At 42.9% G+C, this 144,179-nt stretch overlaps 2 protein-coding genes across 4 annotated transcripts; one reads left to right on the top strand and one right to left on the bottom strand.

Annotated features, from left to right (window-relative positions):
• Nucleotides 1-61,741: 61,741 nt before the first annotated feature.
• Nucleotides 61,742-106,205, top strand: c3h6orf89 (chromosome 3 C6orf89 homolog). 2 transcript variants are annotated; one of them, XM_034164706.1, is made up of 8 exons: nucleotides 61,742-61,891; nucleotides 66,091-66,336; nucleotides 67,978-68,143; nucleotides 78,629-78,777; nucleotides 94,182-94,330; nucleotides 96,379-96,514; nucleotides 96,718-96,841; nucleotides 105,433-106,205. In XM_034164706.1, the coding sequence occupies exons 2-8, from the start codon at nucleotides 66,148-66,150 to the stop codon at nucleotides 105,513-105,515; spliced, it is 996 nt and encodes a 331-aa protein (XP_034020597.1). In that variant the 5' UTR covers nucleotides 61,742-61,891; nucleotides 66,091-66,147; the 3' UTR covers nucleotides 105,516-106,205. The 2 variants fall into 2 exon arrangements, with proteins under 2 accessions (XP_034020597.1, XP_034020590.1); XM_034164699.1 differs by lacking the exon at nucleotides 105,433-106,205 and having other exon boundaries at nucleotides 96,718-97,013.
• Nucleotides 106,206-116,434: 10,229 nt separating this feature from the next.
• On the bottom strand, nucleotides 116,435-143,459 carry dram2b (DNA-damage regulated autophagy modulator 2b). 2 transcript variants are annotated; one of them, XM_034164680.1, is made up of 8 exons: nucleotides 140,856-140,988; nucleotides 138,221-138,408; nucleotides 137,437-137,504; nucleotides 130,889-131,031; nucleotides 130,629-130,806; nucleotides 130,262-130,344; nucleotides 119,485-119,577; nucleotides 116,435-116,983 (listed from the first exon to the last, which is right to left on the bottom strand). In XM_034164680.1, the coding sequence occupies exons 2-8, from the start codon at nucleotides 138,394-138,396 to the stop codon at nucleotides 116,849-116,851; spliced, it is 876 nt and encodes a 291-aa protein (XP_034020571.1). In that variant the 5' UTR covers nucleotides 138,397-138,408; nucleotides 140,856-140,988; the 3' UTR covers nucleotides 116,435-116,848. The 2 variants fall into 2 exon arrangements, with proteins under 2 accessions (XP_034020571.1, XP_034020580.1); XM_034164689.1 differs by lacking the exon at nucleotides 138,221-138,408 and adding an exon at nucleotides 143,302-143,459 and having other exon boundaries at nucleotides 116,495-116,983; nucleotides 140,856-141,003.
• Between the last annotated feature and the right edge of the window lie 720 nt (nucleotides 143,460-144,179).

Raw genomic sequence — 144,179 nt, 5'->3', positions numbered from 1 at the left:
AACCTTGTCAGATGCTTCTGTTCCTCTCCACCTCGTGAGATTGGCCATCATCTCTAAAAGCTGCTCACCCTCAGAGGACTCCTGCACATTGCATGAGATAAGTTTCCAGTAATTGTCATCATTCTTTAGTTCATGAAAAACATACTTTAACATGTTGGTGCCAGTGATGATGTCATCCTTTTGCCCAGCTACCACCAAGACTGGCACCATGCATTTCACCCCATACAAGCTCAGTTCCAAATCATACATGCACTTAGGACTCACTTGTTGTCCTCCACAGCCAACTAGTATGATACTCTCTGTCCACTCTTGTTGTGTCAAAATGTTCTCTGATAAAAGTCTCTGTTCTGCTTTTTCACTCATTGTACAAGTCATGGATCCTGTGTCAAGCAACCCTTGCAGCTGGGTAGAACCACTTATCACTGGGGCATGGAATAGTTCACCATAGGGCTCAACTCTGTGGATATTTTGAATGACTACGGTGCTATTGTCTGGCATTGCTTTGCAGACCTTGGCATACACCTCCTTCAAGTCTTCATCTCCGTCAAGGGTTGGTCCTTTAATGCCCACACGTCCCCTCTCCAAATGTGAGCGGCCTAGTTTAAATCCATTCCAGTTTGCCCATCCCTGGGCTGTGGCAATAGATTATTTCTCGGCTTGGCCTGTTGGCATTCTCTCCTCCAGTGGCCAGGCATGAAACAGCTCATACAAAGGTTCTCCTACCTGCAGTGCATGGTTGTTGAATGGTCGATAGACTGGCAGACCTTACATCTTCTTTGACAGGAATTTGCTTGTCCCCTCCCTGGAGGTGTAAATGATGCTGACTGATTTCTCTGCTCCAACATGCGATCCAGCAAGCCAATAAGAGACTGTATGCAAACATTCTCTGTCTGAGAGATGGATGATGGTCCCATTGCATTCTGGTCACAAGTTGGTTCCTTGACACTTTCGGCCTGATTATCAACATCTGTGACTGAGGTTTGGGCGTGTACACCAACCTGCTTTGTTGGTATTGGCCGGCCTGTTTTACTTTGGGCCTTTGTCCTGGCCTCTCTCTGATGTTCAACAATGTGTTCCTGGATCTCATTTGCTGTCCACTTCTCAGCCGTTTTGATTTTCAGAACACTTGATAGTGCAGGGTCGGGGCAATGTTTCACAAACATCATTGTTACTTCATGAGAAGGGTCTTCAACGTTCCGCCCTTGTCTCCTTAAGCACTCATCTGCCACGTCCACAGCTTTGTTCAAGCGAATCCAATAATCCATTGGGCTTTCCCCCGCCAAAGGGAGTGTGTTGTAAAAATCCGCTAGAGGCATAGTGGAATATGTTACTTCACCGAAATGTTGCTTTAGGATGTCAAATACAAGCTTGGTGTCTTCAGTGGGCTTTAAAGATGGGATGCTGCGCAGAGTGACTTTGACAACATCTCTAGCCTTTCCCATCAATCTTGACATTATTTCTTGGGAGTGGCCATGTGGTGGGATACCTCTTTTCTTCAAGTAAATACCCATTATTTCTTCCCATTCGTGTATAGTGTGTCGATCAGTTCCATCACCTCTGAAGTGTGGTGGCTCCTTGACATCTGACTGCATCACTAATTTCATCCCTGTCATGTTGATTTCAGGATGACTTTGATCCATGTTCAAACTAGGGGTCTCGTCATCTTGGTCACTTCCTGGTCTCAGTATCTGACTGGCAATACTCTGTCCAATTTGGTTTGCTAACTGTGTTATTAGGTTACCTATGTCTGGGGAAGTCAAGTCTGGACTGGGAGTAGGCTGTCTGGGTGGCTGCAGGTTGGTATGCATGTGAGTGGAGGAAAATGCGGGATGACCTACTGCAGTCCTACTCGCAGCAGGAGTTGAATGTAAACTCTCCAAAAGCCTTCCAAAGCTCATTGTGCCATTACCACGAACTGGAGTTAAATCAATCCCTCCGATGAACCTTCCCCGTCCAAAACCCGTTACACCCATATTCCCATCATAGTCAAGTGTTTCCTTAGTATCTTTACCTTCGGCCATTTTAACCAGATCAAATACCTAAAAAAAAACAAGCCAAGCCCTTATTACACTCTAAGCAAATAACAAAACTGAACACAATTTTTTTTTTTTTTTTACACTCACTATTCACACATTTCTAGTTCATCACACTATTTCTGAAATGTATCTGAACCCTTTACTGCATCATTGTCTTTAAAAACATCCTACTCATTGCAGCAACCACCAGCGATCACACTGACGATGATCTGAAGAAGTGATATCCGGGTCATGGCACCAATGTAGCCGGTACGTCCCTCACGTCCAGCTACACTGCGTTGTGTTCAGGTGCTGACTCAAACAGAGAACACTGGCACAACTTGAAGAACTCAGGTTTATTCTCCCCCAGTCGAGCTCAGTGCAGACTGCATTTGAGTCTGTAACAATGTTGAGAGCAAAATAAATTTATGGTCAAAGGTGCTCGATCCCCACATCAACAGACCTCCCCCAGTCGAGCTCAGTGCAGACTGACGAGGGACAGGAAATGACGCATCATGTCCGTCAACAGCCAGTAGGGGGAGTAAAACGCAACCTAATATGTTGCTTTCAACACAATTGGAAGAAACTTGGAAACAAAAATAATAATAATAAAAAGGATTTTGGTGAAATTTATATCCTTTAGCCACAGAATAAAAATGAAAAATAATAACAATAATAAAATAAAACAAACAAACAAAAAAACTCCAGCGTAATTTACCACATCTGTTACATAAGGAAGATGCCGAAAAGCAGAAGTGTTAAAAAGAGTGTATTGATTTCAAGCTCACTGGCATACAGACTGTGCCCGGGTATGTCCGTGCATGCGCTCTTCTACTCTTGGAACATACCATTACTAAAACATAGAGGGGTGTCCTGTAACATCTCCCCTTATAGTTACACAGATAGGCGCACCGCATAAACCTGTAGTTGGACACATACACAAGCCTGTAAAAACAATAATAAACATGGCTATACAGATCAACTGCAAGTCATCAATTGACACCACACTTAAAACCCATAAAACTTGTTATTACACACATAAAACATATCAATGCAACTCAACTGCAAATCTATAGTTAATAAACACCACACACATAGCATGCCTACACAGTGAACTGCAGTTCATTAGTACCTTTGCATAACCATTATATCATTTATTTTATATAAATTAAGTTTTTTTTGCAACCTTCACCAGCCTTCCCCTGCTGGTCCTGTGCTGCCTTGGGTCAGGGGTATAGGTCTCAGGTTGTTTGGGCTGCTCTTCCTGATTGCCAGTATCATGGTGCGTGTCCTTTTCTTCCTCTGTCTGAGGTAAGTTATCCTGCTCACTGACCTGTCTCTCTTGCGGTATCTCTGATACTGACCTTTCAGCTGGTCTCAGATCCACCCTGTTATGCCTATACAAGGTCCCCTCAATGTCCACTCAGTATGACCTAGGACCCACTTGTTGGAGGCTCACTCCCTTTCTCCATCTACTTGTCCGGTCACCCAGTAAAGGCTGTATTCTGATAGGCTGAACTATCTGTAGGTTGGGCAGATCTCTAGCAGACCTGTCGTATAAAGACTTTACCTTCTGATGTTTAGCCCTTATTTTATCCGCGACACCTGGAACGATACATGGCTCTCAAAGCGTATCAGAAGCCGGAAGTGAGGTTTTCAACCTATGAGCCATTAGTCTTTGTGCAGGGCTACTGTGTATGGCATCAGTAGGTGTATTTCTCCACTGAAGTATGGCTAGCCACGGGTCAGTACCTGCACTGCCTGATCGTTTCCACAGGTCTTTCACTATTTTCACAGCTGACTCTGCTTTACCATTCGATTTAGGGTACCGTGGGGATGACATAACATGCTCAAAATTCCAGTCTTTTGCAAATCTTCTAAATGTCTCGTTGTCAAACTGGTAGCTGCAGTCTGTGATGACCCTGTCAGGCTGCCCATACCTGCCAAATTGTAATTTGCATTTAAGAACTGTCGTTTCTGCCGTGAGGTCTGGAAGCTGTTCTATTTCCCAAAAGTCTGAGTAGTGATCCACTATCACAAGCAAGTCTTTGCCTGCCTGTTTGCATAGATCCAAGCTAAGAATTTGCCATGGCCGTGTGGGTAATGCATGTGACATCATTGTTTCATGCTGCTGTTTGTATATGTATTCATTGCATGCTGAACATTGACTGACATTGACATTGACATAATCCTTTATCTCACCTTGCATATTCGGCCAGTACAATGTCTCTCTTGCCTGTCTGTAACAGGCGTCACCCCCAGTATGGTTTACATGGATGCATTTGAGCATCTAGGATCACAACGCTCTTGGAATGGTCACTCTGGCTTTTAAAAAGCACCCCATCCTGTGCACGTATCTCATCCATAAGAAAGACGCCGAAAAACAGAGCTGTTCACAAGAGTGTATTGATTGCAAGCTCACTGGCATACAGACTGCACCCGGGTATGTCCACGCATGCGCTCTTCTACTCTTGGAGCATACCATTACTAAAACATAGATGGGTGTCCCACAACACAATCATGTCGAGTGTAGTTTTGACAACTGAGTTTAAACTATCCACAAGTCTGTCTACTGATTGGGTATTTGCCAAACGTGAAGCTAAGACATCAGGCAGTTAAGCTACGACTTCAGTCATAGTTGAGGAGTTGATGCGTCACCATATTGATATATAAGGTTGTTGTTCCTCTAAACACGGCAGTGAAACTGTAAACTTAATAAGTGAGTGATCACAGACCACCGACGCAAGAGGCATGACGTCAATATTCGTGACAGCAATACCACGTGCATGGAACCAAATCCACGGTATTTCCACTAATGTGCATTGAGTCCTGAATGCATTGCTGAAATCCTAATGCATCCACAATTTCCATAAATGATTTGCAGAGGGGATCAGAAGGCTTATTTATAAGAATATTGAAGTCACAAGTAATCAGAATGTTATCTGCACTCGTTGACAAGTTTGAGATGAACGCACCAAATTCATCTAAGAATTCAGAATATGGGCCAGGAGGCCTATATACAACCCCAATTCCAATGACGTTGTTGTGCTCCGCGCCGCCTTTGTAAACGGACTGTCTCTCTAAGGAGCACCTGGTGGCGAAGGACGAGCCGCGGGATTTAGACGGGCTTATCGACCTAGTTATACGGTTAGACAACCGATTAACAGAACACCGACGGGAGCGAGACGAAGGGCGTGGTCAGGCACAAGCCGTCCCTCTTCCTCCCGGGTGCGAAAGGGAGCCGTCTTCCCCACGCTCCACAGCCAGGGTACTCCACGTGACGACAGCTCCCCTTGCTGACGTTGCTATGGAAACGAGCAGGGCCAAAAGGCGAGCAGATCAGAGACAAAGGAGGCTGGTCCGTGGGGAGTGTTTTCACTACAGCTCAACCGAGCACACACAGAAAAACTGCCCCAAACGGTCAAAACAGCAGTACTCGTCCTTAGAGACTGGGCTAAGGATGGGTCATAATACCCACACGGGGAAGCCCCATAAATCTGCACGCATCCCAGTCACGATCCTGAGTGGGGATCTGACCCTTCACGCCCCAGCACTGGTAGACACGGGGTTGGAAGGGAATCTGCTGGACAGCAGATGGGCAAGGGAAGTCGGGCTCCTTGTAGTGGCTCTACCTTCACCTATGAAGGTACGGGCACTAGATGGCACCCTTCTTCCATTAATCACACACCAAACACAACCAGTGACATTGGTGGTGTCTGGTAATCACAGGGAGGAGATCGTGTTCTATGTAACACCTTCCACCTCCCGGGTGATTTTGGGTTATCCTTGGATGATAAAACACAATCCCTGGATTGATTGGCCGTCTGGGGTTGTGGCTCAGTGGAGCGAAACCTGCCACCGGGAGTGTCTCGGATCCTCGGTTCCGCCTGGTGTGACAGCTAGTGAGGAGGTTAAAGTCCCCCCCAATCTGACGGCAGTGCCAAGTGAGTACCACGATCTTGCTGACATTTTCAGCAAAGATATGGCGCTCACCCTTCCCCCGCACCGTCCGTACGATTGTGCAATTGATTTGATCCCGGGCGTTGAGTACCCGTCCAGCAGGCTGTACAACCTCTCACGTCTGGAGCGCGAATCAATGGAGACCTACATCCGGGACTCATTAGCTGCTGGGCTGATCCGGAACTCCACGGCAGAAAGGAACTATGACGTCGGCAACCGGGAACTTCTTGCGGTGAAGGAGGCTCTGGAGGAGTGGAGACACCTGTTGGAGGGAGCTTCGATGCCATTCACGGTTTTCACAGACCATCGGAACCTGGAGTACATTCGGACCGCCAAGCGTCTGAACCCCAGGCAAGCCCGCTGGTCACTGTTCTTCGGGCGTTTTGACTTTCAGATCACATACCGCCCCGGGACGAAGAACCAACGGTCTGACGCCCTGTCCTGGGTGCACGAAGAGGAGGTCAGGACCGAGCTGTCAGACCCGACGGAAACCATCATTCCCGAGTCCACTGTCATGGCCGCCCTCACCTGGGACGTGGAGAAGACCGTCCGGGAGGCCCTGACACGGAACCCGGACCCGGGAACTGGCCAGAAAAACAAAATGTACGTCCCACCAGAAGCCAGGGCTGCAGTTCTTCTGCCACGGTTCCAAATTCTCCTGCCATCCAGGGGTACGAAGAACCGTGGCAGTCGTTTGGCAGCGCTTCTGGTGGGCGTCTTTGGAAACCGACGTCTGGGAGTATGTCCAGGCCTGCACCACCTGCGCCAGGGGCAAAGCAGATCATCATAAGACCCAAGGCCTCCTCCAGCCTCTGCCCGTGCCTCATCGCCCCTGGTCTTACATCGGCCTGGACTTCGTCACGGGCCTCCCGCCGTCCCAGGGCAAGACTGTCATCCTCATGATAGTGGACCAGTTCTCCAAGGCGGCTCACTTCGTGGCCCTCCCGAAGCTCCCGACAGCCCAGGAGACTGCAGACCTCCTGGTCCACCACGTCGTGCATCTGCATGGAATTCCATCGGACATTGTCTCGGATCGTGGCCCTCAGTTCTCCTCCCAGGTCTGGAGGAGTTTCTGCAGGGAATTGGGGGCCACCGTAAGCCTCTCATCCGGGTACCACCCCCAGACGAACGGGCAGGCAGAGTGGACGAATCAGGATTTGGAGCAGGCCCTCCACTGCGTGACCTCCGCGCACCCGTCGGCCTGGAGTGACCATCTGGCCTGGATCGAGTACGCACATAATAGCCAAGTATCTTCTGCCACCGGCCTCTCCCCTTTCGAGGTATGTTTGGGGTACCAGCCCCCATTGTTCCCACTAGTGGAGGGAGAGGTCGGGATGCCCTTGGTCCAGGCCCATCTGAGGAGGTGCCGTCTGGTGTGGCGTACTGTCCGCTCTGCCCTGCTCAAAGCCCGGACGAGGGCTAAGGCCCATACGGACCGCCGGCGTGCCCCGGCCCCTACGTATCAGCCCGGGCAGGCGGTTTGGCTATCTATGAAAGACATACCTCTACAAACGGAATCCCAGAAACTAAAGGACAGATTTATAGGACCCTTCACCATCGTGAAGGTCCTCAGTCCAGCCGCAGTGAAGCTGAAGCTGCCAACTTCACTGCGGATACATCCAGTATTCCACGTCTCCAGACTCAAACCCTGCCACACCTCTCCCCTCTGTGCCCCTGGACCGGCGCCGCCGCCTGCCCGGATCATCGACGGGGAGCCGGCTTGGACTGCGCGCCGGCTCCTGGACGTTCGTTGCAAGGGCCGGGGATTCCAGTATTTGGTGGACTGGGAGGGGTATGGACCCGAAGAACGCTCCTGGGTGAAGAGAAGCTTCATCCTGGACCTGGCCCTCCTGGCCGATTTCTATGCCTGGCACCCGGGCAAGCCTGGTCGGGCGCCAGGAGGCGCCCTTTGAGGAGGGGGTCCTGTTGTGTGGGCCGCTGAAGAGGAGGTACTGCTGGCCCACCACCACCAGATGGCACCCTGCTTGAAGTGCGGGCTTCAAGCATGAGAGGGCATCATAGCAACCAGGAGTGACAGCTGTCACTCGTCATCAGCACCAGCTGTCACTCATCCACATCACCACCACCATAAAGGCCGGACTGCAACTCCACCTCCCCACCGAGAAATCAGCCATCAGAAGAGGTAATTTTCTCTGCTGACTTAAAACATTGAGTAATAATCTGAACCTCTTTGCAGCCGTTTTCCTGTGGCGTTTCCTTATCTGTGGGATTGGCGTAAAGTGTGATCAGCGACGGCTTCGCTTCACACTCCAACCAGATAAGTGGTTAGACAGGAGCTGCACGAGTGTGTGATTGGAGGTGGAGGTGCTCCCTCCCAAAAGAATACAGACTGTGGGATTACTGAGTGTGCGAACTCACACTCATCAACACTGTTTCTGTTCTCTGCCAGCAGTACCAGGTCTGACAGCTGGAGACGGTGACCACCTGGGGACACAGGACTTGGCGGCTCCGGTGTTCTTCAGGTCCGTTGGCGGTGAGGGCCATGTGGGATCCGGCTCGGCTCAGGACGGATGTCTCCTATCCTCAAGCCTGCCCACACGTCACTCAAATCTGTAATTCGGTGGTACCTAAACTGTGATTGTCTGTATTTTGTTGTGCACTACAACATTAAATTATTACTGTTTGGCTTATCCATTGCCCGTTCATTTAACGCCCCCTGTTGTGGGTCTGTGTTCCTACACCTACACAACAGAAGTTGGGACATTGTGAAAAATGTAAATAAAAACAGAATACAATGATTTTCAAATCCTCTTCAACCTGTATTCAACTGAATACACCACAAAGACAAGATATTTAATGTTCAAACTGCTAAACTTTATTGTTTTTGTACAAATATTTGCTCATTTTGAAATGGATGCCTGCAACACATTTAAAAAAAGGTGGGACAGTGGTATGTTTACCACTGTGTTACATCACCTTTCCTTCTAACAACACTCATAATGCACTACACATTTTCAATGGGCGACAGGTCTGGACTGCAGCCAGGCCAGTCTAGTACCCGCACTCTTTTACGACGAAGCCACGCTGTTGTAACACGTGCAGAATGTGGCTTGGCATTGTCTTGTTGAAATAAGCAGGGATGTCCCTGAAAAAGACGTTGCTTGGATGGCAGCATGTGTTGTTCCAAAACCTGGATGTCCCTTTCAGCATTGATGGTGCCATCACAGATGTGTAAGTTGTCCATGTCATGGGCACTAACACACCCCCATACCATCACAGATGCTGGCTTTTGAACTTTGTGCTGGTAACAATCTGGACGGTCTTTTTCCTTTTTTGTCTGGAAGACATGACGTCCATGATTTCCAAAAACAATTTGAAATGTGGACTCGTCAGACCACAGCACACTTTTCCACTTTGCGTCTGTCCATTTTAAATGAGCTCGGGCCCAGAGAAGATGGCGGCGTTTCTGGATGTTGTTGATCTTTGGCTTTCACTTTGCAGGGTAGAGTTTAAACTTGCACTTGTAGATGTAGCGACAAACTGTGTTAACTGACAATGGTTTTCTGAAGTGTTTCTGAGCCCACGCAGTAAGATCCTTTACACAATGATGGTGGTTTTCAATGCAGTGCTGCCTGAGGGGTCAAAGGTCACGAGCATTCAATGTTGGTTTTCGGCCTTGCTGCTTACGTGTGGAAAGTTCTCCAGATTCTCTGAATCTTCTCATTATATTATGGACTGTAGATGATGGAATCCCTAAATTCCTTGCAATTGAACATTTGTCTTAAACTGTTGGACTATTTTTTCATGCAGTTGTTCACAAAGTGATGATTCTCACCCCATCTTTGCTTGTGAATGGCTGAGCCTTTTGGGGATGCTCCTTTTATACCCAATTATAACACTCATGTGTTTCCAATTAGGAGTTCTTTGAGCATTCATCAACTTTCCCAGTCTTTTGTTGCCCCGTCCCAACTTTTTTGAAACGTGTTGCAGGCATCCATTTGAAAATGAGCAAAAATGTGCAAAAAAACAAAAAGGTTTATCAGTTTGAACATTAAATATCTTGTCTTTGTGGTGTATTCAATTGAATATAGGTTGAAGAGGATTTGAAAATCATTGTATTCTGTTTTTATTTACATTTTACGCAACATCCCAACTTCATTGGAATTGGGGTTGTACAGTGACAAAGTAATACAGCTGATTTTTATTCTTCTGACCTTGGCCATACGTAATATCCTGGGCAGTGCAGAGAATCAGATGCTCAATTGAGTTATATTTGTGACCCCCAACAGCTAATAAACTGAACGTAGATTTCTAAATAAGAGCAACATCCCTGCCTTAAGAGGGATGTGACTATATGCTAGTGGGCATGCCTCATTTAAGGGGAGGGCAGCTATAGGTTTAAGCCAGGTTTCACATAACCCAATCATATCATCATATAAGTGATGATCAATAATTAGGTCATTAATCAATAATGATCTTGAGGATAGTGATGTTATTTTATGTTAATGAGAACCAGACTAAGGACCTCTGTGGGGTTGACGGTTGGACTGTTTGGGTTTAGGGGTGGTTCCAGAGTAGCATATATAAGATGCCTAGAAGTAGGTTTAGGTTTGAGACATTTCACGCGGGTAGCAGACACAAAATATTTGATATTGCTGGACCAGCCAAAGGTCCAGCTTCCTCAATTTCAACATCATCCAATGGGCATTAAATTTGCAAAACATATCCCTTATGATTTTTATGGACACGTCTATGAAAGCAGGCCAGTCTCAACTTGTTGAATTTTCCTCCCTAGCAGATAAACTGCACTATCACCATAGTGGATTTTCTGCACTATTTTCCACGCTAAGCTAATGGATTCCACACCCACATACACTCAACAAAAATCTAAATGCAACACTTTTGGTTTTGCTCCCATTTTGTATGAGATGAACTCAAAGATCTAAAACGTTTTCCACATACACAATATCACCATTTCCCTCAAATATTGTTCACAAACCAGTCTAAATCTGCAATTGGCATGATGACAGCAGGAATGTCAACCAGAGCTGTTGCTCGTGTATTGAATGTTCATTTCTCTACCATAAGCCGTCTCCAAAGGCATTTCAGAGAATTTGGCAGTACATCCAACCAGCCTCACAACCGCAGACCACGTGTAACCACACCAGCCCAGGACCTCCACATCCAGCATGTTCACCTCCAAGATCGTCTGAGACCAGCCACTCGGACAGCTGCTGGAACAATCGGTTTGCATAACCAAAGAATTTCTGCACAAACTGTCAGAAACCGTCTCAGGGAAGCTCATCTGCATGCTCGTCGTCCTCATCGGGGTCTCGACCTGACTCCAGTTCGTCGTCGTAACCGACTTGAGTGGGCAAGTTTAGTGACCGTTTGTTTTGGTCAAACCACATCTAAGCTGTGTTTTTACACAAGAAAAAAATAAAATGCAGTAAACTGCACATTTGTGTCTTTTTTCATGAAAATATCTTATTAAATATAACATATTACACTTTTGTCAGGCCTTTAAAATACTTTTGTGTACTCTTGCTGTAATATGTTGTCAGTGGTTGAGATAGTTGCTGTGGCATCTAAACCTGATGGAAATCTCTTTGTGGTGTGTCGGTGATGTATGTATGTGCAAAATAAAACTAAACACTACTCCAGGTATGTTTTTGACGAGAATACAACATCATAACTTTGTTACAAGGTCAAAAGTTGACATTGCATGATAAAGGCCTTTTAATAACTCAAAGAAATAATGGCAAAACTCACATGTAAGTAAAAAACCCCCAAAATGATTCATCGAAAAAAATAATCGACCAATGAACTGATTAGTAAGATAATCGGTAGTTGCAGCCCTAGTGTTTAGGCTGAAATAAAATATGTCTTTCCTAAAAAATCAAAGTCCGGATTTCAAAAAATAAGAGAAAAAAGGACAGGGAAAGAAAACTAAATGAGAGAAAGCAGCTGCTAACCAAATTCTTTGAAAAGAGAGGTGAGCTTGAAAGCTAGCTGTATTGAGTTGGGGGGTCTGGGGGACCAAATTGCACCATTTTGGTGCAAATTCGGCTTCAATATGGCTAGTACCTAGGGCCCAGAATTTGGTGCTACGCCCCTGGCGTCAGCACCCTAAGATGGGAAGCAATGTTGGGAGCTCTGGCCCCAGGAATATATTTAACCTCAGCCAGCGTCTGTAACCTGACTTTCCGGGTGATAGAATCCCCTATCACTAAAACCCAGCGTTTCGGCCTGGAGATAGGAGTGGAAGTCACCGCGGGCTCAAAGAACTCACATCAGACATATCCAAGGGGGAGAACTGGTTCAGAGTTCGCAGTGGCGAGTGTGATCGGGGTACCACAACCGGGCACTAATCCCTATGTAGCTTCCTCCACCTAACCACAGTCTGAAAACCGTCCTCCACAGCCGGCGTTTCTAGGCTGATGCTAATGGGCATGCTAGCCGGCCAAAGACTAACCTTGTCTGGAGTGCCCGTAACATCTAACTACACTGAGCTGAGAAGCTGCTCTAACTTATGGACACCAACACAACAGACAATACAGGAAACTGTACAGGAAATTTTGGGAGATTCTGGGAGTCCATGTTGGTGCACAAGATGGGAGGCCTGCAGAAGAAGACACCACACCCATCTCTGGATGGAGCTGCACCTCAAACAGAGAGAAAAAACAGAATCAGGCATCAGAAAGACAACAAATAGTGTGTAATTTGTCAGCATTAAACAACAAGAAAAACAGAGAAATACGAAGGTGATCGTCGGCCACTGTGTGTGTGTGTGTGTGTGTGTGTGTGTCTGTGCTGACTGTGTGACTGTGTGTGTGTGTGACGGCTTTTGGTGACGATCCTCTGGGCATCACACAGATTGAGGAGTGGTACAACCGGTTTAAAGACGTCTGCACAACGGTGGACAGCGAGCCGCGCTCCGGTCGGCCATCAACATGCTGAAATGCCAGATCATTTCCAAAGTGAACGCTGTGGTGATGTGGGACCGTCGTGTGACTATCTGAGAAATTGCGGAAGAGGTGGACATCAGCACTTTTTCGGCACATTCCACTGTGACAGAAGATTTGGCCATGAAAAGAGTTGCGGTGAAATTCATGCCGATGGCTTCGGCACAAAGCTGCTGACGGAGCAAAAGCGCCTTCGTGATGAAGTCTCACAGGACATGTTGTAACATGCCCACCTCGTCAACCATTCGGAAGATTCAGATGGCTTTCAGTGGCTTTTCAGTCATGTGACTATCCGAGAAATTGTGGAAGAGGTGGGCATGTTACAACATGTCCTGTGAGGCTTCATCACGGTGGCGCTTTTGTTCCGTCATCAGCTTTGTGCCGATGAATTTTGCTGCAACTCTTTTCACGGCAAAATCTTCTGTCTCCAGTTGCTCCGCCATTTCCCTTGCAAAGAAAAAACGACGAGAGACTCCACCCATCCTCACACAAAGGCTGCTTACAAGCAAATGACGCAACCGACAGGCGTGAAAAAAATAAGGTCAGAAGGTCAGATACTTTTCTAACAGACCTCGTATATTGAATAAACATCCGTCAGATTTCCTTTGCTCAGTTTTTTTCACTTTTATCACCAAAACCTGAAATTATTTTGTTTTCGGTGGTGATGATTAATGATGTTGGGGGTTAAAGGTCGTTGATCACCTCATAGTTTAGCGTCAGTACGGAGTCTTCAGGGAGGAGGACATCATGAGACGTGTCCATGGACATCAGGTCCTTTTGTTTCCCGTTCAGTCCTCCTTCATCATGTTGGACTAAAGTCTCACTGAACAACAAACAAACAAACAAACAAACAGACAAACGAACAAACAAACAGACAAACAAAAAGACTAACAAATCAATCAAATCAAGGCCGATAACATTACAGTCAGTCAGCTGAGAAACAGAAGGAGGGTTGGTGTGTTTTTCTCACCTGTCTGCAGACGTTTGTCCAGATCGAGCATCTGAAAGGAAAGTTGATGTGTTTTCAGTGATTCTGAACACAAAAAGTGTTTAAATGTTGCTGTTGTTTGTGTGAACGAGTTATTGTGTGATGAGAGGATTATTTCAGCCGTTGGTGAAGCTCAACTTCATCAACAACCACCAAATGATGTGAATCAAAAACAGCTTGCGTGTTTACCGCTTCAGGTGAACATGGTGACTACTTGCACAGCGCCCTCTGATGGGGACAGTGGGAATGACACGTTGGCTCAGTCTGCTGTGTCTGACTCTTGGGGGCGTGTCTAAGTTCCAGACAATTTACAAATCAAAAATATCTGATGTCATGTTTAAAAGAAGTACTTTGGAGCTGAGACCTTTTGGCCCCACCCCCTGAGTGCTGCCACCTTCAGGCAGAACCAACATCAGCACCAAGAGACACCTAGGATTCTTTGAATTTGTTCCTGTAAAATATAATGCTGTGCTGACTGTGTGACTGTGTCTGTGTGACTGTGTGTCTGTGTGACTGTGTCTGTGTGACTGTGTGTCTGTGCTGACTGTGTGACTGTGTCTGTGTGACTGTGTGTCTGTGTGTCTGTGCTGACTGTGTGACTGTGTGTCTGTGCTGACTGTGTGACTGTGTCTGTGTGACTGTGTGTCTGTGCTGACTGTGTGACTGTGTGTCTGTGCTGACTGTGTGACTGTGTCTGTGTGACTGTGTGTCTGTGTGTCTGTGCTGACTCTGTGACTGTGTGTCTGTTCTGACTGTGTGACTGTGTCTGTGTGACTGTGTGTCTGTGTGTCTGTGCTGACTGTGTGACTGTGTGTCTGTGCTGACTGTGTGACTGTGTCTGTGTGACTGTGTGTCTGTGTGTCTGTGTGTCTCTGCTGACTGTGTGACTGTGTGACTGTGTCTGTGCTGTCTGTGTGACTGTGTCTGTGTGACTGTGTGTCTGTGTGTCTGTGCTGACTGTGTGACTGTGTGTCTGTGCTGACTGTGTGACTGTGTCTGTGTGACTGTGTGTCTGTGTGTCTGTGCTGACTGTGTGACTGTGTGTCTGTGCTGACTGTGTGACTGTGTCTGTGTGACTGTGTGTCTGTGCTGACTGTGTGACTGTGTGTCTGTGCTGACTGTGCGACTGTGTCTGTGTGACTGTGTGTCTGTGTGTCTGTGCTGACTGTGTGACTGTGTGTCTGTGCTGACTGTGTGACTGTGTCTGTGTGACTGTGTGTCTGTGTGTCTGTGCTGACTGTGTGACTGTGTGTCTGTGCTGACTGTGTGACTGTGTCTGTGTGACTGTGTGTCTGTGTGTCTGTGTGTCTCTGCTGACTGTGTGACTGTGTGACTGTGTCTGTGCTGTCTGTGTGACTGTGTCTGTGTGACTGTGTGTCTGTGCTGACTGTGTGACTGTGTCTGTGTGACTGTGTGTCTGTGTGACTGTGTGTCTGTGCTGTCTGTGTGACTGTGTCTGTGTGACTGTGTGTCTCTGCTGACTGTGTGACTGTGTGACTGTGTGTCTGTGCTGACTGTGTGACTGTGTCTGTGTGACTGTGTGTCTGTGTGACTGTGTGTCTGTGTGTCTCTGCTGACTGTGTGACTGTGTGTCTGTGCTGTCTGTGTGACTGTGTCTGTGTGACTGTGTGTCTGTGTGTCTGTGCTGACTGTGTGACTGTGTCTGTGTGACTGTGTCTGTGTCTATGCTGACTATATATTTATAATATTATAAAATATTATAATATAATATTTATAAAAAAATATATACATTTCCAGATCTGCTGATTTGTTCTTGAAAGGTTTTGGCTTCAAACCAGGTTTAACGGTTTAACCACGAGTTCTGAATCCTGCTGAAAGTGAAACCACAGAAGAATCCAGAATTTATCCAGTGTTTTACTCTGACGTGTGTTTACGTTTAAATGTGACGGCGATCAGACGAAAGAACCAAACGAAGAGTTCTCACCAGTTCCAGAGAGCAGGAGTCCAGCCGTCAGTACTGAAAGACACACAGACACACAGTCAGCACAGACACACAGACACACAGGCACACAGTCACACAGACACACGGTCAGCACAGACACACAGACACAGTCACAGAGACACACAGACACACAGTCACACAGACACACAGGCACACAGTCACACAGACACACGGTCAGCACAGACACACAGACACAGTCACACAGACACACAGTCACACAGTCAGCACAGACACACAGACACACAGTCACACAGACACACAGACACAGTCACACAGACACACAGTCACACAGACACACAGTCACACAGTCAGCACAGACACAGACACACAGTCACACAGACACACAGTTACACAGTCAGCACAACCACACAGTGAGCACAGACACACAGACACACAGTCACACAGACACACAGTCACACAGCACAGACACACAGTCACACAGTCAGCACAGACACACAGTCAGCACAGACACACAGTCACACAGTCACACAGACACAGAGTCACACAGACACAGAGTTACACAGTCAGCACAGACACAGACACACAGTCACACAGACACACAGTTACACAGTCAGCACAGACACAGACACACAGTCACACAGACACACAGTTACACAGTCAGCACAGACACAGACACACAGACACACAGACACACAGTCACACAGACACACAGTCAGCACAGACACAGAGTCACACAGACACACAGTCACACAGACACATAGTCACACAGTCACCACAGACACAGACACACAGTCAGCACAGACAAAGAGTCACACAGACACACAGTCACACAGACACAGAGTCACACAGACACACAGTCAGCACAGACAAAGAGTCACACAGACACACAGTCACACAGTCAGCACAGATACAGACACACAGTCACACAGACACATAGTCACACAGTCAGCACAGACACAGACACACAGTCAGCACAGACACACAGTCACACCGTCACACAGACACACAGTCACACAGTCAGCACAGACACACACATACACAGACACACAGACACACAGTCAGCAGACAGACACACAGTCACACAGTCACACAGACACACAGTCAGCACAGACACACAGTCAGCAGTTTAGGTAGCTACTCTGCACTGTGTTGGTATATGGCATTAGAGAACATAAAGAAGGAATCATATCCTTAAACCTAGTTACAGCGCTTTCTGAAAGACTTCTAGTGTAATGAAACTTATTCCCCACTGCTGGGTAGTCCATCAGAATGTAAATGTTATTAAGAAATGATCAGACAGAAGGGAGTTTTCAGGGAATACTGTTAAGTCTTCTATTTCCATACCATAAGTCAGAACAAGATCTAAGATATGATTAAAGTGGTGGGTGGACTCATTTACTTTTTGAGCAAAGCCAATAGAGTCTAATAATAGATTAAATGCAGTGTTGAGGCTGTCATTCTCAGCATCTGTGTGGATGTTAAAATCGCCCTCTATAATTATCTTATCTGAGCTAAGCAGTAAGTCAGACAAAAGTTCTGAAAATTCACAGAGAAACTCACAGTAACGACCAGGTGGACGATAGATAATAACAAAGAAAACTGGTTTTTGGGACTTCCAATTTGGATGGACAAGACTAAGAGACAAGCTTTCAAATGAATTAAAGCTCTGTCTAGGTTTTTGATTAATTAATAAGCTGGAATGGAAGATTGCTGCTAATCCTCCGCCCCGGCCCGTGCTACGAGCATTCTGACAGTTAGTGTGACTCGGGGGTGTTGACTCATTTAAACTAACATATTCATCCTGCTGTAACCAGGTTTCTGTTAGGCAGAATAAATCAATATGTTGATCAATTATTATATCATTTACCAAAAGGGACTTAGAAGAGAGAGACCTAATGTTTAATAGACCACATTTAACTGTTTTAGTCTGTGGTGCAGTTGAAGGTGCTATATTATTTTTTCTTTTTGAATTTTTATGCTTAAATAGATTTTTGCTGGTTGATGGTGGTCTGGGAGCAGGCACCGTCTCTACGGGGATGGGGTAATGAGGGGATGGCAGGGGGAGAGAAGCTGCAAAGCGGTGTGTAAGACTACAACTCTGCTTCCTGGTCCCAACCCTGGATAGTCACGGTTTGGAGGATTTAAGAAAATTGGCCAGATTTCTAGAAATGAGAGCTGCTCCATCCAAAGTGGGATGGATGCCGTCTCTCCTAACAAGACCAGGTTTTCCCCAGAAGCTTTGCCAATTATCAATGAAGCCCACCTCATTTTTTGGACACCACTCAGACAGCCAGCAATTCAAGGAGAACATGCGGCTAAACATGTCACTCCCGGTCTGATTGGGGAGGGGCCCAGAGAAAACAACAGAGTCCGACATTGTTTTTGCAAAGTTACACACCGATTCAATGTTAATTTTAGTGACCTCCGATTGGCGTAACCGGGTGTCATTACTGCCGACGTGAATTACAATCTTACCAAATTTACGCTTAGCCTTAGCCAGCAGTTTCAAATTTCCTTCAGTGTCGCCTGCTCTGGCCCCCGGAAGACAATTGACTATGGTTGCTGGTGTCGTTAAATTCACATTTCTCAAAACAGAGTCGCCAATAACCAGAGTTTGATCCTCGGCGGGTGTGTCGTCGAGTGGGGAAAAACGGTTAGAAATGTGAACGGGTTGGCGGTGTACACGGGGCTTCTGTTTAGAACTACGCTTCCTCCTCACAGTCACCCAGTCGGCCTGCTTTCCCGGCTGCTTGGGATCTGCCAGAGGGAAACTAACGGCGGCTAAGCTACCTTGGTCCGCACCGACTACAGGGGCCTGGCTAGCTGTAGAATTTTCCACGGTGCGGAGCCGAGTCTCCAATTTGCCCAGCCTGGCCTCCAAAGCTACGAATAAGCTACACTTATTACAAGTACCATTACTGCTAAAGGAGGCCGAGGAATAACTAAACATTTCACACCCAGAGCAGAAAAGTGCGGGAGAGACAGGACAAGCCGCCATGCTAAACCGGCTAAGAGCTAGTAGCTGCACTAAGCTAGCGGATTCCTAAAAACACACAAAGTGAATAATGTGTAAATAATTTAGAGGTGATTCAGCAGAGGGAGTGCTTTAGTTAAGGCACGTGAAGATTACACTGTGAAACAAATCGTTATCTAGTTAACTAGATCAATCTAACTGCGCAGATTAAACAGCTAACAGATACAGAAAAACACCGCTGTGCTCCGGAACAGGAAGTGAGAGCGAACCACCAGTAGAGGACAGCACAGACACACAGTCAGCACAGACACACAGTCAGCACAGACACACAGTCATACAGACACATAGTCACACAGTCAGCACAGACACAGACACACAGTCAGCACAGACACACAGTCACACAGACACACAGTCACACAGTCAGCACAGACACAGACACACAGACACACAGTCACACAGACACACAGACACAGACACACAGTCAGCACAGACACACAGGCACGCAGACACAGTCACACAGTCACAGAGTCAGCACAGACACAGACACACAGGCACGCAGACACAGTCACACAGACACACAGTCACACAGTCAGCATAGACACACAGTCACACAGACACACAGGCACACAGTCAGCACAGACACAGACACACAGTCACACAGTCAGCACAGACACACAGTCACACAGACACACAGTCACACAGTCAGCACAGACACAGACACACAGTCACACAGACACACAGACACAGACACACAGTCAGCACAGACACAGAGTCACACAGACACACAGTCAGCACAGTCAGCACAGACACACAGTCACACAGTCAGCACAGACACAGACACACAGTCACACAGACACATAGTCACACAGTCAGCACAGACACAGACACACAGTCAGCACAGACACACAGTCACACAGTCAGCACAGACACAGACACACAGTCAGCACAGACACACAGTCACACAGTCAGCACAGACACAGACACACAGACACACACTCACACAGTCAGCACAGACACACAGTCACACAGACACAGAGTCACACAGACACACAGTCACACAGTCAGCATAGACACACAGTCACACAGACACAGACACACAGGCACACAGTCAGCATAGACACACAGTCACACAGACACAGACACACAGTCACACAGACACACAGACACACAGTCAGCACAGACACAGACACACAGTCACACAGGCACGCAGACACAGTCACACAGACACACAGACACACAGTCACACAGTCAGCACAGACACAGACACACAGTCACACAGACACACAGACACACAGACACACAGTCACACAATCACACAGACACACAGACACACAGTCACACGATCACACAGTCACACAGTCAGCACAGACACAGACACACAGACACACAGTCACACAGACACACAGTCAGCACAGACACACAGACAGTCACACAGACACACAGACACACAGTCACACAGACACATAGTCACACAGTCAGCACAGACACAGACACACAGTCAGCACAGACACACAGTCACACAGACACACACTCACACAGTCAGCACAGACACACAGTCACACAGACACAGAGTCACACAGTCACACAGTCAGCATAGACACACAGTCACACAGACACAGACACACAGGCACACAGTCAGCATAGACACACAGTCACACAGACACAGACACACAGTCACACAGACACACAGTCAGCACAGACACGCAGACACAGTCACACAGACACACAGACACACAGTCACACAGTCAGCACAGACACAGACACACAGTCACACAGACACACACAGTCACGCAGACACACAGTCACACAGTCACACAGACACAGACACACAGGCACACAGTCAGCATAGACTCACAGTCACACAGTCACACAGACACAGACACACAGACACACAGTCACACAGTCACACAATCACACAGACACACAGTCACACAGACACACAGTCACACGATCACACAGTCACACAGTCAGCACAGACACAGACACACAGACACACAGTCACACAGAGACACAGTCACACAGACACACAGTCACACAGACACACAGTCAGCACAGACACACAGACACAGTCACACAGACACACAGACACACAGTCACACAGACACAGATACACAGACACACAGTCAGCACAGACACAGGCACACAGTCAGCATAGACACACAGACACAGAGACACACAGTCAGCACAGACACAGACACACAGGCAGACAATCAGCATAGACACACAGTCACACAGACACAGTCACACAGACCCACAGACACAGACACACAGTCACACAGACACACCGTCACACAGTCAGCATAGACACACAGACACACAGTCACACAATCACACAGACACACAGTCACACAGTCACACAGACACACAGTTACACAGACACACAGTCACACGATCACACAGACACACAGTCACACAGTAAGCACAGACACAGACACACAGTCACACAGAGACACAGTCACAGACACACAGACACAGTCACACAGACACACAGTCACACAGTCAGCATAGAACTAGACTATGAACTAGAACTAGAAGGAGAGAGCATATCTCACCCATATTGGCCTCTCTTCATTGGCTTCCTGTTAATTCTAGAATATAATTTAAAATTCTTCTTCTTACTTATAAGGTTTTGAATAATCAGGTCCCATCTTATCTTAGGGACCTCGTAGTACCATATCACCCCAATAGAGCGCTTCGCTCTCAGACTGCAGGCTTACTTGTAGTTCCTAGGGTTTGTAAGAGTAGAATGGGAGGCAGAGCCTTCAGCTTTCAGGCTCCTCTCCTGTGGAACCAGCTCCCAATTCAGATCAGGGAGACAGACACCCTCTCTACTTTTAAGATTAGGCTTAAAACTTTCCTTTTTGCTAAAGCTTATAGTTAGGGCTGGATCAGGTGACCCTGAACCATCCCTTAGTTATGCTGCTATAGACGTAGACTTCTGGGGGGTTCCCATGATGCACTGTTTCTTTCTCTTTTTGCTCTGTATGCACCACTCTGCATTTAATCATTAGTGATCGATCTCTGCTCCCCTCCACAGCATGTCTTTTTCTTGGTTCTCTCCCTCAGCCCCAACCAGTCCCAGCAGAAGACTGCCCCTCCCTGAGCCTGGTTCTGCTGGAGGTTTCTTCCTGTTAAAAGGGAGTTTTTCCTTCCCACTGTAGCCAAGTGCTTGCTCACAGGGGGTCGTTTTGACCGTTGGGGTTTTACATAATTGTTGTATGGCCTTGCCTTGCAATATAAGGCGCCTTGGGGCAACTGTTTGTTGTGATTTGGCGCTATATAAAAAAATTGATTGATTGATTGATTGATAGACACACAGTCACACAGACACAGACACACAGACACACGGTCAGCACAGACACAGACACACAGGCACACAGTCAGCATAGACACACAGTCACACAGACACACAGTTACACAGACACACAGACACACAGACACACAGACAACATAGACTCAGACACACAGTCAGCACAGACACACAGTCACACAGACACACAGACACACAGTCACCCAGACACACAGTTACACAGACACACAGACATCATAGACATAGACACACAGTCAGCATAGACACACAGTGACACAGACACACAGACACACAGTTACACACACACAGACAACATAGACACAGACACACAGCATAGACACACAGTCACACAGACACACAGACACACAGTTACACAGACACACAGCCAACATAGACACAGACACACAGTCACACAGACACACAGTCACCCAGACACACAGTCATACAGACACATAGTCACACAGTCAGCACAGACACACAGTCACACAGACACACAGTCACACAGTCAGCACAGACACAGACACACAGACACACAGTCACACAGACACACAGGCACGCAGACACAGTCACACAGACACACAGTCACAGAGTCAGCACAGACACAGACACACAGGCACGCAGACACAGTCACACAGACACACAGTCACACAGTCAGCATAGACACACAGTCACACAGACACACAGGCACACAGTCAGGACAGACACAGACACACAGTCACACAGTCAGCACAGACACACAGTCACACAGACACACAGTCACACAGTCACACAGACACACAGACATAGAGTCACACAGACACACAGTTACACAGTCAGCACAGACACAGACACACAGTCACACAGACACACAGTTACACAGTCACACAGACACACAGTCACACAGACACACAGACACACAGTCACACAGTCAGCACAGACACAGACACACAGTCACACAGACACACAGACACACAGACACAGACACACAGTCAGCACAGACACAGAGTCACACAGACACACAGTCAGCACAGTCAGCACAGACACACAGTCACACAGTCAGCACAGACACAGACACACAGTCAGCACAGACACACAGTCACACAGTCAGCACAGACACAGACACACAGACACACACTCACACAGTCAGCACAGACACACAGTCAGCATAGACACAGACAGCATAGACACACAGTCACACAGACACACAGTCAGCATGGACACACAGACACAGACACACAGTCAGCACAGACACACAGTTACACAGACACACAGACAACATAGACACAGACACACAGTCAGCATAGGCACACAGTCACACAGACACACAGACACACAGACAACATAGACACAGACACACAGTCAGCATAGACACACAGTCACACAGACACACAGACACACAGTTACACAGACACACAGACAACATAGACACAGAAACACAGTCAGCATAGACACACAGTCACACAGACACACAGACACAAAGTCACACAGACAACATAGACACAGACACACAGTCACACAAACACACAGTCACACAGGCACACAGTCAGCATAGACACACACTCATACAGACACACAGTCAACACAGACACACAATCACACAGACACACAGTTACACAGACAAACAGACAGCATAGACACACAGTCACACAGTCAGCACAGACACACAGTCACACAGACACACAGTCAGCATAGACACAGACAGCATAGACACAGACACACAGTCACACAGTCACACAGACACACAGTCAGCATAGACACACAGACACACAGACACACAGTCACACAGACACACAGTCAGCATAGACACAGACAGCATAGACACAGACACACAGTCAGCACAGACACACAGTCACACAGACACACAGTAAGCATAGACACACAGTCACACAGTCAGCATAGACACACAGTCACACAGTCAGCACAGACACACAGTCTCACAGACACACAGTCAGCATAGACACAGACAGCATCGACACAGACACACAGTCACACAGACACACAGTCAGCATAGAAACAGACAGCATAGCCACAGACACACAGACACCCAGTCACACACTCAGCACAGACACACAGTCACACAGGCACTCAGACAGCATAGACACACAGTCACACAGTCAGCACAGAAATAGACAGCATAGACACAGACACACAGTCACACAGACACACAGTCAGACAGACACACAGACAGCATAGACACAGACACACAGTCACACAGACACTCAGACAGCATAGACACACAGTCACACAGTCAGCACAGACACACAGTCACACAGACACACAGTCACACAGTCACAAGGCACACAGACACACAGTTACACAGACACAGTCACACAGGCACACAGTCAGCATAGACACACAGTCACACAGACACAGACACACAGTCAGCACAGACACACAGTCACACAGACACACAGACACACAGTCAGCATAGACACACAGTCAGCACAGACACAGACACACAGTCACACAGACACACAGTTACACAGACACACGATTACACAGACACACAGACAACATAGACACAGACACACAGTCACACAGACACAGACACACATACACACGGTCAGCACAGACACAGACACACAGGCAAACAGTCAGCATAGACACACAGTCACACAGACACACAGTCACAGAGGCACAGTCAGCATAGACACACAGTCACACAGACATACAGACACAGTCACACAGACACACAGTCACACAGACACACAGTCACACAGTCAGCATAGACACACAGTCACACAGACACAGACACACAGACACACAGTCAGCACAGACACAGACACACAGTCAGCATAGACACACAGACACAGACACACCGTCAGCATGGACACACAGTCACACAGACACACAGACACAGACACACAGACACACAGTCAGCTCAGACACAGGCACACAGTCACACAGACACACAGTCACACAGGCACACAGTCAGCATAGACACACAGTTAGCATAGACACAGAGTTACACAGACACACAGACACACAGTCAGCATAGACACACAGTTACACAGACACACAGACACACAGTCAGCACAGACACAGACACACAGTCACACAGACACACCGTTACACAGACACAGTTACACAGACACACAGTCAGCACAGACACACAGTCACACACACACACACACACACACACACACACACACACACACACACACACACACACACACACACACACACACACACACACACACAGTTACACAGACACACAGACAACATAGATAGACACACAGTCATGATAGACACACTGTCACACAGACACACAGACACACAGTTACACAGACACACAGACAACATAGACACAGACACACAGTCAGCACAGACACACAGTCAGACAGACACACAGAAACACAGTCACCCAGACACACAGTTACACAGACACACAGACAACACAGACACAGACACACAGTCAGCATAGACACACAGTCACACAGACACACAGACAACATAGACACAGACACACAGTCACACAAACACACAGTCACACAGTCACAGAGGCACACAGTCAGCATAGACACACACTCACACAGACACACAGTCAACACAAACAGTCACACAGTTACACAGACACACCGTCACACAGACACACAGTCAGCATAGACACAGACAGCATAGACACACAGTCACACAGTCAGCACAGACACACAGTCACACAGACACACAGTCAGCATAGACACAGACAGCATAGACACAGACACACAGTCACACAGACACACAGTCACACAGTCAGCACAGACACACAGACACACAGACACACAGTCACACAGACACACAGTCAGCATAGACACAGACAGCATAGACACACAGTCACACAGACACACAGTCAGCATGGACACACAGTCACACAGACACAGACACACAGTCAGCACAGACACACAGTCACACAGACACACAGACACAGACACACAGTCAGCACAGACACAGACACACAGTCACACAGACACACAGTTACACAGACACACAGTTACACAGACACACAGTTACACAGACACACAGACAACATAGACACAGACACACAGTCACACAGACACAGACACACAGACACACGGTCAGCACAGACACAGACACACAGGCACACAGTCACACAGACAACATAGACACAGACACACAGTCACACAGACACAGACACACAGACACACAGTCAGCACAGACACACAGTCACACAGACACACAGACACAGACACACAGTCAGCACAGACACAGACACACAGTCACACAGACACACAGTTACACAGACACACAGTCACACAGACACACAGTTACACAGACACACAGTTACACAGACACACAGACAACATAGACACAGACACACAGTCACACAGACACAGACACACAGACACACGGTCAGCACAGACACAGACACACAGGCACACAGTCAGCATAGACACACAGTCAGCACAGACACACAGTCACACAGACACACAGACACAGACACACAGTCAGCACAGACACAGACACACAGTCACACAGACACACAGTTACACAGACACACAGTTACACAGACACACAGACAACATAGACACAGACACACAGTCACACAGACACAGACACACAGACACACGGTCAGCACAGACACAGACACACAGGCACACAGTCAGCATAGACACACAGTCACACAGACACAGTCACACAGACACAGACACACAGTCACACAGTCAGCATAGACACACAGTCACACAGACACAGACCCACAGTCAGCACAGACACACAGACACAGACACACAGTCAGCATGGACACACAGTCACACAGACACACAGACACAGACACACAGACACACAGTCTGCTCAGACACAGACACACAGTCACACAGACACACAGTTAGCATAGACACAGAGTTACACAGACACACAGACACACAGTCAACATAGACACACAGTTACACAGACACACAGACACACAGTCAGCACAGACACACAGTCACACAGACACACAGTTACACAGACACACAGACACACAGTCAGCACAGACACACAGTCACACAGACACACAGTTACACAGACACACAGACAGCACAGACACACAGTCACACAGACACACAGACAACATAGACACAGACACACAGTCAGCACAGACACACAGTCAGACAGACACACAGACACACAGTCACCCAGACACACAGTTACACAGACACACAGTTACACAGACACACAGACAACATAGACACAGACACACAGTCAGCATAGACACACAGTCACACAGACACACAGACAACATAGACACAGACACACAGTCAGCATAGACACACAGACACAAAGTCACACAGACAACATAGACACAGACACACAGTCACACAAACACACAGTCACACAGTCACACAGGCACACAGTCAGCATAGACACACACTCACACAGACACACAGTCAACACAGACACACAGTCACACAGTTACACAGACACACAGTCACACAGACACACAGTCAGCATAGACACAGACAGCATAGACACAGACACACAGACACACAGCCACACAGTCAGCACAGACACACAGTCACACAGACACACAGTCAGCATAGACACAGACAGCATAGACACAGACACACAGACACACAGTCACACAGTCAGCACAGACACACAGTCACACAGACACACAGTCAGCATAGACACAGACACCATAGACACAGACACACAGTCACACAGACACACAGTCAGCATAGACACAGACAGCATAGACACACAGTCACACAGACACACAGTCAGCATAGACACACAGTCACACAGACACAGACACACAGTCAGCACAGACACACAGTCACACAGACACACAGTTACACAGACACACAGTTACACAGACACACAGACAACACAGACACACAGACAGCATAGACACACAGTTACACAGTCAGCACAGACACACAGTCAGACAGACACACAGACAGCAAAGACACAGACACACAGTCACACAGACACTCAGACAGCATAGACACACAGTCACACAGTCAGCACAGACACACAGTCACACAGTCACACAGACACACAGGCACACAGACACACAGTTACACAGACACAGTCACACAGGCACACAGTCAGCATAGACACACAGTCACACAGACACAGACACACAGTCAGCACAGACACACAGACACACAGTCAGCACAGACACAGACACACAGTCACACAGACACACAGTTACACAGACACACAGTTACACAGACACACATACAACATAGACACAGACACACAGTCACACAGACACAGACACACATACACACGGTCAGCACAGACACAGACACACAGGCACACAGTCAGCATAGACACACAGTCACACAGACACACAGTCACAGAGGCACACAGTCAGCATAGACACACAGTCACACAGACATACAGACACAGTCACACAGACACACAGACACAGACACACAGTCACACAGACACACAGTCACACAGTCAGCATAGACACACAGTCACACAGACACAGACACAGACACACAGTCAGCACAGACACAGACACACAGTCAGCATAGACACACAGTCACACAGACACAGACACACAGATACACAGTCAGTTCAGACACAGACACACAGTCACACAGAAACACAGTCACACAGGCACACAGTCACACAGACACACAGTCACACAGACACACAGTCACACAGTCAGCATAGACACACAGTCACACAGACACAGACACAGACACACAGTCAGCACAGACACAGACACACAGTCAGCATAGACACACAGTCACACAGACACAGACACACAGATACACAGTCAGTTCAGACACAGACACACAGTCACACAGACACACAGTCACACAGAAACACAGTCAGCATAGACACACAGTCACACAGACACACCGTCACACAGACACACAGTTAGCATAGACACAGAGTTACACAGACACACGGACACACAGTCAGCACAGACACAGACACACAGTCACACAGACACACCGTTACACAGACACAGTTACACAGACACACAGTCAGCACAGACACACAGTCACACACACACACAGTTACACAGAGACACAGTCAGCACAGATACACAGTCACACACACACACAGTTACACAGACACACAGACAACATAGATAGACACACAGTCATGATAGACACACCGTCACACAGACACACAGTTACACAGACACACAGACAACATAGACACAGACACACAGTCAGCACAGACACACAGTCAGACAGACACACAGACACACAGTCACCCAGACACACAGTTACACAGACACACAGACAACACAGACACAAAGTCAGCATAGACACACAGTCACACAGACACACAGACAACATAGACACAGACACACAGTCAGCATAGACACACAGACACACAGACACAAAGTCACACAGACAACATAGACACAGACACACAGTCACACAAACACACAGTCACACAGGCACACAGTCAGCATAGACACACACTCACACAGACACACAGTCAACACAGACACAGTCACACAGTTACACAGACACACCGTCACACAGACACACAGTCAGCATAGACACAGACAGCATAGACACACAGTCACACAGTCAGCACAGACACACAGTCACACAGACACACAGTTACACAGACACACAGTCACTCACACACACAGTTACACAGACACACAGACAACATAGATAGACACACAGTCATGATAGACACACCGTTACACAGACACAGTTACACAGACACACAGTCAGCACAGACACACAGTCACACACACACACAGTTACACAGACACACAGACAACATAGATAGACACACAGTCATGATAGACACACCGTCACACAGACACACAGACACACAGTTACACAGACACACAGACAACATAGACACAGACACACAGTCAGACAGACACACAGTCACCCAGACACACAGTTACACAGACACACAGACAACACAGACACACAGTCAGCATAGACACACAGACACACAGACACACAGACACAAAGTCACACAGACAACATAGACACAGACACACAGTCACACAAACACACAGTCACACAGTCACACAGTCAGCATAGACACACACTCACACAGACACACAGTCAACACAGACACACAGTCACACAGTTACACAGACACACCGTCACACAGACACACAGTCAGCATAGACACAGACAGCATAGACACAGACACACAGTCAGCACAGACACACAGTCACACAGACACACAGTCAGCATAGACACAGACAGCATAGACACAGACACACAGTCACACAGACACACAGTCACACAGTCAGCACAGACACACAGACACACAGTCACACAGACACACAGTCAGCATAGACACAGACAGCATAGACACACAGTCACACAGTCAGCACAGACACACAGTCACACAGACACACAGTCAGCATAGACACAGACAGCATAGACACAGACACACAGTCACACAGACACACAGTCAGCATAGACACAGACAGCATAGACACAGACACACAGTCACACAGACACACAGTCAGCATAGACACAGACAGCATAGACACACAGTCACACAGACACACAGTCAGCATGGACACACAGACACAGACACACAGTCAGCACAGACACACAGTCACACAGACACACAGACACAGACACACAGTCAGCACAGACACAGACACACAGTCACACAGACACACAGTTACACAGACACACAGTTACACAGACATACAGACAACATAGACACAGACAGACAGTCACACAGACACAGACACACAGACACACGGTCAGCACAGACACAGACACACAGGCACACAGTCAGCATAGACCCACAGTCACACAGACACAGATACACAGTCACACAGACACACAGACACAGACACACAGTCAGCACAGACACACAGACACAGACACTGGTGAACCTTTTTGGCTCACACAAACAAATTTGTGTACAGTGGGGTAAAAAAGTATTTAGTCAGTCCCTGATTGTGCAAATTCTCCTACTTAGAAAGATGAGAGGTCTGTAATTTTCATCATACGTACACTTCAACTATGAGAGACAAAATGAGAAAAGATAATCCAGGAAATCACATTGTAGGATTTTTAAAGAATTTATTTGTATATTATGGTGGAAAATAAGTATTTGTTCACCCACAAACAAGCAAGATTTCTGGCTCTCACTGACCTGTAACAATTTCTTTAAGAAGCTCTTCTGTCCTCCACCTGTTACCTGTATTAATGGCTCCTGTTTGAACTTGTTATCTGTATAAAAGACACATGTCCACAGCCTCAAACAGTCAGACTCCAAACTCAACCATCACCAAGACCAAAGAGCTGTCGAAGGACACCAGGAAGAAAATTGTAGATGTGCACCAGGCTGGGAAGAGTGAATCTACAATAATCAAGCAAGTTGATGTGAATAAATCAACTGTGGGAGCAATTGTAAGAAAATGGAAGACATACAAGACCATTGATAATCTCCCTCAGTCTGGGGCTCCATGCAAGATCTCATCCTGTGGGGTCAAAATGATCATGAGAACGGTGAACAAAAATCCCAGAACTACACGGAGGGACCTGATGAATGACCTGCAGAGAGCTGGGACCAAAGTAACAAAGGCTACACACGACGCAGAGAGGGACTCAAATCCTGCAGTGCCAGGCGTGTCCCCCTGCTTAAGACAGTACGTGTCCAGGCCTGTCTGAAGTTTGCCAGAGAGCATATGGATGATCCAGAAGAGGACTGGGAGAATATCATGTGGTCAGATGAAACCAAAATAGAACGTTTTGGTAAAACTCAACTCGTCATGTTTGGAGGAAGAAGAATGCTGAGTTGCATCCCAAGAACACCATATCTACTGTGAAGCATGGGGGTGGAAACATCATGCTTTGGGGCTGTTTTTCTGCAAAGGGGACAGGACGACTGATCCGTGTTAAGGGAAGTGTGACGGCCCCGCCGTCTTGTAGTGGGGCGGGCCCATAATCAGGGGCACCTGGGCCCGGTGTCCCTGTCTCTTATTTAATTGGGCCCAACTAATTCATTTTGTTCTCTCTCTCTCTCTCTCTCTCTCTCTCTCTCTCTCTCTCTCTCTCTCTCTCTCTCTCTCTCTCTCTCTCTGTGTCTAGGATGTCTCGCTGCGCCGAGTGGTAACAGAGCGCCTTTCTGCACAGCTGCACATTTTTTACACCTTTTAACTTATTGGCTTGAACTATTGTAAATAAATACGTATATTTTTCTAATCCTCTTGTTCGTGTCTCCTCCTTGTAATGTCCTCTGAGCCACGGGCACGTGACCAGAGTGGGGGCTCGTCCTTTAAATTTAATTTTTGTAGTCAGCGCGTTTAGTTTTGGTAAATTTATTTGGTTAAAGTTTGTTTTTAGGCCTGTTTTTTGTGTTGGGGCCTTGCCGCGAATCCGGTGCGTACCTGCTGATTGTGCGTTCATTTGTTTGTTTGTGGAGACATGCGAGAGGTTTGAAGTTAAATTGTGTGTTTTTTGATCCGAGGTGAAGGTAAGTGCTGTCTCGTGCTGCATGGTGTTTTGGAGTCCTTCATTAGGCTTTAGTAGCTTTTCTCATAAGGAGATTTGCCTGCTTTTATTTTGTGTGGGCAGCAGTGAACGTAGCTACAAGCTTCGGCTTTGGAGCGCGTCCGTGGTGTTCTGGTGGTTGTCAGCTTGCTGGTCGCTGCTCAGACCCATCGGGTTTTAGCGCATAAATACCCACCATATGAGACCGCAAGAAGACTAGGTTAAGCAGGTAGATTTGGGGTTAAGTAGTTCAGGGCGGGGGACTCTGAGGGACGCGCTGGCCCTCAGCCTCGGTTATGTGAGATTGGCAGTTTGCATTCAGTTCGGTTCACATTACTTTTTTTTTGTAACCATGGTTTCTGTTTCGCATTTTTTTTCTCAACTCCTTCTGAAAGTTTTTTTGAAAATTGTCAAAAGAAACATTTATTGCAGATAGCTAAACACTATGGCATTACAGTGGGAAATAATATACGTAAAGATGATGTTAGAGATATAATCACTGCTGCGCTTTTTAATAAAGGTGTCCTGAGAGGGGGAGAGCAACAGTCGGGTTTATATGTCAATTTTGAACCCGAGTTGTCTGTTTCGTTTGATGGACTGAGTTTTGAGCAGCGTAAGGAATTAATGTTGCTGCAAATTGAACAAGAGAAAAGCAGAAAAGATGCTGAACTTCAATTGGAACAAATGACACTGAGAACTGAAGCTGAAAAAGAGGTTCAATTGGAACGTGTCAGACAAGAGACTGAAAAAATGAGATTGGAATTGGAACACTATAAATTGAATTTGATTCATGATGGTAAGGTTATAAGCGAGGTCAGCAGGCTCCTGCCCAGGAGGAGGTGGATGTGAAGTGGCCTGATGACTCTGTGTTGTGTGGTCGTCTTAAGAACTCTGAGACCTTGAGTAAGTTGCACTTGCTGTTCAGTCACTTGTATCCGGAGCAACATGCTGAACTGACAGTGATCGACTCCTATCCAGAGCTGTTCAGAGATACACCTTCATGAACACATCTGATAGAGCATGACATAGATGTTGGTGAGAGCATTCCAATCAAACAGCAGTTCTATAGGTGTGCTCCTCAGAAACGTAAGGTAATGGAAGCTGAGGTCCAGTATATGCTGGACAACGGCATAGCTGTCCCCTCATCCTCCAGTTGGGCCTCTCCGAGCCTGCTGGTAGATAAGTCAGACAAATCGTCACGTTTTTGTACGGACTATCGAAAAGTAAATAAAGTGACAAAACCAGATTCGTATCCGTTACCACGAATGGAAGATTGCATTGACCAAATTGGTTCTGCTAAATTTGTGAGCAAATTTGATTTACTAAAGGGATATTGGCAGGTTGGGTTGTCTGCCCGTGCAAGAGATTTCTGCTTTCGTTACTCCATTTGGTTTATTTGAATACACTGTGATGAGTTTTGGCCTGAGAAATGCACCAATAACGTTTCAAAGGTTAGTGAACATGGTAACATCTGGTCTGGAAGGTTGTGCGGTCTATCTTGACGACGTAGTAGTGTTTAGTGACACTTGGAATGACCATGTCCAGCGTATCCGTGCCTTATTTGATCGCCTTTCCTCTGCGCGCCTGACAGTCAATCTGGCAAAGTGTGACTTCGCTCATGCAACTGTTATTTATTTGGGGCGTGTAGTGGGGCAGGGGGGAGTGCGGCCAGTTGATGCAAAGGTACAAGCAATTTTGGATTATCCGCCTCCGACTACTAAGGAGTTGATGTGTTTCTTATGGTTGGTTGGCTATTATAGAAGTTTTTGTCCAAATTTTTCAACAGTTGTTGCTCCGCTTACAAATTTGTTGAAAAGTACTGTTGGTTTTCAGTGGTCTACCGTTTATCAGACCACTTTAAAGAATGTCAAGTTGCTGTTATGTGTTGAGCCAGTCCTTGTTGCTCCCATAATGGATCGGCCATTCAAAATTCATGTAGATGCTAGTCAAGTTGGAGCTGGTGCTGTTTTGCTCCAAGAGCACGATGGAGTTGACAAACAAGTCTGTTACTTTTCTAAAGTTTAATTCGTATCAATTAAATTATTCAACAATTCAGAAGGAAACTCTTGCACTTATCTTGGCTCTTCAACATTTTGAGATTTATGTGACTTGCGGTGATGGTCCTTTGATCATTTATACAGACCATAATCCACTCACGTTCTTAAGCACTCTGAAAAGTCCAAATCAACGTCTAATTCGATGGGCGTTGTTTCCACAGGCGTTCAGTTTAGACATTCATCATATTAAAGGTTCTGATAACTTGTTGGCTGATGCTTTGTCATGTGCGCCAGTTTAAAAAAGGAAAAAGCAAAGTTGCCTTAACTTTTGTGCCTGTCTCTCTTCTGCCTCTCCCCAGTTTCAGGCGTCGGAACTCTGGAGGTGCAGCAGAGGACATGTGTGCTAAGCTTGTGACTTTACCAATTGGTGTCATCTTTAGCCTTGTATAGCTAAGTCTAATTTTATTCCTTGTAAATGATAGAATTTCTCTTGTTTGATAATGGAAAATAGAAGAAAAAACTCAGTCCTATCATATTTTAAAGTAGTTTGTAAAGAAAAAAAGTATAGCTGAATATAGGTAAGCTGTAAATAATATGGTAATTTTGGTGCAACAAAAAAATATAATCATGTAGTACTACTAAAACAAAAAGAAAAATAAACTGTGCTGTTTTGCAATTGGTTTGGAAAGTCCTTAGGTGGACTTCCCTTTTGAAGGGGGAGGGTGTGACGGCCCCGCCGTCTTGTAGCGGGGCGGGCCCATAATCAGGGGCACCTGGGCCCGGTGTCCCTGTCTCTTATTTGAGTGGGCCCAACTAATTCATTTTGTTCTCTCCCTCTCTCTCTCTAGGACGTCTCGCTGCGCTGACTGGTAACAGAGCGCCTTTTTGCACAGCTGCACATTTTTTGCACCTTTTAACTTATTGGGTTGAACTATTGTAAATAAATACTTATATTTTTCTAATCCTCTCATTTGTCTCCTCCTTGTCACTTTCCTCTGAGCCACGGGCACGTGACAGAAGAATGAACGGGGCCATGTATCATGGATACATGGCCAAAACCTCCTTCCGAGAGAGCATTGAAGATGCAACATGGCTGGGTCTTCCAGCATGACAATGATCCCAAACACACACCGCTTGGGCAACGAAGGAGTGGCTCTGTAAAAACATTTCAAGGTCCTGGAGTGGCCAAGCCAGTCTCCAGACCTCAACCCCACAGAAAATTTGTTGAGGGAGTTGAAAGTCCATGTTGCCCAGCAACAGCCCCAAAACATCACTGCTCTACAGGAGATCTGCATGGAGGAATGGACCAAAATACCAGCTACAGTGTGTGCAAACCTGGTGAAGACTTACAGGAAACGTTTGACCTCTGTCATTGCCAACAAAGATTATGTTACAAAGTATTGAGTTGAAATTTTGTTATTGACCAAATACTTATTTTCCACCATGATTTACAAATAAATTCTTTAAAAATCCTACAGTGTGATTTCCTGGATTTTTTTTTCTCATTTTGTCTCTCATAGCTGAAGTGTACCTATTATGAAAATTACAGACCTCTCATCTTTCTAAGTAGGAGAACTTACACAATCAGGGACTAACTAAATACTTTTTGGCCCCACTGTAAGTTCCCCCAAAATTCTTCGGGTTTACTAAATGTCTGAGTGAAAAGTTTGACTGGGGCCATGATGGACCTCAGTTCTGGAAATGGAAGCAACTGATCTACAAACTTATTCCACGCTATATGTACCTTCGAAATCACCTGCTCGTAATGCCCATCACACATGCGATGATGAGGTTCTTCCCTGAAATTATCCCAAGAATGTCCAGCAGGTAGCAGACAGGTTTATGTGAACGAATGGTGTATTGCATCAATGTTAACAGTTTATTCTGATTATATGGAACAGTGCCCTCTGGTGGACACCAGGACCCTGTAATTAGCAGCAAGGCTTGACTTCATAGACCTGTGTTTCTTCTATGTTGTGGTCACTGTGCATGTTAAAAGATGCTGACATGGCCCAAAACAGGAGATTCCCCGGTCCTCACTCGGACACACAAGAAGTTCAAAATCTAGAGCTGAAAATTGAATAGGTTTTACGGAATGATTGAAGGAAAATCTGTAGACGCAGTGAGTCAGATAATCCTGTTTGCTCTGCTGATCACAGAAGAAAAGAGCTTTTAACTGTGACACCACTCATTGTTTTTGAGTTATGGCATTAACAAACTGGATTCATTCACTCACTATATTTTACAGGATCATACGTAGACTTTATCCAAAGCCTAGGAAAAAAAAAAACCTCAAGAAAGGAAATGACACATAACTGAACCAGAAGGTTAGTATCCTGCCTTGTCCAGTCCCACAGATCTGACCAGGGTAATACCGGTCAGCTGTGTGCTCTGTGTGGACCTGGAAACAGGTCCTGATGTTGTGGGAAGATGCCGGAGACTCAGACTGCTCGGTCTGCAGATGTACCTGGTTTTGAACCTTGACCACAGATTTGTTTCTGCTTCGCTAAAGATTCAACTGAACTCCTGCAGACGACAATTAATGCAACAGAAAGACGATGCCAGCCGAAATTCATTTTGGATTTTGTTTTCATGTAAATCACTCAGTTTGGAATTCTTAATTCCCAAAAAACTTCAATCAGTTCCCACTGCTTCTATATCCCCTGACATAGAGGCAGTGATCGACTCCAGGCCCAGCGTAACGAGACCGGACTCAGACCTAAACCTGGACCCGGCCTGTCAGGTTTTTCTGGCCTGCAGGATGGTTCTCAGACTGAATGTAAAAGTCAAAGTACTCACCAGTTATCAGACCAGACATGAGTGATGTCATCTCTGCAGGGCGCCACAGCGATGTGTCTTCCACCCAAACGTCTCCTCACTTATACCCCGGCTTTAGATCAAGGCTGTTGGAGGTGCATCCTCATCACCTTCAGTCCACCCTGACCCTGAGGGCACGACCTGTGACTCCTAAAGGAATCTATAACAAACAGACTCAGTCAACCTGCTGGAAGCTGTTTGCTGTTTGTTTATCAGAGACAAACAAGATCACAGACGACAAGAAGAGACAAAAGGTTATAAGGGGTCCCAGGCAGACTGGGCATATATGAGTGTTCATCCATTCATTTTCTAAACCAGTAAAGGTCATGAGGGGAGCCGGAGGACATCCCAGCAGTCACTGGTTCACCCTGGACAGGACGCCAGTCGATCACACAGACAGACAAACACGTTCACACCTACGGTCAGTTTAGAGTCTCAGATTCATCAAACCTGCATGTCTTTGTAAGTGGGAGGAGCCACAGGGTGTCCACCCGAACACGGACCGAACATGTAAACTCCACACAGAAAGAACCAGGTGGAAAGACAACCTGGGACCGTCTTGCTGTGAGGCAACAGTGCTAACCACTAAGCCACTGTACTGTCAGAATGGATCCGTGCTCTCAGATTCTGACCATGTGCCTCTTGTAGCAGTAACCCAGAAAGGTTTTTTCCAGTCATCCTGTGTTCTTTTGGTTATCCTGTGTCCATTGCACCCTCAGATTCTTGTTTTTCACTGACATGAGGTGACACCTCCAGTGGATTTCAGCAGTTTCGAGGTTCCACATGTTGTGTGTTCGGAGATGGTCTTCAGCAAACATTGGTTGTATTGAGTGTTTCTGTGTAGGCTCTCAGTTGTCCAGGCGGTTTCCATAGTAGAGAAGCTTGAATCTTCGACTGGACTGGGTTGCTTGACGTGAGGACGTTTCGCTTCAAATCACAGAAGCTTCCTCAGCTAAAATTCTTGCTCTGGTAGTCTGACTTCTGTCTTGACTCTTGTAGAGAAGAGGGAAGGACTAAAGAACAACAACTTGTACGGAAAGCCCTCACAGTATGTGGGTACCCACGATGGTCCCTGGACAAAGTGCAGAAGTCCCAGAAAACAAAGAGACCAGATAGACAGGAGACGGAGACAAGAAGAAGAGGAGTGTCTCTCCCTTATTTAGCAGGAGTAGGGGAAAAACTACAGAGGATCTTCAGACAGCACAAAATCCCAGTTTACTTTAAACCGGTTAACACCTTGAGACAGAAATTAGTTCACCCTAAGGTGAACTAATCCCTAAGGACAGGATCCCTAGTTACAAACAGAGCAATGTAGTGTATTATATCAGATGTCATGAAAACTGTAATGAACACTACATAGGTGAGACTAAGCAACCTTTAAACAAGAGGCTATACCAGCACCGCAGAGAGGTCACCAGTGGACCTCAGTCTGCAGTTCATCTCAACCTGAAAGACACTAACCACACATTTGAGGACAAGGAAGTTAAAATCTTAGCCAGAGAGAAGAAATGGTTTGAGAGAGGTGTCAAGGAAGCATTCTTTGTAAAACAGTTGAAACCCAGCCTTAACCGGGGGGCGGGTCTCAGACACGCTTTGTCCCTGTTTACAATGTGGTACTCAGGTCAAAGCAGTTTCAGTCTTTTGTTCATGGTAATGAGTCATTCACGTCATCACGAGAGTTGTCAAGGGAGCCATCAGGGGAGGCTTCCATCCCATCATTAGGAGAGTGCTAACCCAGGCACTATAGGTGCTAATTAGAGCTATTGTTTAGTCACTAGCCTATAGCAGTCGGCCTCTCGGTAGGAGGGGTCTGGTTAGGTTAAAAACTCCAGCTTTTGTTGGCTTCTGGTTTATTCTTCTCTACAAGAGTCAAGACAGAAGTCAGACTACCAGAGCAAGAATTTTAGCTAAGGAAGCTTCTGTGATTTGAAGCGAAACGTCCTCACATCAAGCAACCCAGTCCAGTTGAAGATTCAAGCTTCTCTACTTGTATTGAGTGGTTATTTGACTTCCTGGTGCCTCTCTTTCAGCTGGAATCAATCTGGCTGTTCTTCTCTGACATCAACAAACCATTCTGCCACTTACTGGATGTTTTCACCTTCTTCAGATCCTTCCATGGTCCAATGGAGTGAAGAAGTGTGCTGGTACACTGGGATATTGTTGGGTAAAGATGATGAAAAGGAGAGGCGTAGAATATATTTGAAGGCAGAAAGAGAGGAGGAACACTCTCAGGGTGGAAGTGAGAGTCGGGACTTTGAATGTTGGCAGTCTGACTGGTAAAGGAAGAGAACTGACTGATATGGAGAGGAGAAAGGTGGACATATTATGTGTGCAACAGACCAAGTGGAAGGGAAGATTTCTGGAATGAGTTAGATGAGGTAGTGGAGAGTCAACCCAAGCATGAAAGAGTGGTGATAGGAGTGGACTTCAATTGGCATGTTGACGAAGGGAACAGAGGTGATGAAAAAGTAATGGGTAGATATGGTATCAAGGACTGGAATGTGGAAGGGCAGATGATAGTTGATTTTGCAAAAAGGATGGAAATGTCTGTGGTGAATACCTACTTTAAGAAAAGGGAGGAGCACAGGGCAACATATAAGAGTGGAGGAAGGTGCACACAGGTGGACTACATTCTGTGTAGGAGATGCTGCTGAAAGAAAGTGGAGACTGTAAGGTGGTGAACTACACAGGAGGACCTGGTCAATGACCTGAAGAGAGCTGGGACCACAGTCACAAAGATTACATTAGTAACACGTGATGCTATCATGGTTTAAAATCCTGCAGGGCAGCAAGGTCCTCCTGCTCAAGCCAGCACATGTCCAGGCCCGTTTGAAGTTCACCAGTGACCATCTGGATGATCCAGAGGAGGCATGGGAGAAGGTCATGTGGTCAGATGAGACCAGAATAGAGCTTTCTGGAACCAACTCCACTTACCATGTTTAGAGGATGAGAACAACCCCAAGAAAACCATCCCAACCGTGAAGCATGGGGGTGGAAACATCATACTCTGGGGGTGCTCTTCTGCAAAGGGGACAGGACAACTGCACCGTATTGAAGGGAGGATGGATGGGGTCATGTATTGTGAGATTTTGGCAAACAACCTCCTTCCCTCAGTAAGAGCATTGAAGATGGGTCCTGGCTGGGTCTTCCAGCATGACAATGACCCCAAACATACAGCCAGGGCAACTAAGGAGGGGCTCCTTAAGAAGCATTTCAAGGTCCTGGAGTGGCCTGGCCAGTCTCCAGACCTGAACTCAATAGAAAATCTTTGGAGGGAGCTGAAACTCCAAACCTGAAAGATCTAGAGAAGATCTGTATGGAGGAGTGGACCAGAATCCCTGCTGCAGTGTGTGAAAACCTGATGAAAAACTACAGGAAACGTTTCACCTCTGTAATTGCAAACAAATGCTACTGTACCAAATATTAACATAGATTTTTACAGGTGTTCAAATACTTATTTGCAGCAGTAACATACAAATAAATTATTAAAAAATCATACATTGTGATTTCCAGAGTTTTTTTTAGATTATGTCTCTCACAGTGGACATGAACTTAAGATGAAAATTTCAGACCCCAGTGGGAGAACTTGCAAAATCGCAGGGTGTTCAACCTCATATATATATATATATATATATATATATATATATATATATATATATATATATATTAGCTTCTTTAAAGCCTGGGTGGAGCTGGGGGGAGAGAATTCAATAATCTCTCAGCCTGGTGATGAAGCTCTTTGTGAGTCTGGTGGTGCGGGACCGGAGGCTCCTGTACCTCTTCCCGGAGGGCAGAGTGCTAAACAGGTTGTGTGCAGGATGACTTGCATCGCCCACAATTGTGGTTGCTTTGCGGGTGAGTGGTGTATATGTCTTGCAGAGAGGGGAGTGAGACACCAATGATCCTTCCAGCTGCATTCACTATGCGCTGCAGGGCATTTCTGTTGTAGTCAAATCAAATCAAATCAATTTTATTTATATAGCGCCAAATCTCAACAAACAGTTGCCCCAAGGTGCTTTATATTGTAAGGCAAAAGCCATACAATAATTACATAAAAACCCCAACGGTCAAAACGACCCCCTGTGAGCAAGCACTTGGCGACAGTGGGAAGGAAAAACTCCCTTTTAACAGGAAGAAACCTCCAGCAGAACCAGGCTCAGGGAGGGGCAGTCTTCTGCTGGGACTGGTTGGGGCTGAGGGGAGAGAACCAGGAAAAAGACATGCTGTGGAGGGGAGCAGAGATCAATCACTAATGATTAAATGCAGAGTGGTGCATACAGAGCAAAAAGAGAAAGAAACACTCAGTGCATCATGGGAACCTCCCAGCAGTCTAAGTCTATAGCAGCATAACTAAGGGATGGTTCAGGGTCACCTGATCCAGCCCTAACTATAAGCTTTAGCAAAAAGGAAAGTTTTAAGCCTAATCTTAAAAGTAGAGAGGGTGTCTGTCTCCCTGATCTGAATTGGGAGCTGGTTCCACAGGAGAGGAGCCTGAAAGCTGAAGGCTCTGCCTCCCATTCTACTCTTACAAACCCTAGGAACTACAAGTAAGCCTGCAGTCTGAGAGCGAAGCGCTCTATTGGGGTGATATGGTACTATGAGGTCCCTAAGATAAGATGGGACCTGATTATTCAAAACCTTATAAGTAAGAAGAAGAATTTTAAATTTTATTCTAGAATTAATAGGAAGCCAATGAAGAGAGGCCAATATGGGTGAGATATGCTCTCTCCTTCTAGTCCCTGTCAGTACTCTAGCTGCAGCATTTTGAATTAACTGAAGGCTTTTTAGGGACCTTTTAGGACAACCTGATAATAATGAATTACAATAGTCCAGCCTAGAGGAAATAAATGCATGAATTAGTTTTTCAGCTTCACTCTGAGACAATAATGCCATGGTGGTAATGCCATCCAGAGTAAGGATCTGGTTAGACACCATGTTTCTAAGATTTGTGGGGCCAAGTACAATAACGTCAGTTTTATCTGAATGTAAAAGCAGGAAATTAGAGGTCATCCATGTCTTTATGTCTGTAAGACAATCCTGCAGTTTAGCTAATTGGTGTGTGTCCTCTGGCTTCATGGATAGATAAAGCTGGGTATCATCTGCGTAACAATGAAAATTTAAGCAATGCTGTCTAATAATACTGCCTAAGGGAACCATGTATAAAGTGAATAAAATTGGTCCTAGCACAGAACCTTGTGGAACTCCATAATTACCCTTAGACTGTGAAGAAGATTGTTGAGAAGGTGTCGTAGCACGGACCCACAACAGGGGGCGCAAATGAACGGACAATGAATAAGACAAAAAGTAACAATTTAATGTTGTGACAACACACAACGAAATACACAAAATTTGTAAAGTCAATTAACACCAGGTGACGTGTGGGCAGGCTCGAAGATAGAAGACCCCCGACGAGAGAGAAGCCGCGTCCCACACGGCTTCCACCACCAACGGTCTGAAGAACACCGGAGCCGCCAAGTCCCGAGTCCCCAGGTGGCCTCTGTCTTCGGCTGTCGACCCTGGTACTGCTGGCAGAAAGCAAAGACAAGATGAATGAGTGTGAGTCCACACACTCAGTAATCCACAGTCTGCACACAGTTAGGAGGGAGCACCTCCACCTCCAATCACACACTCGTGCAGCTCCTGATTAACCACTTATCTGGTTTGGGGTGTGAGGCGAAGCCATCGCTGTCACACCAAACGCCAATCCCACAGATAAGGACGAGCACCACAGGATAACGGCTGCAAAAAAAGTTCAGGTTATCACTCAACGATATGAGTCAGCAGAGAAATTACCTCTTCGGTAGTTGATTTCTCGGCGAGGAGGTGGAGTTGCAGTCCGGCTTATAAAGTGGTGTAGATGAGTGACAGCTGGTGCGATGAGTGACAGCTGTCACTTCTTCTGGGTCTGGCGCTCTCTGATGGTGGTGGGCCAGCAGTACCTCCTCTTCAGCGGCCCACATAACAAAGATTCCCCATTTACATGAACAAATTGTAATCTATTAGCTAAATATGATTCAAACCACCGCAGCGCAGTGCCTTTAATACCTATGGCATGCTCTAATCTCTGTAATAAAATTTTATGGTCAACAGTATCAAAAGCAGCACTGAGGTCTAACAGAACAAGCACAGAGATGAGTCCACTGTCCGAGGCCATAAGAAGATCATTTGTAACCTTCACTAATGCTGTTTCTGTACTATGATGAATTCTAAACCCTGACTGAAACACTTCAAATAGACCATTCCTCTGCAGATGATCAGTTAGCTGTTTTACAACTACCCTTTCAAGAATTTTTGAGAGAAAAGGAAGGTTGGAGATTGGCCTATAATTAGCTAAGATAGCTGGGTCAAGTGATGGCTTTTTAAGTAATGGTTTAATTACTGCCACCTTAAAAGCCTGTGGTACATAGCCAACTAAGACATTGATCATATTTAAGATTGAAGTATTAATTAATGGTAGGGCTTCCTTGAGCAGCCTGGTAGGAATGGGGTCTAATAAACATGTTGATGGTTTGGAGGAAGTAACTAACGAAAATAACTCAGACAGAACAATCGGAGAGAAAGAGTCTAACCAAATACCGGCATCACTGAAAGCAGCCAAAGAGAGCGATATGTCTTTGGGATGGTTATGAGTAATTTTTTCTCTAATAGTTAAAATTTTATTAGCAAAGAAAGTCATGAAGTCATTACTAGTTAAAGTTAAAGGAGTACTCGGCTCAGTAGAGCTCTGACTCTTTGTCAGCCTGGCTACAGTGCTGAAAAGAAACCTGGGGTTGTTCTTATTTTCTTCAATTAGTGATGAGTAGTAACATGTCCTAGCTTTACGGAGGGCTTTTTTATAGAGCAACAGACTCTTTTTCGAGGCTAAGTGAAGATCTTCTAAATTAGTGAGATGCCATTTCCTCTCCAACTTACGGGTTATCTCCTTTAAGCTGCGAGTTTGTGAGTTATTCCACGGAGTCAGGCACTTCTGATTTAAGGCTCTCTTTTTCAGAGGAGCTACAGCATCCAAAGTTGTCCTCAATGATGACTATTGAAAACTATTGATGAGATAATCTATCTCACTCACAGAGTTTAGGTAGCTACTCTGCCCTGTGTTGGTATATGGCATTAGAGAACATAAAGAAGGAATCATATCCTTAAACCTAGTTACAGCGCTTTCTGAAAGACTTCTACTGTAATGAAACTTATTCCCCACTGCTGGGTAGTCCATCAGAGTAAATGTAAATGTTATTAAGAAATGATCAGACAGAAGGGGGTTTTCAGGGAATACTGTTAAGTCTTCAATTTCCATACCATAAGTCAGAACAAGATCTAAGGTATGATTAAAGTGGTGGGTGCACTCATTTACATTTTGAGCAAAGCCAATCGAGTCTAACAATAGATTAAATGCAGTGTTGAGGCTGTCATTCTCAGCATCTGTGTGGATGTTAAAATCACCCACTATAATTATCTTATCTGAGCTAAGCACTAAGTCAGACAAAAGGTCGGAAAATTCACAGAGAAACTCGCAGTAACGACCAGCTGGACGATAGAACTGGTTTTTGAGACTTCCAATTTGGATGGACAAGACTAAGAGTCAAGCTTTCAAATGAATTAAAGCTCTGTCTGGGTTTTTGATTAATTAATAAGCTGGAGTGGAAGATTGCTGCTAATCCTCCACCTCGGCCCGTGCTACGAGCGTTGTGGCAGTTAGTGTGACTCAGGGGTGTTGACTCATTTAAACTAACATATTCATCCTGCTGTAACCAGGTTTCTGTAAGGCAGAATAAATCAATGTCTTGATCAATTATGATATCATTTCCTAACAGGGACTTAGAAGAGAGAGATCTAATGTTTAATAGGCCACATTTAACTGTTTTAGTCTGAGGTGCAGTTGAAGGTGCTATATTATTTTTTCTTTTTGAATTTTTATGCTTAAATAGATTTTTGCTGGTTATTGGTGGTCTGGGAGCAGGCACCGTCTCTACGGGGATGGGGTAATGAGGGGATGGCAGGGGGAGAGAAGCTGCAGAGAGGTGTGTAAGACTACAACTCTGCTTCCTGGTCTCAACCCTGGGTAGTCACGGTTTGGAGGATTGGCCAGATTTCTAGAAATGAGAGCTGCTCCATCCAAAGTGGGATGGATGCCGTCTCTCCTAACAAGACCAGGTTTTCCCCAGAAGCTATCTATGAAGCCCACCTCATTTTTTGGACACCACTCAGACAGCCAGCAATTCAAGGAGAACATGCGGCTAAACATGTCACTCCCAGTCCGACTGGGGAGGGGCCCAGAGAAAACTACAGAGTCCGACATTGTTTTTGCAAAGTTACACACCGATTCAATATTAATTTTAGTGACCTCCGATTGGTGTAATCGGGTGCCATTACTGCCGACGTGAATTACAATCTTACCAAATTTACGCTTAGCCTTAGCCAGCAGTTTCAAATTTCCTTCAATGTCGCCTGCTCTGGCCCCCGGAAGACAACTGACTATGGTTGCTGGTGTGGCTAACTTCACATTTCTCAAAACAGTCGCCAGTAACCAGAGTTTGATCCTCGGCGGGTGTGTCGCCGAGTGGGGAAAAATGGTTAGAAATGTGAACGGGTTGGCGGTGTACACAGGGCTTCTGTTTAGGACTACACTTCCTCCTCACAGTCACCCAGTCGGCCTGCTTTCCCGGCTGCTCGGGATCTGCTGGAGGGGAACTAACGGCGGCTAAGCTACCTTGGTCTGCACCGACTACAGGGGCCTGGCTAGCTGTAGGATTTTCCACGGTGTGGAGCCGAGTCTCCAATTCACCCAGCCTGGCCTCCAAAGCTACGAATAAGCTACACTTATTACAAGTACCATTACTGCTAAAGGAGGCCAAGGAATAACTAAACATTTCACACCCAGAGCAGAAAAGTGCGGGAGAGACAGGAGAAGCCGCCATGCTAAACCGACTAAGAGCTAGTAGCTGTGCTAAGTTAGCGGATTCCTAAAAACACACAAAGTGAATAATGTGTAAATAATTTAGAGGTGATTCAGCAGAGGGAGTGCTTTAGTTAAGGCACGTGAAGATTACACTGTGAAACAAATCGTTATCTAGTTAACTAGATCAATCTAACTGCGCAGATTAAACAGCTAACAGATACAGCAAAACACCGCTGTGCTCCGGAACAGGAAGTGATACAATACCGCAGTGAGAGCCAACCACCAGTATGAGCACCTGAGCATGCAGCCTTGGGGAGCCCCTGTGTTCAATGCAATGCTGCTCGAGGTGTTGTTGCCAACACGGACTGCTTGTGGCCTCTGGGTGAGGAAGTCCAACAGCCAGTTGCAAAGGGAGGTGCTGAGCCCCAGTTTGTCCAGTTTGCACATGAGCTGTTGAGGTATTATGGTGTTGAACACTAAACTGAAGTCTATGAACAGCATTGAGGTGAGAGAAGCACTGGATGGAGGGGAAGCAATTTAGGACACCTGGAAAAGTACTGCAGATGTGGTGAAGGAGACAGACAGGAAGAGGAAGATACTGGGTATGACATCTGGACAATGGAAGGAAGACAAGGAGACTTGGTGGTGGAACAAAGATGTCCAGGAAAGCATAAGGAGAAAGAGGTTGGCAAAAAAGTATTGAGATAGTCAGAGAGATGAAAAAAGTAGACAGGACTTCACAGAGATGCGGCGTAAGACAAAAAGAAGTAGCAAAAGCTAAGGAAAAGGCCTACAGCAGTAATTGATTGGCCAGACAGGGACAGAGCTGGAAAGGATGTGCAGCAGGTTAGGGTGGTAAAAGATGCAGATGGTAATGTGCTGACAAGCACTGAGAGTGTGTTGCGAAGGTGGAGGGAATATTTTGAGGAGCTGATGAATGAAGAAAATGAGAGAGAGAAAAGGCTGGATGATGAGGAGAGCATAAATCAGGAAGTGCAAGAGATTAGTAAGGAAGAAGTGAGGGCAGCTATGAAGAAGATGAAGAGTGAAAAGGCACCTCCATTCCACTGGAGGCTTGGAAATGTCTAGGAGAGATGGCAGTGGCATTTCTTACCAGACTATTTAATAAAATCTTGGAGAGTGAGATGAAGCCTCAGTAGTGGAGACAAAGTCTGCTAGTTCCTATTTTTAAGAGCTGCAGTAACTACAGAGGCATAAAGTTTATCAGCCACAGCGTGAAGTTATGGGAAAGAGTAGCAGAAGCTAGGTTTAGAATACAGGTGAAGTTCTGTGAGCAGCAATATGGTTTTGTGCTGAGAAAAAGCACTACAGATGCAATGTTTGCTCTTAGAATACTGATGGAGAAGTATAGATAAGACCAAAAGGAGTTACGTTGTGTGTTTGTGGATTTAGAGAAAGCTTATGACAGGGTGCCAAGAGAAGAGCTGTGGCATTGTTTGAAGAAGTCTGGAGTGGCAGAAAAGTATTGAGGGTAGTGCAGGATGTGCCCAGGGTAACAGTTCCCTGGGCACATTAACATCCCAAAGTGGGTCATCAGATCCAGGTCAGTGATGCATGAGTCTTTGATGTTAGTAAGATGAACTCATGCATAATCTCCCGGTCTCCACCCAGATCTAGAATGACTTTCTACTTTTCGTTCCCGCCGTTTCTTCTGTCACCAACGTGAGCTGGTAGCCGAGCCACTGACAGCTGACTGTCACCAGCCAACATGGTTGATCATTTTGGCGGTCACTGACATGACTGACTTCCTTGTTTTTGATGTCATGTTAAATTAGTCTATGGATGCAAAGGACTAGCCAGTCAACTCACAGGTCAACCCACTGACTGTGACTGACAGGTGAAGTCAATGTGAAGAAATGTGTCATTGTGAGATTTGTATTAGAATTTTGTAATACAAATGGGTCAAATTAGCATTTGATCATATTCAGGTCAATAAAAATAATATAAAAATCAAATGTTAATATTTCATAATATCAGTGTTTATCGGATGATTTTTTAATGTCCTTGTTTTTACGTCAGTAGTTTGGAAAATGTGATAATTACACACATTTTAACTTCATGTTGATTGAATTTTAGTGTGGAAACATTATCTTTGATCTGGTCCATGTCATCATTTTATTGGAATTTATTTTGTGTCCATTTGTAAAAAACGTTTGTACAAACAGAGTTTGGTTTTGTGTCATAATTCTGCTTTTCTGATGCTGTTAATCTCTCACCTGTCACCAGACTGATGCCAAACAGATTACAGCTCTGATCCTGATCAACATCCTGGATTAAAACAACCCTGGAGGGGGATATGTTGAAACCCCTGGCGTGGATCTGCAGGACTTCAAAGTAAAATAACAAACATCTCTCAAACTTTCCCAGTCTGACTCTTTATAGTGCAAAAAATCTGATGAACCACACGTTTTCACATATGTGACAAAAAATTATTTCATTCAAACAAATCTAAATTTTTACAAGAAATTCTCCAACATTTCTCTGACATTGATGCTTAGTGATGCACACAGGCACCTCAAAAAACACACGAGTCAGGGGACTGAACCTACAACCCTGTGGTGGCATGCTAATAACTCAAATCCCTGAATCCTGCACTAAATATGTGGTCTATACTGGAAAAGGTGCTTGCACAAGAAGGTTGTTAGAGATGAACAAAATTGGTCAACTTTTCACCTGCTAAATCTGATGTAGCAAATCAATCAATCAATCAATCAATTTTTTTATATAGCGCCAAATCACAACAAACAGTTGCCCCAAGGCGCTTTATATTGTAAGGCAAAACCATACAATAATTATGTAAAACCCCAACGGTCAAAACGACCCCCTGTGAGCAAGCACTTGGCTACAGTGGGAAGGAAAAACTCCCTTTTAACAGGAAGAAACCTCCAGCAGAACCAGGCTCAGGGAGGGGCAGTCTTCTGCTGGGACTGGTTGGGGCTGAGGGAGAGAACCAGGAAAAAGACATGCTGTGGAGGGGAGCAGAGATCGATCACTAATGATTAAATGCAGAGTGGTGCATACAGAGCAAAAAGAGAAAGAAACAGTGCATCATGGGAACCCCCCAGCAGTCTACGTCTATAGCAGCATAACTAAGGGATGGTTCAGGGTCACCTGATCCAGCCCTAACTATAAGCTTTAGCAAAAAGGAAAGTTTTAAGCCTAATCTTAAAAGTAGAGAGGGTGTCTGTCTCCCTGATCTGAATTGGGAGCTGGTTCCACAGGAGAGGAGCCTGAAAGCTGAAGGCTCTGCCTCCCATTCTACTCTTACAAACCCTAGGAACTACAAGTAAGCCTGCAGTCTGAGAGCGAAGCGCTCTATTGGGGTGATATGGTACTACGAGGTCCCTAAGATAAGATGGGACCTGATTATTCAAAACCTTATAAGTAAGAAGAAGAATTTTAAATTCTATTCTAGAATTAACAGGAAGCCAATGAAGAGAGGCCAATATGGGTGAGATATGCTCTCTCCTTCTAGTCCCCGTCAGTACTCTAGCTGCAGCATTTTGAATTAACTGAAGGCTTTTTAGGGAACTTTTAGGACAACCTGATAATAATGAATTACAATAGTCCAGCCTAGAGGAAATAAATGCATGAATTAGTTTTTCAGCATCACTCTGAGACAAGACCTTTCTGATTTTAGAGATATTGCGTAAATGCAAAAAAGCAGTCCTACATATTTGTTTAATATGCGCTTTGAATGACATATCCTGATCAAAAATGACTCCAAGATTTCTCACAGTATTACTAGAGCTCAGGGTAATGCCATCCAGAGTAAGGATCTGGTTAGACACCATGTTTCTAAGATTTGTGGGGCCAAGTACAATAACTTCAGTTTTATCTGAGTTTAAAAGCAGGAAATTAGAGGTCATCCATGTCTTTATGTCTGTAAGACAATCCTGCAGTTTAGCTAATTGGTGTGTGTCCTCTGGCTTCATGGATAGATAAAGCTGGGTATCATCTGCGTAACAATGAAAATTTAAGCAATACCGTCTAATAATACTGCCTAAGCGAAGCATGTATAAAGTGAATAAAATTGGTCCTAGCACAGAACCTTGTGGAACTCCATAATTAACTTTAGTCTGTGAAGAAGATTCCCCATTTACATGAACAAATTGTAATCTATTAGACAAATATGATTCAAACCACTGCAGCGCAGTGCCTTTAATACCTATGGCATGCTCTAATCTCTGTAATAAAATTTTATGGTCAGCAGTATCAAAAGCAGCACTGAGGTCTAACAGAAGAAGCACAGAGATGAGTCCACTGTCTGAGGCCATAAGAAGATCATTTGTAACCTTCACTAATGCTGTTTCTGTACTATGATGAATTCTAAAACCTGACTGAAACTCTTCAAATAGACCATTCCTCTGCAGATGATCAGTTAGCTGTTTTACAACTACCCTTTCAAGAATTTTTGAGAGAAAAGGAAGGTTGGAGATTGGCCTATAATTAGCTAAGATAGCTGGGTCAAGTGATGGCTTTTTAAGTAATGGTTTAATTACTGCCACCTTAAAAGCCTGTGGTACATAGCCAACTAACAAAGATAGATTGATCATATTTAAGATTGAAGCATTAAATAATGGTAGGGCTTCATTGAGCAGCCTGGTAGGAATGGGGTCTAATAAACATGTTGATGGTTTGGATGAAGTAACTAATGAAAATAACTCAGACAGAACAATCGGAGAGAAAGAGTCTAACCAAATACAGGCATCACTGAAAGCAGCCAAAGATAACGATACGTCTTTGGGATGGTTATGAGTAATTTTTTCTCTAATAGTTAAAATTTTGTTAGCAAAGAAAGTCATGAAGTCATTACTAGTTAAAGTTAATGGAATACTCAGCTCAATAGAGCTCTGACTCTTTGTCAGCCTGGCTACAGTGCTGAAAAGAAACCTGGGGTTGTTCTTATTTTCTTCAATTAATGATGAGTAGAAAGATGTCCTAGCTTTACGGATGGCTTTTTTTATAGAGCAACAGACTCTTTTTCCAGGCTAAGTGAAGATCTTCTAAATTAGTGAGACGCCATTTCCTCTCCAACTTACGGGTTATCTGCTTTAAGCTACGAGTTTGTGAGTTATACCACGGAGTCAGGCACTTCTGATTTAAAGCTCTCTTTTTTAGAGGAGCTACAGCATCCAAAGTTGTCTTCAATGAGGATGTAAAACTATTGACGAGATACTCTATCTCCCTTACAGAGTTTAGGTAGCTACTCTGCACTGTGTTGGTATATGGCATTAGAGAACATAAAGAAGGAATCATATCCTTAAACCTAGTTACAGCGCTTTCTGAAAGACTTCTAGTGTAATGAAACTTATTCCCCACTGCTGGGTAGTCCATCAGAGTAAATGTAAATGTTATTAAGAAATGATCAGACAGAAGGGAGTTTTCAGGGAATACTGTTAAGTCTTCTATTTCCATACCATAAGTCAGAACAAGATCTAAGATATGATTAAAGTGGTGGGTGGACTTATTTACTTTTTGAGCAAAGCCAATAGAGTCTAATAATAGATTAAATGCAGTGTTGAGGCTGTCATTCTCAGCATCTGTGTGGATGTTAAAATCGCCCACTATAATTATCTTATCTGAGCTAAGCACTAAGTCAGACAAAAGGTCTGAAAATTCACAGAGAAACTCACAGTAACGACCAGGTGGACGATAGATAATAACAAATAAAACTGGTAATCAAATATGAAGTAAAAACAGCACACATCCTGTTGCAATAAGAAATGAAGACTGAAGAGTCCCTACTCCAATCTGTGCAATAAATACACACACACACACACACACACACACACACACACACACACACACACACACACACACACACACACACACACACACACACACACACACACACACACACCATTGGCGGCTGGCCCATAGGGGGCGCTCGGGTGCTGCCCTCCTAGATGTGGAGAGGAAAAGTCATAATATATATTTAAAAAGTATTATCAATGTCAGTTTTACTTAATAGTATGTGCCTACATGTAATATGAATGATTAAAACAACACTTCCTCCAACTGACTCTCATTCAACAGTGCATTTCCACCGACAGAAGCACAGAACTATCATTCCTCGTCTTGGGCGCTCATTTAAAGCGCCCTTGAAGTGCAGCGAAATAACCAATTGTATGTAGTTGCTAGGGAAAATTAATAAATATTTGGCAAATCAGCATTGCCAAAATTAATGGCTTTGGGGCGCCGGAATTTTAGCCCTTGCTACAAAAATGCGGGAACGTTAGATTACAGTCAGTGATACACGTGACGCTGCAGCTGCTGCTGTCAGTCAGGAAGAGATGATGGTGACGACATTTGGGTGATATTTATTTATTTGTATTTTGTCTCCGTGTGTTTTGCTGGAGTAAGTTGAAGAACTCTTCGGAGGTTTAAAACGGGACAAAACTAATCAAATCAATGACACCAAAGTTTGGCTGGGATCCTTTTGGAGGTGCGCACATCAGATCTTTCTCGTGGTTTAATGACAATTGCACATCCCGGTTGGAGAAGAGACGTTTGTCTGACTCGTTATAAACCGTGTCAGGCTTCATTCACACTGTCAGCGCGCACACGTCACGGAGGATTGAAAGGAGCGAATCCACCTCTTCAGGTGAGCTGACGAGCTGCTCGGATTTATTCTCCAATGTTGCTCCTGGTGTGGAAACGAGGGTGAAAATTTAAGATAAAACGAGTGAGTGATGCTTTTTTTGTTTGTTTTAGGGGGTCAAAGCTGTGATCTTTATTGGGACAGCAGACCAGTTAGAATGGTAATAGGGGAGGCCGGGGCTGTTTGTAACAGTGTTCAAAGCTGCAGCCATGCTGGTATTTTGATTTCACTTTACACGTTATGAGGATCAGTTCACAGAAGTGAAATATTCTTTGGAGTATTCCACACTCTAAAACAAATTATTTGCTCAGTTTAAAAACAAAACAAAACCCTAAAATAGCAATTTGCATGTTTTTAAAGAAATTCTAACTCAGCCACTGAGTTCACACAAGACACTTATAGTCAGACAAACCCAAGTTTAGCAACGCATTTAATTAAGTGGTTTTGTAAACTTAATTCGCTTTGTCCTCTACACTAATTCATTTTAACCAATTTAATTTAAAGGTTTTGGTTATTAGTTAGTCAAGTTATTTAATTTAAGTTTTTCAAGCTTCTTTAGTTTGCCTCCATTCCACTCAGTAATGTTCATGCAAAATATTACCTTAATTTTCTCTCTCGCTCTCTCTCTCTCACACACACACACGTTTGATTTGTTTTTTTACTGGCTCTACGTGGTCTATTAGATAATAAACTGACCCTTTTATTTTTTTTTTAACTATATGGATTTGAATCATGTGCGATTCCACCAATCAGGCTTGAACCCTCGTGCGCATGCGTGAGTTTTTTCACACGTGTCGGTGACGTCATTTCCCTGTGGGCAGGCCTTGAGTGAGATGTGGTCCCGCCCTCTTGGCTGAATTCCTTTGTTTCACACGCTGCTCCAGACGGCGCGCGTTGCTTTATCAAATTTTTTCTGGACCTGTGAGGAATATCCGTGTGGACACTATTCGAGAAATTAAGCTGGTTTTTGGTGAAAAGTTTAACAGCTGATGAGAGATTATGGGGTGTTTCTGTCGGTGTAAGGACTTCCCACGGAGCGGGACATCGCGCAGCGCTTCCAGGCGCCGTCATCGGACTGTTTCGACCTGAAAACATCCTAATTTAAGGCTTAATTCACCCAGGACATCGTGAGAGAACAGAGAAGATTCAGAAGAGGCTGGCATGAGGACTTTATGCGGACATTCCACTGTTTAAGGACATTTTGTAATGAAAGACGTGCGCGCGAATTCGCCAAGTCGTTTCTGTGACGACTCGGTGAATCTGTGTGCGCCGCGACACTACCAGACCAAAATCTCTCATCAGCAGTTAAAATTTTTACCGAAAACAAGCTGAATTTATCGAATGGTGTCCACTCAGTTGTGCCTTCCAGCTTTGAAAAAAATTTTGATCAAACAAAGCAGCAGTCTCTGAGCCATTCCTAAACAATGAAAAAACGACGAGAGGGTGGGCGACTCCTCACTCAAAGACTGCCCACAGGCGAATGACGTAACCGACAGGCGTGAAAAAACTCTCGCATGCCCACGAGGGTTCAAGCATGTCTGATGTAATCACACGTGATTCAAATCCATATGGTTTTTGAAAAAAATAATAAGGTCGAATACTTTTCTAATAGACCTCGTATTTATGTACCTTTTTCTTTTTAATACATAAAACTGCTCTTTTATAATAGCACTGCATGCAATTTCGTTATACTTTTTGTATAATGAGAATAAAGATTGTGATTATTATTCCGGAAGTAACATAATTTCTTATGTAATCATTATTTTGAATAAGAACTCTTATGCATGTAAAGTGTATATTGAAATTGTCTTAACATATATGCAAATTGTTGCATCAATTTTTCTCATTGAGGCAGCATCTTTTTAGAGTGCAGCTTCCCTCAGTGTGAGGCCGTGGTTGATCACATGGTCCACCAAAGTTGCTCAAATTTCATCTGAAACATTTCTCCTTCTTGCTCTTCTTTGTCTTTGTCCATGTGTCTCTCTTTGTCCTCTTCCTCTGGGTTTTACCGCCTCCATGATTGCAGATTTGACTAAATGTCTAACCTGAGCTCTATTTGAAGTGTCAAATGTCAGACTGATTGGTGGTGACTTTTTGTGTAAGTGTTTTCAGATGTGTTCATAAGCATTTCCAATTCCCAGAGGTCTTTTGTATTTTTATTAAAAGTGTTTTCCCAGTGATAACAAGGTATTTTATCTTTGAGTTCAGTGTCTAATGTAGGAAACTGTGTGTAATGTTCTGCAACAACTGTGCTGAAGAAATGCAAGCAAAGTGCAAAGCAGAAAATGTGTTTAAGGTATTGTCACATTGTGTTTTAGCTGTTGTTACAAGAAGTTTTGGATTTGAAGTTTTAGTATAAGCATTCACTTTTTGGGTGTGAGCAGCTGCCAATAACTGTATTTCATAATGCCACAAGACTTCTCTTGTTACATAAGCTGAAATAACTTTATGTTGTGGTGTTACAGTAAAATAACTTGGACAAAAGGTCCACTCAAACCTCAGCCACCACACAGTGGGTAGTACTGTCAAGAACAATATCATTCTAATGTTACTGTACTATGTCTGTAAACTACAGTACTGTAAAACACTTGTTTTCATTGTTTTGAATTTGAACTGTACAGTACTCTATCTTTCTTTAGGTATTTGTAAGAAATTTCTATTGCTTTGTAAAAAATAAATGAATAAAATAAAAATAAAAAATAATAGAAACAGGAAAATAACACCTTTGTTGCAAATTACTGTTTGAGAAAAAGTACATAAAATGATTTTGACTTCAGTGTTTTGTGTAAAAAACATCCGTGTGTTGCTGTTGATTTGAAAGTGTTTCAAAATTTCCCAATTTTCCAAAATTTTGGAAAAGGTATTTTTAAAGAGGTTATATGATTTCATAACTACGCGACCCGACCTCGGATGAAGCGGAAGAAAATGGATGGATGGAACATCACATACTTAGCAAACAGCAATATGGTTTTAGAAAAAAAAATCGCACTACTCCACTGGCTGTAATTGATTTTGTTGGACAGATTACAAATGCAATTGAAAATAAGAAATATACTGTAGGGTTTTTTTTTATTTACAGAAAGCATTTGATACTATAGACCATACTGTGCTATTGGACAAACTACAAAGGTATGGTATCAGGGGACTGGCATATGATTGGCAGTGTTGGGGAAAGTAACTTTGGAAAGTTACTTCATTAGTTAATCTATACAGTTATATTTTACAGTTACTTCTTACATTTACTTCATTAGCAGCTGCGGACACCTTGTCGGCAGCTGCTGCATGTATTTAATAAAGTTACTCATAATCTAATTTGGTTATTTTTAAGATTTAGTACTCAGAAAAGCAACTATTAGTTACTTTGCTGATTAGTTACTTTTCTGATTGCTCAATCTTACGAGTAACCAAGTTAGATTACTCGTTACCTTATTAGTTACATTACTTATTAGTTGCAAGTTTTCTGCAGATTCTAATAAAGTAATTGCATAAAGCTGCTAATTAAGTAACTACATAAAGCACCTGTATAAAGCAACTAAAAAAGTAACTAAAAAAGTAACTTGTCAAAGTTACTTTCCACAACACTGATGATTGGATAGTTAGCTATTTATATCTAGTTAGCTATCTGTTCAGTGTGTACATATTGGTGGGACAAATTCTGAACTCATGAAAATTACTTGTGGGGTGCTCCAGGGTTCAGTTCTTGGGCTGTTGTTGTTTCTTCTATATATTAATGACATATGTGTTGTGTGGGCCGCTGAAGAGGAGGTACTGCTGGCCCACCACCACAAGATGGCGCCCTGCTTGAAGTGTGGGCTTCAAGCACGAGAGGGCGTCGGAGCGACCAGGAGTGACAGCTGTCACTCATCATCTGTACCAGCTGTCACTCATCCACTACTCATCACCACCACCATAAAGGCCGGACTGCAACTCCACCTCCCCGCCGAGAAATCAACTACCAATCAGGTAATTTTCTCTGCTGACTTAAACTGTGAGTATTAGTCTGATCTCTTTTTGCAGCCGTTTTCCTGTGGTGTGCCTTATCTGCGGAGTTGGCGTTTGGTGTGGACTGCGACGGCTTCGCTTCACACCCCACTCAGATAAGTGGTTAACTCAGGAGCTGCACGAGCATGTGATTGGAGGTGGAGGTTCTCCCTCCTTTACTGAATACAGACTGTGGGATTACTGAGTGTGCGACCTCACACTCATCTGGACTGTCTCTGTTCTCTGCCAGCAGTACCGGGTCTGACTGCTGAAGACAGCGGCCACCTGGGGCGCAGGGCTTGGCGGCTCCGGTGTTCTTCAGCTCCGTTGGCGGTGGAAGCTGTGTGGATCCGGCTTTTCTCTCGCCAGGCGTCTTCTATCGTCGAGCCTGCCCACACGTCACCTGGTGTATGATTGACAGTCACTATATTGTTATTGTCTGTACATCGTTGTGTGATTCACAACATTAAATTGTTACTTTTTGGCTTATCCATTGTCCGTTCATTAACGCCCCCTGTTGTGGGTCCGTGTCACGACACTTTCACAACAATATGTTTGGTTTCCAAGTTCGTCAGTTGTATTTTGTTTGCTGATGATACGACTGTGTTTTGTAGTGGGGATCACTTGGGACAGACCTTGGACATGATGGAGAAGGAACTACAGAAGTTTAAACAATGGTTTGATTCAAACAAATTATCGCTCCACTTTGGTAAGACAAAGTGTATCATATTTGGAAACAAATCCAGGAATTCCTGCAGAAATTTATCATTAAATGATCTTGAAATTGTAACTGATACAAAATTTCTTGGTGTTGTTATTGATGATAAATTGAGCTGGAAAACACATATTAATTTTGTTAAATCCAAAATGTCAAAAGCCATTGCAATTCTGCATAAAGCACAAGATTTCATTTCCCTATGTTATGTGCAGACACGAGTTGAGGAGCGCGACCAGCGTCTGACTGAACCCAGCGCTAAAATAACCAGAAAGCGGTTCCAAAAACAAAACATTTATTTCCCTTCAGTGCAATAATTTGTGTACAACATAAATGTGCGGTTGTCTGGCGAGGTGAAGGGCGGCGCGCTCTCCAGCGCCCAAATGGATCGAAGCCCGACGCTTCTGGACCCAGACTCACCGCCGAACACCCCCCAGGTGGATACGACAAACTGACTCTGTGAAGGATGGAAAAGGTGAGGTAAGTCAACAGCTACAACAAATATCCTTCAAAGGCACACACTATCAGCAACACACTCAGGTCTGAATTTAAGCTTTATGTAAATGAGCAGCTTCTCACAACAGGTGGAGGATCATCATTCCGTACGCCACGGCAGTGAGAAGTGAGCTGCACAATTCTCATCAATGCTCAAACACACTGCGTAACAAAATACCAAATTACTGTTAACACTTATTCAGACAATCATCACCTCTGATGTGTGCTGACAGCATGTGTCCCTCACCCGTCCTCCTTCACAGGCACGATGTGTCAAACCCAGGCGCGGTCCTCAGCGTCTCACAAACGAACGTCACAAGGTCGAGTTCCCAGCAATTCTGCTTGAACCACTCATGGCTTAAATGAAGAACGCCATCTCATTATCTGCTTCAGCTGAAAGTCTTTAAGTTTGCACGTGAGCATCATCCACAGGTGCTGCGAGTCATTAGGCCTGCACGTGAACATCCTCCACAAGTGCAGCCAATAATGCTGATGAGGGTGAAGGATTCTTCTGCCAGCACCGTCTCCACAGACAAAAACCCAGTTTGCATACCACCTGGAGAGCAAAGAAAAGAAAACAACACCAAAATGTCCAGCCAAACCCCCCAACACACAACACCCTACACTCATTAACTATTTTATGTCATTCATAGCTCGTTCCATATATGACCTACTGTATTGAGGTTTGGGGAAATACATATAAAACTAATACTAATTCAATATTTTTCTTGCAAAAGAAAGCTGTAAGAATTATCTGGAACAAATCACATTGCGAGCAAAATGGCAAGTCTAATTTCATACATTTATGTATTTTAAAAACCCTAACGTTAAGAACTATAACTTATAAAGTGCTGTAGTGCATTGCACATTCCCTACAGTTCATCTTAGTTTCAATACAGTATATGTTGTGTGCATGTGTATATGAAAGTAGATTGTTTTCGCATGTCTTTAACTAGTAATGATTACAGGTTTGGTTATCTTTCAGGCATGTTTTAAGCCGTGTCTTGAATAAAGCAAATGTCGTTGGCAGACTATTCCATGTGCTACTGCCCCCAGTAGAGAGTACATTTTGAGCAAAGGCAGTTTTTCTAAATTTGATCTCGCAATCAACCCTAGCGGAGGACCTGGTGTTAATTTCATTGTTGGTTTTCCTTGTAATATAGTTCCTCAGAGGAGGTGGGGCCAAACTGTGTAGGGACCTGTACACAACACAACATATTTTAAATAGCATGAATTTCTGGGACTTGGTTGATTACAATACAAATTATGTATAAAGTTAAAAAATAAACTGCTGCCACATGTCTAGGATCTGTTTAAACTGAGGTTATAATTTGAGAGGAATTTTATTTTTTGAGAAATCAAGGATCTGAACTACTGCAAAAAGTCATTGTGTATCACAACTGTCCTGACAATATTAAAGTACTTGGTACTTTAGTGGCTTTAAAAGACATGACAAGAATAACAAAATTGCTTGCTATAGTTGAACACTTAGGTCTATTGATTTGTTATTACTTTTGGGTTTGAGTGTTGTGTGCCAGTGTTTGTCTGGTTGTATTTGGTAAATCTGAGTTCACTGACTAACGTTTTTTTTTTTTCTTTTTGGTATTGTTATCATATGTCTGTGTATGTATGTATATGTGTATGTGTATATATATTGTATATATATGTATGTATGTGTGTGTGTGTGTGTGTGTGTGTATATATGTATGTGATTGTGTAGATATGTATTTATGAAATTTTGTTTGTGTTCATGCGTGTATATATTTCTTTTTTTTTAGTACAACCCCAATTCCAATGAAGTTGGGATGTTGTTTAAAATGTAAATAAAAACAGAATACAATGATTTGCAAATCCTCTTCAACCTATATTCAATTGAATACACCACAAAGACAAGATATTTAATGTTCAAACTGATAAACTTTAATGTTTTTGTGTAAATATTTACTCATTTTGAAATGGATGCCTGCAACATGTTTCTAAAAAGCTGGGACAGTGGTATGTTTCCCACTGTGTTACATCACCTTTCCTTCTAACAACACTCAATAAGCGTTTGGGAACTGAGGACACTAATTGTTGAAGCTTTGTAGGTGGAATTCTTTCCCATTCTTGCTTGATGTACGACTTCAGTTGTTCAACAGTTCGGGGTCTCTGTTGTCGTATTTTGAGCTTCATAATGCGCCACACATTTTCAATGGGCGACAGGTCTGGACTGCAGGCAGGCCAGTCTAGTACCTGCACTCTTTTACTACAAAGCCACGCTGTTGTAACACGTGCAGAATGTGTCTTGGCATTGTCTTGCTGACATAAGCAGGGACGTCCCTGAAAAAAAACGTTGCTTGGATGGCAGCATGTGTTGCTCCAAAACCAGGATGTACCTTTCAGCATTGATGGTGCCATCACAGATGTGTAAGTTGTCCATGCCATGAGCACTAACACACCCCCATACCATCACAGATGCTGGGTTTTGAATGTTGCACTGGTAACAGTCTGGATGGTCTTTTTCCTCTTTTGTCCAGAGGACATGATGTCCATGATTTCCAAAAACAATTTGAAATGTGGACTCATCAGACCACAGCACACTTTTCCACTTTGTGTCTGTCCATTTCAAATGAGCTCAGGCCCAGAGAAGGCAGCGGCATTTCTGGATGTTGTTGATGTTTGACGTTCACTTTGCATGGTAGAGTTTTAACTTGCACTTGTAGATGTAGCGACGAACTGTGTTAACTGACAATGGTTTTCTGAAGTGTTCCTGAGCCCACGTGGTAAGATCCTTTACTCAATGATGTCGGTTTTTAATGCAGTGCTGCCTGAGGGATCAAAGGTCACGGGCATTCAGTGTTGGTTTTCAGCCTTGCTGCTAACGTGTAGAAAGTTCTCCAGATTCTCTGAATCTTCTGATTATATTATGGACTGTAGATGATGGAATTCCTAAATTCCTTGCAATTGAATGTTGAGAAACATTGTTCTTAAACTGTTGGACTATTTTTTCACGCAGTTGTTCACAAAGTGGTGATCCTCACCCTATCTTTGCTTGTGAACGTCTGAGACTTTTGGGGATGCTCCTTTTATACCCAATCATGACACTCACCTGATTCTAATTATGTGTTCTTTGAGCATTCATCAACTTTCCCAGCCTTTTGTTGCCCCTGTCCCAACTTTTTTGAAATGTGTTGCAGGCATCCATTTCAAAATGAGCAAATATTTGCACAAAAACAGTAAAGTTTATCAGTTTGAACATTAAATATCTTGTCTGTGGTGTATTCAATTGAATATAGGTTGAAGAGGATTTGCACATTATTGTATTCTGTTTTTATTTACATTTTACACAACGTCCCAACTTCATTGGAATTGGGGATGTATAAGGGGTGAGTATTTATAAGCTTTGCTTCTGCCCTCACCCTTTCGGTCACACGGGATCTTTGTAAAGTTGCTTTGTTATGAGTTTTTTTTTTAATTGTGTGTCGAATAAACTCATTCATTCATTCATTCATGGTGCATGTGTGTATCATTTTGTTGCTAGAATGACATTTTTAGAAGAGATTGTTAGGTTTTGACTGTAGTTTCATTTTGACAGAGCTGTGAGGACTTTTACAAGTGTTGTGTCTTATCTTGCTTGTGTGTAGAGTTTTGACACAGCGCGCCAAATTTTGCAAAATGTGTGTAAGCAATTGGCAGAACTGTAAGTTTACTTTTGAAGTTTGTGATCCACACTCCTTCCAGACGGTGGCGGTAATGCGCCCATAAACTAATTTGATCACTGCCTGTAGTCGGCGAAGAAAGCCGAAGAAGATCGAGCACTGTTTACTGGTAACATCCTGTTTTAAGTTTAAGACAACTAGTTAAAATAAATACATTTTTACGATGTGACGTCAATTGGAATGGATTATGACGTCACTTTAAGGTGAGAAGGTATTTATTTGTCTCGTTTTGTTTGAAATATGAACGTATAAAACACGAGTAACGACATCAAGCTAGCTGTCAGTTAGCTGGAAGCTAGTTGCTGTTGACACTGATCTGAATATAACACTGGACAGTTTGGTCCACACACTCCGTACAAACCGGCGAACCTTCATCCCCCCTAATCTATGTCTGATATGATTACTGATTTATATTTCTTTCTTTCTTTTAGTACTTTGACACGTGTTCCCCTTCTATTCTCAGTTACTCAGATCTCACTGGGACGAGCACTCAATTCTAAAAATTATGATTCTTTAATCAAAGTTTATGCAAGTTTTGTGTAATCATCAGCAAGCATGATACACACACACACACACACACACACACACACACATACACATATATATATATATATATATATGGGTCTTTGTCATTTGATTGGTGGTTTGTATGTCATGATATGGTTACTTGGGTTTAATGAAGGAAAATGCTACGTTCTCCATATTGGTAGAAAAAAATCCATGTTACGATTATTTTATGAATGAAAAACAATTACAAGCGGTTTCAGAAGAAAGAGACCGAGGAGTGTTGATTTCCAAGGACTTATCCTTTTCCCGCCACACTGCTCTTTCGGCGGTTAAGGCCAATAGAATTCTTGGGATGATAAAAAGGGCCTTTTTGTTTATTGACAAAGACTCTTTTCTTCTTTTATACAAAACGTTTGTTCGTCCTCACCTTGAATATTGTGTGCAGGCATGGTCACCATATTTGCAGAAAGACAAAAATATTTTAGAGAAAGTACAGAGAAGGGCCACTAAGTTGGTTCCAGAATTTAAAAATTTGTCTTATGAGGATAGGCTCTTGCAACTGGGTCTGACAAGTCTTGAAGACAGACGAACTCGAGGTGATTTGATTGAAATATATAAAATTTTGCATGGCTTTGAGAATGTTGACCCCACTGTATTTTTTGAATTGAGAAGGTATACTGGCCTTAGAGGTCATGAATTGTGCTTGGAAGTTAATAGATCTAGATTAAATGTGAGGAAAGAATTCTTTAGTAACCGAGCAGTAAAGATCTGGAATAGTTTGCCACCTGAAGTGGTCTTATCCTCGAGTATAGATATTTTTAAAGCAAATTATGATCTGTATTATAGTATAATGAATGCCACCAGATTTTAATTGTTAATAGCTGTTTTTATTGAATGTTATGATTTGTTATGATGTGTCGTTATATGCAATCATGTATACAAATATTTTACACAATAAAATGAATTATGAATTATGTCATGATATGGACCATTTGTACCAGTTGACATTGTGTTCCATTTACTGTGCAATTTCGGTTGTATTTAGTTTGCAGTTTTGGTGCTACACATTTTGTGCTGTTGCATACCGTGACCACCACATGCTCACACTAGCAGTGATGGTGCTTAGCTTAAAAACAACCATGGTGGGGTTTGTTTTGGTGACAGATGACATTTAAACAAGCTAACTGAACGTCCAATATGCCATTAGTCGTCTGGAGGCATTTGCAGTATTTGCTGGGACGTCTCTAGCTGAACTACAAACATGGTCGGATGAAGAGCTCGACAAATTCTGTCACGATTTTTTGCTGGACTGAGGAAAGCAGACAGCTGTCTGTACATGGAGACGTTAATGTACGCCATAAGATACAGATTACATCGGTGAAAGATGAAATGTTTAATTCAGTGAGGTGCGGCCGAGTTGACTGGACCATTTCATCTTTCACCTCATGAAATATTCTGACCATTGCACTTGTAAACATTCATTATTTATATACTAGTCAGTTCAACTCCTAAATGGTTAATGCCATGTTTTGTTAAACACCTTGAATTAAAACTGAAAGTCGGCACTGCAAGAACATCTGGATTATTGTGTTCCGTCTCTGTCTTGTTGTGTTGTACAGACGCACAAATACAGAAAATGTGTTGCAGTCTAAATCCTTCCAAACCACACAATATATTCCATCTTCTTGCTTATCATGTTCCTGTTCTGTAGAACAATTGGACAGTCCACTTCCTTTTGTTTTCTGTAACCTGAAGTTAGTTTATAATTTTACCTCATTTTAACTACTTGTGTTGGTTTGTATACTTGTATTTGCTGTTTTGAATAAGAATTTGTCTTATTATTTTTTTTACCGTTTCATTTTTGCCATTTGTTATGAAAATTTCTTCCTGAAAATAATAGTTATGATTTTTAAATATTTGCAGAAATGATTTTGACAATAGTTGGTGTAATGCTAAATGTAACGCAGTGCTAAAGTACCATTGGTCCCGGCCGTATGATCATTGTCTTCTTTATAATTTGCAGTTATTTAATTGGTATCCCAGTGCAAAGTGTGTGTGTGTGTGTATGTATATGTATATATATATATGTATGTATATATACTCAACAAAAATATAAACGCAACACTTTTGGTTTTGCTCCCATTTTGTATGAGATGAACTCAAAGATCTAAAACTTTTTCCACATATACAATATTACCATTTCTCTCAAATATTGTTCACAAACCAGTCTGAATCTGTGATAGTGAGCACTTCTCCTTTGTTGAGATAATCCATCCCACCTCACAGGTGTGCCATATCAAGATGCTGATTAGACACCATGATTAGTGCACAGGTGTGCCTTAGACTGCCCACAATAAAAGGCCACTCTGAAAGGTGCAGTTTTATCACACAGCACAATGCCACAGATGTTGCAAGATTTGAGGGAGCGTGCAATTGGCATGCTGACAGCAGGAATGTCAACCAGAACTGTTGCTCGTGTATTGAATGTTCATTTCTCTACCATAAGCCGTCTCCAAAGGCGTTTCAGAGAATTTGGCAGTACATCCAACCAGCCTCACAACCGCAGACCACGTGTAACTACACCAGCCCAGGACCTCCACATCCAGCATGTTCACCTCCAAGATCATCTGAGACCATCCACTCGGACAGCTGCTGAAACAATCGGTTTGCATAACCAAAGAATTTCTGCACAAACTGTCAGAAACTGTCTCAGGGAAGCTCATCTGCATGCTCGTCGTCCTCATCGGGGTCTCGACCTGACTCCAGTTCGTCGTTGTAACCGATTTGAGTGGGCAAATGCTCACATTTGCTGCCGTTTGGCACGTTGGAGAGGTGTTCTCTTCACGGATGATGCGAAGGAGATGTGTTGCACTGCATGAGGCAAATGGTGGTCACACCAGATACTGACTGGGATCCCCCCCAATAAAACAAAACTGCACCTTTCAGAGTGGCCTTTTATTGTGGGCAGTCTAAGGCACACCTGTGCACTAATCATGGTGTCTAATCAGCATCTTGATATGGCACACCTGTGAGGTGGGATGGATTATCTCAGCAAAGGAGAAGTGGTCACTATCACAGATTTAGACTGGTTTGTGCACAGTATTTGAGGGAAATGGTGATATTGTGTATGTGGAAAAAGTTTTAGATCGTTGAGTTAATCTCATACAAAATGGGAGCAAAACCAAAAGTGTTGCGTTTATATTTTTGTTGAGTGTATATATATATATATATATATATATATATATATATATAAGCACACACAGCAAAGCTTAGCTGGCAGTCTGTCTGCATTCTGACAATATATAAAATATAAATATAAATATTCTGGCAATATTTGCTGCATTTAGCATGGTTCAGGTGTATTCTATGTGTGACGGGGCATTAGAAACAAGTAGATTCACAATATTGGAAGGACTGGAAATAGAAAGTTTAGTAAGTTCAAGCAGACATTAACCCACCGAGTCTGCAGCAGCCAGAAAACCTACATGGTAGACACATGGATTTCCCACTCAAACCATTTCTGTCAAAACTACCAATATCCTCCTGACTACCAGGTATATCCTCCTGACTACAGGTAGTCAGGAGGATACAGTAGTTTTGCCCCAACTTGCGTCAAAATCGCAGCCGCCATTTGATGTGTAACTTAGTAAATTCCTCCCGAAATCCCCCACCCAGAGCAGCATCCAGAGCAGCTGACACATGCAATTCCCCAAATTAAATTTCAGTAATAATGGAATAGAAACAAAATTTTCTGTTTTCACAAACAGATTAGAATTGAAACGGACCGTCTGAAAGATGCAGTTATGTACACTACCAGTCTGAAGTTTGGAACCACAGTGTGTCCGTCTTTTAGACTGTATATCTGGGTTTGTCTTTGAATGTTGTTTTTTTCCAGGAAACATCGCTATCTGACACTCGGCAGAAGTGAGAGGCTGCTGTCAGCCTCACCGACATGGGAGCAACGATGAGTGAGCCGTGCATCTATGACAAACTGTCAGAGAGCATTGACATCCTTCGCCAGTCGGGCTACAGATACGGCATGTCGGAGCGCGAGATCGAGAGGTTCATCAAGCAGGTGTTGGAGACCAACGAGCCCCGCAGAGAGCCGCCACAGTTCCCCATCCTCAGGGCCGCCGTCAAGGTCAGGCCAGCGTTTAGCACGTTGCTACTAGCTGCAGGTACAGGACGGAGTAACACAGTCTGCCCTGGCAATCTGGCAAAGTTAATCAATAATAATTTCTTTTTTTTTGTTGTTTCTGTGCTTATAATTTAGTTTTATTGAATTTTGAAGCATTTTCAATTCTCACCGATAAGCTGTGATTAAAAAAAAATCAACATCATTGTATCTGAACAGAGGATCCTCTGTTCAAATCCCAGCCTGACTGGAAAATCACTAAGAGCAAGGTCCTTAATCCCCTAGTTGCTCCCGGTGTGTAGTGGGCACCTTGTATGGCAGCACCCTGACATCGGGGTGAATGTGAGGCATTATTGTAAAGTGCTTTGAGCGGCTGATGCAGATGGAAAAGCGCTACATAAATGCAGTCCATTTAATTGGACTCATCTTTGACCAAGGGATCCAGATTCCCTTTCCTGGCCCACATTGACATAGCTGGAACACCTAGAGGGGCGCCTAGGAGGCATCCTTACCAGATGCCAGAACCACCTCAGCATGCTCCTTTCAACGTGAAGACCGAGCTTCTCACCCTATCTCTGAGGGAGACACCGGCCACCCTCCTAAAGAAGCCCATTTTGGCCGCTTGTACTCTCGAACTAGTTCTTTCAGTCTTGACCACAGGTGAGAGCAGGAATGAAGATTGACCAGTAGATCGAGAGCTTCGCCTTTTTACGTTAGAACGAATGCAAAAACTCCCCTGCTGCGCCTATTCTCCAGCCAATCTCACGCTCTGGACATTGTCCCCTCACTCGTGAACAAGACCGCGAGGTACTTGAACTCCTTCAGTCGGGTAGGGAACCGATGGATTCCCTACTCGGAGTAAGCAATCCATCGGTTTGAACCATGAACCATGGCCTCAGATTTAGAGGTGCTGATCCTCATCCCAGCCGCTGCACGCTCGGCTGTGAACCAATCCAGTGAGTGTTGGAGGTCACAGGCTGATAAAGCAAACAGGATCACATCATCTGCAAAAAGCAGTGATGAGACCCTGAGCCCACCAAACCGGAAACCCTCCTCCCCCGGCTACACCTCAATATCCTGTCCATGAAAATCACAAACAGGTTTGGTGACAAAGTGCAACACTGGTGGAGGCCAACCCCCACCAGTAATGAGTCCAACTTACTGTTGAGCACACGAACACAGCTCTCGCTTTTGAGTACAGAGATTGGATGGCCCTGAGAAGGGACCCCCTCACTCCATACTCCCACAGCACCTCCAAAAGTATCTCCCAGGGTACCCTATCATATGCCTTCTCCGAGTCCACAAAATACATGTAGACTGGATGGGCATACTCCCAGGCCCCCTCCAGGATCCTTTTGAGAGTGAGGAGCTGGTTGGTTGATCCACGACCAGGATGGAACCTGCATTGTTCCTCTTGAATTGGAATTCTTAGTTAACCAATATAATATCCATAAATCCAACAAAAAGCCAGATGATTTAGTTTTTGAATTTGAAATGTCCCTCAGAAAGGACTGGACCACACAGGGGTCATGAGGTTGACACGATCTGTACAGTTTGTCATTTCCAGGCTGTTGTTTCTGGGTTTTTGTTGTCTTGTGTCTTGTCCTCTTAGAGAGGGTTCCAGCGTTGTCTTTCTTTGTCTTCCAGTTTGTGGTGGTGGCTTGTCTCCTGTTCCTGGTGGTTCTGACCCTGACCTGCCCACAAAGCACGCATCCTCTGGGTCTGGTCCACCTGGGCTCCTACAATTGGTCATCCCCGCTCAGTCACGTCCGCCTGCTGTCCTTGCCCATCGCCAAGAAGTACAACCTACAAGGTTACAAAAAGGACAGTTTAAAAAAAAAAAAATCAATATATAAATAAAAACATACTTTACACTGTTTCTCCACAAATCTTCATTTTAAAATGTAACGTATCGATGGTTAATGTTTTACAGGTGCATCTCAAAAAATTAGAATATCGTTTAAATTTGCTTCTTTTTTGTCAGTCATTTCATAAAAAAAGAAAAATGAAATTATATATTCTAGACTCATTACACATAAACTAAAATGTTAGATTATTTAAAATTTTTATTTTTATTTTTACCTCCACCAATGAAGTTGGAGGAGGTTATGTTTTCACCCCTGTCTGTTTGTTTGTGAACAGCCTGTAACCCACAATTTTTCATATATTGTTAAGACATTTTTTATTGAAGATTTATATCTTGATAGGCAAGAATGGATTAAATTTTCAAGGTCATAGATCAAAGGGCAAAGTCAGGAAATATCTTGGAAAATTGGAAAAATCCCTATCTTTAACATTGAACAAATTTTTCAAAAATTCATAACTCTGTCAAAAAAGATCAAATTTCTTTTATTTTTGAGAGCGTTATGTCGCATGCGTCATTTCTGACTACAGCAGCTCGTAGGGTTCTCAGCAGGATTTTTTTCTCAGCATAATGGGATGGGAAAAAAAATTACCTTAAGAAGCTGGGGGTTCAGGGACTGCTTAGGCTTTGACTCCGCTGAAGATTTGCTTTATGAGCTTATAAAGGGCCTTCTTTTGTGTGTTTTTTTTTTAAACTTCAAAATGTAATCAGAAACTAATCTTGAAGTTAAAAAAAAAAATTGAAAAATGCAAAAATGCAATTGGAGCATTTAGTGGGCTATTCAAACGGGCCAACTAGTAAGCTATCACTCCTGAAAACAATCTTTGAAATTTCATGTGTGGTAAATCTGCCCTACGATTGGATTTTGGAAAACCATGTGATGGAGAACCAATTCCGATTGGACACTCACATTGCGCACGTCATCACACATCTTCTATTTGGAGTACCAAGATGGCCGACGGTGGATCAAAACGCCGCAGGGTTAACTTTTCAGCAAAAAAAAAAAAAGTAAGTTTCTATCTCATATCATTAAAAAGTTATTTACAATTTAGTAAAGCTTGGTCCCAGCCGTTGTATACGACAGCGTCGGCCCCAGAGGGTTAATGGCGAATGGCAGTAATTCCCAGAACCTTTCTGGGCGACCAGTGAATCTGAATGTTTCAACCTCTTAGCAGTAAACAAAAGTTTTTCATGCTAGAAATAAGGTCTGCACAAACAACATCCTTATAAACTTACTTGTATGCTTTTGTCAGCCGATCAGTGCAGTGTGACGGCGAACTACGGGGGCTGGTGATGAACACATTTAAGCAGGGGTGTAAGCAGCTCTCAGTTGAATGGAGTCAGAGCTCCATCTACTGGACAAACGGTGCAAGGACATTTTACATTGCTGACACAAACATTATTTCAGTAACTGTTCTGTTTATGAGCAATTATCGGCGTTCTATCGGCAAAATTTTAGCCGATAGTGAGTACTTTAAAAAGGCTAGCTGATATATCGGCGGGGCTCTACTAAATACATTGTTAGTGTTCACCTCGTATCTACATCCCTGTACTTGTTGAAATCAGTCTGAGCTTTTTCTTGAACAGACTCATTCTTGGACACTGTTTCAGCTCATCAATCAATCAATCAATCAATCAATCAATTTTATTTATATAGCGCCATATCACAACAAACAGTTGCCCCAAGGCGCTTTATATTGTAAGGCAAGGCCAAACAATAATTACGTAAAAACCCCAACGGTCAAAACGACCCCTCATTCTCAGCATCTGTGTGGATGTTAAAATTGCCCACTGTAATTATCTTATCTGAGCTAAGCACTAAGTCAGACAAAAGGTCTGAGAATTCACAGAGAAACTCACAGTAACGACCAGGTGGACAATAGATAATAACAAATAAAACTGTTTTTTGGGACTTCCAATTTGGATGGACAAGACTAAGAGTCAAGCTTTCAAATGAATTAAAGCTCTGTCTGGGTTTTTGATTAATTAATAAGCTGGAATGGAAGATTGCTGCTAATCCTCCGCCTCGGCCCGTGCTACGAGCATTTTGACAGTTAGTGTGACTCGGGGGTGTTGACTCCTTTAAACTAACATATTCATCCTGCTGTAACCAGGTTTCTGTAAGGCAGAATGAATCAATATGTTGATCAATTATTATATCATTTACTAACAGGGACTTAGAAGACAGAGATCTAATGTTTAATAGACCACAATTAACTGTTTTAGTCTGTGGTGCAGTTGAAGGTGCTATATTATTTTTTCTTTTTGAATTTTTATGCTTAAATAGATTTTTGCTGGTTATTGGTGGTCTGGGAGCAGGCACCGTCTCTACGGGGATGGGGTAATGAGGGGATGGCAGTGGGAGAGAAGCTGCAGAGAGGTGTGTAAGACTACAACTCTGCTTCCTGGTCCCAACCCTGGATAGTCACGGTTTGGAGGATTTAAGAAAATTGGCCAGAGAAAACTACAGAGTCCGACATTGTTTTTGCAAAGTTACACACCGATTCAATGTTAATTTTAGTGACCTCCGATTGGCGTAACCGGGTGTCATTACTGCCGACGTGAATTACAGTCTTACCAAATTTACGCTTAGCCATAGCCAGCAGTTTCAAATTTCCTTCAATGTCGCCTGCTCTGGCCCCCGGAAGACAATTGACTATGGTTGCTGGTGTCGCTAACTTCACATTTCTCAAAACAGAGTCGCCAATAACCAGAGTTTGATCCTCGGTGGGTGTGTCACCGAGTAGGGAAAAATGGTTAGAAATGTGAACGGGTTGGCGGTGTACACGGGGCTTCTGTTTAGAACTACGCTTCCTCCTCACAGTCACCCAGTCGGCCTGCTTTACCGGCTGCTCGGGATCTGCCAGAGGGAAACTAACGGCGGCTAAGCTACCTTGGTCCGCACCGACTACAGGTGCCTGGCTAGCTGTAGAATTTTCCACGGTGCGGAGCCGAGTCTCCAATTCGCCCAGCCTGGCCTCCAAAGCTACGAATAAGCTACACTTATTACAAGTACCATTACTGCTAAAGGAGGCCGAGGAATAACTAAACATTTCACACCCAGAGCAGAAAAGTGCGGGAGAGACAGGAGAAGCCGCCATGCTAAACCGGCTAAGAGCTAGTAGCTGCGCTAAGTTAGCGGATTCCTAAAAACACACAAAGTGAATAATGTGTAAATAATTTAGAGGTGATTCAGCAGAGGGAGTGCTTTAGTTAAGGCACGTGAAGATTACACTGTGAAACAAATCGTTATCTAGTTAACTAGATCAATCTAACTGTGCAGATTAAACAGCTAACAGATACAGAAAAACACCGCTGTGCTCCGGAACAGGAAGTGATACAATACCGCAGTGAGAGCCAACCACCAGTCAATAAACTCATCACTAAGTTCATTCCAAACCTTCACACCACTAACTGAAATACACATTCTCTTCATAGATGTTCGAACAATTCTGTTTTTGAAGTTAAAGTTTCCCCTGTAATTATAACCCCCTCTCTATCAGTAAAAAGTTTCTGTAAGTTATCTGGTAGTTGTTTGTGTCTGGCTTTATACATTAAGATAAGATAAGATAAACTTTATTGATCTCACAGAGGAGAAATTCACATGTTACGTCAGCTCTTAAGAAAACACACAGTGTGGGTGCAAGTAGAGGAAAATGTTCATCAAACATCGTGTGTAAGATAAGCAGTGATAATAATACTTGTAACAGTACAAGACATAAGAAATGAGCTGTCTGCAATTCTACCAGATCTGGAAGTTTTAGGAGGCAAATCAAATCAAATCAATTTTATTTATATAGCACCAAATCACAACAGACAGTTGCCCCAAGGTGCTTTATATTGTAAGGCAAAGCCATACAATAATTACGGAAAAACCCCAACGGTCAAAACGACCCCCTGTGAGCAAGCACTTGGCGACAGTGGGAAGGAAAAACTCCCTTTTAACAGGAAGAAACCTCCAGTAGAACCAGGCTCAGGGAGGGGCAGTCTTCTGCTGGGACTGGTTGGGGCTGAGGGAGAGAACCAGGAAAAAGACATGCTGTGGAGGGGAGCAGAGATCAATCACTAATGATTAAATGCAGAGTGGTGCATACAGAGCAAAAAGAGAAAGAAACACTCAGTGCATCATGGGAACCCCCCAGCAGTCTAAGTCTATAGCAGCATAACTAAGGGATGGTTCAGGGTCACCTGATCCAGCCCTAACTATAAGCTTTAGCAAAAAGGAAAGTTTTAAGCCTAATCTTAAAAGTAGAGAGGGTGTCTGTCTCCCTGATCCGAATTGGGAGCTGGTTCCACAGGAGAGGAGCCTGAAAGCTGAAGGCTCTGCCTCCCATTCTACTCTTACAAACCCTAGGAACTACAAGTAAGCCTGCAGTCTGAGAGCGAAGCGCTCTATTGGGGTGATATGGTACTATGAGGTCCCTAAGATAAGATGGGACCTGATTATTCAAAACCTTATAAGTAAGAAGTTAATTCTATTCTATTCTATTCTAGAATTAACAGGAAACCAATGAAGAGAGGCCAATATGGGTGAGATATGCTCTCTCCTTCTAGTCCCGGTCAGTACGCTAGCTGCAACATTTTGGATTAACTGAAGGCTTTTCAGGGAACTTTAAGGACAACCTGATAATAATGAATTACAATAGTCCAGCCTAGAGGAAATAAATGCATGAATTAGTTTTTCAGCATCACTCTGAGACAAGACCTTTCTAATTTTAGAGATATTGTGCAAATGCAAAAAAAACAGTCCTACATATTTGTTTAATATGCGCATTGAATGACATATCCTGATCAAAAATGACTCCAAGATTTCTCACAGTATTACTAGAGGTCAGGGTAATGCCATCCAGAGTAAGGATCTGGTTAGACACCATGTTTCTAAGATTTGTGGGGCCAAGTACAATAACTTCAGTTTTATCTGAGTTTAAAAGCAGGAAATTAGAGGTCATCCATGTCTTTATGTCTGTAAGACAATCCTGCAGTTTAGCTAATTGGTGTGTGTCCTCTGGCTTCATGGATAGATAAAACTGGGTATCATCTGCGTAACAATGAAAATTTAAGCAATGCTGTCTAATAATACTGCCTAAGGGAAGCATGTATAAAGTGAATAAAATTGGTCCTAGCACAGAACCTTGTGGAACTCCATAATTAACCTTAGTCTGTGAAGAAGATTCCCCATTTACATGAACAAATTGTAATCTATTAGATAAATATGATTCAAACCACCGCAGCGCAGTGCCTTTAATACCTATGGCATGCTCTAATCTCTGTAATAAAATTTTATGGTCAACAGTATCAAAAGCAGCACTGAGGTCTAACAGAACAAGCACAGAGATGAGTCCACTGCCTGAGGCCATAAGAAGATCATTTGTAACCTTCACTAATGCTGTTTCTGTACTATGATGAATTCTAAACCCTGACTGAAACTCTTCAAATAGACCATTCCTCTGCAGATGATCAGTTAGCTGTTTTACAACTACCCTTTCAAGAATTTTTGAGAGTAAAGGAAGGTTGGAGATTGGCCTATAATTAGCTAAGATAGCTGGGTCAAGTGATGGCTTTTTAAGTAATGGTTTAATTACAGATTGATCATATTTAAGATCGAAGCATTAATTAATGGTAGGGCTTCCTTGAGCAGCCTGGTAGGAATGGGGGCTAATAGACATGTTGATGGTTTGGAGGAAGTCACTAATGAAAATAACTCAGACAGAACAATCGGAGAGAAAGAGTCTAACCAAATACCGGCATCACTGAAAGCAGCCAAAGAGAACGATATGTCTTTGTTATGGTTATGAGTAATTTTTTTCTCTAATAGTTAAAAATTTTATTAGAAAAGAAAGTCATGAAGTCATTACTAGTTAAAGTTAAAGGAATACTCGGCTCAATAGAGCTCTGACTTTTTGTCAGCCTGGCTACAGTGCTGAAAGGAAACCTGGGGTTGTTCTTATTTTCTTCAATTAGTGATGAGTAGTAAGATGTCCTAGCTTTACGGAGGGCTTTTTTATAGAGCAACAGACTCTTTTTCCAGGCTAAGTGAAGATCTTCTAAATTAGTGAGATGCCATTTCCTCTCCAACTTACGGGTTATCTGCTTTAAGCTGCGAGTTTGTGAGTTATACCACGGAGTCAGGCACTTCTGATTTAAGGCTCTCTTTTTCAGAGGAGGTACAGCATCCAAAGTTGTCCTCAATGAGGATATAAAACTATTGACGAGATAATCTATCTCACTCACAGAGTTTAGGTAGCTACTCTGCCCTGTGTTGGTATATGGCATTGGAGAACATAAAGAAGGAATCATATCCTTAAACCTAGTTACAGCGCTTTCTGAAAGACTTCTACTGTAATGAAACTCATTCCCCACTGCTGGGTAGTCCATCAGAGTAAATGTAAATGTTATTAAGAAATGATCAGACAGAAGGGGGTTTTCAGGGAATACTGTTAAGTCTTCAATTTCCATACCATAAGTCAGAACAAGATCTAGGGTATGATTAAAGTGGTGGGTGGACTTATTTACATTTTGAGCAAAGCCAATCGAGTCTAACAATAGATTAAATGCAGTGTTGAGGCTGTCATTCTCATCATCTGTGTGGATGTTAAAATCACCCACTATGAATTAAAGCTCTGTCTGGGTTTTTGATTAATTAATAAGCTGGAGTGGAAGATTGCTGCTAATCCTCCGCCTCGGCCCGTGCTACGAGCATTCTGACAGTTAGTGTGACTCGGGGGTGTTGACTCATTTAAACTAACATATTCATCCTGCTGTAACCAGGTTTCTGTAAGGCAGAATAAATCAATATGTTGATCAATTATTATATCATTTACTAACAGGGACTTAGAAGATAGAGATCTAATGTTTAATAGACCACATTTAACTGTTTTAGTCTGTGGTGCAGTTGAAGTTGCTATATTATTTTTTCTTTTTGAATTTTTATGCTTAAATAGATTTTTGCTGGTTATTGGTGGTCTGGGAGTAGGCACCGTCTCTACGGGAATGGGGTAATGAGGGGATGGCAGGGGGAGAGAAGCTGCAGAGAGGTGTGTAAGACTACAACTCTGCTTCCTGGTCCCAACCCTGGATAGTCACTGTTTGGAGGATTTAAGAAAATTGGCCAGATTTCTAGAAATGAGAGCTGCTCCATCCAAAGTGGGATGGATGCCATCTCTCCTAACAAGACCAGGTTTTCCCCAGAAGCTTTGCTAATTATCTATGAAGCCCACCTCATTTTTTGGACACCACTCAGACAGCCAGCAATTCAAGGAGAACATGCGGCTAAACATGTCATTCCCGGTCCGATTGGGGAGGGGCCCAGAGAAAACTACAGAGTCCGACATTGTTTTTGCAAAGTTACACACCGATTCAGTGTTAATTTTAGTGACCTCCGATTGGCGTAAGCGGGTGTCATTACTGCCGACGTGAATTACAATCTTACTGAATTTACGCTTAGCCTTAGCCAGCAGTTTCAAATTTCCTTCAATGTCGCCTGCTCTGGCCCCTGGAAGACATTTGACTATGGTTGCTGGTGTTGCTAACTTCACATTTCTCAAAACAGAGTCGCCAATAACCAGAGTTTGTTCCTCGGCAGGTGTGTCGCCGAGTGGGGAAAAACGGTTAGAAATGTGAACGGGTTGGCGGTGTACACAGGGCTTCTGTTTAGGACTACTCTTCCTCCTCACAGTCACCCAGTCGGCCTGCTTTCCCGGCTGCTCGGGTTCTGCTAGAGGGGAACTAACGGCGGCTAAGCTACCTTGGTCCGCACCGACTACAGGGGCCTGGCTAGCTGTAGGATTTTCCACGGTGCGGAGCCGAGTCTCCAATTCGCCCAGCCTGGCCTCCAAAGCTACGAATAAGCTACACTTATTACAAGTACCATTACTGCTAAAAGAGGCCGAGGAATAACTAAACATTTTACACCCAGAGCAGAGAAGTGCGGGAGAGACAGGAGAAGCCGCCATGCTAAACCGGCTAAGAGCTAGTAGCTGCGCTAAGCTAGCGGATTCCTAAAAACACACAAAGTGAATCATGTATAAATAATTTAGAGGTGATTCAGCAGAGGGAGTGCTTTAGTTAAGGCACGTGAAGATTACACTGTGAAACAAATCATTATCTAGTTAACTAGATCAATCTAACTGTGCAGAATAAACAGCTAACAGATACAGCAAAACACTGCTGTGCTCCGGAACAGGAAGTGATACAATACCGCAGTGAGAGCCAACCACCAGTAGAAGCAGGAGTTTATGAATAAAGCGTTGGTCATAGAAACCTGCCTTATGAACCATTCTGATGGCTCTTTTCTGGAGAATGCATAACGGTTGAAGTGAGGATTTGTAAGTGTTTCCCCAAACTTCCACACAGTAATTCAGATATGGCAAAACAAGTGGACAATATAAAATATGTAGAGCTTTGTCATTCAATAAATATTTTGCTTTGTTGAGGACTGAAATGCTGGCAGCAGTGTTTCAGAGGGATATAAATGTAAAATGTTACTTTGGTCCTGGCCTCCCCAATAATACTCGCGCCTGTAGAGCTGCTGCGCTCAGACTGGAGCGCTGAGACTCACCGGGATAAGTTCTCCCCGACTGAACGGGGGATGTCTCATTTTGGGGAAAAACAACACACACGGAGCGGAGGATATTACCATTATTATTATTATTTTCACGCGTGACACTAACTTTAGTTTAGGAACCAGAGAAACGGGAGATATTAAGGTTCCAGTCCACAGCAGAGAACTGCATCGTTAGCTGCTCCACAAAAAAAAAACAAAAAAAAAAACTACGTTAATGACAAATGAATTAAAACTGTCTCTGTGAAGCGGGCGACGATTCTCACAGAGAAATAGAGACTTTAATCAGCAGAAAAGACAAACGCTTTGTTACAGGCTGATGAATAAATTGTGGACATGCTGCTTCTACATCAGAACCAGCAGTTCCACAATCAACATAGAGAAATGATTATTTTCCCGTTACACACCCTCAAAAACCACATAACGGCCCAACTGCAGTGTAATTTTTTGTTATGATGCTGGTGAGAACCCTGGCTCGTCTGAATCTCTTCACCCAAAGCAATCAAATGGACTGATGTGATTATTAACCATCAGATGACAAAGTAAAACCTCTTAAATCATTCTAAAGTCAGTTTTAAGCAGAAACGAGGTGATAATCGGTGACGCTTTGAAATGATGGATGCACAGTGAAAGCAACAGCTAGCAGCCCCTTGTAGCTGCAGCGCTCTGATCACTTCCTCCGTCTTTTATAATGAAATAATGCTGAATTTATGTGGAAATGATTGTTGTACAAAAGCTTCAGATTTCTGTCACTGAGATAGATGATGACTGGGGGCAGATTGAAGCAGAAATGAGGTGATAATCAGTGAACCGTGGCTAATGACGCTTGCGCAGTGAAGGCAGGGAGGAGTGACTTTTTAGGGGGGACCGTTCGGTTGGTCACGCTGGATCTGATCTGTATTGCTGATTTAGCGGATATTTGATTGTTTTTAACATTGAAAGCCCTTTTGATCTGTATTCTGTGTCATATTTTAGCTCATGAAAAGTCACTTCTAACTAGACTTTGACCTTGAAATTTTTTTTCCAAGGTAAAAATTTGTGGAATTGGAAACTAGTATTGGTGGAGGTTTGTGCTCTACGAGCGTGGTGCTCTAGTTATAATTGTGGCTGTGAGCTCAGAAAAATAGACAAAAATGTACTCGTCCTCCAGACTCTGGGACCCTGATTTTCCAATGAAATGCAAAGTTTACTTGCATCTGAAAAGACGACTTTGGACCACTGAGCAGTGGTCCAGTTCTTTTTCTCCTCAATCCAGATCAGACACTTCTGGCAGTGTCTCTGCTTCAGGAGTGGCTCGACAGTTGTCTGGGTGTGTCGGCTCTTGATGCTCTGACTCTAGTCCTCCAGGCTGCGGTCATCCCTGTTGACTGTGCGTCTTTGCTGACCACACATTTCATCTCCAGCCAACCCTCTGTGACTGTGCTTAGATCCAGCACTCTGTGGACAGCAGGGTCTTACCCTCCCTGTGGAGGGCACCAGTGGTGTCTGCCCCATGATGGTGGTTGTGTGGCCTGAACCCAACTGAAAGATTCATGACATTTATTTATTTAAAATAAATGTCACTCAAATCACTCAAACTATAAATGAAATATTCTGATATTTTGAGATACTTTTTTGGGAGCTATAGGGTGTAGTTATCAAATATAAAATTAAACAGGAAGTAAGTAAGTAAAAAAAAAAATGTTTGAAACATTTGAGTTCGTTTGCAATGAGTTTAGAAAATCAAAGATTTTCTCTCCAGACCTCCTTGGCGGCACGTCTGTCTGACGGTTTGATCTCTGGCGAGGTGCTGTGATGTGGAGATGAGTTTGTTTGTAAAAAGTGTCTTTTTGCTGTTTGACTCATGCGGGTTTGGAACTGTGTCCCCGCTGCAGCGTTCCATGAGTGGTGGATCAGCGGCGCGCTCAGGCACAGTCTGGTTAACTGTTCTGGATGTGCTCAGATCTCCTCGGTGCTGGCCGTCCCAGAGAGCCTCAGAGGAACCATCACGCTGCGCCGGGGGCCACAGCTCGTCCTGCTCAAGGTGGGGGGTGGTAATCTAGTTCTTGATTGTGTTTTAACTCCAGTAGTTTGTCCTCTTGTTGTCTTCTTCATGATTCGAGCGCTGCTGCTGAAGAAAACGGTGGCCTGATGAGCCTCCACCGCCTTTCAGCAACACCAAATAAAAGTTAATGTCATTTGTTTCTCCTTCATTTTTGTGCTCACAAGCCAGCTAACATCACCTCCACTGAAGGTAACGGTGAGGACGGCCTTTGCACATGCACCTTTGACCATATCGATTAAAACAAAAAACAAAAAAATCCAGAGGCCAGGATTACATCCACTAAGGATTACATCATCTCTGGGAGGATTGCAGCGCTGGAAAACTGCCTTGACCGTCAGTAATGACCACATCCTTTCTACATTCAGATGCATTGAGAGCCACTTTGTTCTCAGAACTGTGGAATCTTTCAGGCGTCTGCTAATCAGACATTCATTTGGCTTCCCCAAGACAGCTGCACTTCAAGGCCGCTGCGATAAAAAACCTCCAAGAAGATTAAACACTCAAGCCTCGCTTCCCCGGTCTCCCCCTCCCTCAGCTTCTCCAGCTCTGACGTTGACTGTGAACAGTGACTGCTCAGAGCTGAACCCCCCCTCCCTTCCAGGATTCAGTCATGGCCGTTGTTTAGCGCCAAAAAGGGCTGCTACTGGAGTGTTCTGATAAACTGGACTTTCAAATCTTGGCTGTCGTCCTGTGTTCTTGTTTGTCTGTGTGTTTACTGTTCTCTGTGCTGATAAGAGTTTTTTCCTCATTGTTGTGGCTTCTCGAAGGCAGCAACCTTGAGGGTTTTTTTCTCTTCCTTACCTTGTGTGTGCTTTTTTCTATGTTTATGTACCGGGCCGGCCTATGTGTGTTGTGTGTAATGTGTGTGTCGTTTGTTATGGGTCGGTCTTGGTTTGCTCAGCCCTGCTGTTGACCAAGGCAGGGATGTACAGCTGGAGCTGGTCCCCGGGCGCCTAATGGCGACTTCTGCTCCTACTGGCAATTAGGATGGGTTAAATGCAGTAGACACATTTCATTGTGCAGGGAACATGTTTTTCTGTGCATATGACAATAAAATTATTTTGAATCCCTTGAATCCTTTGAATCAAAACTACTTGACGGATTTTGAAGAAATTCTCACCACAGATAGCTATTAGGCCGTGGAAGACGCCACTGAATTTTGGAGATGATCCGGATTGGCGGAGGTCAGAAATCTCTGATTGCTCTTATTCTCTTATGTTTTTGTCCCATCATCTGCCAATAGGGACTGTTGTGTTTTTTTTTTGACTCACTGCTGTACTGACGGCAACAAACAAGATTTACAGGTACAGTCAGTAAACACTAGATAAATATTACTGCATAAAACCAAACCTGCCTCTGGAGGATTTGGTTTTGTGGCTTGTGTTACTCATTATTGGGTGCTTTAGTGAACGGACCCGTTTCCACTGCCGGAACTTGGGCGCCGTTTTAGGGGGCCGACACCTTTATGTGTCTCTACCACAGCAACCATTCCGAAGGTGCTGACAGTTTCTGTCTGTTATGTTTTTTTGTTGTTGTTGTTGTTTTTAATTTGATTGTTTTTTCCCCTCGGATGAACAGGCTCTTTACCTGTATTAATTGCACCTGTTTGAACTTGTTACCTGACACCAGTGCAGAATAAGAGGGCTTCTTAAAGAAAAATTAACAGGTCTGTGAGAGACAGAATTCTTGCTGGTTGGTAGGTGTTCAAATACTTATTTGCAGCAGTAACATACACCCAGGACAGGACGCCAGTCTGTCGCAGGGCCACAAACAGACAAACAAACACAGACACACCCACACACACACCTACGGACAATTTAAAGATTCCAATCCACCTAACCCGCATGTCTTTGGATGTGGGAGGAAACCCACGCAAACACGGGGAGAACATGCAAACTCCACACACAAAGGCCACAGGAATTGAACCCACGACCTTCTCGCTGTGAGGCAACAGTGCTAACCACTAATCCACCGTGCTGCCCTATACGAGGGCTGTCAATAAAGTTACGGTCCTTTCTATTTTTTTCAAAAACTATATGGATTTCATTCATATGTTTTTACGTCAGACATGCTTGAACCCTCGTGCGCATGCGTGAGTTTTTCCACGCCTGTCGGTGACGTCATTCGCCTGTGAGCACTCCTTGTGGGAGGAGTCGTCCAGCCCCTCGTCGGATTTCCTTTGTCTGAGAAGTTGCTGAGAGACTGGCGCTTTGTTTGATCAAAATTTTTTCTAAACCTGTGAGACACATCGAAGTGGACACGGTTCGAAAAATTAAGCTGGTTTTCAGTGAAAATTTTAACGGCTGATGAGAGATTTTGAGGTGATTCTGTCGCTTTAAGGACTTCCCACGGTGCGAGACGTCGCTCAGCGCTCTCAGCCGCCGTCGTCAGCCTGTTTCAAGCTGAAAACCTCCACATTTCAGGCTGTATTGATCCAGGACGTCGTGAGAGAACAGAAGTTTCAGAAGAAGTCGGTTTCAGCATTTTATCCGGATATTCCACTGTTAAAGGAGATTTTTTTTAATGAAAGACGTGCGGACGGGTCCGCGCGTTGGGACGCAGCCGCCGCGACGCTCCGCCACAGGAAAAACACCTCTGTTTGAAAGCCTTAAGGACAAGTTGGAACATGTCCTGCCTGTTAAACAATTTCTCATATACTCACTCCACTGAAAGCCATCAAAAGCCGCCTGGATTTTACAAATGGTTATCAACACGGAGGTGTTTTTCCTGTGCCGCCGCACCGCGTCGGCTGCGTCCCGACGCGCGGATCCGTCCGCACGTCTTTCATTAAAAAAATCTTTAACAGTGGAATATCCGGATAAAATGCTGAAACCGACTTCTTCTGAAACTTCTCTGTTCTCTCACGACGTCCTGGATCAATAGAGCCTGAAATGTGGAGGTTTTCAGCTTGAACAGGCTGATGACGCCGCCTGAGAGCGCAGCGCGACGTCTCGCACCGTGAAAAGTCCTTAAAGCGACAGAATCACCTCAAAATCTCTCATCAGCTGTTAAAATTTTCACTGAAAACCAGCTTAATTTTTCGAACCGTGTCCACTTCGATGTGTCTCACAGGTTTAGAAAAAATTTTGATCAAACAACGCGCCAGTCTCTCAGCAACTTCTCAGACAAAGGAATTCCGACGAGGAGCTGGACGACTCCTCCCACAAGGAGTGCTCACAGGCGAATGACGTCACCGACAGGCGTGGAAAAACTCACGCATGCGCACGAGGGTTCAAGCATGTCTGACGTAAAAACATATGAATGAAATCCATATAGTTTTTGAAAAAAATAAAAAGGACCTGTACTTTATTGACAGCCCTCGTGTATATATATATATATATATATATTATATAAATAAAACCACCTTTCATCTGAGGGGAAAAAACAATCACATTAAAAACAACAAAAATATATACATACAGTAATGTTCAGAATAATAGTAGTGCTATGTGACTAAAAAGATTAGATTCAAGATTCAAGCATTTATTGTCATTGCCACAAAGAAAAACGAAATTACGTCTGGAGCATCCACATACGTAGTTAAAAAGAGCAACCAGTGCAATAAATAACCCCCTAAATACCCCATGCAACATTTATCAAATCAAATCAATTTTATTTATATAGCGCCAAATCACAACAAACAGTTGCCCCAAGGCGCTTTATATTGTAAGGCAAGGCCATACACTAATTACGGAAAAACCCCAACGGTCAAAACGACCCCCTGTGAGCAACCACTTGGCAACAGTGGGAAGGAAAAACTCCCTTTTAACAGGAAGAAACCTCCAGCAGAACCAGGCTCAGGGAGGGGCAGTCTTCTGCTGGGACTGGTTGGGGCTGAGGGAGAGAACCAGGAAAAAGACATGCTGTGGAGGGGAGCAGAGATCAATCACTAATGATTAAATGCAGAGTGGTGCATACAGAGCAAAAAGAGAAAGAAACACTCAGTGCATCATGGGAACCCCCCAGCAGTCTATGTCTATAGCAGCATAACTAAGGGATGGTTCAGGGTCACCTGATCCAGCCCTAACTATAAGCTTTAGCAAAAAGGAAAGTTTTAAGCCTAATCTTAAAAGTAGAGAGGGTGTCTGTCTCCCTGATCTGAATTGGGAGCTGGTTCCACAGGAGAGGAGCCTGAAAGCTGAAGGCTCTGCCTCCCATTCTACTCTTACAAACCCTAGGAACTACAAGTAAGCCTGCAGTCTGAGAGCGAAGCGCTCTATTGGGGTGATATGGTACTATGAGGTCCCTAAGATAAGATGGGACCTGATTATTCAAAACCTGATAAGTAAGAAGAAGAATTTTAAATTCTATTCTAGAATTAACAGGAAGCCAATGAAGAGAGGCCAATATGGGTGAGATATGCTCTCTCCTTCTAGTCCCTGTTAGTACTCTAGCTGCAGCATTTTGAATTAACTGAAGGCTTTTCAGGGAACTTTTAGGACAACCTAATAATAATGAATTACAGTAGTCCAGCCTAGAGGAAATAAATGCATGAATTAGTTTTTCAGCATCACTCTGAGACAAGACCTTTCTAATTTTAGGGATATTGCGCAAATGCAAAAAAGCAGTCCTACATATTTGTTTAATATGCACATTGAATGACATATCCTGATCAAAAATGACTCCAAGATTTCTCACAGTATTACTAGAGATCAGGGAAATGCCATCCAGAGTAAGGATCTGGTTAGACACCATGTTTCTAAGATTTGTGGGGCCAAGTACAATAACTTCAGTTTTATCTGAGTGTAAAAGCAGGAAATTAGAGGTCATCCATGTCTTTATGTCTGTAAGACAATCCTGCAGTTTAGCTAATTGGTGTGTGTCCTCTGGCTTCATAGATAGATAAAGCTGGGTATCATCTGCGTAACAATGAAAATTTAAGCAATGCCGTCTAATAATACTACCTAAGGGAAGCATGTATAAAGTGAATAAAATTGGTCCTAGCACAGAACCTTGTGGAACTCCATAATTAACATTAGTCTGTGAAGAAGATTCCCCATTTACATGAACAAATTGTAATCTATTAGATAAATATGATTCAAACCACCGCAGCGCAGTGCCTTTAATACCTATGGCATGCTCTAATCTCTGTAATAAAATTTTATGGTCAACAGTATCAAAAGCAGCACTGAGGTCTAACAGAACAAGCACAGAGATGAGTCCACTGTCATAAGGCCATAAGAAGATCATTTGTAACCTTCACTAATGCTGTTTCTGTACTATGATGAATTCTAAAACCTGACTGAAACTCTTCAAATAGACCATTCCTCTGCAGATGATCAGTTAGCTGTTTTACAACTACCCTTTCAAGAATTTTTGAGAGAAAAGGAAGGTTGAAGATTGGCCTATAATTAGCTAAGATAGCTGGGTCAAGTGATGGCTTTTTAAGTAATGGTTTAATTACTGCCACCTTAAAAGCCTGTGGTACATAGCCAACTAATAAAGATAGATTGATCATATTTAAGATCGAAGCATTAATTAATGGTAGGGCTTCCTTGAGCAGCCTGGTAGGAATGGGGTCTAATAGACATGTTGATGGTTTCGAGGAAGTAACTAATGAAAATAACTCAGACAGAACAATCGGAGAGAAAGAGTCTAACCAAATACCGGCATCACTGAAAGCAGCCAAAGATAACGATACGTCTTTGGGATGGTTATGAGTAATTTTTTCTCTAATAGTTAAAATTTTATTAGCAAAGAAAGTCATGAAGTCATTACTAGTTAAAGTTAAAGGAATACTCGGCTCAGTAGAGCTCTGACTCTTTGTCAGCCTGGCTACAGTGCTGAAAAGAAACCTGGGGTTGTTCTTATTTTCTTCAATTAGTGATGAGTAGTAAGATGTCCTAGCTTTACGGAGGGCTTTTTTATAGAGCAATAGACCATTTCGTCTCCAACTTACGGGTTATCTGCTTTAAGCTGCGAGTTTGTGAGTTATACCACGGAGTCAGGCACTTCTGATTTAAAGCTCTCTTTTTCAGAGGAGCTACAGCATCCAAAGTTGTCTTCAATGAGGATGTAAAACTATTGACGAGATACTCTCTCACTTACAGAGTTTAGGTAGCTACTCTGCACTGTGTTGGTATATGGCATTAGAGAACATGAAGGAAACATATCCTTAAACCTAGTTACAGCGCTTTCTGAAAGACTTCTAGTGTAATGAAACTTATTCCCCACTGCTGGGTAGTCCATCAGAGTAAATGTAAATGTTATTAAGAAATGATCAGACAGAAGGGAGTTTTCAGGGAATACTGTTAAGTCTTCAATTTCCATACCATAAGTCGGAACAAGATCTAAGATATGATTAAAGTGGTGGGTTGAGTCTAACAATAGATTAAATGCAGTGTTGAGGCTGTCATTCTCAGCTTCTGTGTGGATGTTAAAATCACCCACTATAATTATCTTGTCTGAGTTAAGCACTAAGTCAGACAAAATGTCTGAAAATTCACAGAGAAACTCACAGTAACGACCAGGTGGACGATAGATAATAACAAATAAAACTGTTTTTTGGGACTTCCAATTTGGATGGACAAGACTAAGAGTCAAGCTTTCAAATGAATTAAAGCTCTGTCTGGGTTTTTGATTAATTAATAAGCTGGAATGGAAGATTGCTGCTAATCCTCCGCCTCGGCCCGTGCTACGAGCGTTCTGACAGTTAGTGTGTCTCGGGGGTGTTGACTCATTTAAACTAACATATTCATCCTGCTGTAACCAGGTTTCTGTAAGGCAGAATAAATCAATATGTTGCTCAATTATTATATCATTTACTAACAGGGACTTAGAAGAGAGAGACCTAATGTTTAATAGACCACATTTAACTGTTTTAGTCTGTGGTGCAGTTGAAGGTGCTATATTATTTTTTCTTTTTGAATTTTTATGCTTAAATAGGTTTTTGCTGGTTATTGGTGGTCTGGGAGCAGGCACCGTCTCTACGGGGATGGGGTAATGAGGGGATGGCAGTGGGAGAGAAGCTGCAGAGAGGTGTGTAAGACTACAACTCTGCTTCCTGGTCCCAACCGTGGATAGTCACGGTTTGGAGGATTTAAGAAAATTGGCCAGATTTCTAGAAATGAGAGCTGCTCCATCCAAAGTGGGATGGATGCCGTCTCTCCTAACAAGACCAGGTTTTCCCAGAAGCATTGCCAATTATCTATGAAGCCCACCTCATTTTTTGGACATTTTTTATAACATCTGTACAGTGACATTTGACAGCAGTATAAAAACAAGATATTGAAAAAATGCATTAAGAGTAAGAACAGACCAAATAAATAAATATAAAAATGGTAACACTGTACAGCAATGCAGAAACCAGTTCAATACTATTAATTGATGGCTATAATCCACGGAAGGAGGGACATAGGGGGAAGAGGGCAATTTCCAAATAAATAAATAATAATAACAATGTGCAACAAAGCAAAACCAGTTCAGTGCTACTACAATTGATTATGAACTCAATGCAGTTGATATAGTTATAGTCCGTGGGAGGGAGGCAAAGAGGGGGGGAGGGCAGAGTTCAATAATCTGACAGCTTGAGGATACAGGCTATTGGCCAGTCTAGATTTTCTGGCCTTTACGGCCCTATACCTTCTCCCTGAAGGCAACAGATGGAGAAAGTGATAAGCAGGATGATGCTGGTCTCGCAGGATATTACGCACTCTGTTAAGACAGCGAGTGGGATAGATAGTGTTAATCTCTGGGAGAGTCGTCCCAATGATACTCCCCGCTATTTTCACCACCTGCTGAAGTGCCTGCTGATCAGCCTTAGTGCAGCTGGAGAACCACACTAACAACCCATATGTCAGCACACTACTGATGGCACAGTTATTAATCCAGGTTTTGAGTATATTTCTTATTGTTACATGGGAAACAAGGTACCAGTAGATTCAGTAGATTCTCACAAATCCAACAAGACCAAGCATTCAAGATATGCACACTCTTAAGGCTATGAAATTGGGCTATTAGTAAAAAAAAGTAGAAAAGGGGGTGTTCACAATAATAGTCGTGTGGCATTCAGTCAGTGAGTTTGTCAATTTTGTGGAACAAACCGGTGTGAATCAGGTGTCCCCTATGTAAGGATGAAGCCAGCACCTGTTGAACATGCTTTTCTCTTTGAAAGCCTGAGGAAAATGGGACGTTCAAGACATTGTTCAGAAGAACAGCGTAGTTTGATTAAAAAGTTGATTGGAGAGGGGAAAACTTATACGCAGGTGCAAAAAATTATAGGCTTTTCATCTACAATGATCTCCAGTGCTTTAAAATGGACAAAAAAAAAAAACAGAGACGCGTGGAAGAAAACGGAAAACAACCATCAAAATGAATAGAAGAATAACCAGAATGGCAAAGGCTCACCCACTGATCAGCTCCAGGATGATCAAAGACAGTCTGGAGTTACCTGTAAGTGCTGTGACAGTTAGACGACACCTGTGTGAAGCTAATTTATTTGCAAGAATCCCCCACAAAGTCCCTCTGTTAAATAAAAGACATGTGCAGAAGAGGTTACAATTTGCCAAAGAACACATCAACTGGCCTAAAGAGAAATGGAGGAATATTTTGTGGACTGATGAGAGTAAAATTGTTCTTTTTGGGTCCAAGGGCCGCAGACAGTTTGTGAGACGACCCCCAAACTCTGAATTCAAGCCACAGTTCACAGTGAAGACAGTGAAGCATGGTGGTGCAAGCATCATGATATGGGCATGTTTCTCCTACTATGGTGTTGGCCCTATATATCGCATACCAGGTATCATGGATCAGTTTGGATATGTCACAATACTTGAAGAGGTCATGTTGCCTTATGCTGAAGAGGACATGCCCTTGAAATGGGTGTTTCAACAAGACAATGACCCCAAGCACACTAGTAAACCAGCAAAATCTTGGTTCCAAACCAACAAAGTTAATGCCTCGCAGATGTGAAGAAATCATGAAAAACTGTGGTTATACAACTATCAATCAATCAATCAACTTTTTTCTTATATAGCGGCAAATCACAACAAACAGTTGCCCCAAGGCGCTCCATATTGTAAGGCAAGGCCATACAATAATTATGAAAAACCCCAACGGTCAAAACGACCCCCTATGAGCAAGCACTTGGCCACAGTGGGAAGGAAAAACTCCCTTTTAACAGGAAGAAACCTCCAGCAGAACCAGGCTCAGGGAGGGGCAGTCTTCTGCTGAGACTGGTTGGGGCTGAGGGAAAGAACCAGGAAAAAGACATGCCGAGAAGGGGGGCAGAGATCGATCACTAATGATTAAATGCAGAGTGATGCATACGGAGCAAAAAGAGAAAGAAACAGTGCATCATGGGAACCCCCCCACAGTCTACATCTAAAGCAACATAACCAAGGGATGGTCCAGGGTCACCCGATCCAGCCCTAACTATAAGCCTTAGCGAAAAGGAAAGTTTTAAGCCTAATCTTAAAAGTAGAGAGGGTATCTGTCTCCCTGATCTGAATTGGGAGCTGGTTCCACAGGAGAGGAGCCTGAAAGCTGAAGGCTCTGCCTCCCATTCTACTCTTACAAACCCTAGGAACTACAAGTAAGCCCGCAGTCTGAGAGCGAAGCGCTCTAATGGGGTAATATGGTACTACGAGGTCCCTAAGATGGGACCTGATTATTCAAAACCTTATAAGTAAGAAGAAGAATTTTAAATTCTATTCTAGAATTAACAGGAAGCCAATGAAGAGAGGCCAACACGGGTGAGATATGCTCTCTCCTGCTAGTCCCCGTCAGTACTCTAGCTGCAGCATTCTGAACCAACTGAAGGCTTTTTAGGGAACTTTTAGGACAACCTGATAATAATGAATTACAATAGTCCAGCCTAGAGGAAATAAATGCATGAATTAGTTTTTCAGCATCACTCTGAGACAAGACCTTTCTGATTTTAGAGATATTGCGTAAATGCAAAAAGGCAGTCCTACATATTTGTTTAATATGCGCTTTGAATGACATATCCTGATCAAAAATGACTCCAAGATTTCTCACAGTATTACTAGAGATCAGGGAAATGCCATCCAGAGTAACGATCTGGTTAGACACCATGCTTCTAAGATTTGTGGGGCCAAGTACAATAACTTCAGTTTTATCTGAGTTTAAAAGCAGGAAATTAGAGGTCATCCATGTCTTTATGTCTGTAAGACAATCCTGCAGTTTAGCTAATTGGTGTGTATCCTCTGGCTTCATGGATAGATAAAGCTGGGTATCATCTGCGTAACAATGAAAATTTAAGCAATACCGTCTAATAATACTGCCTAAGGGAAGCATGTATAAAGTGAATAAAATTGGTCCTAGCACAGAACCTTGTGGAACTCCATAATTAACTTTAGTCTGTGAAGAAGATTCCCCATTTACATGAACAAACTGTAATCTATTAGACAAATATGATTCAAACCACCGCAGCGCAGTGCCTTTAATACCTATGACATGCTCTAATCTCTGTAATAAAATTTTATGGTCAACAGTATCAAAAGCAGCACTGAGGTCCAACAGAACAAGCACAGAGATAAGTCCACTGTCCGAAGCCATAAGAAGATCATTTGTAACCTTCACTAATGCTGTTTCTGTACTATGATGAATTCTAAAACCTGACTGAAACTCTTCAAATAGACCATTCCTCTGCAGGTGATCAGTTAGCTGTTTTACAACTACCCTCTCAAGAATCTTTGAGAGAAAAGGAAGGTTGGAGATTGGCCTATAATTAGCTAAGATAGCTGGGTCAAGTGATGGCTTTTTAAGTAATGGTTTAATTACTGCCACCTTAAAGGCCTGTGGTACATAACCAACTAACAAAGATAGATTGATCATATTTAAGATTGAAGCATTAAATAATGGTAGGACTTCCTTGAGCATCCTGGCAGGAATGGGGTCTAATAAACATGTTGATGGTTTTGATGAAGTAACTAATGAAAATAACTCAGAACAATCGGAGAGAAAGAGTCTAACCAAATACCGGCATCACTGAAAGCAGCCAAAGATAACGATACATCTTTGGGATGGTTATGAGTAATTTTTTCTCTAATAGTCAAAATTTTGTTAGCAAAGAAAGTCATGAAGTCATTACTAGTTAAAGTTAATGGAATACTCAGCTCAATAGAGCTCTGACACTTTGTCAGCCTGGCTACAGTGCTGAAAAGAAACCTGGGGTTGTTATTTATTGTTAATTATTTTCTTCAATTAGTGATGAGTAGAAAGATGTCCTAGCTTTACGGAGGGCTTTTTTATAGAGCAACAAACTCTTTTTCCAGGCTAAGTGAAGATCTTCTAAATTAGTGAGACGCCATTTCCTCTCCAACTTACGGGTTATCTTCTTTAAGCTATGAGTTTGTGAGTTATACCACGGAGTCAGACACTTCTGATTTAAAGCTCTCTTTTTCAGAGGAGCTACAGCATCCAAAGTTGTCTTCAATGAGGATGTAAAACTATTGACGAGATACTCTAACTCCCTTACAGAGTTTAGGTAGCTACTCTGCTCTGTGTTGGTATATGACATTAGAAAACATAAAGAAGGAATCATATCCTTAAACCTAGTTACAGCGCTTTCTGAAAGACTTCTAGTGTAATGAAACTTATTCCCCACTGCAGGGTAGTCCATCAGGGTAAATGTAAATGTTATTAAAAAATGATCAGACAGAAGGGAGTTTTCAGGGAATACTGTTAAGTCTTCTATTTCCATACCATAAGTCAGAACAAGATCTAAAATATGATTAAAGTGGTGGGTGGACTCATTTACTTTTTGAGCAAAGCCGATAGAGTCTAATAATAGATTAAATGCAGTGTTGAGGCTGTCATTCTCAGCATCTGTGTGGATGTTAAAATCGCCCACTATAATTATCTTATCTGAGCTAAGCACTAAGTCAGACAAAAGGTCTGAAAATTCACAGAGAAACTCACAGTAACGACCAGGTGGACGATAGATAATAACAAATAAAACTGGTTTTTGGGACTTCCAATTTGGATGGACAAGACTAAGAGACAAGCTTTCAAATGAATTAAAGCTCTGTCTAGTTTTTTGATTAATTAATAAGCTGGAATGGAAGATTGCTGCTAATCCTCCGCCCCGGCCCGTGCTACGAGCATTCTGACAGTTAGTATGACTCGGGGGTGTTGACTCATTTAAACTAACATATTCATCCTGCTGTAACCAGGTTTCTGTTAGGCAGAATAAATCAATACGTTGATCAATTATTATATCATTTACCAACAGGGACTTAGAAGAGAGAGACCTAATGTTTAATAGACCACATTTAACTGTTTTAGTCTGTGGTGCAATTGAAGGTGCTATATTATTTTTTCTTTTTGAATTTTTATGCTTAAATAGATTTTTGCTGGTTATTGGTGGTCTGGGAGCAGGCACCGTCTCTACGGGGATGGGGTAATGAGGGGATGGCAGGGGGAGAGAAGCTGCAGAGAGGTGTATAAGACCACAGCTCTGCCTCCTGGTCCCAACGCTAGATAGTCACAGTTTGGAGGATCCAAAAAAATTGGCCAGATTTCTAGAAATGAGAGCTGCTCCCTCTAAAGTGGGATGGATGCCGTCTCTCCTAACAAGACCAGGTTTTCCCCAGAAGCTTTGCCAATTATCAATGAAGCCCACCTCATTTTTTGGACACCACTCAGACAGCCAGCAATTCAAGGAGAACATGCGGCTAAACATGTCACTCCCGGTCTGATTGGGGAGGGGCCCAGAGAAAACAACAGAGTCCGACATTGTTTTTTCAAAGTTACACACCGATTTAATGTTAATTTTAGTGACCTCCGATTGGCGTAACCGAGTGTCATTACTGCCGACGTGAATTACAATCTTACCAAATTTACGCTTAGCCTTAGCCAGCAATTTCAAATGTCCTTCGATGTCGCCTGCTCTGGCCCCCGGAAGACAATTGACTATGGTTGCTGGTGTCGCCAACTTCACATTTCTCAAAACAGAGTCGCCAACAACCAGAGTTTGATCCTCGGCGAGTGTATCGTCGAGTGGGGAAAAACGGTTAGAGATGTGAACGGGTTGGCGGTGTACACGGGGCTTCTGTTTAGAACTACGCTTCCTCCTCACCAGTCACCCAGTCAGCCTGCTTTCCCGGCTGCTCGGGATCTGCCAGGGGGTAACTAACAGCGGCTAAGCTACCTTGGTCCGCACCGACTACAGGGGCCTGGCTAGCTGTAGAATTTTCCACGGTGCGGAGCCGAGCCTCCAATTCGCCCAGCCTGGCCTCCAAAGCTACGAATAAGCTGCACTTATTACAAGTACCGTTACTGCTAAAGGAGGCCGAGGAATAACTAAACATTTCACACCCAGAGCAGAAAAGTACGGGAGAGACGGGAGAAGCCGCCATGCTAAAACCGGCTAAGAGCTAGTAGCTGCGCTAAGCTAGCGGATTCCCAAAAACACACAAAGTGAATAATGTGCAAATAATCCAGAGGTGATTCAGCAGAAGGAGTGCCCCAATCAAGGCACCAAACAGGCCATGAAGCAGCACAGGCAACGCACGACAACAGCGAACGCACGACAACGGTGCTAAAATAAAATAAAAATAAAAAATAAATAAAAAAATAAAAACGAAAGCGTTAGCAAGCTAGTTAGCTTGCCAACGCTAATGAAAGTTAGCTGATAAAAGTGCTCCGTCGCGATGTTTCGACCGTTAGAGGTCTTCCTTAGGCGTTGGAGCACAGTAAAAAAGTAAAAAAAAGTAAAAAGGTAAAAAAGTAAAAAAGTCTTGAAAAAGACTGTTAGTTCAAGTCCAAAGCAGCAGGTAGCAGTCTCTGTGTAAACAGTCCCAACAGAGAGCCAAAAAAAGACTCAACTAAATACTAGTTTAGTGATTCACAGGATTGCTAAAAAAAGCAGCTTGAAAATAATAGTTTTGAGTTTGTAGCGTCAACAGCAGATGCTACTATTATTGTGAACACCCCCTTTTCTACTTTTTTTTATTAATAGCCCAATTTCATAGCCTTAAGAGTGTGCATATCATGAATGCTTGGTCTTGTTGGATTTGTGAGAATCTACTGAATCTGGTACCTTGTTTCCCATGTAACAATAAGAAATATACTCAAAACCTGGATTAATCTTTTTAGTCACATAGAACTACTATTATTATGAACACTACTGTATATAATATTTTCTGGATGAAGGATGGTAATATTTTCTGTCTTTTTTCTGGATGAAGGTTGCTGATATTTTCAATTTTTTTTTTTTTTTGATGACGGTTGCTGATATATGGAAGCTCGTTTGCGCCACTTGAAAAAAAGGTTTTTTGATTAATTGCGAGATATCTCACAATTCTGAGTTACTATCTCGCAATTCTGACTTATCTCACAATTCTGACTTACTATCTCGCAATTCTGACTTATTATCTCACAATTCTGACTTATTATCTCGCAATTCTGAGTTACTATCTCGCAATTCTGAGTTACTATTACATGGAATGATAACCATTGTTTTGTGTACATTTTTATAATAATAATAATTCTGATGATGATTAGGATACTCTTAATAAATTAATATACGTATTATATACAGACATAATACATATGCAGACAATAGGAATCAACGCTAATTTCAACAGGGTCCTCAAACGTTCCACAGTGATTCAAGCTGCATATTCACTTATAACGTCAATGAATAAAATTAAAATAATTTAAACAAATAAACACTAAAACAAACACCATCGTGTGATGAAACGTCATAAAATAAACATGATAATATCAGACGCGTCGTTCCTACTGAACAAAACCAGCCAATTAGTGCTGTGTTCACTCCCACATATCTGGAGACAACATGAGATAGAATAAGTATCATATTGATTTGTGTACGTTTTTGTTGCGCAAACTGTGTATCTGTGCTGTTAATTGTGAGTTTAAAGGTGACGAGGTTCAAATGCGCGTTCCCGCGAAGGGGGTGCTTTTCACAACAGGGGCAATGCATTTCGTAACGTAAAGTATCTCAGAATTGGGAGATAGTAACTCAGAATTGCGAGATAATAAGTCAGAATTGCGAGATAAGTCAGAATTGCGAGATAGTAACTCAGAATTGCGAGATAATAAGTCAGAATTGGGAGATAGTAACTCAGAATTGCGAGATAGTAACTCAGAATTGCGAGATAATAAGTCAGAATTGCGAGATAATAAGTCAGAATTGCGAGATAGTAACTCAGAATTGCGAGATAATAAGTTAGAATTGCGAGATAGTAACTCAGAATTGTGAGATAAGTCAGAATTGCGAGATAAGTCAGAATTGCGAGATAGTAACTCAGAATTGCGAGATAATAAGTCAGAATTGTGAGATAATAAGTCAGAATTGCGAGAAAAACATTTTTTTTCAAGTGGCGCAAACAGGCTTCCATACTGATATATATAATATATATATTTTTTGTTTGTTTTGGTGTTGGTGGTGTTTGCAGGGTGGTGACTCTCTGAGCATACAGCGCCAGCAGCTGGAGGAGCTCTACTTAGGACATTCAGCGTCCATGTCCATCCTGCTGGAGCACGACAGTCCATTGAATCATGAGCTCGGCCTCCCCAAAGGACCCGCCAACTTCTCTCTGCTCTGGTACTGACCCGTCCGACTCCTTTTTTAAAGGCCCGGTCACACGGCGATCGCTGAACGAAGGAAAAAAGATAGATAGATGGATAGAAAGATAAATACTTTATTGATCCCAAAGGAAATTGTGCATTGTCCCTGCTCCAAGGATAAATAGAATTAAAAGATACAATAAAATGGAAGGAACAAAGCCCACCACAAAATAAATAAATAATAACTAAAAACTAGCTGCTAAAGCACATTCTCCCTCCTGCTCCTCCCAGCAGAGGCCTCGTTAAACAGCCTGATGGCACGCGGAACAAATGAGTTCCTCAGTCTCTCTGTAGAACATCTCAATGAGAGGGAGCCACAGCTGTCCTGTCATTAGGAGGGTGCCAACTAGAGCACAATAGGTTCTAATTAGAGCTATTGTTTAGTCACTAGCCTTAGCAGTCAGCCTCTCGGTAGGAGGGGTCTGGTTAGGTTTAAAACTCCAGCTTTTGTGACTTCGGTTCATTCTTCTCGACAAGAGTGAAGACAGAAGTCAGACCACCAGAGCAAGAATTTTAGCTGAGGAAGCTTCTGCGATTTGAAGTGAAATGTCCTCGTGTCAAGCAACCCAGTCCAGTCAAAGATTCAAGCTTTTTCTACTATCTCAATGAGAGAAATCTCGAGCTTACTGAGCTTCTCTGGATGGAGAAGACAGAGTTCAGAGGTGACTCTCATTAGACAGGATGGCATGGGTCTTTGTGAGTGTTCTCTGCTCCACCACTGTCTCCACAGAGTCCAAGCCCAGACCCACTACAGAACTGGCCCTCTTAATGAGCCACAAAGTCACAAATCATCGAGACAAAGTGGACGAATGAGTCGGCACTTCTCCCATCACCGAAAAGCCTGCGAGTCCAGAGCACATAAAAGAACAAAAGAAAACTGAAATTAATAAAATTGCTGTCTGTGGCTGGAACATTCCAGCCACAGACAAAACTAGAACGTGCGCACAACCGTCTGTGGCGCACAGCCGTTTGTGTGTGTGTGTGTGTGCGCACAGCCAGCATGTGAACGTGCGTAAATAGTTAAAGTAGCTGATCAAACATTCTTGCCGCTGTTGTTTCTGTTTGAAAACGTTGCTTTTTGTCCCTCACGTGGACGAGTCACGTTCAGCTCGTCGGATCTTTAGTTACTGATCCGTTCAGATATCGTCGACATTTGTGCACGGTGTCGGACTTGGGAGGTTGGATGAAGTTGGACGACAGTCAAACAGAATGCTGATGGTACGGGAACTACGCAAATGATGAGGAACCATCACGACAGAAAACAAAATGGAATATGGATGAATTGAGGTTGTCATCGGGTTTCATTCACATTTTTCAACAGTTTGAAAATTCTGATGAAACACCAGCTACAGGAACGAAGCTGGATGAAGGTTAAACGAGGTTTCCAAAAGTCAGCGTCAGTCCAGAATTCTTGTTTCATTTTGGATTCGGTGTCCTTTTTGTTTTTGGTTAAACCTTAAGCTGACCTGCCATAAGGACACCGGGAAGATGGGTGCCATGTCCTTGTCTTCAGAGTGGAGTTTGAGCCTGTCCCTAACTTTTACAAACCTGAGAATGGGAGCTTTTCTGAGGTCTCAGAGGTTACAAATGGGCTGTTTCAGGCGTTTATAACAGGAGAGTTTCTGTCTGAAACTGGTTCAGTGAGTCTGAAACTGGTTCAGTAAATGGAAATGGTAAATGGATTGCATTTATATCGCGCTTTTCCATCTGCATCAGAAGCTCTAAGTGCTTTACAATTATGCTTCACATTCACCTCGATGTCAGGGTGCTGCCATACAAGGTGCTCACTACACACCAGGAGCAGCAACTAGGGGATTAAAGGCCTTGCCCAAGGGCCCTTAGTGATTTTCCAGTCAGGCAGGGATTTGAACCCATGATCTTCTGGACTCAAGCCCAACACCTTAACCACTAGACCACCACTCCCCCTTCAGTGAGTCTGAAACTGGTTCAGAGCTGCTCCATGAATATTCAGACTTCAGTAAAAATCTCCAGGGTCTCGTTCTAATGAGTGTCTGGTGTTTGCAGGAGGTTCAGTTCTGGAACCAGGGAAAAGGTACTGAGGTGGCTTTTCCCAAAGGCGGAGCTCTGCCCCCTGCTGGACAGTGCTGGGACAGTCCTGCAGCGCTGCCTGGTCACACACAGCACCACTTCACACAGCAAGGTGAGCAGCAGCCGTTCACACCTCACTCACCTGTTTGTGGGATCGAACCGTTGTCCCTTTCCTTACTCATCAGACTGCAGATTTCCCAAAAACCCACGTTGTAATAAAAGAAGGTGTTTGTGTGACACATCTTGCAGTTGTCGTTTTTGATTTGCTGGCCAACAAACTGGTTTTGAGATTTTGGGGTTTGATCTTTGTTTCAGGGTGTAGTGGTTCTGGGTTGGCTGGTGGTGGGAGAGGGGCTGCCCACGGTTCGGGTTGTGCCAGTTCAGCACTGTCAGAAACACTGCAGCTCCTTCAACCTGTGGCTCACCCCGGGAGACATGGGTAAGACTAATAGACACACCGCATTCACCGGACAAACCAGAGAGTCGACCTTCAGAACGAAACCAGCCAGAACCCGCACTGTGTCCAAGGCTCAGAGAGAACACAAAACGGCAGTAAACCCCCCAGAACACCGCAACAGTTAACCAAGAAGAAAATTATATTTTTAGAGGAGAAAAAAAATCATGCCGTGTGATTAAAAACTAAAAGTAGACATGTTTTTGTCTTGGAAATGAAACAGTGTTAAGGACGTATATTTCTTTTAGATGCACTGTAGCTCCGCCTACTTCTCTGCTTCTGCATTGAGAGCTGCTGTGACGTCATTTCAACAAACGTATCCTACCAGGAGGTCATTCTACACCAACTCAACAGGAAGTCAAAAAGAAAAACAGTCAAACCAAAAACAGAATTCAGAGATGTTCATGAAGTATGTTTGTGTTTAACCCTCTGGGGTTGATGGACGTGCCCACGTGTCCAAATCCATTTTTTGTCATGTTTCTATTAATAGATCAGCAACAGAACATCACAGAGGCTTCATTCCTCCACTTTCTGGAACTACAAATGGTCGGCTTTAAATCAGTCCCGCCCACTGGTCTGTATGTCCCTCACAGGCAATCCTAGAAGCTGGAGAATGTCACATGGGTTCATCTGCTCCTCCTCTTGTGCTTTCAGCAGACTGATGGTTCTCAGTCTGTGTCAGATGCTGCAGGAGGTTCCTCATTTTTACTGAAAATGTAATTTCAACAAAAAAGTACCAGAAAACACAAATTTTTATTCACTCTTTTACAAAAGGAACTGGACATGGAAAAACAGGAATTACTATTTTCCCCCCAAGTGGATGGATTGCAAGCAGTCACAGTGGATCAGTGGTTAGCACTGTTGCTTCACAGCGAGAAGGTCATGGGATCGATTCCCACATGTGGTCTTTCTGTGTGGAGTTTGCATGTTCTCCCCATGTTTGTGTGGGTTCCCTCCGGGTGCTCCGGCTTCCTCCCACATCCAAAGACGTGGGTTCGGTGGACTGGAATCTTTAAACTGTCCATAGGTGTGAATGTGTTTGTCCGTCTGTATGTGACAGACTGGTGTCCTGTCCAGGGTGAACCCGCCGCACGCCCTGTGACTGCTGGGATAGGCTCCACCCCCCACGACCCGTAATTGGAGTAAGCGGTTATAGAAAATGGATGGATGGACTGATTGCACAGAGCAGCTTTAATGTGTAGGTGACACCAAAAAATGTGCACAAATAATCACTAAAAATGATGAAATGTTGATATTTTAAAAAATACTGAACAATAAAAGTCGATGATAAGTGCAGAGGTGAAGGATAAACTACAGCTGTCTGAAGCCTGCACTCGATTTCAGCCCTCAGCCACGGCCATATTGTTGCTACATCGTCACCAGAACAGGACCTACTGATTCAGTCCCAGATCAATTATAAACACGGCGGAGGTCGAACTGTTTTCAGATGATTTTTGTTTTTGTTTTTTTAGTGTGGAGCTTTTCTTTTTTAACGTTCAGTCTGAAGGTGTGTCTGAATAAGTTCTTGAGGACACAGACTGATGGGTTTGAGCCTTATTTAGACCACAATGATGGAGAAGAAGCCTTGGAGGAAAACCTTCAGTGTGACAACAGTGATGATATCGGCAGAGTTCAGAACACAGAATGATGATTATAACATAAATAAATAATGAAGGTGATTTCAGCATGCAGGAGGAGATCATAACTGTTTTTTTTTTTGCCAGCTCTTTGATTGTAATCAAGTGATTAAAAAAATAGTTTTACTGTCTGTGACATCAAAAAATAGTGATGAATTGTGGAATTTTTATTTGTTTTTTTTTTTTTCCCTTTTTTCAAAACAGGTACATACATTTCAAATCTGAAAAATGTCACGAGGGACTGAAAATATCAGCTTTTTTAAAGATAAATCTTGTTTCCTTCTTGAATACAGTTAGTGTACTGTACGTTAGTAGTGTAACATGTTATGATTAAATATTAAAACCATTCACATAAAGAGTAAATAATATAGTCTTACCTGTTCGTTTCAGTGACATCTCTCCACTCGGTGGAAACGGGGCTGTCAGTAGCCTGTAAAAATCCATAAATTAATGGGACTATTAAGATAATGGTTCTCGTGCTGATGCCACTTTATCCTTCTTCTCTGATGTCGGAACTCACCAGGAATTTCCTGAGTTTTAGTGGCGCTCAGTTCAAATCCATATATTTGTCTCTAAAGTAACTGCACACCAGGAAAGGATAAATTTCAAACTGTTGTTTAATTTTAGTCTTAAATACTCCAAAAAACATTACATATCATGTCACCTACACTTTAAAGTGAAATGTCAGTGAACCATGGACTTATTCCTCTTTTGGACTTATTTTCCTGCCAGATGATCTGGAAGAAGTTTTCATTTTGTATTTTCTTGTGAAATGTACCAACAGCCCAAATGGGCGTAACGTGAACGTCTGTTGGTCCACGGAACAAAAGACGTTTTTTAGTGTTCTGTCTCTCAATCAATCAATCAATTTTTTTTTTTTATATAGCGCCAAATCACAACAAACAGTTGCCCCAAGGCGCCTTATACTGCAAGGCAAGGCCATACAATAATTATGTAAAATCCCAACGGTCAAAACGACCCCCTGTGAGCAAGCACTTGGCTACAGTGGGAAGGAAAAACTCCCTTTTAACAGGAAGAAACCTCCAGCAGAACCAGGCTCAGGGAGGGGCAGTCTTCTGCTGGGACTGGTTGGGGCTGAGGGAGAGAACCAGGAAAAAGACATGCTGTGGAGGGGAGCAGAGATCGATCACTAATGATTAAATGCAGAGTGGTGCATACAGAGCAAAAGAGAAAGAAACAGTGCATCGTGGGAACCCCCCAGCAGTCTAAGTCTATAGCAGCATAACTAAGGGATGGTTCAGGATCACCTGATCCAGCCCTAACTATAAGCTTTAGCAAAAAGGAAAGTTTTAAGCCTAATCTTAAAAGTAGAGAGGGTGTCTGTCTCCCTGATCTGAATTGGGAGCTGGTTCCACAGGAGAGGAGCCTGAAAGCTGAAGGCTCTGCCTCCCATTCTACTCTTACAAACCCTAGAAACTACAAGTAAGCCTGCAGTCTGAGAGCGAAGCGCTCTATTGGGGTGATATGGTACTACGGGGTCCCTAAGATAAGATGGGACCTGATTATTCAAAACCTTATAAGTAAGAAGAAGAATTTTAAATTCTATTCTAGAGTTAACAGGAAGCCAATGAAGAGAGGCCAATATGGGTGAGATATACTCTCTCCTTCTAGTCCCCGTCAGTACTCTAGCTGCAGCATTTTGAATTAATTGAAGGCTTTTTAGGAAACTTTTAGGACAACCTGATAATAATGAATTACAATAGTCCAGCCTAGAGGAAATAAATGCATGAATTAGTTTTTCAGCATCACTCTGAGACAAGACCTTTCTAATTTTAGAGATATTGCGTAAATGCAAAAAAGCAGTCCTACATATTTGTTTAATATGCGCTTTGAATGACATATCCTGATCAAAAATGACTCCAAGATTTCTCACAGTATTACTAGAGGTCAGGGTAATGCCATCCAGAGTAAGGATCTGATTAGACACCATGTTTCTAAGATTTGTGGGGCCAAGTACAATAACTTCAGTTTTATCTGAGTTTAAAAGCAGGAAATTAGAGGTCATCCATGTCTTTATGTCTGTAAGACAATCCTGCAGTTTAGCTAATTGGTGTGTGTCCTCTGGCTTCATGGATAGATAAAGCTGGGTATCATCTGCGTAACAATGAACATTTAAACAATACCGTCTAATAATACTGCCTAAGGGAAGCATGTATAAAGTGAATAAAATTGGTCCTAGCACAGAACCTTGTGGAACTCCATAATTAACTTTAGTCTGTGAAGAAGATTCCCCATTTACATGAACAAATTGTAATCTATTAGACAAATATGATTCAAACCACCGCAGCGCAGTGCCTTTAATACCTATGGCATGCTCTAATCTCTGTAATAAAATTTTATGGTCAACAGTATCAAAAGCAGCCCTGAGGTCTAACAGAACAAGCACAGAGATGAGTCCACTGTCCGAGGCCATAAGAAGATCATTTGTAACCTTCACTAATGCTGTTTCTGTACTATGATGAATTCTAAAACCTGACTGAAACTCTTCAAATAGACCATTCCTCTGCAGATGATCAATTAGCTGTTTTACAACTACCCTTTCAAGAATTTTTGAGAGAAAAGGAAGGTTGGAGATTGGCCTATAATTAGCTAAGATAGTTGGGTCAAGTGATGGCTTTTTAAGTAATGGTTTAATTACTGCCACCTTAAAAGCCTGTGGTACATAGCCAACTAACAAAGATAGATTGATCATATTTAAGATCGAAGCATTAATTAATGGTAGGGCTTCCTTGAGCAGCCTGGTAGGAATGGGGTCTAATAAACATGTTGATGGTTTGGATGAAGTAACTAATGAAAATAACTCAGACAGAACAATCGGAGAGAAAGAGTCTAACCAAATACAGGCATCACTGAAAGCAGCCAAAGATAACGATACGTCTTTGGGATGGTTATGAGTAATTTTTTCTCTAATAGTTAAAATTTTGTTAGTCATGAAGTCATTACTAGTTAAAGTTAATGGAATACTCAGCTCAATAGAGCTCTGACTCTTTGTCAGCCTGGCTACAGTGCTGAAAAGAAACCTGGGGTTGTTCTTATTTTCTTCAATTAGTGATGAGTAGAAAGATGTCCTAGCTTTATGGAGGGCTTTTTTATAGAGCAACAGACTCTTTTTCCAGGCTAAGTGAAGATCATCTAAATTAGTGAGACACCATTTCCTCTCCAACTTACGGGTTATCTGCTTTAAGCTACGAGTTTGTGAGTTATACCACGGAGTCAGGCACTTCTGATTTAAAGCTCTCTTTTTCAGAGGAGCTACAGCATCCAAAGTTGTCTTCAATGAGGATGTAAAACTATTGACGAGATACTCTATCTCACTTACAGAGTTTAGGTAGCTACTCTGCTCTGTGTTGGTATATGACATTAGAGAACATAAAGAAGGAATCATATCCTTAAACCTAGTTACAGCGCTTTCTGAAAGACTTCTAGTGTAATGAAACTTATTCCCCACTACTGTGAGCATATCTCACCCATATTGGCCTCTCTTCATTGGCTTCCTGTTAATTCTAGAATAGAATTTAAAATTCTTCTTCTTACTTATAAGGTTTTGAATAATCAGGTCCCATCTTATCTTAGGGACCTCGTAGTACCATATCATCCCAATAGAGCGCTTCGCTCTCAGACTGCAGGCTTACTTGTAGTTCCTAGGGTTTGTAAGAGTAGAATGGGAGGCAGAGCCTTCAGCTTTCAGGCTCCTCTCCTGTGGAACCAGCTCCCAATTCAGATCAGGGAGACAGACACCCTCTCTACTTTTAAGATTAGGCTTAAAACTTTCCTTTTTGCTAAAGCTTATAGTTAGGGCTGGATCAGGTGACCCTGAACCATCCCTTAGTTATGCTGCTATAGACGTAGACTGCTGGGGGGTTCCCATGATGCACTGTTTCTTTCTCTTTTTGCTCTGTATGCACCACTCTGCATTTAATCATTAGTGATCGATCTCTGCTCCCCTCCACAGCATGTCTTTTTCCTGGTTCTCTCCCTCAGCCCCAACCAGTCCCAGCAGAAGACTGCCCCTCCCTGAGCCTGGTTCTGCTGGAGGTTTCTTCCTGTTAAAAGGGAGTTTTTCCTTCCCACTGTAGCCAAGTGCTTGCTCACAGGGGGTCGTTTTGACCGTTGGGGTTTTACATCATTATTGTATGGCCTTGCCTTACAATATAAAGCGCCTTGGGGCAACTGTTTGTTGTGATTTGGCGCTATATAAAAAAAAAATTGATTGATTGATTGACTGCTGGGTAGTCCACCAGAGTAAATGTAAATGTTATTAAGAAATGATCAGACAGAAGGGAGTTTTCAGGGAATACTGTTAAGTCTTCTATTTCCATACCATAAGTCAGAACAAGATCTAAGATATGATTAAAGTGGTGGGTGGACTCATTTACTTTTTGAGCAAAGCCAATAGAGTCTAATAATAGATTAAATGCAGTGTTGAGGCTGTCATTCTCAGCATCTGTGTGGATGTTAAAATCGCCCACTATAATTATCTTATCTGAGCTAAGCACTAAGTCAGACAAAAGGTCTGAAAATTCACAGAGAAACTCACAGTAACGACCAGGTGGACGATAGATAATAACAAATAAAACTGGTTTTTGGGACTTCCAATTTGGATGGACAAGACTAAGAGTCAAGCTTTCAAATGAATTAAAGCTCTGTCTGGGTTTTTGATTAATTAATAAGATGGAATGGAAGATTGCTGCTAATCCTCCGCCTCGGCCCGTGCTACGAGCATTCTGGCAGTTAGTGTGACTCGGGGGTGTTGACTCATTTAAACTAACATACTCATCCTGCTGTAACCAGGTTTCTGTAAGGCAGAATAAATCAATATGTTGATCAATTATTATATCATTTACCAACAGGGACTTAGAAGAGAGAGACCTAATGTTTAATAGACCACATTTAACTGTTTTAGTCTGTGGTGCAGTTGAAGGTGCTATATTATTTTTTCTTTTTGAATTTTTATGCTTAAATAGATTTTTGCTGGTTATTGGTAGTCTGGGAGCAGGCACCGTCTCTACGGGGATGGGGTAATGAGGGGATGGCAGGGGGAGAGAAGCTGCAGAGAGGTGTGTAAGACTACAACTCTGCTTCCTGGTCTCAACCCTGGGTAGTCACGGTTTGGAGGATTGGCCAGATTTCTAGAAATGAGAGCTGCTCCATCCAAAGTGGGATGGATGCCGTCTCTCCTAACAAGACCAGGTTTTCCCCAGAAGCTATCTATGAAGCCCACCTCATTTTTTGGACACCACTCAGACAGCCAGCAATTCAAGGAGAACATGCGGCTAAACATGTCACTCCCAGTCCGACTGGGGAGGGGCCCAGAGAAAACTAGAGTCCGACATTGTTTTTGCAAAGTTACACACCGATTCAATGTTAATTTTAGTGACCCCCGATTGGCGTAACCGGGTGTCATTACTGCCGACGCTTAGCCTTAGCCAGCAGTTTCAAATTTCCTTCAATGTCGCCTGCTCTGGCCCCCGGAAGACAATTGACTATGGTTCCTGGTATCGCCAACTTCACATTTCTCAAAACAGAGTCGCCAATAACCAGAGTTTGATCCTCGGCGGGTGTGTCGCCGAGTGGGGAAAAATGGTTAGAAATGTGAACGGGTTGGCGGTGAACACTGGGCTTCTGTTTAGAACTACGCTTCCTCCTCACAGTCACCCAGTCGGCCTGCTTTCCCGGCTGCTCGGGATCTGCCAGAGGGGAACTAACTGCGGCTAAGCTACCTTGGTCCGCACCGACTACAGGGGCCTGGCTAACTGTAGAATTTTCCACGGTGCGGAGCCGAGTCTCCAATTCGCCCAGCCTGGCCTCCAAAGCTACGAATAAGCTACACTTATTACAAGTACCATTACTGCTAAAGGAGGCCGAGGAATAACTAAACATTTCACACCCAGAGCAGAAAAGTGCGGGAGAGACAGGAGAAGCCGCCATGCTAAACCGGCTAAGAGCTAGTAGCTGCGCTAAGCTAGCGGATTCCTAAAAACACGCAAAGTGAATAATGTGTAAATAATTTAGAGGTGATTCAGCAGAAGGAGTGCTTTAGTTAAGGCACGTGAAGATTACACTGTGAAACAAATCGTAATCTAGATAACTAGATCAATCTAACTGCGCAGATTAAACAGCTAACAGATACAGAAAAACACCGCTGTGCTCCGGAACAGGAAGTGATACAATACCGCAGTGAGAGCCAACCACCAGTAGAGGCAAGCAAGAGCAAGAGTCTCTGTGTTTAATAAAGCGACTCTCCGTTAGTCTGTTACAAAATAATAAAAAATTCATCAGCATTGTTTATTTATGGTATAAAAGTGAACATCACTGATGGAGATGAATTTGTGTGTTTTTTTTTTGTTTGTTTTTTTGGGCAAACTGGCGGCTGCACAAAAAAGTAGTCAGTGGACTGAATGAATGAAGTTTGATATGTAGATTGCAGCCTTTATTTAGTGTTATTTAATCAAAACCTTTTTGCTGACACGTTGACTGACGGCATTTTCACTCAGTGTTGTGAAAATACATATTTTTCATTTGGGACATTTATTTTTTACTTTGTCTTAGTATGTTGTGCTGGTTTTGTGAGTCAGTGACTTCAGTCAACCTGTTTCTCACACCAGAACATTTCATCCATGTGAATAAAGTTGTATTTTAATAGAGATTTGAAGAATTTTCTAAAAACCCATTTCATGTTCTCTACTTCATTATTTCTGTCGTGTTCTAGAGGAACATGTGCGACGTCTCCTGAAAGTGTCTGTCCTGAGATTGTTCTGAACATTTTGATATGCAACATGTGAGCATTATGCTAAAGTAGCTTTTAAAGGGGGGAATCAGGTAATCAGCGTAGCTGCTTTAAGCAAATGGTAAACTGGGCGGAGCTGCAAAGGATGTGGACGATGTGAAACAGCTGATGCTTGTCTTTTTGGTCCACAGTCTACGCAGATCCTCGGTACTGGCAGGTGGAACTGTTCCCCAGCAGAGGACAGAACATCGTATGTGACGGATCTGCATTCTGAGACCACCCACTTGGGCGGAGCTTATTGGGGGGGGGGGCAAATGCTCCAGTCTTCAGTCCAACGATGCCTTAAATTTAATCTGAATCTGATGTGATCCGGTCGTAGACACGTGACCACACAACCAGGACGGTAAAGATTGGAGGGTTGACGACTGCAGCAAATGTGATCATCCAGCCCCAGTGGACAGTCGTGGTACTGCAGGAAATGATCTTTTCTCTCTTCTGTCTGTTCAACAGACCAAACGGCGTTCAGACTGTAACATCGTTACGGTGAGAATAAAGTCATCTGAAACGCATGAGTTCTTCTAGAGAACAATAAAAGATTGTATATTTACCAAAACTGAGAATAAAATGTTGAAAACAATCTGATTAAATTTACAAAATACTTTGTCGCATAACAAAAAGCTAAAGAATGTGACAGAATTATTATATCTGTGTGAAATACTGAATTTTATTTAATGAATTTTTGTGTAAAATTGCAGATTTGACAGTTTTTTTAATGTTTTCCATAAACACTTAATGTAACATTCCATAGTTATTAAACCTCATGAATGATTCTCTCACATTCGTTAAACCTCTTGAGTCTGATGTAAGTTCTGTAACATACTATGCCAGTATCCTAGCCATACGAAAGGGAAAATAAGTGCGTCTTACAGTAGTGTTCAGAATAATAGTAGTGCTATGTGACTAAAAAGATGAATCCAGGTTTTGAGTATATTTCTTATTGTTACATGGGAAACAAGGTACCAGTAGATTCAGTAGATTCTCAAAAATCCAACAAGACCAAGCATTCATGATATGCACACTCTTAAGGCTATGAAATTGGGCTATTAGTAAAAAAAAGTAGAAAAGGGGGTGATCACAATAATAGTAGCATCTGCTGTTGACGCTACAAACCCAAAACTATTATGTTCAAACTGCATTTTTTATCAATCCTGTAAATCACTAAACTAGTATTTAGTTGTATAACCACAGTTTTTCATGATTTCTTCACATCTGCGAGGCATTAATTTTGTTGGTTTGGAACCAAGATTTTGCTGGTTTACTAGTGTGCTTGGGGTCATTGTCTTGTTGAAACACCCATTTCAAGGGCATGTCCTCTTCAGCATAAGGCAACATGACCTCTTCAAGTATTGTGACATATCCAAACTGATCCATGATACCTGGTATGCGATATATAGGCCCAACACCATAGTAGGAGAAACATGCCCATATCATGATGCTTGCACCACCATGCTTCACTGTCTTCACTGTGAACTGTGGCTTGAATTCAGAGTTTGGGGGTCGCCTCACAAACTGTCTGCGGCCCTTGGACCCAAAAAGAACAATTTTACTCTCATCAGTCCACAAATATTCCTCCATTTCTCTTTAGGCCAGTTGATGTGTTCTTTGGCAAATTGTAACCTCTTCTGCACATGTCTTTTATTTAACAGAGGGACTTTGCGGGGGATTCTTGCAAATAAATTAGCTTCACACAGGCGTTTTCTAACTGTCACAGCACTTACAGGTAACTCCAGACTGTCTTTGATCATCCTGGAGCTGATCAATGGGTGAGCCTTTGCCATTCTGGTTATTCTTCTATTCATTTTGATGGTTGTTTTCCATTTTGTTACACGCGTCTGTTTTTTTTTTGTCCACTTTAAAGCATTGGAGATCATTGTAGATGAACAGCCTATAATTTTTTTCACCTGGGTATAAGTTTTCCCCTCTACAAACAACTTTTTAATCAAACTACGCTGTTCTTCTGAACAATGTCTTGAACGTCCCATTTTCCTCAGGCTTTTAAAGAGAAAAGCATGTTCAACAGGTGCTGGCTTCATCCTTAAATAGGGGACACCTGATTCACACCTGTTTGTTCCACAAAATTGACGAACTTACTGACTGAATGCCACACTACTATTATTGTGAACACCCCCTTTTCTACTTTTTTTTTTTTACTAATAGCCCAATTTCATAACCTTAAGAGTGTGCATATCATGAATGCTTGGTCTTGTTGGATTTGTGAGAATCTACTGAATCTACTGGTACCTTGTTTCCCATGTAACAATAAGAAATATACTCAAAACCTGGATTAATCTTTTTAGTCACATAGCACTACTATTATTCTGGACACTTCTGTAAGTCTGGACTTGAAAGTCTCCACAGAATCTGACTGTTTTATTGATGCAGGGAGATCATTCCACAGAACAGGGGCACAATAAGAGAAAGCTCTGTGACCCACAGACTTCTTATTCACCTTAGGGACACAAAGTAGTCCTGCACCTTGAGAACTCAGAGCCCGGGCCGGTACGTAAGGTTTAATTAGGTCAGCTAGGTAGGGAGGTGCCAGTCCGTGAACAATTTTATAGACTAGTAGCAGAACCTTAAAATCTGATCTCTGTCAAAGTCTGGCTGCAACATTTTGAACCAGTTGGAGAGCTCTAATGCTAGAGACTGCAGTAAACCAGAAAATAGAACATTGCAGTAGTCCAATCTAGAAGAGATAAATGCATGAATCAGTGTCTCAGCATCATCTAATGTGGAGGTCAAAGGACAATGTAGGATCAAAAATTACCCCAAGGTTCCTCACACATTTACGGGGGGAAATACATATTTGCCCTATTTGAGGTTTCAAATCCCACAAAATCTCAAGAGAGTTCGCCGTTCTACGTATGAGATCTCATTAACATTGAGAACTGCATTGAGACACTCTGATCAGGCTATTTCAATGTATTTTAATTTATATAGCACCAAATCACAACAAGGTTGCCTCAAGGTGCTTCACACAAGTAAGGTCTAACCTTACTAACCCTCAGAGCAACAGTGGTAAGGAAAAGTCCCTCTGATCAGGCTGCAGTTTAACCACTGCACACGGACAACAGCTTGAACATCACAACATAAAACTCTCTGCATACTGTGCCTTAAACTCGTGAATATATTCTCTGGGTTTAGAGATGTTATTGTGGTTGTTTTATGTAAACATGCGAGAAGCTCAGGTTTTTTGTCCGTTATTTTCAATGGGAATTCTGGGGGAAAGTGAAGTTTGCTCTTTAACATCCTGGTTATTGTCCTTGTTTTTTCAGAGTAATGCATATAGTCGTCATGTGATTTCTCCGTGTTGTTTAAACTGCATGCGACTCTCTGGCGTGCAAGGGATTATGGGATATCTCAATAGGACGAATATTCCCATTCTGATCTGTGACAGTCACTAATGACATACAGAATGAACAAAATCACACACAAACCTACTGTCCAATACAAATATTCACATGTAGTTAGTCTCAGGGAGAAAAATACCAACAGCAGGCAGAGAGAAAATCTTTCACTGACATGACATCACAGTGTGCCTGTTGTTGTGGTTAAGAGCAAAAGCATCACAGATTTGGTTCCTTGTCAGAACTCCGTCTCTGAGGGGTGATTACCAGGAGTGACCCCGGGTCACTGATTCGTCTCTGCCTTCTGTTGCTCCTCAGGTCATTCTTTCGACAACAGACTTCACTTCTTTCCAATTCCACTCATGGATATTTGGGCAGCAAAAACTGAACCATTTCAACAACTTGAAACTACTCTCACTGCAGTATGACATCATCATGACATCATCAAATGTCAGTGAGCTTTTGGGGAGGTGATGGTCTAGTGGTTAAACGTTGGGCTTGAGACCAGAGCATCCTCGGTTCAAATCCCAGCCTGAACAGAAAATCACTGAGGGCTCTTGGGCAAGGGCTTTAATCCCCTAGTTGCTCCCCGTGTGTAGTGAGCGCCTTGTATGGCAGCACCCTGACATCGGGGTGAATGTGAGGCATAATTGTAAAGCACTTTGAACGTCTGATGCAGATGGAGAAGCACTATATAAATGCAGTCCATTTATCGAACCTGATGTCATTTAACATTGCATTACACATTTTGTGTAAAACATCAGTTCTGTTGATGAATGTTTATTTTCTTTTATGAGTGGAATATTTATCTAATCACATCAATCTGAAAATGCTGGAAGTGTCTTACTGTGGAAAAATGAAAGGATGTTGTCGTCACCCTGCCTCTGTAACATGTTAACTGTGTCATTTAGGATATTATTTTTTCTTCTTGGTTGTGGGACAAAGTGCCAGCGGCCTCACAGCAAGAAGGTTGTGGGTTTGATTCCCGCCCTCTCTGTGTAGATTTTGCATGTTCTCCCCGTGTCTGTGTGTTTTTCTTCCCACAATCAAAAACCTGCTTATTTAGGGTTTGCTCCTTTCTCTGCCACTGAGCAAGGCAGCATCTCTACATCTGGAATTGGTCCCTGGGCACTGGACTGTGGCTGCACACTGCCCCTAGTGGTTAGATTGTGTCTAACTGTAATTAGGAGAGTTAAATGCAGAGTACAAGTTTAGTTGTATGTATATATGTGCAATGACAATAAAGGCTGTATTCTATTCTATTCTGTTCCTCCATCTCAGTCTGAGAAATTCACTCAGAGCAGACAAACACCGAGGGACCTCTAAAAAAAAAAACCCTTAACAAGAAACTTCCATCATAAGGAATTAACGCATTTCCAGACGTCATCTTCCAAAACAAGGGTGTCATGTAGAGAACAGTTTTAATCTGTGATGATGAATCCACGCAACAGCCATAAAGTTTTATCTTTCATTGCTACATTGATTAGCCTCACGTCTTCTTCGTTTTTTATAGAAGTGTTACAGCACCACGTACAGGCCTGGCATATGTACTACAGCATTTTCGATCAATGAACAGATATTTCTTGAACACTTTTTAAAATGACAAAGAAAAAGATTGTATGCGGGAAGTTAAGTTTCAGTGTAGACAAGGCCTTAAAAACAAGGGATGAAATTACATTAAAATAATAAATGAATTATTTTCTTGGGGGTGCTATGACAAACACAAGGGGAGCTATAGCGCCCCCTGCACCACCCATGGTTCCTCACTTTGTCAGTGTGATGTATGACACACGTATCGAGGCTAAGTGTAAGCTGGTCAAATTGATGCCGATGCCTACTGGACCAATACCCATCATTTCAGTCATGTCTGAGTTTAAAAGTAGGAAGTTGCGAGACATCCATCTTTCCACTGACGCAAGGCAATCTTCTAAGGATTTTATCTGTGTGAGATTACCAGCAATTATCAGCATGTATAATTGACTGTCATCAACATAGCGGTGAAAGGTAACCCCAAAATGCTGAAATATGTGCCCAAGGGGTGCTACATAAAGGGAGAAAAGCAGGGGCCCTAAGATGGACCCCTGTGGAACCCCATATTTCATGTCACTAAGGTTAGAGGTAGTGTTACTGTACGAAACAGAACAACTGGTCAAGTATGACATCAGCCATGCAAGGGCACTCCCAGTAATCCCAAAATGATCTAACAGCACCAGAACCGTAGTGGTGTCAAAATCCATTGTAAGCAGAAGATCATTTACCATGTTTGTGAGAGCTGTCTTTGTGGAATGATATATTTTCTAAAAGCAGACTGCAGTGGCTCAAAGAGATTATTCTCAGTAAGATAGTCCACGAGCTGCCGTGACACCATTTTCCAGAATTTTAGAGAAAAATGATAGATTTGATATCGCCCGATAGTTTTTCAATACACTAGGGTCAAGAATAGATTTCTTAAGTAATGGTTTAATCACTGCAAATTTGAAACATTTAGGAACAGATCCAGAAGTTAAAGAAAGATTAATAATTTCCAGCACATTTGGCCCAAGAGTGGGCCACATAGAAAATTCTTTTCTATGTCCATTTTTGTAACCTCCAAATGCCTCATCCTAAAGCTTCACTTACCAAACACCCCCCCACCCCCAACTATGGCCCTCTTAACCCACCACCATTTAAAGAATTATTCTGTATTTGCCTCTCACATGCCTGGAAAGTCCTCACCATCTGTCATTTAGGTCCTTAAGACTTTTTTTCGGTGAATGGTTGTGGGGAGCATTAGCATGGCCAAAAATATTCAGCTTCTGGGGGTGACTCCCCTCACCATTTTTGTTGCCTGGAAGGTCCTCACCATCTCATTTAGGTTCTTCAGACTTATATTTCAGAAAATGGTTCTGGGGAGCATTAGCATGGCTAAAAAAAACTTAATGCAATTTACACACTAAATAGTCACTGACTGACCTTATGTACTGTCAACATGAGCGCTGCCTCTCACGTTAGTATTCCTGGATTTAATGTCAACTCAACATTTAGCATTTCCTGTTTCACTGTCGACTGTGCACTGAATTTTAATGAGATCTCTTCTTTGTCTTTTTTTTATTGAAACAAAGTTTTCAGAGAGAAAGTTCAGAGATTAAACATACTACAGCAAAAACTGAAAAACAGGTTAATCTCCTGTACTGTTGGCCTAGGAAGTGTTCAATGTTTGACATTTCCGGTGTTGTTGACTGAACGGTCCCCCCTGCCTTCACTGTGCATATGTCTGAGCCTGACTCTCTACACCCAAAGCGATGGCAGTGTATCTCAGACCCCATCTGCTTTTGCTCCATCTCCATCACCCTCTGCTTCCTCTCCTTCTCTAGCTACTTCTCTTTCTACTCTCACAGCCTGTCTGGAGGAGATTAAGGCTTGGATACAGCAAAAGTTTCTCCATCTTAACAGTTCAAAAACCGAAGCAATTCAAATTGGCACTGTTCAAATCAAATTCAACAACACAAAATCCTCAGCAGCTTTTTCTGGTCAAAATATCGGTCTTTACACCACAGTCACCAACCTTGGTGTCATTCTGATCCACAACTCACCTTTGAATCCTATATAAATCACATCTGTAAAACCTCATTTTTTCACCTTCGTAATATAGCTAAACGTAGGCCCACACTCTCCCTTTCTGATTCTAAAAAGCTCATCCACGCCTTTGTCTTCTCCAGACTGGACTATTGTAACGCACTTCTCATTGTGATCCTGGCAAGAACATACAAAGACTTCAGTATGTCCAGAACAGTGCTGCCAGGGTCCTGATGAGAGTGCGTAAGCATGAGCACATCACTCCCATCCTCCGTTCACTTCACTGGCTTCCTGCTTCTGCCTGGATCTCATACAAAATTTCACTGCTTACTTTTCAATGTTTATACAGTAACGCCCCCTCATACTTAACAGAACTCCTCACCCCTCACTGTCCTGCACGTTCTCTTCACTCCTCCAACACCCATCATCTTCTTATTCCTAGGATTCGATCCCACACCACAAGAGACCACACCTTCTTCCACGCAGCCCCTGCCTCCTCATCAGAGGGCACCACAGACTGTTGAATCTTTTTAAAAGGGCCTTAAAACGTTTCTTTTTACCCAATGTTTTGACTTTTGAATTTTTGCTTCCCCCTTTGTTCCAGTGATTGTTTTAATAGTTGGCCTACTTTTTGTTTCTGTTTTTAATCAATCTTTCCTTTTAATTGCTGTAGCACTAACTTTATAAACTAAATTACAACCCCAATTCCGATGAAGTTGGGATGTTGTTTATAATGTAAATAAAAACAGAATACGATTTTCAAATCCTCTTCAACCTATATTCAATTCAATACACCACAAAGACAAGATATTTAATGTTCAAACTGATGAACTTTATTGTTTTTGCGCAAATATTTGCTCATTTTGAAATGGATGCCTGCAACACGTTTCAAAAAAGCTGGGACAGGGCAACAAAAGACTGGCAAAGTTGATGGATGCTCAAAGAACACGTTTGGAACATTCCACAGGTGAACAGTTTAATTGGAAACAGGTGAGTGTCATGATTGGGTATAAAAGGAGCATCCCCAAAAGGCTCAGCCATTCACAAGCAAAGATGGGGCGAGGATCACCACTTTGTGAACAACAGAAAAAACAGTCCAGCAGTTTAAGAACAATGTTTCTCAACGTTCAATTGCTGAATGCCCGTGACCTTCGATCCCTCAGGTAGCACTGCATTAAAAACCGACATCATTGTGTAAAGCATCTTACTGCATGGGCTCAGAAACACTTCAGAAAACCATTGTCAGTTAACACAGTTCGTCGCTACATCTACAAGTGCAAGTTAAAACTCTAACATATTAAAGGCACTGCGCTGCGGTGGTTTGAATCATATTTGTCTAATAGATTACAATTTGTTCATGTAAATGGGGAATCTTCTTCACAGACTAAAGTTAATTATGGAGTTCCACAAGGTTCTGTGCTAGGACCAATTTTATTCACTTTATACATGCTTCCCTTAGGCAGTATTATTAGACGGTATTGCTTAAATTTTCATTGTTACGCAGATGATACCCAGCTTTATCTATCCATGAAGCCAGAGGACACACACCAATTAGCTAAACTGCAGGATTGTCTTACAGACATAAAGACATGGATGACCTCTAATTTCCTGCTTTTAAACTCAGATAAAACTGAAGTTATTGTACTTGGCCCCACAAATCTTAGAAACATGGTGTCTAACCAGATCCTTACTCTGGATGGCATTACCCTGACCTCTAGTAATACTGTGAGAAATCTTGGAGTCATTTTTGATCAGGATATGTCATTCAAAGCGCATATTAAACAAATATGTAGGACTGCTTTTTTGCATTTACGCAATATCTCTAAAATTAGAAAGGTCTTGTCTCAGAGTAATGCTGAAAAACTAATTCATGCATTTATTTCCTCTAGGCTGGACTATTGTAATTCATTATTATCAGGTTGTCCTAAAAGGTCCCTAAAAAGCCTTCAGTTAATTCAAAATGCTGCAGCTAGAGTACTAACGGGGACTAGAAGGAGAGAGCATATCTCACCCGTGTTGGCCTCTCTTCATTGGCTTCCTGTTAATTCTAGAATAGAATTTAAAATTCTTCTTCTTACTTATAAGGTTTTGAATAATCAGGTCCCATCTTATCTTAGGGACCTCGTAGTACCATATCACCCCAATAGAGCGCTCCGCTCTCAGACTGCAGGCTTACTTGTAGTTCCTAGGGTTTGTAAGAGTAGAATGGGAGGCAGAGCCTTCAGCTTTCAGGCTCCTCTCCTGTGGAACCAGCTCCCAATTCAGATCAGGGAGACAGACACCCTCTCTACTTTTAAGATTAGGCTTAAAACTTTCCTTTTCGCTAAGGCTTATAGTTAGGGCTGGATCAGGTGACCCTGAACCATCCCTTAGTTATGCTGCTATAGACGTAGACTGCTGGGGGGTTCCCATGATGCACTGTTTCTTTCTCTTTTTGCTCTGTATGCACCACTCTGCATTTAATCATTAGTGATCGATCTCTGCTCCCCTCCACAGCATGTCTTTTTCCTGGTTCTCTCCCTCAGCCCCAACCAGTCCCAGCAGAAGACTGCCCCTCCCTGAGCCTGGTTCTGCTGGAGGTTTCTTCCTGTTAAAAGGGAGTTTTTCCTTCCCACTGTAGCCAAGTGCTTGCTCACAGGGGGTCGTTTTGACCGTTGGGGTTTTACATAATTATTGTATGGCCTTGCCTTACAATATAAAGCGCCTTGGGGCAACTGTTTGTTGTGATTTGGCGCTATATAAAAAAAAAATTGATTGAATTGATTAACATGCAAAGCAAAAGCCAAACATCAACAACATCCAGAAATGCCGCAGCCTTCTCTGGGCCTGAGCTAATTTGAAATGGACAGACACAAAGTGGAAAAGTGTGCTGTGATCTGATGAGTCCACATTTCAAATTGTTTTTGGAAATCATGGACGTTGTGTCCTCTGGACAAAAGAGGAAAAAGACCATCCAGATTGTTACCAGCACAAAGTTCAAAAGCCAGCATCTGTGATGGTATGGGTGTGTGTTAGTGCCCATGACATGGACAACTTACACATCTGTGATGGCACCATCAATGCTGAAAGGTACATCCAGGTTTTAGAGCAACACATGCTGCCATCCAAGCAACGTCTTTTTCAGGGACGTCCCTGCTTATTTCAGCAAGACAATGCCAAGCGACTTTCTGCACGTGTTCCAACAGTGTGGCTTCGTAGTAAAAGAGTGCGGGCACTAGACTGGCCTGCCTGCAGTCCAGACCTGTCGCCCATTGAAAATGTGTGGCGCATTATGAAGCACAAAATATGACAATGGAGACCCCGGACTGTTGAACAACTGAAGTCGTACATCAAGCAAGAATGAGAAAGAATTCCACCTACAAAGCTTCAACAATTAGTGTCCTCAGTTCCCAAATGCTTATTGAGTGTTGTTAGAAGGAAAGGTGATGTAACACAGTGGGAAACATACCACTGTACCAGCTTTTTTGAAACATGTTGCAGGCATCCATTTCAAAATAAACAAATATTTGCACAAAAGCAATAAAGTTTATCAGTTTGAACATTAAATATCTTGTCTTTGTGGTGTATTCAATTGAATATAGGTTAAAGAGGATTTGAAAATCATTGTATTGTTTTTAATTTACATTTTACACAACATCCCAACTTCATTGGAACTGGGGTTGTATAATTATGAAATAATGCTGAATTTATGTGGAAATGATTGTTGTACAAAAGCTTCAGATATCTGTCCCCGAGATAGATGACTGGAGGCAGTTTGAAGCAGAAACGAGGCAATAATCGGTGAATCACCTCTGACGCTCAGAAATGATGCACGCGCAGTGAAGGCAGGGGGCCGTTCAGTCGGTGACACCGGTTTCAGTATTGACTTAAAGTTTGGCATTTCTGGTTTCAGTTACCACTGACTTCCCACGAGAGCTCCTATATTCACGAGACCTCTTCTCTTGTTTTATTTTTTTTTAAATTGAGACTAACAAAAGTTACACAAAAAAAAAAACTGACAGAGGATAAACATGAAATACAGGTTAATATCCTCTGCTGTAGATCCAGGAAGTGTTCAACATTTGACATTTCCTGTTTTCACTGTGGGCTCAAAAGCTTGTGCCGCTTCACTCATATCGATAGCGGACTTGTGAAACGCTCATTAAAACAGCAGAGCAACGATCAGCTTCAGTTTACAGCCTCACTGAGTGAAACAGGAAAGTGTGAAAAACTGATTACCTTCAGCCTCACTCGATGTTCGGTATGATTAAATGGACACCACAAAATGTCATCTTTGTTCCACTCGAACAGAAAACCGTCACATTTAGTGAATGGTGCTTTAATTTCACTAAAGTCAGAGGGATGATCAGTACTGAGGACAAAAACTACACATTTTCTAAGACATACAAGGGGGGGGGGGGGGGGGGTGCTCCATATTACTAATCAGTAAATATCAACATGTAAACATTATTCCTCTGGAATATTTAAATCCTGTTGTATTTGTTTTTATAATTATTTATCAGCACTTGTCTTTGTGTATTTATCTGTTAAACTGTGAATATTTCCAAGTGCCTAAAACATTTGCACAGCACTATGTACTTGCAAGTATAAAATACAATTAAGCATGACACGGGTGCGGCAGCAGGAGGTGATGGGACATGGCGGCTCAGCGGCCTCCTGTCAGAAGCGGAGACTCTTCAGACGCTTCAAGTTTGTGTTGTGGCGGTGCAGCGTCGCCATGTGGCCAGTAGTCGTACAGATGGCTGCTCTGCAGGTCCACTTCTGCTCGTAAAGTGATTTTCTAGACAAAGAAGTTAGAAACTCAGTTAAAAATTAAACTGCAGCATCTAAAGCCATAAAAAATTAATTCACTCATCTTCAACCACTTATACGGATTCAGGTCGCGGGGGTAACAGCTCCAACAGGGGACCCCAGACTTCCCTTTCCCGGGCCAAACTGACCACCTCTGAGTGGGGCATCCCGAGGCATCCCCGGGCCAGTGTGGAGATATAATCTCTCCACCTAGTTCTGGGTCTTCCCAGGACTGGTTCTCCTCCTAGATGGACGTGCCTGGAACACCTCCCTATGGAGGCGCCCAGGAGGCATCCTTACCAGATGCCCGAACCACCTCAGCTGGCTCCTTTCAACGCGAAGGAGCAGCGACTCTACTCCAAGTTACCCACGGATGACCGAGCTTCTCACCTGATCTCTAAGGGAGACACCAGCCACCCTCCTGAGGAAGCCCATTTCAGCCACTTGTAACCGTGATGTATTTCTTTGGGTCATGACCCAACCCTCATGACCATAGGAGAATAGGAAGGAAGATTGACCAGTAGATCGAGAGCTTTGCCTTTTGGCTCAACTCCCTTTTCGTCACAACACTACGGTGGAGCGAATGCAATACCGCCCCTACTGCACCAATTCTCCGGCCAAGCTCCATCGTCCCCTCACTCGTGAACAAGATGCCAAGGTACTTGAACTCCTTCACTTGAGGCAAGATCGTATTCCCTACCCGGAGTAGGAAATCCATCGGTTTCCTGCTGAGAACCATGGCATCAGATTTAGAGGTGCAGATCCTCATCCCAGCCGTTTCACACTCGGCTGTGAACCGATCCAGTGAGTGTTGGAGGTCACAGGCTGATGTAGCCAACAGGACCACATCATCTGCAAAAACCAGTAATGAAACCTGATGAGACACCTTCTCCAAGTCCACAAAACACATATAGACTGGATGGGCATACTCCTAGGCACCCTCCAGGATTCTTGTAAGAGTGAAGAGCTGGTTGGTTGGTCCACGACCAGGACAGAACTTGTATTGTTCCTCTTCAATCAGGTTAGACCAGGAGTGGGCCACGAGGGCTAAGACACTACAGGCTTTACTTGCAACCAATCACCTCAGGTGGGTTGCTGATGAGCTTCCCCCCTGAACATAAACACCTGATTGTCAATGAAATCACCTGTTGAGGTGACTGGTTGCAAGGAAAACCTGTAGTGTTTTGGCCCTTCATGGCACATGATTGCCCACCATTAGATGAGACTATCAGCCGAAATCTTTCCAGCACCCTGGAATAGACTTTACTAGGGACATGGGGTAGTGTGATGCCCCTCTAATGGCACACACGCTCTGGTTCCCATATTTAAAAAAAAGGGGACCAGTCTACTCCAGGGTGCTGGAAAGGAGGGTTCAGCCGAACCAAAGTACCAAGGGTGTGACAAACTGGGGTGGTGTTCCCCTTTTTTAAAAAAAAGAAAAAAAAAAGGGGATCACCACCCTAGTTTGTCACACCTTTGGAACTGTCCCAGTCCTCCATGCATTGTTGAAGAGACATCTCATCCAAGACAATCCCTTCACACCCAGAGCCTTCAACATTCCTGGATGGACCTCATCAACCCCCAGGGTTTTACCACTGAGGAGTTGTTTGACTACCTCAGTGACTTCCACCAGTGAAATTGATCTCCCATCAGCTTCCAGCTCTGCCCTGACTATAGAGAGCACTGCAGTTTGATGCAGGAGTTCCTCAATGTTCCTTCCAGCACCCAATTACCTCTTCAGTTGAGGTCAACAGAGTCCCATCCTTACTGTAGACAGCTTGGATAGTTCCCCATTTTCCTCACAATCACGCCTCTCCAGGTGTCTCTGTCATTGCCCACGTGTGCGTTGAAGTTCCCCAGCAGAACAATGGAGTTGCTGACTGGAGCCCCATACAGGACTCTGGCCAGTGACTCCAAGAAGGCCAAATACTCTGAACTGCTGTTCGGTGCATACACATAGACAACAGTCAGAATCCCCCTCTGCCACCCAAAGGTGCAGGGAGGTGACCTTCTCATCTACGGGGTAAACTCTAATGTAGCGGCGCTCAGCCGGGGACTCGTGAGTATCCCCTCACCTGCCCGGTGCCTCACACCCTGGGCAACTCCAGAGAAGAATAAGGTTCAACCCCTATCAAGGAGAATGGTTCCGGAGCCGAAGCTGTGCGTGGAGGCGGGGACCACCAGATCTAACTGGTAACGCTCCACTTACCGCACAAGCTCTGGCTTCTTCCTCCACAGTGAGGTGACATTCCACACCCACAGAGCTAGCCTTTGCCGCCTGGGTCGAGTCCATCGAGACCCTCGACTTTCACTGCCACCCATAGGACAACGCACCCGACCCCTGTGATTCCCCCTTCCGGTGTTGAGCTCACAGGGTGACTTAAACTGGATAGCCCTGCTGCTCAACAGTGCCCTCTGCGGCCTCAATATGTAAGGAGCCCCCGAAAAAACATCATTTTGGTGATGTTTGTCAAGGAGGTGGCAACGTACCTGAAAGTCTCTGATGAAGGTGAGGAAGAAGGTGATGAAGGAGAAGGCCAGAGACCATTCAAATGTGGTGCTGATGATGTGCGCCACATAACCCTGGCAACAGAAACAAAACCTCTGATTGGCTGTTGTTAGCAGAAACAAAAATTTAATCATCAAATATTTTGCATCCACCACATATATTAACATATTCTGTTTAAGGAGATTAGGATTTTTTTTTTCATGTTTTAATTTACAATCCATGCGGAAAATATTCACAGCACTTCTTTTTCTATGCTTTATGTTACAGCCTTATTCCAAAACAGAGTAAATTCATTTATTCCCTCAAAAATTCTACACACAACACCCCATAATGACAACATGAAAAAAGCTGTCTTTTTTGCAAATTTATTAAAAAAAAAATAAAAAAAAAATAAGAAATCACATGTCCATAAGTATTCACAGCCTTTGTTCAATACTTTGTTGATGCACCTTTGGCAGCAATAACAGCCTCTGACTTTATATGTAGACAGGTGTGTGTCTTTCCAAATCATACTCTACTCTTTTCTACTCTCCTATTTTACTCTTCCTTTTTAGATATTTAGATATACCTTTATATACTAGCATAGTTCCACCTTAGAATTGGAATATCAAATCAAATCAATTTCATTTATATAGCGCCAAATCACAACAAACACTTGCCCCAAAGTGCTTCATATTGTAAGGCAAAGCCATACAATAATTACAGAAAAACCCCAACTGTCAAAACAACCCCCTGTGAGCAAACACTTGGCGACAGTGGGAAGGAAAAACTCCCTTTTAACAGGAAGAAACCTCCAGCAGAACCAGGCTCAGGGAGGGGCAGTCTTCTGCTGGGACTGGTTGGGGCTGAGGGAGAGAACCAGGAAAAAGACATGCTGTGGAGGGGAGCAGAGATTGATCACTAATGATTAAATGCAGAGTGGTGCATACAGAGCAAAAAGAGAAAGAAACACTCAGTGCATCATGGGAACCCCCCAGCAGTCTAAGTCTATAGCAGCATAACTAAGGGATGGTTCAGGGTCACCTGATCCAGCCCTAACTATAAGCTTTAGCAAAAAGGAAAGTTTTAAGCCTAATCTTAAAAGTAGAGAGGGTGTCTGTCTCCCTGATCTGAATTGGGAGCTGGTTCCACAGGAGAGGAGCCTGAAAGCTGAAGGCTCTGCCTCCCATTCTACTCTTACAAACCCTAGGAACTACAAGTAAGCCTGCAGTCTGAGAGCGAAGCGCTCTATTGGGGTGATATGGTACTATGAGGTCCCTAAGATAAGATGGGACCTGATTATTCAAAACCTTATAAGTAAGAAGAAGAATTTGTGGAACCTTGTGGAACTCCATAATTAATCTTAGTCTGTGAAGAAGATTCCCCATTTACATGAACAAATTGTAATCTATTAGATAAATATGATTCAAACCACCGCAGCGCAGTGCCTTTAATACCTATGGCCATAAGAAGATCATTTGTAACCTTCACTAATGCTGTTTCTGTACTATGATGAATTCTAAAACCTGACTGAAACTCTTCAAATAGACCATTCCTCTGCAGATGATCAGTTAGCTGTTTTACAACTACGCTTTCAAGAATTTCTGAGAGAAAAGGAAGGTTGGAGATTGGCCTATAATTAGCTAAGATAGCTGGGTCAAGTGATGGCTTTTTAAGTAATGGTTTAATTACTGCCACCTTAAAAGCCTGTGGTACATAGCCAACTAATAAAGATAGATTGATCGTATTTAAGATCGAAGCATTAATTAATGGTAGGGCTTCCTTGAGCAGCCTGGTAGGAATGGGGTCTAATAGACATGTTGATGGTTTGGAGGAAGTAACTAATGAAAATAACAGACAGAACAATTGGAGAGAAAGAGTCTAACCAAATACCGGCATCACTGAAAGCAGCCAAAGAGAACGATATGTCTTTGGGATGGTTATGAGTAATTTTTTCTCTAATAGTTAACATTTTATTAGCAAAGAAAGTCATGAAATCATTACTAGTTAAAGTTAAAGGAATACTCGGCTCAATAGAGCTCTGACTCTTTGTCAGCCTGGCTACAGTGCTGAAAAGAAACCTGGGGTTGTTCTTATTTTCTTCAATTAGTGATGAGTAGTAAGATGTCCTAGCTTTACGGAGGGCTTTTTTATAGAGCAACAGACTCTTTTTCCAGGCTAAGTGAAGATCTTCTAAATTAGTGAGACACCATTTCCTCTCCAACTTACGGGTTATCTGCTTTAAGCTGCGAGTTTGTGAGTTATACCACAGAGTCAGGCACTTCTGATTTAAGGCTCTCTTTTTCAGAGGAGCTACAGCATCCAAAGTTGTCCTCAATGAGGATATAAAACTATTGACGAGATAATCTATCTCACTCACAGGGTTTAGGTAGCTACTCTGCCCTGTGTTGGTATATGGCATTGGAGAACATAAAGAAGGAATCACATCCTTAAACCTAGTTACAGCGCTTTCTGAAAGACTTCTAGTGTAATGAAACTTATTCCCCACTGCTGGGTAGTTCATCAGAGTAAATGTAAATATTATTAAGAAATGATCAGACAGAAGGGGGTTTTCAGGGAATACTGTTAAGTCTTCAATTTCCATACCATAAGTCAGAACAAGATCTAAGGTATGACTAAAGTGGTGGGTGGACTCATTTACATTTTGAGCAAAGCCAATCGAGTCTAACAATAGATTAAATGCAGTGTTGAGGCTGTCATTCTCAGCATCTGTGTGGATGTTAAAATCGCCCACTATAATTATCTTATCTGAGCTAAGCACTAAGTCAGACAAAAGGTCTGAAAATTCACAGAGAAACTCACAGTAACGACCAGGAGGATGATAGATAACAAATAAAACTGGTTTTTGGGACTTCCAATTTGGATGGACAAGACTAAGACAAGCTTTCAAATGAATTAAAGCTCTGTCTGGGTTTTTGATTAATTAATAAGCTGGAGTGGAAGATTGCTGCTAATCCTCCGCCTCGGCCCGTGCTACGAGCATTCTGGCAGTTAGTGTGACTCGGGGGTGTTGACTCATTTAAACTAACATATTCATCCTGCTGTAATCAGGTTTCTGTAAGGCAGAATAAATCAATATGTTGATCCATAATTATATCATTTACTAACAGGGACTTAGAAGAGAGAGATCTAATGTTTAATAGACCACATTTAACTGTTTTAGTCTGTGGTGCAGTTGAAGGTGCTATATTATTGTTTCTTTTTGAATTTTTATACTTAAATAGATTTGGTGGTCTGGGAGCAGGCACCGTCTCTACGGGGATGGGGTAATGAGGGGATGGCAGGGGGAGAGAAGCTGCAGAGAGGTGTGTAAGACTACAACTCTGCTTCCTGGTCCCAACCCTGGATAGTCACGGTTTGGAGGATTTAAGAAAATTGGCCAGATTTCTAGAAATGAGAGCTGCTCCATCCAAAGTGGGATGGATGCCGTCTCTCCTAACAAGACCAGGTTTTCCCCAGAAGCTTTGCCAATTATCTATGAAGCCCACCTCATTTTTTGGACACCACTCAGCCAGCCAGCAATTCAAGGAGAACATGCGGCTAAACATGTCACTCCCGGTCTGATTGGGGAGAGGCCCAGAGAAAACTACAGAGTCCGACATTGTTTTTGCAAAGTTACACACCGATTCAATATTAATTTTAGTGACCTCCGATTGGCGTAACCGGGTGTCATTACTGCCGATGTGAATTACAATCTTACCAAATTTACGCTTAGCCTTAGCCAGCAGTTTCAAATTTCCTTCAATGTCGCCTGCTCTGGCCCCCGGAAGACAATTGACTATGGTTGCTGGTGTCGCTAACTTCACATTTCTCAAAACAGAGTCGCCAATAACCAGAGTTTGATCCTCAAAGGGTGTGTCACCGAGTGGGGAAAAACGGTTAGAGATGTGAACGGGTTGGCCGTGTACACGGGGCTTCTGTTTAGGACTACGCTTCCCCCTCACAGTCACCCAGTCGGCCTGCTTTCCCGGCTGCTTGGGATCTGCCGGGAGGGAACTAACGGCGGCTAAGCTACCTTGGTCCACACCGACTACAGGGGCCTGGCTAGCTGTAGGATTTTCCAAGGTGCGGAGCCGAGTCTCCAATTCGCCCAGCCTGGCCTCCAAAGCTACGAATAAGCTACACTTATTACAAGTACCATTACTGCTAAAGGAGGCCGAGGAATAACTAAACATTTCACACCCAGAGCAGAAAAGTGCAGGAGAGACAGGAGAAGCCGCCATACTCAACCGGCTAAGAGCTAGTAGCTGCGCTAAGCTAGCGGATTCCTAAAAACACGCAAAGTGAATAATGTGTATTCACTATTCGACATATATTGTTAAACTCTGCTCATCTTCTTTTTAGTGATTTTCAATATTTACCTTCTGGCTCACGGCTCAGGTTTCCCTCTGTGAGGGGTAACAGATTTAAGTTCTCTTTTGTTCCTGCAGCCATTGCTGTTCTGAACGTACGCCAAGGAAGGAGTTAAAACTGGAATCATTTTAATGGACTGTATTTTAATGTTTGGACTGTAATTGTTTGTGATGCTGCACTATGGTAATGGTACTGGTGTGTGTTGTGTCATGTGCTTTTGATGTATTCTCAGGCTGCAGAACTGGTTGCCCCATGGGGGACACAAATAAATAAAGTGAGTGTAAATAATTTAGAGGTGATTCAGCAGAGGGAGTGCTTTAGTTAAGGCACGTGAAGATTACACTGTGAAACAAATCTTTATCTAGTTAACTAGATCAATCTAACTGCGCAGATTAAACTGCTAACAGATACAGAAAAACACCACTGTGCTCCGGAACAGGAAGTGATACAATACCACAGTGAGAGCCAACCACCAGTGGTTGGCTCTCACTGCTGAATATACCAGCAGAAGACTGCCCCTCCCTGAGCCTGGTTCTGCTGGAGGTTTCTTCCTGTTAAAAATGAGTTTTTTCCTTCCCGCTGTCGCCAAGTGCTTGCTCATAGGGGGTCGTTTTGACCGTTGGGGTTTTTTTGTAATTATTGTAAGGCTTTTGCCTTACAATATAAAGCACCTTGGGGCAAGTGTTTGTTGTAGTGCTATGTGACTAAAAAGATTAATCCAGGTTTTGAGTATATTTCTTATTGTTACATGGGAAACAAGGTACCAGTAGATTCTCACAAATCCAACAAGACCAAGCATTCATGATATGCACACTCTTAAGGCTATGAAATTGGGCTATTAGTAAAAAAAAAGTAGAAAAGGGGGTGTTCACAATAATAGTAGTGTGGAATTCAGTCAGTGAGTTCATCAATTTTGTGGAACAAACAGGTGTGAATCAGGTGTCCCCTGTTTAAGGATGAAGCCAGCACCTGTTGAACATGCTTTTCTCTTTGAAAGCCTGAGGAAAATGGGACGATCAAGACATTGTTCAGAAGAACAGTGTAGTTTGATTAAAAAGTTGATTGGAGAGGGGAAAACTTATACACAGGTGCAAATAAATTATAGGCTGTTCATCTACAATGATCTCCAATGCTTTAAAATTAATCTGTAGAAACATCTCAAGGATGATCAGTGACACATGAGCTCAATTTTGAGCTTCATGGCAAAGGATGTGAATACTTATGTTTTTATTTTTAATGAATTTGAACCCCCCCCCCCCCCCAAAAAAACTTTATTTCGCATCATCATTATGGGGCACTGTGTGTAGAATTTTGAGGAAAAAATTTATTTAATCCATTTTGGAATAATGCTGTAATATAACAAATTGTAGAAAGTGAACATTTTCCGAATGTACTGGAACTAAAACAGTAGGTCACATAAGCTGTGATACCCCCCACCGCCGAAACATCATCAATCCACAATACAAAATTTTAATATTTTATGATCATAAAAACTGGTGCAGATTTGGAAACTCTTTTTGCTGACAACATTCCAAATCTGAAGGAGAAACACTGAACCCGTTGTGAGATCCGTCAGTTTGCCCCAGGGCAGGTGTGGCTGCACCACCAGCAATGTGTGAATGTGCGAGTGAATGAATAATGAAACTTGTGAAGCCCTTTGGGTATGTTGAAAGGCGCTCTATAAATCCAAGTCATTATTACCTCCGCTAAGGAGGTTATGTTTTCGGTCGCGTCCATTTGTTTGTTTGTTGGTTTGTTAGCAGGATTACTCAAAAAAATCCTCAACGGATTTCAATGAAATTTTTACCAGGGGTGTATCTTGGCCTAACTTAGAAGTCATTAAATTTTGGTAATGATCCGGAACACGATCCGGATCCAGTAATTTTTTTAAGGATTCATCATCATTGAGGGATAGGACCAATTTCAACATTTTTGCATCTAACTTCATGAAGACGGGTCACAAAGGCTGAACAAAAATTAAGTTACAACAATAATTTAGCATTTGGTTCTCCTCATTGAATAAACTTGTTATTAGAAAATTAAAAAAGTGTAGTTCATGCAGTTTCTCTTTATAAATACATTTGCTGAAGATCTAAGGATTTAACCCTCTGGGGCCGACGCAGTCGTATACGATGGCTGAGACCAAGCTTTATTAAATTATAAATAACTTTTTATTAATGATATTTGCAGAAAAGTTAACTCCATGGACTTTCGAGCCACCGTCCTCCATCTTTGTACTCCTCATAGAAGCTGTGTGATGACGTGAGCAATGTGAGTGTCCAATCGGAATTGGTTCACCATCACATGGTTTTCCAAAATCCAATCGTAGGGCAGATTCACCACACGTGACACACCAAAGATTGTTTGTAGGAGTGATGTGTTACTAGTTTATTATAGTTTGCTGTGTGTTTTGAATAAATGTGTGAAAAATTATTTCTGCTTTACTTTTTCCTTAGTTCTGATTGCAAACCTTTACTACACTTATAAAACACAACTATAGCATATATATTTTGAAAGTACAGGTTGTCCTAAAAAAGAGACATAAAACTTGATAGTGGGATGCAGGGAGAGCTGTTAACAGCAACAATAAAACATTTATTCCAGGTGAGTGAACTGTCCAAAAAAATGCCCTCGGACCCCAGAGGGTTAACCACTGAATCTGAAACATGACGGTAGATGCATGAAACGATGTGGAATAAGTCTCTTTGCCAAAGGGTATTCCATGTGACATCAGTGACCCTATGGCCTTGGTGGAGGTTTGTACTCTCCGAATGCTTCTAGTTATTATTATTCTCATCTAGCTCCAAAAGGATGCACAATCCGTTCTACAATCCTTCAGCTGGGCTTCAACTTAATTTCAAATTAACTGGTTTAAATTTCTTTTGAAGTTTGGCAGACTGACATCTACATTTATTACATTTTATATAGTGCCAAATCACAACAAAGCGGCCTCAAGGCACTTTAAACAAGTAGGGTCTAACCTTACCAACCCCAAGACAAGAGAACACAGGTGACAGTGACTCCCTCTGATGATTTGAGGAAGAAACCTCAAGTGGACCAGACTCAAAGGGGTTGGTAACATCAGCTGCAACAATTTCAGGCACGGAATCCCGCGATCAGTCCAGGGTTTGAGTAGTTCAGCTAAATATGGAGGTGCTAGTTCATCAATAATTTTATAGGCTAGTAACAGAACGTTAAAATCTGATCTCACAGGAACAGGAAGTGAAGTTTAAAATTAAGTTTATACTTACTGAGTTTATAGTATTTACATAAATTGTGCAATAATTATTTAAACAAAATTGGGCAGGTGCATAAATTTGGGCACACTTGTCATTTTAATGATTTGAATATATTTAGCACTAATTATTGAAACACAAAATTGGTTTGGTAAGCTCACTGACCCTTGACCTCCTTACACAGGTGAATCCAATCATGAGAATGCGTATTTAAGGTGGCCATTTGCAAATGTTTCCCCTCTTTGCATCTCTTCTAATGTGTGGCAACATGGGAGCCTCTAAACAACTCTCAAATGACCTGAAAACAAAGATTGTTCAACATCATGGTTTAGGGGAAGGATACAAAAAGCTATCTCAGAGATTTCAGTTGTCAGTTTCCACTGTGAGGAACATAGTGAGGAAATAGAAGACCACAGGCACAGTTCTAGTTAAAGCCTGAAGTGGCAGGCCAAGAAAAATCTCAGATAAGCTGAAATGAAGGATGGTGAGAACAGTCATAGTCAACCCACAGACCTGCTCCAAAGATCTACAACATGATCTTGCTGCAGATAGTGTCTCTGTGCATCGTTCAACTATACAGCACAATTTGCACATGGCTGAAAAAGAACACAGCATTCCAAGAAAAACACTTGCTACCTACAGTAAAATTTGGAGGTTCCATCATGCTGTGTGGCTGTGCTGTCTGAATCTTGTTAAAGATTCAGATTCAGACTGGGAATCTTGTTAAAGTTGAGGGTCACATGGATTCCAGTCAATATCAGCAGATTCTTGAGAACAATGTTCATGAATCAGTGACAAAGTTGAAGTTGTGCCGGGGCTGGATCTTTCAACAAGACAACGACCCTAAACACTGCTCAAAATCTATTAAGGCATTCATGCAGAGGAACAAGTACAATGTTCTGGAATGACCATCTCAGTCCCCAGACCTGAATATTATTGAAAATCTGTGGTGTGATTTTAAGCGGGCTGTCCATGCTCAGAAACCAACAAACCTGAGATGTTTTGTAAAGAAGAATGGTCCAAAATACCTTCAACCAGAATCCAGATTCTCATTGGAAGGTATAGGAACCGTTTAGAGGCTGTTATTTCTGCAAAAGGAGGATCTACTAAATATTGATGTATTTTTTCTGTTGGGGTGCCCAAATTTATGCACCTGCCTAATTTTGTTTAAATAATTATTGCACACTTTCTGTGAATCCTATAAACTTCATTTCACTTCTCAAATATCAGTGTGTTTGTCTGCTATATGATATATTTAATTGAAATTGCTGATCCAAACAACCAATGATTTATAAAGAAAAATCATGGAAATCATCAGGGGGCCCAAACTTTTACATACAATTATATTTCACAGGTGGAAGAAAGCAGTTCTCGTAATATTTCTAGTGTGGAGGTCAAAGGACAATGTAGGATCAAAAATTACCCCAAGGTTCCTCATTTTGTCAGTGTGATATATGACACGCGAGCCGAGGCTGAGCGTTAACTGGTCAAATTGATGCCGATGTCTCACTGGACCAAGAACCATCATTTCAGTCTTATCAGAGTTTAAAAAGAAGTTGCTCGACATCCAACTTCTCACTGATGCAAAACAATCTCTAAGGATTTTATGTGGATGAGATTACCAGCAGTTATGGTCAGTGAGAATTCCATGTCTAACCGGCGTGTATTATTTTCATGTATACACACACATAGTTCGGCGAGTTAAGTCACTGTAATATCACTCTGCTCTGGTCGTTACCATAGCAACGCACAAATCAGTTGGTGCAGATCAGCTGTGTTTTGACAAGTGAATGACAGAAATGCGATAAAACATGGATTTCCAAGTGAATTTTAATATTTTTGGCCAAAATAAAACATTTGAGGAATGAAAAGAGAGGAGGAGAGGAAACGAAAACAGCAGCAAAAGCAACGGCATAAAGATTTAACATCGAATGAACTGGACAAGATTGAAGACGGGAAAGAAGAAGAGAACAGTTGCAGAGGATGAAAATATCTTGAGACTGGCATAAAATAGTCCCAAATACTTACGCATTTTTATGCATGACGCAGAGTCTAAAACACCACAACGCGAAGCAGAGTGGTGTTACTCCACGAAGTGCATTCAAACCGTATAATGCATGGCTTCGAGTTGTTTAATCTTTATGTATAACTGAGTACCAATGAAAGTTAAACCCAAAACACTGCAATATGTGAGGGAGAAAAGCAGGGGGCCTAAGACAGACCCCTGCGGAAACCAAATTTCATGTCACTAAGGTTAGAGGTAGTGTTACTGTACAAAACACAGTGAGAACGACTGGTCAAGTATGACGTCAGCCACGCAAGGGCACTCCCAGTAATCCCAAAGTGATTTTCCAGCCTATCAGGTAGAATATGATGATCCATGGTATCAAATGCAGCACTGAGATCTAACAGCAACAGAACCGTAGTGGTGTCTGAATCCACTGTAAGCAGAAGATCATTCACCACTTTAGTGAGAGCCGTCTCTGTGGAATGATATTTTCTAAAAGCAGACTGCAGTGGCTCAAAGAGATTATTCTCAGTAAGATAGTCTACGAGCTGTCGTGAAACCACTTTTTCCAGAATTTTAGAGAAAAATGACAGATTTGATATCAGCCTATAGTTTTTCAATACACTAGGGTCAAGATTAGGTTTCTTAAGTAATGGTTTAATCACTGCAGATTTGAAACATTTAGGAACAGATCCAGAAGTTAAAGAAAGATTAATCATTTCCAGCACAGTCGGCCCAAGAGTGGACCACAGGTCCTTAAACAGTTTGGTTGGTATAGGATCAGATAAACAGGTTGTGCTTTTTGTTGACATTATGAGTTTCCTAGTGAGATACTGTCAGATTCTGTAAATCTAGGTAATACCTCAGTAGTGGCGCCCACCTCAATAGCAGGGTGTAGTGGCTGGGTTAAGGCATGCTGGGATATGTTTAACCTAATGTCTTCTATTTTCTTCTCAAAGTAATTCAGGAAATCTTGCTGTAAAATGACAGTGAACTACAGGTGGTTGTCCATGAACAAGTGTTGCCACCGTGTCGAACAAGAACTTTGAGTTATGCTTGTTTTTGTTGATCAAATCAGAATTTCTTTGGTTTTATTTGGGTTTTCTAACATTTACTGATTAGCATTAGCGTTGCCATGACAACCTTGGCAGAATGACTGACCGTTTCTCCGGGCGTCCAGTGCAGTTTATGAGGCACGTCCACGCCGGGCAGACTGCTGTACATGATGACCGACGACACAAACACTGACGGCAGGGGGTGCTGTTATGGAAAAACAACAGTGGAACACAGCGCCAACTGTTAACCCAGGCGCTGTTTTTGTTTTTATATTGTATTGTTTTCATTATGTCTGATTTTAGACTTCTAATTGGGTCTTATTCTCACTGTTAATATTGTCATTGTGTACCTTGTCGTTTGTGTGCTCCTGCTGCAACACTAATTTCTCTTCACGGGACAATAAAGAAATTCTGATTCTGATTAGAATGCTAAAGCTAACATGCTACTTTTTCCACTCTCCTTTTCAGGATACTGCCAACGATGCTGCTCAGGGTCCAGACACTGATACTGAGCCGGACCAGGAAGACGGTCCGGCTGTGCACGTGGGGCTGCATATAGAAGGACAGCAGGGTCTGAACCAGGATGTAGAGTGCTCCCACCCCTAGAGTCAGCACCGCCCCCAGCAGGTGAACGGGGAACAGCGTCGTCTTCTGCAAACACAAACACACATTCTGAGATAACAGCCGCTTGGCACTCAGCTGGACTCGTGTCACGTCATGTGCACAAACTAACCTGGAAGTTGCCAACAACACACATTCCAAAGCAGCTGATGAGTCCCAAGAGCAGACCGGACTGGTTCAGGCAGTGCAGCTTCAGCCGCTCCGGTTCCGTCAGAGCCTCCACCTGTTTGTAACGCACGTACACCGTGGCTATGCCTGCGACCAATCAACACACAGCACAGGCCATCACTCAGAAACAAAGAACAACAGTATAACAAAACATGTTTATCATTTTTTTCTGATTTTGTCGGTAATACAGAGCCACTGAGACAGACTGCGTGTGCGTGTTGACTTTCGTTGGCATCGTTTAACCTTCGCTCAGCTTCGTTCCTGCACCCGGCGCTTCATCAGGATTTTTAAACTGTCGAAAATTTGAACGAAGGGCAACGAAAACCTCAATTCGTCCGTATTTTGTTTTGCTGTCGCTCTTGACGGTTTCTTATCGTTTGCTTAGTTTTTGTAACTTTAGCCTTTCGTTTGACTTCCTTCAACCAGCTGAATGTTTTCACACAGTAAAAAAGCCAGTTTTTGTGGAGGAGCTGCATCTCCGTCCCAGATTCGAGTCCTGGATCACAGAGATGTGGACACACACTGCTCCAGCTGTGGCTCCAGGCGCGTTTTTGTTTAAAGTGTCGAGATCAATGTTAGCTTCGGTTTTGTTTCGTTCTTCTTTCGTCCCTTTTGTGCTCTTGATTCCCAGGATATTCGGTGATAAAGCTCGTTCATCCACCGTTCTCAACAAATTGTCATTTTTGTAATTTTTTCCCTTCATTCAGGACTCGTCGTGTGACTGGGCCATAAGAAAAGTGAGTGATCTGTGACAAACGTGGAGCAACACAAAACACTAATGAGGCTGTTTTTCATTCCTCACGTCAGGAAAATAAAGTTAATCTGTGTGCACTGTGCACACAGATTACCGACCGAGTGACAACAAAACAACACTGATCAACGTGTGATTAATCTAGATTCTAAAAAACTGGAATTAATTCATCTAAATTAATGCTTTATTTTGACAGCCACAGCCACGTCACGTTACCATGACGATGTCATGTTTGCTACAGTACATGGAAACAAACATTTACGCCAAATTAATGAGATTTAAATGTTAAATCTTTTGCAGCTCAGATTTTCTGAACTACAACTTTTTTATGCAGTTAAACTGGTTCAAACACGTGTGACACAAAGTGGATTTATTCACTGTAAAAGTTTTGTTTATATATTTTAACCATCTTCTCCATGTTCACCGAGTGTTAACACGTTCTGAAGGACTGCAGGTGAGATCTTCTACATCGGACCTCTGGCTCTGGGTTTTGACTCCCTATAGCCCGAGTTTTACTGATTTTATAGTCTTAGGAGGGAATTCCTGAAATCAAAGTCTTGGATTTTGGTCGGTCTAACCTGGAACACACAGTCATGACAACGGTACAAAGACGGTGACTGTACACGGTTTTTAAATCACAGAAAGAATTCTACCAACCATTAGATGCCATAATGAAGCCTGTGGTCCTGTCCTGGAGTCACCAGTGCAGAATGCTGATTGGTTGATGTGATTCTGTGGAGCGGCGAGCTAGAGTGCCTCGATTGAGAGAGTGGCGTCAACTCAGAACATGGCGCCATTTTGGTTCCAACTGCAGTGAACTACTGAATGAACCTTTTATGTTTTCAACAATTTTTAAATCATTTAACCACAAACAGCAACACATCCAGGTACAGGTGCTATCAAAAAAAAAAAAAAAAAAAAAAAAAATATATATATATATATATATATATATATATATATATATATATATATATATATATAAAATAGTTAAGCTATCAAATTTACATAAATTGACAAGTTGTGATGATTTATTTAATTAATTTAAAGCCTGATTCATGCAGCTGCAGCTGTGTAACTCTGTGTCATACAATGACGTGCGTGACAGTTTTAAAGTTCTCCGTCTCTGGATTATGATTTATTCTGGACTAATTTGACCCTCAACAAGCTTTTATTTCAACAATCATCACCTCCAAATCAAAGGTAAATTACATTCAAAGGTAAAGTACATTTTCCACTTTTACCGACTTTGTGCTGTAAATTTGATGTAGACTTTTCTGATCCATTTATCAGCATGCGCACTGTAAAAACTATTATGATGGCAGACAAAGGATTAAAAGCAGAAAAGTGTCAAATCACAGCCTTTTGTGTCTGATTTAACAGGTGCATGTCAGGCTTCAGGTCCCAGTCTGAACACAGTTTGAAAAAACTAAACGGTTGGACTTTTAATCACAGAAATGACTCTGGTCCCACTTTCTTCGAATCAGTGAGTCAGTGGCTTTAATTTGTACCTCTGTTACTGCACTTCCAGACTGCTCAGGGTTTTTAATGGAAATACATTGTGATCGGATGGGACATTTCCCCGATGGGAGCGATATGTAACAGATTAGTGACAGTCAGGAGACACTGAACATCTATGGGGAATCCTGCATTGGGACTCTCGGGACCCAGGTCCTATGAGTCAGCATCTGACACAGACAGCAACAAACCTGGGTGTAAAACTGGACAGTGAGCTTAAATTTGATGCTCAGATTAGGTCAGTAGTCAAGTCCAACTTTTATCAATTTAGACAACTGAAAAAGTAAGTCCCTTCGGCTGCTTCCTTGTTTGCACTCGGGGTTGCCACAGCAAATCCAAGGTGAATCTGCATGTTGAACTGGCACAGGTTTTACGCCGGATGCCCTTCCTGACACAACTCCACATTACATGGAGAAATGTGGCAGGGGTGGGATTTGAACCCGGAGCCTTCTGCACTGAAATGCACTGCGCATTAACCACTTGGCCACCACCCAACTCTCTTAAAACACATTTCTTCTCTTTGGCTTTTAACTCAGCTTGAGATGTTGGTTCTTATTATTTATTGTTTTAACTGTGGTTTATTTATTTATTATATATATAAATATATAAAGTGCTTTAAAAATAAATTGAGATTTAATGACTGGGTCAAAATTTCCACTGAAAATTTTTTTCTGCCAAATGTATTTGATCCATTATCAAAATGTAATCAGCGTACGCACTGCAAAAAAAAAAAAAAAACTATTAAAATATGTTTGCTGTGTTTGATTTTAACAAGTGCACGTCAGGCTGCGGCTCCAAGTCTGATCACAGTTTGAAAAAAAATAAACGGTTGGGCTTTTAATCATGGAAATGAGTCCAGTCCCACATGCGAGGGGTTTAATGGAAATACAACCCCAATTCCAATGAAGTTGGGACGTGGTGTAAAATGGAAATAAAAACAGAATGCAATGATTTGAAAATCCTCTTCAACCTATATTCAATTAAATACACCACAAAGACAAGACATTTAATGTTCAAACTGATAAACTTTATTGTTTTTGTGCAAATATTTGCTCATTTTGAAATGGATACCCGCACTCTTACTATGAAGCCACACTGTTGTAACACGTGCAGAATGTGGGTTGGCACTGTCTTGCTGAAATAAGCAGGGACGTCCCTGAAAAAGACGTTGCTTGGATGGCAGCATGTGTTGCTCCAAAACCTGGATGTACCTTTCAGCATTGATGGTGCCATCACAGATGTGTAAGTTGTCCATGTCATGGGCACTAACACACCCCCATACCATCACAGATGCTGGGTTTTGAACTTTGTGCTGGTAACAATCTGGATGGTCTTTTTCCTCTTTTGTCCAGAGGACACGACGTCCATGATTTCCAAAAACAATTTGAAATATGTACTCATCAGACCACAGCACACGTTTCCACTTTGTGTCTGTCCATTTCAAATGAGCTCGGGCCCAGAGAAGGTGGCGGCGTTTCTAGATGTTGTTGATGTTTGGCTTTCACTTTGCATGGTAGAGTTTTAACTTGCACTTGTAGACATACAGTGAGGAAAATAAGTATTTGAACACCCTGCGATTTTGCAAGTTCTCCCACTTAGAAATCATGGAGGGGTCTGAAATTTTCATCTTAGGTGCATGTCCACTGTGAGAGACATAATCTAAAAAAAAAAATCTGGAAATCACAATGTATGATTTTTTAAATAATTTATTTGTATGTTACTGCTGCAAATAAGTATTTCAACACCTGTCAATCAGCAGAAATTCTGGCCCTCAAAGACCTGTTAGTCCGCCTCTAAAAAGTTCACCTCCACTCCACTTATTATTCCAAATTAGAAGCACCTATTTGAGGTCTTTAGCTGCATAAAGACACCTGTCCACCCCACAGAATCAGTAAGACTCCAACTACTAACATGGCTAAGACCAAAGAGCTGTCCAAAGACACCAGAGATAAAATTGTAGACCTCCACAAGGCTGGAAAGGGCTACAGGGCAATTGGCAAGCAGCTTGGTGAAAAAAGATCAACTGTTGGAGCAATTATTAGAAAATGGAAGAAGCTAAACATGACTGTCAATCTCCCTCGGACTGGGGCTCCATGCAAGATCCCACCTCGTTGCATATCAATGATCCTAAGAAAGGTGAGGAATCAGCCCAGAACTGCACGGGAGGAGCTGGTCAATGACCTGAAGAGAGCTGGCACCACTGTTTCCAAGGTTACTGTGGGTAATACACTAAGACGTCATGGGTTAACATCATGCATGGCACGGAAGTTTCCCCTGCTTAAATCGGCACACGTCCAGGCCCGTCTTACGTTTGCCCAGGACCATTTGGATGATCCAGAGGAGTCATGGGAGAAAGTTATGTGGTCAGATGAGAACAAAATAGAACTTTTTGGTCTTAATTCCACTCGGCGTGTTTGGAGGAAGAAGAATGCTGAGTACCATCCCAAAAACACCGTCCCTACTGTGAAGCATGGGGGTGGAAGCATCATGCTTTGGGGGTGTTTTTCTGCACATGGGACAGAACGACTGCACTGTATTAAGGAGAGGATGACCGGGGCCATGTATTGTGAGATTTTTGGGGAACAACCTCCTTCCCTCAGTTAGAGCATTGAAGATGGGTCGTGGATGGGTCTTCCAACATGACAATGACCCGAAGCACACAGCCAGGATAACCAAGGAGGGGCACTGTAAGAAGCATATCAAGGTTCTGGAGTGGCCTAGCCAGTCTCCAGACCTGAACTCAATAGAAAATCTTTGGAGGGAGCTCAAACTCCGTGTTTCTCAGCGACAGCCCAGTAACCTGGCTGATCTAGAGAAGATCTGTATGGAGGAGTGGACCAAAATCCCTACTGCAGTGTGTGCAAACCTGGTGAAAAACTACAGGAAATGTTTGACCTCTGTAATTGCAAACAAAGGCTACTGTACCAAATATTAACATTGATTTTCAGAGGTGTTCAAATACTTATTTGCAGCAGTAACATACAAATAAATTATTAAAAAAAAAAATCATACATTGTGATTTCCGGATTTTTTTTTTTTTTTTTTTTTTTTTTAAGATTATGTCTCTCACAGTGGACATGCACCTAAGATGAAAATTTCAGACCCCTCCATGATTTATAAGTGGGAGAACTTGCAAAATCACAGGGTGTTCAAATACTTATTTTCTTCACTATAGCAATGAACTGTGTTAACTGACAATGGTTTTCTGAAGTGGTAAGATCGCGGTAAGATCCTTTACACAATGATGTTGGTTTTTAATACAGTGCCACATGATGGATCATGGGCAGATCACGGGCATTCAATGTTGGTTTTCAGCCTTGCCGCTTACATGTAGAAAGTTCTCAAGATTCTTTGAATCTTCAGATTATATTATGGACTGTAGATGATGGAATCCCTAAATTCTAAGCAATTGAACACTGAGAAACATTGTTCTTAAACTGTTGGATTATTTTTTCACCCAGTTGTTCACAAAGTGGTGATCCTCTCCCCATCTTTGCTTGTGAATGGCTGAGCCTTTTGGGGATGCTCCTTTTATACCCAATCATGACACTCACCTGTTTCCAAGCAGGTGTTCTTTGAGCATTCATCAACTTTCCCAGTCTTTTATTGCCCCTGTCCCAGCTTTTTTGAAACATGTTGCAGGCATCCATTTCAAAATAAGCAAATATTTGCAGAAAAGCAGTTTGAACATTAAATATCTTGTCTTTGTGGTGTATTCAATTGAATACAGGTTAAAAAGGATTTGCAAATCATTGTATTCTGTTTTTATTTACATTTTACACAACGTCCCAACTTCATTGGAATTGGGGTTGTAGGTGAGTTTTACTGTACATGAAACTGAACAATAAATTGCAAAGCTTTGATGATGAAGTCTCTTCCATCCCACAAGGCTGACTTTATTTTCCCAAATTTTTCTTCTGTTCAGATCTGAAGGGAATCTGTACATCTTGAAGCCCTTGTTGTGTCTATTTGTGCCTCCAAATGCAGAACAACTCGGCATTTTCAGTGAATAAATAAATAAAATAGCTGGATTTACATGCAGACACATTAACATCAAATGAGTCACATGACCGATTTTTTTCGACTTGTCATGTCGCCACTTTCTCAATTAAGGCACACTACGCCAAACCAACCAATCACTTTCAACTGATCAATTCTAAAACATAGTTGGGTTAAAATCAATCAATGAATCAATAATGACAGACTGATGGTTTGACAAGTTTTACCTAAAAATGCTGAGATGTCCAACATGATGCCAAACACACACCTCTCCGGCGCCATCGCCCCTGTGTCACTGCAACAACACCACACACACGTCCAAAAGTATTAGAACACATTTATAGATCAAAAGAGGAGGAGATGCTTCAGAATCTGGGCTTTAACAGAGCCTGAATGGGGTTTGGATGACATCTAGTGGTAACAATTCATACTGCAGCTCATCAAACAGCCGGGCGGCGTTTAAGTGCGCACTCAAATGCACCACCAGTGGCGTATGTGCAGGTGGTTGGCAGATCTCTGTAGCAAAGTCGGCCAAACAGCCACACCACAAAAACAAACAAACAGCAGCTGTAAGCGCTCGCAGACAGCACTGTGATCTGTAACACTCCAGAGGTCACCCACCTCAGTGGAACACTGTGGATCTGGTAACTCAGCCTGGAATTACAAATGTTACAGACTCGATTATTTTTGTTTTTCTGCCTCAACAGCCTCATTCATTGAACACAATCAATTACACAATAATCAGGGACATTATACAGTAAGTGAATTCTCTGAAGTGAGTGAGGGAAGCCACAGAGGCGCGGGGAGGGCTGCAAATTTCTAACTTGGAGTGATCATACAGTTGAGCCCCGTTAACTCGCGATTCGGCGATACTCTCTATCAAGTTGTGGACCCCGAAAATTTAGACTTTTGTATAAAAGTCAGTTCTGATTTGACTGTTTTTGGGGAGGATAGTGAGTGCAGATGATTCAGGATAGTGATTTTCTTCTTCCTCCTCCGGCTGCTACTCACCACGCATGTGGCAGGTGCCTGTATAAATCCCGGCCCCATCTGGCATCCTGGCAGGGCAGAGCAGCAGTCGCAGTGGGCCGACCATGTCCCTGCGCTCGCAGCCTGAGTGGTCCAGGAGGTCCGTCAGACTGCGCTGTGTGCCTGCTTCTGACTGCCTGTTTGTACCCTCTGCTCATGGCCAGGTCATGCTTGAAAAAGAGGTTTTAACTGTCAGAGTTTTCTACCTGGTTAAATAAAGAACCGGTGTAAGTCACATCCAAAACCTTAGAATCATCAGGAATCTTCTGCACATACAGCTGCTCAAGGAGGTAAAAAAAGATCTTGAACCCACTCCAGATGCAGAACGTTTATTAACATTATTAATGTTGCATTTACACGTAGGCAGGACGCGTTACAAATGTCATATTTGTGTCATTCTTGGCAAATTCCTGACATTCTTAACATGACTTGACACATCTGAATAGGTTTCTTAATAGTGCGTGTTGGTGCCTGACAGGGATGTGAATCATACAACAACTCACGATTCAATTCGATTCTGATTGTTGGGGTGAAGATTAGATTTGTAATCGAATTTTGATTCAAGGAGCTCTGAGAAATAGTTATATTACTTAAAAAATGTTTGTTTAAGAAAATGCAGCTTTAGAAGGTTAATCAAGTGATTCTAAAGATGTAAATTTACTTATCTGCTTTGCTGGTTCAGAGTTGGCTGGCAGATTAGTGAAGTGATAGAGTGTGTGCTGGTCAGTAGTTAGCAGCGGCCGCTGCTCCGCTTCTTTTAGCTCTGGGTAATGGGATAGCATGTGGGCTTGTGGATTTGAAGTGTTTCCAAAGTACTTGACTTTCATTTTGCAGATTTTTTACACTGCATAAGTCATGTCAAGCTCCTTCTTACGCAGCAAATAATAAAATCCAAAACGCGCCCAAACATTTGCCTTCAGTGAAGACGATGCTGGCTGAATTAGCTCTTCATGCTCCATGCTAAGCTGCAGCTCACGAATGTTTGAAGCATGCCGGACACTCCCCTCGCAGGGACGCTGTAGTACGGACGCCGTTGCCTGACAAATGGTACACACAGCGACTAAGCAAGAAAATGTTTAAAAAAATGCTTTTTAAAAATCGATTCTTGGACATTTTGAATCGATTCAGAATCGTAATAAATAAGAATTGCGATTCGGACGTGAATCGATTTTTTCCAGGACCCCTAGTGCGTGATATTCCTGATTTTCATGGAGCATGTTTTTGGCTGTCAAAAATCTTCCACGAATGTCACACACCACCCTCATTTCGCCTCATGTCGTGGAGGTTGCAACTAAGCGTGTTGACCCGTCTTGATTAGTGGTGATCCTTAATAGTGCATAACAGCATTCTTCTCTGACGCACAATTAAACTCTGCTGCACCGCATTCAGTTTCATTGCTGTAGTATGCTGAAGGAGGAGTGACGCCAAGTCCGCTAAAAGTTTCGTTCCAGTGCTCATCAGCGCGCTCCTGCAGGTGTTCCACTTGCTGGTTCTGCTGTGCCTGATGCTTGGGAAAACGCATAAGACGAGAACCGCATGGAGCCACACATCTGGCTCTCTCAGTCTCCTCCTCCTCTCTGTGCCACTCCATGGCACAGAGCCCAACTAAGCATGCAGTCACAAAGTTCTTCTGCTGTGGATTTTGAGGAGCAAACTGGATCGATCTGAATTTATGGGTGTGTGTGGAGACCATTCGCCTCATTCACAACTTGACAGAACGTAACGATACGCTGTTACACGCAAAGCAATGCTTCATAACATAGTTGGACTCAGAGTCAATGAATGAAAACGTGATGGTACAGATTTTGGGCTGTAAACCCGATTCTGCAATACAAGTTTTTACGTTTAATATTGTGTCCTCAGTACTGACTATACTACTGACAGAGTAGAAAACTACTACAGTGACATTTTCAGACGTTTGGTATCAACTTGATACCAAAGTACGGGATCTCGTGACCTCCTGGGTCAAAACATTTGAGTCTTCAGTTACAAGCGTTAGATTTATCATTTAAACCAGGATCTTTGCTGGTTTGGACTCCAGGTGCGTGTCCCTGCAGGTAAACGCTGCTGCTCCAGTACCGTCGGTCCTGCTAGCACATCTCTTTGCTCCTCTGCGTAAATGTTTTCATCTCTGCAGAGGACACTCCGCTTCGTCCTGCATCCTCCATCAGCCTCTATCTGTTTTCTGTTTCAGTTTTTCTCATGTCAAATGGTCATGAATCACCATGTGGTGGCGCTGCAGTGACTACATCTCCTGTTACAGCCACCGTTTATTCTGGATGAGGAGGACGATTTATAAGGGATGTGGACCAATGGGATGTGGATCAATCTTGTGTTTGAGTGTCATCTCTGTATGAATAGCGACTTTGAACTCTAACAGCTGTGACAATAAATAAATAAATAAATAATTCTGAGCCAATCATCCTGTGCATTTGCAGAGGGTGTGGCAACAGGAAGTGATGCTGTTGTGTACGCTCATCAGGTTCTGGATTAATCTGGTTTCAGTTCTTGTGGTCCATCTTCATTCATTTCAACTGTTTGTTATCCCGCCCCCACACACTGCTCCACCGACGACTGGTGGGAGTGGGCGTGGCCTGCGTGAGGACGACTGACTCACCTGATATAAGGGACCAGAGGATCCACATGTCTCAGCAGGACGGCAGTGATGTAGGCAAAGATGAAGGACGCCGCTGTCCAGATGACCAGCGCAGCGGGCAGGAAGCACAAACCCTGCTGGAACCACCACATGACTGAGGCTCCGCCTCCTGGAGCAAGAAGGGAATTCCGGATAATGATGCTTACACAGGATCATATCAAGCAGAGACTAGCCCCGCCACCTTACGCCAGCTGGATGATGTCATTGTTTGAAACCAAAGTCAGATCACCTTTTAAAAGCTTCAAGCTGTCACAGTGAGGTTCGGCTTCTGTTTCTCAACGCTGCAGGTTCGATTCCTGAGCCGGTCTATTCCACGCTGCTTTGCTATAAAAATTAGAGCCCGACCAATATATCGGCCGGCTGATATAAGCCCTTTTCAAAGTACTTACTATCGGCCGAAATTTTGCCGATAGAACGCTGATAATTTCTCAGAAACAGAACAGTTACTAAAATAATGTTTGTGTTGGCAATGTAAAATGTCCTTGCACCCTTTGTCCAGTAGATGGAGCTCTGACTCCATTCAACTGAGAGCTGCTTACACCCCTGCTTAAATGTGCTCATCACCGGCCCCCGTAGTTCGTCGTCACACTGCACTGATCGGCTGACAAAAGCATACAAGTAAGTTTATAAGGATGTTGTTTGTAATAACTTTGCGATTACATTCACCCCACATTTCTCTCGTTTCAGTTCAACTCAATTTATATAGTAATGTGTCAAATGTGCTTCATTGCATCATTCACGCTTTTTATTAAGCCCACGTTGTGTAGACCTTATTTCTAGCATGAAAAACTTTCGTTTACTGCTAAGAGGTCAAAACATTCACCGGAAGGGTTCTGGGAATTACTGCGATTCGCCATTAACCATCTGGGGCCGACACCGTCGTATACGACGGCTGGGACCAAGCTTTACTAAATTGTCAATAACTTTTTAATGATAAGCGATAGAAACTTACTTTCACCGTCGGCCATCTTGGTACTCCTCATAGAAGATGTGTGATGACGTGTGCAATGTGAGTCCAATCAGAATTGGTTCTGTCTCACATGGTTTTCCAAAATCCAATCATAGGGCAGATTTACCTCACATGATATGGCAAAGATTGTTTTCAGGAGTGATATCTTACTAGTTGGCCCGTTTGAATAGCCCCCTAACTGCTCCAATTGCATTTTTTGAACTTGAAAATTCTTCTCTGTTATAAAGTTAATCAATATGAGAACAAAGCTTCAGCTTTTAGCTCATACATTTTTTGTTAAGGGTCCAAAAAAGAACATTTTATTCATTTAAAAAAAAATAACGATATTTGGATGAAAAATGCAGATAATCGATACATCGGCTGATTTGCCGATAGCTGATAAATCAGCCGATGTATCGATTATCTGCATTTTTCATCCAAATATCGTTATCGCCATTAACCTCAAACAATCCATATCGGTCGGGCTCTAATAAAAATATTCTAGATTTAAATAAAAACTGTCTCCGTCTCGGAAAGAAGACTTTTATTTTCTGTAATAAAAGTAAATAAGCAGCTTTCTCTATGTTGTGTTTTGGCTCCTCCCACTTGCTCCCCTCAGGACGTAACCTCACAATCCCCAGTATGGGAGGCGGAAGCTCTCACCAATCGACTAAAACCCGGGTTCTGGCGGGACTGGCCAGAGAACCCTTTAGCTGTCAGGGAGTGAGGCCCATTGACTACCACATGCACAGCGCCTCCTGCTGGCCATAAATAACAAAAGTGGGTGTTTGATGTTCAGAGCTGACATTTCTCCGACATCTTCAAAGGTGCAGCTGTAACAAATACACTGAGTAACTACAAATATTGCAGTAGATTTAAAATGATTACAGGTTTTCGATTTTGTGGTAAAAACTTTCAGGATAATTTCTCTGTACATATTTAACCCATTTCAGTCATAACTGCAGATGAAAGACCATTTACTGAAATGATCAGCATTTAGATTTTGCTGCGTCAGACTTAGAAATGTCTTTTTTCTTTGAATTCCAATGAAACAAAAAAAAAGTAAGACCTAAACGTGCATTAAAACAACACTGCATTAAGTGGTTGTAATTTGCACCAAAACACGTCTGAGCGTCTGATGCAGATGGAAAAGTGCTATATAAATGCAGTCCATTTACCATTTTTAACTCCATAAATAGTAAATAAATAAATAATTAAACTAAAATTCACCCGTCTAACAGATCTATGGTTGCAGTAAGCCAGGATGGCCACTGGGGGCAAACTACAACTATATTGTTAAATATAGTCAAAGTAGCGGTAAAGAACTCGACGTTGCAGTAGCAGGTAGTAAGTAAACACTTGTTTGTAAACACTGGTTAGTTCAGTCTCGGGTTGTTAGTTAAACCGGTTTGTTGTGTTTGCCAAGCTAACGTTAGCATTCATCACAGCCATACGCACCGTGTATCTTCTGATGACGTCACTCCACAGACATGACGTCGCAGTCTGCTGTTTTATAGATTTTAATTTAAGTTCATAGCAGCGCGAATATTAACCAAACTTCATAAACTGTACTTGCGCTGTACTTCCTCCTTTTTCTTCTTCATGTTACTTATCGACGACTTGCAAGCTAAAGTGCATTACCGCCCACAAGTGGACAAGAAGCGAAACAGCAATTTAACAAAAACAGCCTCTCGGCTTCAGAATCAGAATCAGAATCGCCTTTATTCAGCAAGTTTCTACAAGACTACAATGACTTTGACTTCAGTTTGAGCTGCACTCTCTCTGTACGAGCATGTACAAATATACACCAAACACTGAATTCACAGTAAATACATAATGAGCAGAGTTAGGAAACATAAAACCACAACTGCTATCCTACAAGTTTTACACATTTTGTCATTGCACAAAAATCAATCAATTTCAATCAATTTTATTTATATAGCGCCAAATCACAACAAACAGTTGCCCCAAGGCGCTTTATATTTTAAGGCAAGGCCATACAATAATTACGTAAAAACCCCAACGGTCAAAACGACCCCCTGTGAGCAAGCACTTGGTGACAGTGGGAAGGAAAAACTCCCTTTTAACAGGAAGAAACCTCCAGCAGAACCAGGCAGCATAACTAAGGGATGGTTCAGGGTCACCTGATACAGCCCTAACTATAAGCTTTAGCAAAAAGGAAAGTTTTAAGCCTAATCTTAAAAGTAGAGAGGGTATCTGTCTCCCTGATCTGAATTGGGAGCTGGTTCCACAGGAGAGGAGCCTGAAAGCTGAAGGCTCTGCCTCCCATTCTAGTCTTACAAACCCTAGGAACTACAAGTAAGCCTGCAGTCTGA

This window comes from Thalassophryne amazonica, chromosome 3 (assembly GCF_902500255.1).
Source record: "Thalassophryne amazonica chromosome 3, fThaAma1.1, whole genome shotgun sequence".
Lineage (NCBI taxonomy): Eukaryota > Metazoa > Chordata > Actinopteri > Batrachoidiformes > Batrachoididae > Thalassophryne > Thalassophryne amazonica.
Note: the sequence above shows the minus strand (reverse complement) of the source record. Positions and strands in the feature narration are given on the sequence as shown.

What these genes read in the sequence shown, in the direction of transcription:
- dram2b (XM_034164680.1), bottom strand. Translation starts at nt 138,396, where the DNA reads ATGAGCAGAGGGTACAAACAGGCAGTCAGAAGCAGGCACACAGCGCAG. An exon ending in GGACATCTCAGCATTTTTAG is followed by an intron (nt 131,032 to 137,436) that starts GTAAAACTTGTC and finishes GATTGGTCGCAG; the next exon opens with GCATAGCCACGGTGTACGTG. An exon ending in CCTTCATCAGAGACTTTCAG is followed by an intron (nt 116,984 to 119,484) that starts GTACGTTGCCAC and finishes TTCTTTGTCTAG; the next exon opens with AAAATCACTTTACGAGCAGA.
- c3h6orf89 (XM_034164699.1), top strand. Translation starts at nt 66,148, where the DNA reads ATGGGAGCAACGATGAGTGAGCCGTGCATCTATGACAAACTGTCAGAG. An exon ending in TCCTCAGGGCCGCCGTCAAG is followed by an intron (nt 66,337 to 67,977) that starts GTCAGGCCAGCG and finishes TTTGTCTTCCAG; the next exon opens with TTTGTGGTGGTGGCTTGTCT. An exon ending in CAAGAAGTACAACCTACAAG is followed by an intron (nt 68,144 to 78,628) that starts GTTACAAAAAGG and finishes TCCCCGCTGCAG; the next exon opens with CGTTCCATGAGTGGTGGATC.